The 144,179-nt window shown below is 37.4% G+C and overlaps 3 protein-coding genes across 4 annotated transcripts in view; 1 reads left to right on the forward strand and 2 right to left on the reverse strand.

The window, feature by feature from the left end:
- The window catches only part of ARL15 (ADP ribosylation factor like GTPase 15), a 221,964-nt gene extending 200,599 nt beyond the window's left edge, over positions 1-21,365 (forward strand). For both annotated transcript variants that reach the window (XM_041470797.1, XM_041470798.1), the window contains one exon: positions 20,165-21,365. In XM_041470797.1, the coding sequence (XP_041326731.1) occupies positions 20,165-20,317 (153 nt within the window). In that variant the 3' untranslated portion in view covers positions 20,318-21,365. The remainder of the gene's footprint in view (positions 1-20,164) is intronic.
- A 48,070-nt stretch (positions 21,366-69,435) lies between these two features.
- Positions 69,436-117,230, reverse strand: NDUFS4 (NADH:ubiquinone oxidoreductase subunit S4). Its single transcript, XM_041470843.1, has 5 exons — positions 117,079-117,230; positions 96,287-96,365; positions 77,460-77,632; positions 73,931-74,004; positions 69,436-69,644 (listed from the first exon to the last, which is right to left on the reverse strand). The coding sequence occupies exons 1-5, from the start codon at positions 117,162-117,164 to the stop codon at positions 69,541-69,543; spliced, it is 516 nt and encodes a 171-aa protein (XP_041326777.1). The 5' UTR covers positions 117,165-117,230; the 3' UTR covers positions 69,436-69,540.
- Positions 117,231-141,885: 24,655 nt separating this feature from the next.
- The window catches only part of FST (follistatin), a 6,641-nt gene continuing 4,347 nt past the window's right edge, over positions 141,886-144,179 (reverse strand). Inside the window, exons 5-6 of the mRNA XM_041470917.1 lie at positions 143,729-143,959; positions 141,886-143,010 (exon numbers count right to left, since the gene is read on the reverse strand). Coding sequence (XP_041326851.1) covers positions 142,928-143,010; positions 143,729-143,959 — 314 coding nt within the window. The 3' untranslated portion in view covers positions 141,886-142,927. The remainder of the gene's footprint in view (positions 143,011-143,728; positions 143,960-144,179) is intronic.

The raw sequence follows: 144,179 nt of genomic DNA on the forward strand, positions 1-144,179 counted from the left end.
GGAATCTGATGAGATTTAACAAGACCAAGTGCTGCACCAGGATCAGGACAGGTATCAGCCCAGCTGGGCATGAACAGCCCCAGAGCAGCCCTGCCCAGGAGGGCTTGGGGGTGCTGTGGGTGAGAGGCTGCACATGCCCCGGCCATGGCACTGCCAGCCCAGAGAGCCAAACGTGTCCTGGGCTGCATCCAGAGCCCCGTGGGCAGCAGGGCAGGGAGGGGATTCTGCCCCTCTGCTCTGCTCTGCTGAGACCCACCTGGAGCACTGCATCCAGAACTGGGGCACCCAACATAAGAAGGACACCACCTTGTTAGAGAAGGTCCAGAGGAGGCCACCAACGTGATTGGAGGGCTGGAACATGTCTATTATGTGGAAAGTTAAAAGAATTGGGATTTTTCAGTCTGGAAATGAGAAGTCTCTGAGGTCATGAAATTGTGTCCTTTCAGTCCCTGAAGGGAGCCTAAAGAAAGCTGAAGAGGGACATTTTACAAGGTCATGTAGTGACAGGACAAGAGGGAATGACTTTAAACTGAGAAAAGAGTAGGTTTAGAATAGGTATTAGGAAGAAATTCTTTACTGTGAGGATGGTGAAGCACTGGAACAGGTTGATCAGACAAGTTGTGAATGATCCACAGATGTTCAAGGCCAGGTTGGATGGAGCTCTGAGCACCCTGGGCTAGTGGATGGCATCCATCTCCATGGCAAGGTGCCTGTAAGTACATGATCTTTAAGGTGCCTTCCAACCCAGGCCATTCTGTGCATCTAAAGAGATTACCTAAAGAGAGAGAGGTCTTCCTTTGTCGTCCAATGAAACCAACCCTCTACACCTTTTTCTGTTGTTCCCTCCCTGGCAGTCTAACTTTTGGCTAGCTAACTGAGTGCAAATTTGGATGCATTCACTCCTCTGTAAGGAATTGATTAAATATCTAGGTGATATGCACTAATAATGCCTCTTGTTTTCCCAAAAGCCAAGGGGTCTAAGGAAAATCCAAAAACATGTCATAGCTCCTCACTAACTCACCTGTGTCATTCCCCTTTTGGGGTTATAAGATGTGCCAGATCCAGGTGCTGCCAGGGCCTGTTTGTAAGTGAGTCTATTTTAGGAGGCAGTTTCTGTGTAGAAATGACAAGTTTCCTGAACTTCTCCAAGGCACAGACTCAGAAAAGAACAAGTCTGAGCTGGTGTGAGTTCCTAAAAAGAAGTGTTGTTTTTCTTCTGGCTAGCCATTATCTGGCTGAGCTTATTCCAACATACTTGGGATGGGGGTGGCTGGGAAAAATTGGAAAAAATTGCTTGCAAGTCAGAAGTGAAGTATTTACCCATCTGAGTGGGACTGTTCAAAACTGGTAATCAAACACTTGGTGAAGTAACTTGCCATTTCAGGATTGTAATCTTTCCACTTTCCATCTGCAAGACTGGGAAAACAGTACTTATTTAGCTCACAGGGATAGATGACATTTCCTTCATTAATATCTTGGGCATGAGATAGTATTCTTGCACAAAAGTCTTCAAAAATTCAATAGTATTTTTGAGAAAGAAAGCTAGTATCCCTATGGTAATTTGTGTCAATTCTGAAGCTTGTTTATGCCTCCTTAAATGATGCCCAAAGTAGTAGTCATCATTTAGATGTGGGCCCTCTTAGAATGAAACCAAGTGATAGAGAAAGAGAAGCCAAATTTGCTGAACTCACAATGCTCAACAGTTATGTTAAAAATATTCCAAGATCTGAATTTTAATTTATTGAAGACATGGTTCAAATCTATTACCTTCTCTCTATATATGATATATATGGTTATCTATCTAGGTGTTCCTTTGGCTGAATATTAGATATTGTAACTGTGTATGAGGATGGGAAATGTTACCATATTGTTTTATTAGCCATACTTTCAAGGTATATCATGATGATGACATGCATTTGGCAGTGGTATTGTTGAACTAGAGTGGATAGTAAAGTGGTTTGCAGTTGGTACTTGCATTAATGAGTAAGCACGAATTATAAAAACACCACTCACATTGAAGATTTTCCAGATTCACGATGGTCTGAAAGACAGGGAGTAGTGTGGTATTCCTTTAATATCTCAGTACTATTTAAAAATATTTTTTTTTAAACCCAGGATTATGACCCAAAATACGGACTTTATGGAATTAAAGATTTCAGCTGAAATGAATGGGAAACACTGGAGAGGAATGAGTAGCTGTAATGAAGATGGAGTTTTTATGCAATAATGGCTCATACTGACCTCTTGCAATTTCTTGTAAACAAAATTAATCTGAAACTAATCATGATCTGAGCTTTCTGGTTTGAGATCTGTGTCTTTTCCTCTGTTTCTAATGGAATAATCTTTCTTTTGCTGTCTATCTCCTTTACCATTTCTTCATCTATTCCTACATTCCTGAGTTCTCTTTTGAGCTGAATTACGAAAACAAGAAAATGAGAAAAAAACCTCAACCAACCAACCAACAAAAAAACCCAGCCAAATAAAAAGAAAAAAAAAAACAAACAAATAAACAACCCACCTGCACTTAAAAATTCCCAACAAATAGTCCCAAAAGAAGCAAACCCCCCCCCCCCAAAAAAAAAAACAACAAAACCCCAAACAAACAAACAAACAAAACCCAACAACAACAAAAATCCCACAACTGCACAACTGTGTAGACCTCTTAGCTCTCTTTCATTTCTGTTGGGCATACTTGACTTGATTTTAATGTAAGCCCACAAATGGAGCTTTAGTCACCCTTTGTGAGTTCAGCATTTGCACAGGGCTTCAGTCCTGCAGCATTCACCTTTGTCCCTGACTAACACGGACCATTCTACTGCTACAGTTAAATTTGAATAGGAAATAAAGCAGACTTTGCTCATGGCTGGTGAATGTTGAAAAAACTTGTCTCCCTCATTCCAGGGGACCAGTCAAAGCTAAAATGGTAATCATTTAGCTATGGAGCCTGGGAGTAAACTTTTTCCTATTTGACTGCTGTTGATATGCCAAATTCTCATCCTTCAACCTAGTTGCAGCTGGATATTTGGTTGTCAGTGGGAGCCAAAGGTGGGCTGGAGCTCTCCAAGTGGAAGCTCCACTTTGCCACATGTATTTTAGACAAGTTCAGTCAAAAGGTTGCTATGTCTTTTACTTTGAACTTAAATGAGGAAGGAAGTCAGAGGGCTTTCTGGGAAAGCCTCCTCAAGAAGCTGGGCATAACTCAGCTTCTTTAAGGGTTTCAACAGCAGTACTCTGTATGCAATTTTTAATTATCATAATCTGTTATAACAACCTTTAGTTTAGTGCTTTTTCCTTTGTTTGAAAGCTGATGTCAAAAAATCAATTCCTCAGTCACTAGAAAAGAACAAGACAGACTTTCCAAGGTAGAGAATATATGGAAAATAATGAAAATTGTCACACAATTATACGTGGGGTACTTTTGCAGTACAGACAGCTTTGGAAAGCGTAAAACTCCTAAAGGTGAATAAGAGCAGTTGCACTTAGGCTGTCAAACATCTCAGCTGTATGTGGCTGCAGGAGGTTTTGAAAGCACAGGTGTGTTGCTGCGTCCAGTTGCAGGTTGGCAGTAATTAGCGACTGGCTTAACTACTTACTTGCCATTAAAATTTATCCTTTGTTGTTAATTATAAGTAGGATCAATAAGTTGATTTGGTTTGTCAGAGCAAGCTCTGCTCTTAGCAGTGATATTGATGAACTGCAGCTTTGAAATGTCATGGGAGAGTGCTGTTGTCCAGACTCCTACCCCTCTGGTAATTCATAGGTCAGTCCACTGTCAGTTTTTCAAAAGAGACTGTTTTTTTTTCTACAGTTGTATAGCTCCAAAAATTGTATCTGTACTTGTCTAATGGATTTGTTAAAGTGTCTCCTTTTCATGGATTTGTAATAGCAAATGGTCTCTAATACATTTTTAATTAGTTGATTAAAATTAAATGATTAATTAGAGATTATCTTCTGTGAAGCAGAAGAAATTATGACAGGAGTAATCAAACATTAATTACAGAAGATTTTACTGATCAGCTGTCTGCTGAACATGCTATACTGCAGATGTGTGATAGAAATGATGCCTTTTCAGGTTTACCTAAAAACAGAGGCCAGACAAAATTAAGAAAATAAAAAGCAGTAATACTTATTGAAGGGTCTTCAGGTACTTTTGGGGCAGACAGAGCCCACCCAGGGGCTACAACCAAAAACGGATGATGGGTCACAGGTTTTCACACTTTTGTAAGTTTGGTCCATTTGCTTATTGGGGGTTAATCTTCCAATTACAGCTTCAGGTAATGAAGTAATTTACCCAAAGTTTGCTCCCCCGCCCCCAGCTCACTTTTGTTTACATTTCTTGGGGCCTGAGACAGTAAGGTGTGCTTGATTCCCAGGCCTAGAGAGGAATTGTTTTGTCTGACCAAAATGTGAAGACAGTAGTTAACACTGAATATGGAGTTTAGAGTTACACACTAAAGAATTACAGGATTACAAATATATGAAAAATATAAAAGCTAAAATCCTAAGGCATCAGGAAAAGTAAAACTTTTCCATAACTTCAACTCCAAAACAGGTAAACTGTACTTCAATCACTTAGAGATGGAAAATGCTTTTTTCACACATGTTTTTTTAGTCATACTATTTTAAGGAGCATATTATTTAACTGCCTTCCATGGGTACTGCACATAATAGTTCAACATTTATTTAATATTCATCTGGCATTATAGCACTATAAAACAGAGGAGTTTATAGAGGGTGGTATTGTCTTTCATGGTACAAGACTGGTGGCAAATCTCCTTTAGATTTTACTTTTAGGATTACCACATTGTTGATTCCCTTTGCTTTCACCTCAGCTTTCCTGGTTTTGGTAGTTGGCTATCAGTGCAGCTCTACATCGTTGTTTCTTAAAAATCATCTGGGGAAAGATGATGTGTTTTGCTTGTTTTGTGCTTGAGGAATCACAGAACACATACATTAGCAAAAGATTCAAGAAGTTAGAGTTTAAATTTAAACTGTGAAGATTTTGTTTTTGAGCAAAAAAAATCACCTGCTGTCCAGTAGGACAGACACATGAAAAGCATTCAAGTATGAGCAGTCTGACTATACCAGTGACAAATAACTTGAAGTGTTCTGAACTAAGAACTGTTGTCCTGGATAGCCAGAGAGTTGAGCCATTCCCAGGTGGACTTAGAAGCATCCAACCCAAATATGAACAGGAGAGTTAGGTTCCAAAATAAATTATTAGGAGTAGACATTTGTAATAGACAAAGCCAAATATGTTTTTCCTCTTCTGCTTTTATATCAACAGATGATGGAAGTTATTTAGTTTATACTGAAAATGTTGGAATGTGATAGTCAAGCAGAGTTGTCACACCTGTGTTATGCTTTCCTGGTTGTCTAGACATTCCAGCCTCCGTTCATTCCTGTGGATCTGAATCCATCACCTGTGCTTAATACTTATGTCTGTTGAAAAAAACTAAATACTCCTCCAAATGGTATGTCAAGAACATGCTCTTCTAACTTCAAACAGGCCTTTAATTCTCTTGGGTTATGTGAAGTATATTGGTGTCAAGATAGAAAGATTACTTTAAAGAAACCAGGTGTTCATTCTCTGAGATTTTTTTTATAGACTTACCCATATATCTCCTGCTGTTTTCAGCTACATCAGCACGAGGAAGTATGTATTTTTGACTGTGCTTTTCAAACAAGTGCTGCAAGCTTTTCAAACATATCTATGAAAGATGCCATCCAGTTTGTTGTAGTGGTTTTATGTCCTCCTTTGTTGCAATATGCCTTGCATTACCTAACTCAATTTCCTTCTCTTGAAAATGAATCTTATTCCATCTTCAAAAAGTTAAATTTATTCTTTGAGTTTGAGACACTGATGCCACAGTTCACTCCTCTTTTCCTTACCTCAGTCATCTGTCATCTTTCCAAAGCTTCAAAAATCTCAAGAGAATACAATGAATGTCAAATGTGAGAAGAGTGCTGTCTCAGTAAGTTTGACCTGATCAGGAAAATTTTCTTCTTTTCTTCTCTTTCCTTTTCACCCGAAATGACTTTTTCAGGAAACATCCAATCTTTCTGTAACTCAGTGGATCAAAGTGCTGTATTGTTGGATCTTAATCACATATGAATGGCTCCAGAAGGGATCAGAGCTCTCTTTGTTCATTAGAGGTTTCTAGGCCAAAACCGGTGCCAGCAGCCATAAAGGAAATATGTAGACCTCTGTTTCGTCATTCAGTGAACCATGTCACTCTAGGTTTAACCCCCACTTCTTTGCACTAGCTTCCTTCTGCAGGAAGGTGGCATAGATCATGGCTGTAAAATATTTTAATGCTAGCAATTGTCGGCAAAGGGATTTTTTTTTTGTCCTTCTTTTTGATGTCTCTGCTAATTTTTCTCCTTTCTGTTTCCTTCTTAATCTCATCAGCTTTAAGCACCAGCTAGGTTCAAGATGTTCCAGATTTGTCTGTATCACACAGAGCGTGGTCTACATCATTGTGGTATCACAGTGTCTTGCAAAGCGTGAGTGCTATGTGCCAATATCAAAGTGTAAGACCATAAATGTTTGGGGTTTTTTCCCATAAAATATGTTTCTGTTGTGCTGGGTGTTTTGCATATTGGTACTGTTATAGGTAGATGGACTGCTCTATTAATAAAATTTTTAATGAAATTATTTTACTTTTTTATAGCCCATCAAGATATTAGAAGAGCTTAACAAGACATAACAGTATTGGATAGGACATTAACAAGACATCGTATTTCTCCTTTTGCTTCAGCTGTGCATTTTTGGGCAGCCATTTTAGTGATAACGTCACTTTATGTTTTTATGTGATACAAGCTGAGATGTTCTTGCTTGTAGACTAAGTTGTACTTGATATCTAAAGAGCAATCCAGTACCTTTCTTACACTGCTATATCAAGCATGAATCACCTGAATAACTGATAATAATATCTCTGAATGTTTGTAGTGAAAAGAAAATAGAGAATGAGAAGTTGCACATTATTCAGGGCACAAACATGAGCGTTTGTGCGCAAACATGAGCGTTGTTGTTTATTGGATTATCTGTCTGTTACTGACATGCTTTAAAATGTCATCTAATGAAGAAGGCAAACCAAACAACTTAGCTGATCAATCATATACTCTGAATACTGAAAAAAAAAAATAATTGAACTGTTCATGTTTGCCATTTAGATTAGAAAATTCATGGGGCAAAGTAAGTGACAGAGTGTTCACAGAAATAAGGATTGGTTTACATATATATGCCTTGTGAGTGTCCAGGCTATGTAACTAGAACAGTATAACCTCAAATGTAGTTTCACTGACTTTTTGTCTTCATATACTATGTGCATAAAACCAGACAAGGCTAAAAGAGAAAGAACCTTGTGTTTTGCCTAACAGTTCTGGTAAAATTCAGAAAAGTCAGATATGTCAACTTTTAATTTAAAATACTTTTAATTAAAAAGTATTCAAATCCTACTAGAAGCATTATGGTCTTGCATATGTTTTTTATGAAATGAGCTCTTTTATTGAGAATTCAATGAGAATTCTCTCTCAATGAGAATTGCTGTCTTCCCTCCCACAAGAACAGCTGAAGATCTAATCAGACCACTGGACAGTGGATTTTTTAATAGGATCCAGTTGTACTTGTTTGTCCATGCTTGTCTTTAATCTAAACCCAGTTGATTTAATTTATACTTTCTTTTACTGATAAATACTGTTAATACATTTAAACTCTTGTGAAAGAAACAAAGGAAACATTTTTTGTTTTCTGTGATAGATATCACTGTTCAGTCTTGATTTTTTCTAAGCAGTGTTCACTTTTCAGTATACTCTTCTTCAAATGTTGTCAAGTCCTTTTGCAGATCCGTGCTTTCTAGCTGGCAAACATCAAGCTGATACACTACCAGCTGGACTGCAATTTTTTTAATATGAAGTAATTTCTGCTGTCATGGATTAGACATCTTTAGAAGCAGGATGTTTTATTGCTTGTAAATCATCTAAAGCCATTTTGTATGGCTGATCTCTACTTGCCCTCTCCAATTCCTGCTGCACTGCCTGTGGTCTGACTGACATGATGATGACACTGTCCTTTCTATTAATCTGTCTGCAGCTGGTCTTATAAAACAATGTGGCTGGTGGCACTCTTCATTGCATGTTGAGTAAATTGCTGTACAATGTGCAAATACTTATTTATTTGAAGTCTTATGAATTTGATCCCTCTCCAAAAGAGTATTGCAGTTGCAGCATTGCATCTTTCCCTGCTTTTCTGGAGCGATGTGTAAAACACTTTGCAATGTTAATTTTTTAAAATTGTTAATGCTTCATCTTGCAAGGATGTTATCTCTTTAGTGAGAGACAGTTCGAAGCATTGCATTATTAATATTTCAAATTCTAGCTCTTTACCAAGTAGACCTTTTTTGTTATAAGTCACTAAAGCATCTGAATTATTAGCAGCATACCATTAGTAAACTGATTCACTATAAAGCAATTTAACCATTTTTCAGTTATGGAAGCAAACATAAAACATTAGTTACAATTTCTAGTCTTTTCAGTAAAGCTGGCATGATCTGTTGGTCTGTTTATATAGGACTGTACTAAGCATTCAAATCTAAAATGTTATTGAAGGACATTTTTTTAGTGGACTTTCTTTAAATAGATATACTTAAATTCATTACCTACTTACAATGGTTTTTTTTGCTTTGAAATCTGACCATATAAAGCTGAAAACTGTGTCTCTGAGCTGAAGATTGAAGAATATTCAGTAACCTGTTGCTAGTTATCCCCTTATGCCACCCACTGAATAATAGACATAACATGATAGTAAATATTAAATCTATCTGGAAGTGCCAAGAAAAAAGCTATGATACAGTGCTACTTTCAGACTATAGAAAAATCAAAACTCAGATTTGTTTTTGGTGTTTATGGTTGAAAGATGTTCTATTTGTTGTTTTATTGCCTTTGTAAAACTTTGGAGTTGCACAGGCAGTGGTGATATAACAATAGATAATATACTATACATTTTGGCATAGAAATAGCAAATAGTTTAATCATATTAAACCTTTCAATTACTGCCTCACAAATGGCTGTTTCTTTTTGATGGGTTTCTCATTCAAGTAACCCTCGACCTCATAAAATACTAAACTCATACTGCAACTTACACTTTATAATGCCAGATTTTTCCCATTTTCAGTTTATGCAGTTAACTTGTATCAAGTTTAAAAATAATTCTTTAAAAGAATCAATTTCATGGTGAATGCATCTAGTCAAACAACTCATTTAAACACCCTTACTCGTGTGTAGCAGACCATTTTACAAGTAACTGAGAGTTTTACAAGCCTGTGTTTCAGACAGGATAATTGGTTGTTTCTCATATGAGAGCTTGAAATTTAAACTTGTTAGCTTCAATACACAGAACATTTCCTGGCTTGGTAAGGAGTATTTAGTTAAGGTCTTTTTAGCTGTAGACATATATAATAATTCATTATCAAGAAGTGGTAAAATGATACCAATTTTGAATATGTTCTGTAAAAGCTAGTGGTTATAACCTTTTCATTTGTCACTAATAGTCAGAGAACTTAGCCTATGATTTCTAATGTAAAGTAAACTCAATTAGGAATTGCAAATGTACAGATTTCTGACTTACGCTGAGCACCGGAACCTCAGAATTTACAGAGGTGATTTTACTTCTATTAGACCCCAGTTTTGAATAGATAAGTTTGCTCTCTAAGGTAAGTGAAGAATGCTTATAAAAATCTGTTGCATTAAGATATTTTAGTCAAATGATATTAATATTCTCATCCTCATAAAAATTTAGTGCCAGCTATACATTTGCTATATTTGATTTCATTTTCCGTGCAGTGCTTACCTCAGGTGTAACGCTAGGGCCTGTTGGTAAATTGGCAAGTCACACCCAAAGGTGGAGGGAAGGAGCTGTCTGTCAGCTTGTAAAGGCCAGATTTCCCTTTCTGCTAGAATCACTTGACAAGAATCTGCTTTTGTTTTTCATTGGTACAGTCATGATAATTGGGGCATTACTAGGACATAGCACCTGTCTCCTGTTATTGTTTTTCTTCAGAAATAATATGGCTTTTCAGTGACTTTAAAGGTATTCCACAGTGGCGTGTACAAAAGAAAGCCTTAATTCACTTAAAGTAACAATAGCTTTATTACAAAACCTGTTTTACGCTCCTTCAATATTATTTTCAGTAGCTCTCCTTTAAGAAAACCATAAATTTTACAAATGCTGTCAGTCAGAGTTTGGCCATTCTTTGGAGAGATGAGAGAGACATTTTATAAGGGCATGTGGTGATAGGACAAGAGGGAATGGCTTTCAAGTGAAAGAAAACAGGCTTAGATTAGGTATTGAGAAGAAATGCTTTACTGTGGGGAAGGTAAACATTTGAACAGGTTGCTCTGAGAAGCTGTGGATGCTCCATCCCAAGGAGTGTTGAAGGTGGGATGGGACTTTGAGCAACCTGGTCTAGTTGAAGGTGTCTCAGCCCATGGCAGTGGGGTTGATATAGGATGATCTTTGAGGTTTCTTCCAACCCAAGCCATTTTATGGTACCTTGAGGCTGGTTTGGATTCTTTTATGTCAAGGTTGATATCTTTCCTGAGGTATCTTTATATCTCTCTTCTTTCTTGTATGCACAACTCTTGATCATTTAATCTCTTTGCTTGAAGAGCAGATCAATATAATGTAGGGAAGTGATCTCTCAGTGCAGTAAAGAAAAATCATCATTCATTCTCTTATCCCTTCCCATGGAATATTTTTACTAAAAAGACTTTTCAGAAAGGTGGAATTCCCTGCTGCAACCTATGCTAATGGGAGGAATAACTCTGGCACTTAAAAAACAGAGAAAATCTTTTAAGTTTAAGAGTCAAAAGATCAATACTCTTCTTTAGCATCTCATTGTATTCACCCACCTCCTCCAAATCCATCTGGTCATGCATGTGTTTTCCAGCACCACTGCTGCAAATCTCAATGCAAATTAGTTTGCTGATATTACTTCCTATTTACTTGACTTAAAACATCCTGTCTTGCTGCAAAGTGCTCACTTTTTTTCCCATCTCTCATGCTTATGCATTTCTTATCATTTTAGGGTTAGTGGCATATTTGTTTTGCACATGGATCTTCTCCAGTGTACAGGACTGTATTTGAATTGAGCTGTGTATTTTTTCTCTTGGTATCCTTGTGTTTTATGAAGAATTCTGGAAGCAGTGAGGGGGCCATAGTCAAGCAAGCCCCGGTCAGAGAACCTGGAGAAGTTCTGCCGTAATTGCAGGTGGAGAGTTAAAAAGTATCAAAAAATAGATGAGTATGGAGCTGCCTGGAATAGTAGTTTTAAGTGTCGGCTTGCTGTGAGTTTGGAGGCATTAATCTTCTCAGAGGCATGGATCTAGAAAACACAAAGTACAGACTTGCATCCTCTAACCACAGGGCAGAAAGAAATCCTCAGAAAGAAGTTCCTGGTGCTGGAGCAGCTGGGAGGTCACAGAGCCTGTGACATTCAGACAGCCAGGAACTGAACCTGACAGTGGCATGGTCTCTGGGAACAATTTTTGCTTAACAAGTATTTCATGTTAATTGTTTCAAATAGATTTATTACACAGTTTTTGCTTTTGAACAAGAAATGGTTAATTGCAGTTAGTTCAGGGCTTCCATTGCCTCTATGCACACTTCGTATAATAAATAATTCTCCCATGGCAAAAGACCTGAAGGGAGGTCGGAACCATCCTATATTAACATGCTGACATGCTGTGCTCTGTAAGGAGCAAGGGAAATAGGCACAACTACTGTCGGTGTGTGCTTGTGGGAGCACACACCTCACAGAACCACAGCTGCTGCTGAGTGACTTTTCTTTTGTGCTCAATCTGACTGTTAACTGTTAACTTGGAACAGTGTCAGCAGTGTGAATGTGAGGAGCCAACCACAAAGCCCTTAGAAATCCTGCTCTTTGCTGCTGATACAAGGGTACGTGTCCATACAATGTTTTGGTGCTCTGCAGACGCGGGCACAGTATACAGATGTTATTTGTTCAAGTGCTAGATTTATGTACATGTTCAGGCAAATGCAGATGAATCATCACATATGCACTTCTCCAGAAAATACTGTTTATCTGCTATTGGAACAGAAAACATGCTATTTGCAGAAAGGATGTCATAATAAGGATTGGTCTCTGGACTTCTCATTACTCTAAAGGTTATTTTGACATTCAATATCACAGGTAAACTTTTTTGGCTTGGGGAGGGAAAAATCTCAGTACTTGTGTCTCAATGTTGTTACTAGTTCAAACCACAATCTATAGATAAAACTAGCACATTTTGCTGCTAAAATCATCATACTCTGTCAGAAGTTTAATATTCTGAAGTAAACCATGAGTACCTGCAGTCTATTTAAGAAAAAAGGATGCTACAAAAACTCTGAGTCTCTGGAACATGTTTCCTAAAGGTCTTGAATGTTGAGTCTCTACTAGTTATTTGAATTACTTAAGCTATTTAACTGAAGTTATAACAAAAATAAACCTGAGTCAGAGATTGTAGAGAGGAGATGACTGGTGGTGTAGTAAAATCTTTCAGTAGATTTCCTATAAAATTATCTTTGGACATGTTCCATTCTATACTTTTGTTAACGGATCAGAGCAGCAATAGCAACTTAAATGAGTTATCCTAAGTTTAAATTGATCAAATAGTCATTTTCAGTACAGCTTAAGAATATACTAGGATGTGCTATGAATACACTAAAATAGAAAATTGCCCTTATATACAGTAAATTGGCAATTTTGTGTCTGTGCTCTGTGTGGAGGAAGAAAGATATGTGAATTTTAGATGTCCAAGTTGGAGCCTGCTTTGTTCTGTTTCTGGGTCACATCTCACAGTAACCATTTTGGAAATACACCTTTCATGGGGGCACTGGCACCGTGCCAGGATCAATCCATGACACCTCCAAATAGCTATCTTTAACCAGGGCTAATTTTCAGCATTACTCTTTAGGATTTTATATTCTAACACTTTATGTGTAAGTACGTAACTGTCAGACAGTATCTGTGGCAACCCACAGTACTTAATAAAACACAGTGGGTAAGAGAGAAAGCAAAAGGAGCAGTAACTTAAAGTGATGTTTGATTTTCACTTCTGAGTAATTCTTTGAAGTAGAATATAGAATTAAAGTGGCATTAGAGAAAAATATTTTACTCTGCTTTCATTGCATGCATTTTTGTACAGTATCCTCTTCTCTGTTCTTGTTTCCCTTATCACTTGAGATGCTCTTTCACTCACTCTAGGGTTGGGAAATTGTGAGCCCTTATCTTGTTTTTCTGGTTATATGGTTATATGAGTCTTCACCTGGAAGTCTGGTTTTTCCTATATAGGTATGCTGCTGCTCTTCTCATGTTATTTCAATTTCTTCCAGTTGTAAGAAAAGCACGTGCTTATATGAAAGGAGTATCCTGGGTGGATAAGACATGGAAGGCAAAGTATAGGTGTATGTTTTTGGCAGCTACACAATTTACTATTTCTTTTGTACAAAATAACAGAATCTAAAAAAATCTAATGCACTGTAGTACACTGTTATGTGGTAACTCAAAGAGTGTGTGCAAAGAGTTGATGGATCCTAGTAGCTTCTCAAAGCCTATCTTTGCTTCCATCCACATACAAATCTCAGTGGTACTTCTGCAACCTCGGCAATTTTCTGTCCTCACTCTCATCCATCTTGTTTTTCCAGACCCATTGTAACATGACTCTGTCTGTCTGTAAAAAAACCACCCCAACTTCTCTGTTTTAAAAACCTTCCAGCTCCTTAGCTCATTCCCCCTTCTCTTGTCTCCTGCTTGCATTTGCCAATACTCTGCTCTCTGGAATAGTGTGGCTCTGTGGATTTGTCAGGCATCCTATTTCTTCATTCTGAATAGTTAGTTATCTTATTTAAAATACGTTTCTTTCAACTATCACTTGTAATCTGAAAAGTGTTGTGACTTGTGGCCACTGGAGATAACAAGGATGGAAACATGCACAAAGCACTGTGTACATTACTTTAAGTGACTGTATTCCCCTTTGTAAAGACTTAGAAGCCAAAAATATCATCCAGCTCTCTTACAAAGCTGAGTTGGATGTGTTTTAGGTAGTCTTTTATAGAAGGCAAAATGTAAAAAAAAAAAAAAAAAAAATTGGAAAGCTGTACAAACTAGAAATACCGATTTGTAAAGCATTCACCACTACTTGTGAAATGTACTAAAAAGCCTCTGATGGTTTTGTAATCTTGTCTAGAGAAATTGCTTACCCTTCCGTGACACAGAAATGCTGAAGAAGACAGATTTATTTTTTCTTTTGATTTTACTTCAGCAGGTTATATTTTAAAGTTTAGAAAAAGGCAGCTCAATTACATAAATCTGATTATCATATGCATTTAATGAACTCATTGCAAATTTTTAACATTGTGCATACAGACTTTGGATTCCTTGGCACATTAAAGTCGGTGAGCAGTGAAATATATATTCTCAAAGAGCTAGAATATAAAAACATTTCTGTTGCTGATAGTGTTGTTGGACCTCAGCTGGCATTCCAGGGAGTAGCCCTGTGCATATGTTGCTCCAGACTGCAGCACATCACCATCCCTTCACATCACCATCCCTTCTCATCAGCTGAGGCACTTTCATTCCCCTCCCTGTTGTGTAAGAGATCTTGCATATGGAATCAATAAACATGAGGTACAGGTGCTTTAGGAGGAGTGCTTATGATGCATAGGTGCATTACAAGGATCCCTCTAGACAAGGATGAGATCACTGTTAAGAAGAAGCATACGAGCAGGCATACATGAAGTATCTTTTTAGGAGAAGTGAAGTGTCTCTGTAGGATGAATAAATATTACAAAACTTTGGCTGAGAGTTGTGCATGTTACAGCTGCTCTGGTCAGACAGGAGGTCCTTTTTAGCCAAGTGGACTGTCAGATAAGAAGCTTTCTAGCAGATTTTTCAGGAAAAGCATGGACATGTAAACTCCTGTGTGACAGTGGATTGAACTAGTTGATTTAAGATTAAGTGGCTATCAGTCCACTCCACACAATCCTATAAATCACTGTGCTCAGAAAAGAACCAGCAGAAAAGTTCATGTAGCAGCTTGGGAGGCTGTGCAGTTTGTAGTCAAGCACACCAACATAAGCTAGAGTGGATTTCAGTTTGCTTTTTAACGTCAGTGGTGATTTAAGTAATGAGTTCTACTCTATGGTTAGTAGGTCAACATTTGTGGTTTCTATTTAATTTGCCAGAATTTCCTTTCTTTTGTTTTCTCTTTTCTTTTTTTAGACATGACTTCTGTTACCTCTAATGCCATCGTTTTCCTTGCTGCAATTGGTGAAAACTTTTTTTTGTTTATTTTAAAGTCTTCTGAAGTAGTATAAATATACTCTGAGCCCCTAATTATGGTATTTTTTTTCTGTGCCACCTGCAAGCATTTTACTTTTTTAGCTGCACAGTTAATTTTCTTTAAGTTACAAATTTTATGTAGTTTCCCTTTTTAAAACTTAATGCTATGTAAAGTAAAGTACTCTTGGCTTTTTCTCTTCTCCAAATATATTGAATTTGCACAAGAATTGTTACAGGCAGCTTGTCTGTTGTTTGTAGAGGCAGCAAGCAAAATTCCCTCTCTCTGCTGCATCTTCTAAATGGTTGCTCCAAAAAACATATTTTTATGAAGTCTGAAAGGATATTATCAGCATCACAGCTCCGTGAAACTTTCACAGTGTCAATATGGGCTACTCCAGTCTCCCATTATTATTTTGTTTCTTGTCCATGCAGATTTGGAATGGATGAATAACCTAAGTCTTATGGTTAATACATGGATTCAGCAAATTAGATTATTTTAGTTCAATTCATACCTTTTGCAGTAATAATTGGTAAATCCTGTGAAAGCCTTTCAAAAACTTAGTCTGTTGAGGACACTGACAAGACCAGGTAGCCTTTGACTGGATATAATATACGTGTTTTGTTACAATTTTTTGTCCCAAATGAAATTTTTCAATAAAATAGCAATGAATGAAAAAATACTTTGTTCATTAAGTTCTCCATTTACCAGCCTGGTAATGTAAGTGACTATCTGAATTTTGTATTTGTTTACAACAGATTAGTCACAGTGGGCTTTTCTATGTTGATGAAATTTGGTAGTATAATTTTGAATTTAAATGAAAAATAATGCTTTCAATGAGCTTTTTTTTCATGTTGAATAATAGAGATTACTCTTTTAATGTATTGGAACATCTAAGTTTTCCTATACATCTTATGTTCACATGGGTGGTGAACTGACTAGATGATGAAGTTCACTAATAAAACGTAGAAAAGCTTTCAGCAGGGCCTGGTCACTCAGCTTACGTATATCAATTTAGTAACATCAGTTCCACACTGCTATGATAATTTACACCAGCTGAGGTTCTGGGCACTGATCCTTTTTATTGTGTCTTGACTTTTCTAGCACGTAGGTTAAGCAACATTTGATAACCATATGTTTAGTGTATTGTGCCAGTAGAATAGGACTTAGAAGGTGGAGTGTGGGAAGAATGGGAATTGCAAACATGTATTGTTAGATTTTATTGACTTCAGAATGTGGCATAAATACAATGTCGGGTTCTCTATAAAACAAGGCCCCCATGTGGAGTCAAGACATACAATGATATCCTCTAAAAATTAGTAAAGAAGTCTTAAAATTAGATTTAATTGGTTGTATTTTCTTCTAAGATTATATCTTTAAAAATTTCGCAGTCTCAAAGTAAACTCTTGAAAATGCAAAGCCAGCATGTAAATGTGCATCTAATGCATTAGACTTCTGAAACGTATTTGAGTCTTTATATTTCACTTCAGCGTCCATAAACAGGCAGAAAGCTTTTCACTGTTTGTGCAGAGTGGAAGACAGAAGAGCTTCTCTTAGAATCTCACCCCATTGTTCTAGTGTGATTGAAGGGAGCTGTAAAATAGTAACTGCTGATTATGCAAGAACTACCTAGGTATGTGAGTATTCCGTGAATTTCAGCTTTCTTTGGACACTTAGGTGATCAGTGTACATCCTCTTAGGAAATCTGCAGGGAATGAGTGTGGATGATGGTCAGTGGGGCAGAAAGGAACTACAAAACCAAACATGGATGGAGAGCTGAGTGCATTCCAGTGGAAAACTCAACTGTATAAAAAGAATTGGGCATCTGATTGTGTCAATCTTTTCGTGTTTCATCTGTTGCATGTAAAAAACCGGTTGTTTTTTCAAGTCTAAAAAAAATACTTGCCTTTAGAACAGAATGACTTCTTCTGAGTTGACGGGAGAAGAAGTTACAGTAAATTGGAAAATGTTTGGGTCTGCAAACTTCTTTCTGGAAGTTTCAAAGTCCAGAGAGCCTGCTCGCAAAACCTTGAGGTTTAGCAAACTCCACTGTGGTATGAAGTTTAAATGAGGAAGTATGGTAACACACCACAAAGTGTCCCTTGGGTTGTGAAAAATCACTTCTGTGCTACTTCTGGTTTAGTTAGTTATTATTTGTAAGCCAATTAGTGTTATTTTTCTAGATTAGTATTAGACACTAGTCATCTAGCAAATCTTTTTCTTTTCTTCTGCAGAAGGTATGAATGAAATAACTCTTACTTGTGAATATAAGCAGTTGTGCTTTCATGCCAGTATCAAACCCTCACATTTTAAAAACAATCACCTAACAAACATTTTCATTTCAGCATTCATCTAGGACCTATTACTGCAGATATTCTGAACTGGTCCTTAGTGTGAAAAATGATGACAGCGCATCACTAATTTAGTAACATTTTGATTTCACAGATAGAAAAACAAACAAACAAACAAAAAAAACCCCACATTTTGATCAACTTTGGTTATCTAAATAATTTATTTGCAAAATTTGGTTCACTAAATCTGTTGGCATCTGCAGTCACTGAAATATAGCTTAAAGGCATTGTATTTTTCTTGGCTAGAGGCTACCTTGGTATCTTGTGTTGTATTTGCCCACAAATGCACAAGACTCAGTGCTAGTTAGTGCCATCATTTCCTTGAGCATTTGTTTCTACTTTTGAACCCAAGCACTGTCCTTACAATGTAATGCCCTTCCTTCACATGGCAGAGCCCTAATCCAAGGCTGTGTAACGAAGATTGCAGACTGACTTCAGTGAGCTACAGGGTCTGATGGCAACAGTCTTCCAGTAGAGGGGGTGTGGTGGACATCCTCTGGGTTGTGGGTCTGAAACATCGTAGATTACTCAGCCATATTTGTCAGCTTAACACCAGCGGGCAGCTCTATCCGCTGGCTGCGCTGACACCTTGCTTTGTTATCCTTCCATGCAGCCTTTACTTCTCCCCTCGTGTGACAGTCAAGGAGGCTGCTGCTGGAGCAGGCAACAGAGCTTCCTTACCCTGCTTTTCCAATACTGTGATCAGTGCCATTAACTCAGTATAGTAATGGGGGTAAATTCAAGCTGCTGGAAAAGTTGCAATACATCCCTTGTAGATATTAGTTTGGTTTTTATGACATATAATTGTACTAACATATCAGATACTGGTGTGGTACTGAGATAGCAATGCTAAAAAGTTGGTGTGTTGCTATTAAAATACTAGTTTTTTGAAGCCCCATTTATTTCAACTTCTATGTTTTCTAAATTTGTTTGAGGGGAAATGAATGTCAAGTACTACACTTCATTTTCAAATGTTATTGGTACAATTCTACTTCAATGAAAAGAGATATTTAAAATTTTTCACAGTGTTGTTTCTGGGTTAGCAGAAATTCTCATCTCAAAACCACAATTTTTTTCCCTAATATTTGTTACTAAACATTCTGGTTGAAATTCCTTTCCAAAAAATAAGAAAGTCGGCCTGATCATGGTTGAATTTTGAATTATGTGACTTGATACTCAATTTGGTTTTTTTCTATTATAATTCATTAATAGATAAACAAAATTGTTATCAGTAGACACTATAAGAGCTACACAGAGATGTTGCACTTTGTATGGGCTTTGAAAACCATTTTTTCTTCTTTCCTCTCTTCATTCCTTCTGCCCATGGAGCCTTACACAGCGAGGCTCCAGTTGCCTGTCTAGGGCCTCTACTGCCTACCATGTTGTGAGTGACCATTCCTGTGATTGTGCTGCATATTGACAGCACAGTCTCTGCTAAAAGAAAATTAAGAGTATTTTGAAATAATTACAATGAACAAAACTGTGCAAAATAAGTCAGGAATTAGTATTTCTGTTGATATACGGACAGTAGCAGGAACCGAGGGATGTAGTTTTGGATGTAAAAACTAAAATTCTAGTGGACAAGTCAAACATGAGTAGACTGTTCGGTCAAATAGCTTCGAAGACTAAAATTTTAATGAAAACAGTAAACTGTGGACCAGTATAACCTGCAGGCTGCTGTTCTCTTCTAAGAGACATCAAAAACTTTTTTTGATATTGTACATTCTATTTTGAAAAGTAATTTGAATATACTACCAAATTAAAATCTTTCTTTTCTCAGTCTTTCTGAGTCTGTATTTATGTCTTGACAGTGATTGCAGTAATGATTGGTGTTTCCTAGAAACTGCATGACATTTTATGTATAATACTTGCTACTATCCTACTAACATTAGTGTGTTAGTCTTCCATGTTTAATTTTTAAAAAACTAAGCAATTTTGGAAGAATTTTTATTTATGTAGGATTTTCTTGGTCACTAAGAGATACTGTGCTATAGCTCATGTTTGAGAGGAATGTTTAGGATCTGTAAATTTTTTATGTTTAATTTGTGAAGTTACAGTAGTATGGTGACAAATTCTACATCTTAAGTGTTTACCGATAGGAGTATAATGAAACATACATTTTTAACTTTGAAATACAAACACAATTTCTTATTTACTTTTGCTGTTTTGGATATGTTTTTGAGCACATTTCATGTGCTTTGCTGTTTGCCTGAAGTCGGTACAATTCTTCCTGAGACCTCCCATGCTGTTAAATGTATGGGTAGAATGGTAGCTTCTAAGCACCCCTAAAGAAAACACTTTCAGGTCATGTCATATAACCTGTATTATAAGAACAGCTGTGGGTAAGATTCTAAAAATGAATATCCTGATTTTTTGCATGTTTTTGTTTGGTTTAGTTTGGTTTGGTTTTTTAGATGTGAGACAGAGAATTGTCAAATATAATACATTGGTCTCTTTTTTTTTCTTAATAGATAAAAAAATATTTTGAACTTGAGCCACTTGCACGTGGAAAGCGCTGGATTCTTAAACCCTGCTCCTTGGATGATATGGAGGCAGTAAAAGACAGCTTCTCCCTTCTAATAAACTTGCTAGAAGAGAGAGACTTCGAACCTTCAAGAATGTGAAAGCCAAGAGAAAGAAGAGGTTCCCACGCATCGCTGTACCTGCTCACTCTGTCACAGCTTAATTACAGTGTAGTATCAAGGCTGAGCTGTGATATGTTGTTCATACAGAGTTAATGCAGAATGTCCTTTGGTTAAAATAAATGTTCTGTGAATCAGGTACACAGCTATTTCCAGTAAAGTTGTCTACACTACTGAAGTAGAAAGTTCCTCTTTGTTTACCACTATTTCTGCACACCGCATGTTGCTTTCTTGCACCGCGATCATCCTTGGTAGAAAAATTTACACGCACAAAAACAACATAGTCCGTAAAGGACGAATTCCATGTGTTACCTTGAATTTTAAAAACAATGTTTCTAAAGAATTTATGAGAATAATTTAGCTCATTTATTAACCTCACATTATGGAAAAGCACAGCCACTGAGAACCTTAATAGGATACCTAAAACGCAAGCAGTTTCATGTTAATGCAAAGGGTATTCCTGAAGTTTTACTAAGCGAAAACACAGTTGAAGTAGTGGACTCCACAAGGTAGTTGAGTCTCTTCTGAAGTCACTGCAAAACCCTGCTAGAGGCAGTATGGTGTTTTGCTGGAAGTTTGCAGAAAAATAAATTAACAAACAGATGTGCACAGATAACAGTACTTGGGGAAATCAGTTTATATAAACAGGTGATCTAAATAAAAAGATTTTTAGAAGTATATGAAAGATTTTAGAAATATACAGAAGTTGAATAAAGTAATAATTTTCATTGAAAGTAGTTTTCCATAAGAAAAGCAGAGCAAATATCTGTTAGTTCATCTGTGGAGGCTTTATTGCTAGTTAAAAGTATAAGTGATTTTAAATACTTCCTTTATCACTCATTCTTAGACTACTATTGTTATTGTAACATTGCCAAGGCATCTATCCAGTAATTAAGGGTCTTCCAGTGTTTGTACTATAAGCTTCTCTTTTCAAGGGGATTATATCTTGTTCTTTCAAACTTCCTCTGGGCTAAATGTTACTTAGAAGATGAAAAAGTAGTAATTGGAAACAACATTTGTAATACATTTGGAAAAAATTGATTTGGGTCACGTAACACAGTCCACTTTTCCTCTTTCTTTGTTTTCCCCACTGTAGATTTGCAGTATTTTGGCTACCTTATGTTGATTTTTAAAAAACTCATAAACTGATTTTGTCCACTGAAGAAACGTGCCAGGCCACTGGTTCACAGTGACAACAGGGTATGTGCAGATCAGTCACTGGACTGGTGCATGCCTTGAATGCTGTGCCTTGTGCATTCAGCTACCCTTGTGCATGAGTGTCTGCAAACACAAACTCGAGTGAGGTGTCATTAGTTCCTCATCAACTCTGCTTCCGTCTTGAAACACACAATGCCTTGTTTTCAGGGCTTTAAGCAGCATTTCTTTCCACTCTGAGCATTTATCTTCTGTTTGAAGTTTATTGTAGTTTCTTACTAGTTTATTTGGGGATAAGAAAATAGTAAACATCAGCTTTTGAAGGCTCATAAAAGCCATTTCTCTATTAATTGTAATTTTGCTCTTTGTTAAACAAAATGTTTCTCATAGGAATTTTAGTTTACTTTTCAATTTCCATGAATTTCTTGCATTGCTCCCACTGTTGTAACTGCTTCCTATTGTCAAAAAGAAGCTGGGAAAACTGGTAAACTCCTTGTTTAATTTTGAGATGGAATAGGCAGGAAGCCTGAAGGGCATGTCCTTGCTTTGTTTTATGTTCTCTTTCCTGTCAGGTCAATCGTCTCACTGCTAATACTCTTGGAAACAACCAAGAACTGGAATTGTTCATATTAAAGCGCAGAGGAGCCCTGCTTTGATTCAGTTCTCTCTGCACACTTTAGTCATGACCAGCTGCCCATCAGTTTCTCTTGTGAGGGCTAAGGAGGTTCCCTTCCCTGGTTTTAAAGAGGAACTGGATCTAATGTACATTTCCAAACTCTCTCGTTGCTGACATGAGCTTAAAGGCTACAGAATTCCCAGATTTCCACAAGATTGCCAAATTTCTGTTTTATTTAGGCACGATGAAAAATAAGCAGGGAGGAGGAGTAGGAGCATTATTTCCCAGACAAGGCAGGCAGTTTGGGGAGGCAAAATGTGGGATTCCAAGATGTTACTGCTTTTTCATTGGCCATTAGTTAGAAGATGTGAAATAACTTTTTTTTTTTTTTTTACTATTTTCTCCTGCTTTTGTTTAGTTATGGACCAAAAGGTACAGGAAATAAAAATAAGCCCAACTCTATTGCATTCTTGAAACTGTACTATTTCTACCATCAGTGAGTTTGTCTGGTCCAAAAACTTTAATGGCTCCAACTTTTGGTCATGATCTCCCAGCTATGCACTGTTTGAAGGTGCTACATAACTTACATGGAAATGCCCAAGTCCTTGATAATGTGGTTTTGGAGAATGCCAGTGGCCATTTAGACTAGGACCTTTTGATACTTCAATGTTTTTTCTGTAGGCACATGTCAACTGCACAGAAGCAGTGATTTTAATTTTCAGAATTATTTTGAGTATGCTTTTTCTTACTAATATAGTGAACATTCCTCATCACAGGTTGGAACAATACCTCATAAGTGCTGAAGGCTAAGACCAACACTTAACTTTACTTTGAATGTAGTACTTCTGTGGTTTTGTGTTGTAGATGGACTTAATGGATGTGTACCTTTTAAATGTCTATAAACAACTTCACCTTTTTATGAGGGGATAACAATGTTCATAGCAGCTCATGTCACACTTCCTTGTCTGTAGTGTTGTTGAATGCTCTGGCTATGGTAGAATATGTAAGCACCATGCAGTTTTCAGATAACCAATCTTAACTGCTTTGGTTTTTTGTTTGTTTTAATCTTTTCACATGTGTTTGTCATTTAGGTGGAATAAACTTGGGCACTAGGCTCTTCTTTCCGTGCAAGTTCATTAAGGAGTGAACATTGTCTTTTTAAAAAAAGATATTGTGCTTTAATGTTCTTTAGCCATCTGTTAAATTACTTTGTGTGTGTGTGTGTGTGTGTGTGTGTGTGTGCCCACACTGGGCTTCTTCTCAGACCTGTGGCTGTCTGCGGTGTCTCAGCCGTCAGAATGAAAACATTATCAATCAGTATCCAACAACAGCTGGTTTTGACAACCTTCTGTCTGCTGCCTAATGCTTTACAACTCATCAGTAAGGCTTCTTTGTCTGCCCACTCTGAGCTGGTAATTTTAACTGCTTCATGTTGTGTCCTGTACTTGTACTTTTAGCATTTGTATGGCTTAAAAGTTAAGTCTTAGTGGGTTTTGATATTCTTTCTTGCTGTATAATGCTCCATGTGTATCAGCTTGCCTATTCAAATGCGCTATACAAAAATCTGTGATGTGTTATTTCGTTTAACTTCTTGCATTTCATTATATTTATAGAAGTTGCAGATTTTTGTACCGTATTACTTAATACAGTTGCCTTTTTGTAATGGCAATTAATTTATATTACTAAAGTTTGTATCTTTACTGTAGTCAAAAGTATTAGTTAACTGCCATATTATCTTGACTTTATACTAAAAATACAGTATCAACAGAAGTTGACCCAATCGAGTGGTCAACTGCTGACATGGGGAACTTGTACTGTTTGTGATTTATACATGATTTCCACTATCAAAAAAAAAAAAAAAAAGAAAATAAAATCAACACTGTGTAGAACTGACTTGATAAGTTTTTGTTTCTTGAGTAAGTAGCCAGTTTGGGAGCATGGCATATTACCTTGATGTGGATTCTTCAAGATAAATTATTTACTCATAAGTGAAAACAAATACTACGGTATAATTATTGGTACATCATAAATAGTTGCAAATTCACATACATATGTATGAAATAGAAATTTCCAAAATCAGCTGATTTCATCCACAGCAAGATGTTTTTACTCTGGAAGTATATCTGAAAGATATTGCAGTTTTATTGATGAAACAGAGATTGGAGTCATCCCTACACACAATTATTCCATAATATTAAACTGAGGGACATATTTATGTGACTAGAAATTATTTTTCAATAAATGACACGGCAAAGTATGTATATAAAACAGAAGTTACAGACGCTGAGTAAAGGAATGTATTCTGGGAAAAACAGAAGGCTGCTGAAATGTTATCCTGTCAAACACTGAGTAGAAGGTGCTCTCACAATGCAATTTGTAACAGCTGATGGGAAAACACCACTGCTAAACCAGACTGGAGTTGGTAATGCAGTTGCTGAGGTATGCTTTTCTCATGTCACTGTTTTTTAAATCTGCCTCTTAACCAAGACTAGGAATGAAATGAAAGATTTGTAAACTGAGAATTCTTCTTAATTCTTTTGTTTTACTCAATTAGGGACTGAAAACCAGCTAATCATACCTCATTTGATAGCTCTTAAAAGAATTTTCATTAGCTCATCAGCCCTTTGACCTAATAGTTTAAACAAATAAAAACATCTGTTTGTGTCAGCGGTAGGGTTAGTCATCCAGGGCCCAGGTCAACATGAGGATAAGAGGGAGTCCCATATCCAATATGAAAACAAAAACCATACCTTTTTCAGCATCTGTAGATGAAAAGGACACCTGAAATCAAATAGGCTGTACTGTTAGGTGAAGAAACTGAAGAATATCATTACCCTTTTCAATCCTCTGCCCTCATGAGTGAACTGACTAATTTCTTGTGTGGGTTTGGCTGAAGTTTAATTTAAATATTTCTGAGACATTTATTCTTAATTCTAGCTATTTATAATGTATTTTAGCTTTTATCACAGCTATGTTTAGAGAAACCAAAATAGGCTATGTAATGCTTGTTCATTATATATAAATTTCATAGGAAAATGTGCTATGTGGTATTCTGGTGGGTTTGAATGGGATATCATGTTCAGCACTTCCATTTATAATGTCTTAAATATTTGATTTGTCTTTGATTTTTTAATCAGTGGGTCTCTCGAGGAAAGGCAGCTATGTGAATGTCAATATTGGTACTAACAGTAGTCTGTGGACCTCCAGTTACCTGTAGCAGTAAACTGGGAGAGAACAGAAGTATTCTAATCCTTTCAGGTTTACAGAAAACACAACTGAAGTAATCAGCAAAAGGCCCAGCACTGGTTTGGGATGATTATGGCAAAAGAGACACTCTTCACCTGAAAATAGCCTGAATTTCATAATATTCTGAGTTGGAAGGAACCCACAAGGATCATTGAGTCCGACTCCTGGCCCTGCACAGCACCATCCCCAAGAATGGTGCCATGTGCCTGAGGGCATTGTAAGGAGACTTCCTGAGCTCTGTCTCACTTGGTGCTGTGAGCACTTCCCTGGGGAGCCTGCTCCAGTGCTCAAACACCCTCTGGATGAAGAACCCTTTCCTGATATCCAACCTAAACCTCCCCTGACACAACTCCAGGCCATTCCCTTGGGTCCTGTCACTGGTCACCACAGAGCAGAGGTCAGGGCCTGCTCCTCCTCTTCCCCTCATGAGGAAGTTGTAGACTCTGATGAAATCTCCCCTCAGTCTCCTCTTCTCCAGCCTGGTTTTGGTAAAGACCTTATTTATGATAAAAAGCTGTTGCAATAAATTTCTAAGCACAGAAACATATCCTCACACATGAAATTAACTATATAGATAACTATATATATTTTTGAAAACCTGCCCACTTGCAAAGGGGCAAGAGGCATTAATTGTATCTAAAAATGACAACAAATAAAACCAAGAAAGCCACCACAGTACTTCTTTCTTCACCTATCACCTTGCAAAAGTGAAATGCTGTTGTTAATTTTATTACCATGCAATGTAACTATAATTTATTGCATTTCAGTGTGCACTAGAAAGCATTTGTATGTAATAAGTAAAAGAAGACAAAAAATCCTTTTGTGGTTTTGCAACTTCCACGTATGAAGAGCTGCCATCTTTCTAAGGAAGCATTGAATATTGAAGGACGGGAACTTTGGAACTTCATTATAAAACAGTGCCAGCTGAAATGCTAAATCATGGAAATCCCAAACAAAAGGTCTGGTGCTGTTCAAATGCATAATCGCAGAGATGGTAGGCAGGAGAGAAGGAATCATGACTTGCATGCAAATGCTGGAAAACCAAAACAAGTTTAATGGCCAATCACACAGCAAAGTATTTGGTGTTTTCACAATATGACAGTCTTGAATTGGAAAGGTTGATAGATATTTCAGGATCAAAAAGGCATCCTGTAAAAAAATGTAAAGAGTCTAATTTTATGGTAGATTACATTTTGGGCTTGTTAATTTTGACATAGTCTCTTGAAAGTAGTAATTCTTGCTGTGCATTAAAGTTGACACTTCAAAAATCTCTTCTATAGAAATGTATCCATTTTGTGTTCTGTTAACATACACTAAAATAGCATTTTCTGTCTTTTGTCACCTTCTCATTTATTTGAAAGCACATATCCTAACATTTCCTCAGAGAAACTTATACCCAAATTGCTGTATTATTGTAACTTTCAAAGACCCCATTTCTGACAGTATCAAATTTTAATGCTCATGAAAACAAATACCTGTTTGCAAAACTACATCAGAACTATTTTATTATAGCATTGACATGTATGGCATTTTTGTAGGACCTGGACATTCAAGGTCCCTGTGAATGGGATTGGCACAATTTAAAATTAACACTGATTAACTGCACTATCTGGAAAAATTTTCTTTTTTCTTTTTTTTGGTCTAACTGTGAAATGAAAAATGCAATATCATCCTTTTCTTAATATTTGTATTGCTGCAGAGAAGAAATTAGCACTTGTTTTCAGTAGCATGAGTTATAACAGCATTTAACAGTCCATTTTTAATAAATTACTTTGCCAGCTAGGTAGTTGTAATCCTCTCTAATTTACACATGTGTGTCAGAATTGAAAGAATTGAATTGAAATTCCTTCAGTTATTTGAAACTAAGGTTGATTTTTAAAAATGCTAATTGCCTTTTGTATAATATTTTTGCATGGTTTGCAGGAACGTGATTGATGCAGGAAAGTTCACTTTTGCCTTTAAGATATAGAGCATGACCTTTTGGTTACAGTAAATACAGTACTGCAAGTCTGTGAAAGTCATCACATGTACTAAAGGTATTGAGACCATTTACCTCACATTCCTTTCTATTAGCTTCCACAATTAACATGATCCACAGCTGAAAAAATAATTCTGATTGTCAGTGATAAATGGGGTGAAATCGTCAATCACTGAAGTTGACAGTATTATTTTTAAAAGATATTGCAAACAAATGTTTACCCAAAGATAGTGGCGTGTTGCTGAGGCTTTTTTTTTGGGTGGCTCTCTCATTTCATTCACATGGCATGCTGACTTCAGGGCTCACTCTCAGACTAAAGAGAGCTTCTTTTCCTTTTCTTGATTTTTTTTCTTTTTCTTTTTCTTTTTCTTTTTTTTTTTTTAATTTCTGTAGCATTAAGAACACCAAACATCCATGCACCAAAGTCTTTTACCTCTTACCAGGAACATTCCTGGTAAACTTCTGAGATCTGAGACAGAACATCAGCTCTCTGTTTATTTGTTTTCTTTCTTCTGGTATGATGTGCAGACCTGAAATTTCAGTTCAGGCCTGTCTCCACTGAGAGGTGCCTGTAATATAGGATTCTGCTATTATGGGCTATATAAATATCTTGCCTATTTTTAGCACTTGCTTTTGATCTCTGAAGAATTTTAATATCAAGGTCAAATATGGTGGTTTCATATGTAGATGTATTAGTGACATAGACATTTAAGAAAATGTATGCAGAGTTTGTAGATTAGAAATATCTTGTTTTCTAGGTTCTCAGTAATGAGGACAAATCCTCTGTAATGGTAAATGGATGGTAAATTTTGTTCTGTCTGAGAGATTCAGAAGGCAGTTTTGCTTTTAGGTTTTGGTTCAAAGCAAATTAAACAGAAATTGTTTTTTCTTTCAAGTGTGGTACTTTATACTATGTGGATACCAGTGATTAGCATGTTCTCAAGCACTTGGTCTGTGAGAGCCACTTCGCATCTAACCTGATTAAGGCCTGAGGAGGTGTTCACTAGAAGTCAATGTTTCCAGTCAGTGACTGAATCCTTTTAATTTCTGCCTGCTATAACATTTTAAAACCTCTTGCTGCTCACATCTGTTTGCACATCTCTCTCCCGTGTCACACAAGTGTGCCCTTGGAGCAATTGTTAACACAGATCTGGATTTCCCCTGGCACCCAAGGACCAGTTCATTCGTGGTTGTCATGAGACACAGTATTCTGTTCTTTCTTCATCACAGTATGCATGAAGGCTCATTTTCTCATGATCTTTTGTGTTTCCTTATCTGCTTATTTTGGGTGTGAACTCTGGTTCATGCAATAATTGATCTTTGATGCTGGGTTTATCTTTCATTAAAGCAGGGACTATTACAGGAGGATAGTTGTGAGACTCTCTTTTATGATCTAAATTACAGGTTACAATACTAATAGCTAAAAAATGTAACCATTAGTAGATGACTTTGACTATAACTAAAAGCCAAGATCAAATGTGCCTTGCTCCAGCTGACCATGCTGAAAGTTCATTCTCATTTACTAATGTCAGAATTAAACCAGAAAAAGTTGCCAAAATTAGATAATGTCTGGTTCAGCATAAGGAATGCAGAAGGTGAGCCTGGTGGGGTGTGGGCCACCGTTCTGAATGGCACTGAGACCTCAGACACTGAGGCCTCCTCCGGGATGGCCATCTGCCTGAGCCCGTGACCTGTCAGCCATAAGATATTAGTTTACTGCAGAGCTGAGGAGAGACACCAGTTTGAGGAGGCCTTGGTAGCAGCTCTTCCTCACCAGGTAATGCCAACCCACATCCTCCAGAGCCGGGTGCTGGTGAGCTGCAGCTGTTGCTCCAGTGGAGCTGCTGCTTGCTAGTGGTGCCTCTGCCACGGGAACCCCGCCTGGCTGGTCAGGAACAGTGCAGAGTTTACAGCCAGGGACCAGCCGTGCCTGGCTTACCGAGACAAGCACTTTTCAAGGTGACGAAAGAAATACTGAAATGGGAAAATCACTGCTGGTGGCATGCCTTCACACCTGTCATGCTGTATTACAGTCTCAGTCTTTGATTATTGGTCCCATAAAGGTGTCATTTTCTTCATGTTATTAAAGCAATTACCGTTATTATACTTAATTTGTCCTTTCCGAAGGGAGCAAGAATAAATGAGGGAGGATTTGCATACAAATTGAGCCTGATGTGGGGGGAAATTGCAGCAGGTGGTGTGGCTGTGAGGAGATGTTATACAGGAGCATGGCCAGAGCTGCCCTCCTCCGCAGCCCTGTGCTGGTGACCCTTTGAGGAATGTCTCACAACTGTCTGGTGGATTCATTTGAATGAGGGACAGTTTGGCTCACTGTCATCCTGGGCAGATCAAAGCCTGTGCCTTGGCTGGCTGCATGGCCAGAGGAGGCATGTGAAAGGTCTCCCCACCCCCAGGGCAAGTCCTTTTTCCTGGCACTGCTCAACCCTCCCCACCATTCCTCACAGGGACGTGCCCCATTCCCTTGCATTCTGTCACAGGCTACCATGAATCACTACCATAAATAACAAAGATGCTAATTTTTGGAGTGCAACTCTATGAACTTCTTCAAAAAGCATTTTTGACTGTAATCTGTTCCATCAGAAACCTGTTTTATCTCTTCATCTACATCTGTTAGTACTAATCCTCATATTACACCCTCTCAAGCATTCCCCTTGCATACAAAGTTTTCAAAAGGAAACACTTTCCAATACATTTCTGCATTTTTAGTGAAAACAAACAAACCAACAAATAAACCTAGATGTCAGGATGTTCAGATAACATACAATGTGTTTTTATTTAATGGCAAAGAGATACAAGAAAAAAGACATGTTGACCTCTCTCCAGTAAATTTTCTCAAGAACATTGCAAAATACATGTAAACTCCCTTGGCCTTTTCAACCTTTCCAGATGCATCACTCTCCTGGGTAGTTAGACAGATGTAGAGTCAAGTGGGAGTGCAGATAAGCATGTTGGATACCACCATTGTACTGAAATATGTAGACCTCCATATGGTAAGGTAAATGCCATAATTTTTTTCCCCATTTCAAAGTTTCCTATGAGGAAACTTAAGCTGTATCTGTGGTTACAGAACAAAGGAAAAATCTTGTCTACATGCGTTTTGTAAAATATCTCTTTCATGTAATCATTTATGGGCTGTGATAGGTGGAGTACATAAATTGTTTCAATATTTATTTCTCCTTCAGAATTGCTCAGATTTTTCTTCACCTGTCAAAATGACTTGCTTCTATTGAGCAGTATCTATATTCTGCATGTCTGTATTCTGTGGTTACTTTAAGGCTACAGTATATCAGATTCAGTTTCTTGAACTAAAAGTTATAGAAAATTCAGAGAGAAAAATATTACCAAAGTAACTCATTTAAAGAGTCCTGTAGGAAAGATCCTTTTATATGAGAAAATAGGTTGAAAAACAATAAAAAAATATTACACTGATGTTTCAAAGGATGCAAATATGAGATTCTGTTACCAGAACTATTTTAGTCTCAGATATGCATAACTATAATTAACTTTATTTTGAAATGTTGTCATCTGTCCTCATTTCTCTGTATGTCTTTGTTACACACCTTTCCAAACTGCACATTGTGTGATTTTGATGCCCAGTAAAATTCCCTATCCTCCTGCAGTTATCCCAAATGTCAAAATTAGGTCATGACTGGCCTACCTTCATGCTAAAGCAGTTTGTCAACCCTTTTATGGGTTCCCTCTGGTGCTGATGGTCTCACAAACCATTGGGATTATACCTTTTTCCTTCCATCTGTGAATTCACTGCATATCTGCAGCATTTACACAGCATGGAATGAGTGTCCAGTGGATGAAAAGTCTTTAATGAATGAAAAGACAGGACAAAAATATTTGGAGCAAGAGAGCATTTCCTTAGCAGAGAGTGAGTGCAGGGTGAATTTAGCAAATCTATATTGCCTGACTAGAGGGGATGATAAGTATCAACCTCCCTACATAGGATAAATGTAGTTTAGAAACACAGGCTTAGTTTATTGGTCTGTCACCTTCAAAACCACCTTGGTCATGGTATCATGGATGTGGGTCTTGAAGATCAGGTAGAAGAGGCGAATTTTTTCTCTCTGACTGGCCAGGTCACTCCCTAGGCCTTTTTTCACTAGGACAGGCAGGTCTACTTTATTTTTTTCTCATCTCAAGGGCATTGGGCAGTTCCCTGAAGTGGTGGGTCTGGTGCCTGGTCAGAAACTGCCTGGTTCAGAATGCTGGTCCTCACCTTAACTATTCAGCTAAAAGCATAGAAACCAACTAAACTTTTCTAGATGTGCTGCTTCATTTCTTGGTCTTCAGGATCCCAAATAAGGCCCCGACTTCCAAAGGATGTGATTCCTTCTCATACAGCCATAGTAACTATGAGACCTGGGAATGCCTTGAGCAGTGACTTGGCTGCAGACAACATCTTCTCCTTGGAAGGTGGTGTCTGTGGCACAGTTCAGCACAGAGGCTGCCTAACAGCACAGCTTAGCCCCCTTAACATGGCACAACACCATGGCACATCTGCTCAGACCATTGACAGACAACACCTCAAAATAATTCTGGGAAATATTTCCTTAATTGACTGTTTATCTTGGATTCTCTCTCCCCATCTCAAGCAATTGAAATCTTGCTGGGAGAAAGGGCAGTTTTAAAAATTTTACATACAGCTTAGTGTGGAGAGTGGTAAGGATGTAGTGCTGTCCTTCAAGGATGCCAGTTTTGTCTGGAGCCTTCCACAGAGTCTCCCTTGTCTATTGGATATGAGCTGAGACCCGTCATGCTGTTGACATTCAGACCATCATCACATGAGCAGTTGTTTACAGGTGTAGGTAATAGTTTGAAGCATGCATATTTTCAGACAGTAACTGCTGCATGACCTGTAGTATCTTGCAATCCAGACAGAACAAGGGTTAAAATAGATTAATTTGTGTCAATATTTCCCCATTTTTGTCTAGGTTTCATGGAGTGCCTTTGAATGTCTGTCTGGGCAGTACTAGCTATTAGCTCTCTAGGGAAGATGTTTTGTCTGATATAGTGATCTGTTTCTATCAATTCTCTTTCTCACATCAATATTTAATCAGTGCCATAGTTTTGTGTTGTTGGAACATCCTAACTTAGTATCATTATTCTAACTATAGCTCTGTCTTTGTTATTCAAATAGCTTTACAAGTCCACAGCATTAAGCCTCACTCCATTCTTTACAAAAGTGAGGATTTTTTTTTTTTTTTCCATTTGGCAGAGGGAGAGATCAAATGCAGAATAATTTTGACCTAAAGATCATCTGAACTCTGAAGCAGTGCTGGTGCTTGAGCATAGGCTCTCACTGCAGTACTTTCCCTATGCAACTAAGGCTCCCACAGATGAGACCAGCAAAGCAAGTTTGTAATCCTTTCATGTTAAGCTTCCCAAGGCACTTTCACTTTGGTAACTCAATGAAATTTGTCTGGTAAGAAGGGGTTTGATTTAACTAATCACAACTAGCATGCAGTCCTCTTGCACCTTGCAAACAGTTGTGACTCTCTTCTGCAGCTGTTCTGCAGGGGAGACAAGGTTGTGTCCCCAGCATGGCTTGAGTTTCAGTTTTGTCAGAGAGTCCTTTGGGGAAAATCTGTGCTTTGCATTGCAGCACTATGGTTTTAGGTAGGCAATGTGTACAACGGTGTAATTTCACCTGGTACAGGTATTGTATATTTACATCTTGGGCCACATTAAGAAGATGATTGAATGATGGTTTTCATGAAAGACTAATTTTAAAGAGTCATTTGGCTAAGCATTTAATAGATTTATCTTTTTATGTGGTGTATACAACAAAGGATCTGTTGGATGTAGTTAATTTCTTTCAGCTGTAGCTAGACATTCACATACATCTTTTAACCATGTGAAGTCAAACCCAGTTAGCCATAAAGAAATGATATCTGTTGACAGTTTGGAATCTGTTCTGTTGCCTATTTCAAGCCCTTGCTATTGTATTGATGGACAGCTATTTAAATATGTCATTTGTTTTTTGCTATAATTCAAAACAACTATTTTCTAATTTTGAGGCATACTTCAAAATTATTCTATTTAAGCTGAATTGTGCTATGTGGCCACATCAGCCTCAAATATTTTGAACTATGTAAAATAGTTTGCAATTTTATTGAAAAAATAGGGAAAGAAATTAAATTTTTCTTTAAGTTGAAGTTATTTATGATTAAGTAACTTATTTTCAAATGAAAATATGCTTGTGAATTTGATGTGCCATGATATTACATCTCTTCTGAACATGATATATCCATCTGTACAGTTATCCCTGACTCACCAGAGCTGAATGGCAATTGAACACTGTTCAACAGTGAGTCACCAGTGCCACTTCTTGCAACCCATACTTGGTTTTTCAATAGGTCTGCTCCTACCTACTGCTCTTCATGGTCTGATAGGACTGCATGCAGATATATTGCAGCAGATGCTTGTTTTTAGGTACCTGTGGAGAGAGTATATGCCTTATGTCTTTCTGATTTCCCTCTGGAGTTGTTTTCTCCATACTACTTCATACAAGATTAAGTTCCATCCACCTTATTTTCACTAATTCTTTCCAATGAAATGCTTTGGGATGACTAACACCAGGTGAATCTGCAGTCTCCATCTGGTTTCTTTGGTGGTGAATTTGTGAGAAGAAGTTTATTTCTGCCCTTACTCCTCATCTTCATCCCCTGGTGTTAGCACCAGTGCCACAGCCTCAGTTTCCTCTATGGCAATGTAGAGCAGCAGCACTGAACCAAAAGTTTGCACTGACCAGTGTATCCCCTTCTCAGAAAAAAAAAAACCCCAAAAAAAAAAAAACCAAACAAAAAAAACCAACCAACCAAACAAACAAAAAAACCCAAAACAGTCTAAATAATCTACCACACTCTGAAGTGGAATAACCTTTCAGCTTAATTCACAGTTTTCAAGATAAAATAAACTGGTTTCATGCTTAACTTCAGCTTTCTTGTAAATCTAACAGTCATCAATCTTCTACAGCTTGCACACGCCAGGTCAGCAAGCACAGTAACAGAGGCTCACCAAAATGAGATAAGTTTACTGCAGATTCTAAACATGTGGCACAGTTTTTGTGCTGTATCATTTCAATTTTGTGATGTTATCGTTTCAATTAAGAGGTTGCTGTTTCTTTTGTTCATGGAGACAAAAGCAAGAAAGCAAACACATAACAGGCAGTCCCTGGTTTGCAGTATTGGAATAGATTAAATAGATGAAATGTTTCACTATCTTGACTGTATCAGTGCACTCAAGCTGGATAAATTAAGAGTACTCTGACCCTAAATAAAGGTATAGGAAATGCCTTCTTCAATTATATTGAATATGAACCAACTCTATTTTTAAGAGGTTGTATCTAGTACGTCTGTATTCAGTCTTGTTTCTTCCCCCACATCCCCCCGCTGCCTTTCCTTGTTAATTCATTTAAACAGGGTTTCTTTCTGCTCAATTTGCATTCAAATGGCTGTCAGGGGAATTTATGGAAATAATATAAGTGCTTTTATCATTGTGTATTTAGTCACATGTGCTAATTTTGAAAAGATGAACTTGTCTAGCATCCTAGCAAAAGAAAGAGTCAAGCACCAGCCTTTACAAGGCTACAAAGCCATGAACTCCCAGACCAGCATCCCAATTAATGATTTTTTGGCTCAGCTGATGTATCTTTGTCTGTTGTTTTAGATGGCCCATATTATCCCATTTCTGGCAGATATTTTCTTCTTCATCTTCCTCTTTTGCAATGGATGTAGCACAAGCTACCCATCTCAAGATCCAGCACACTCTGGAATCTCTTTCTTCTTTGTCTTTAGCAGCAAAACACATATTTACTGAGTTTTGGAAATTTCACTTTGTGTGCTGTTTCTTTTCCTTAATTGGTGTAAGTGCAATAGTGGGGCACATCTCACAATTAGCAGTAGCTCTGCTAAGTCCACCATGAAACACCAGTGGGTGTGGACAGATTCTCTGAAAGCTGAGTCTGCCCCCTCCTTTTCTCGATGTCGCAGTCAGCAGATTCCCCAGCCCTCAGTGTATTTGGTAACAGCTTCAGCAAATTCACAGCCAAGACAAACTTAATTTTGACCAAACCTGACATCACTGGCTTATAAAATTGAGCATATACTTATACCTTAGGCAACGTAAGATACTTTTTGGTCTGGCTCATTTAAGACCCAAGTAACTTGTTCTTTTTGGCCCTTGATGACAAATGCTTCCTCCTCTGGCTTCTTGAAAATTGGAATAATCAGTACAGAAAAATATTTCCATAAAGCATGAAAGCTGTTAATGAAAATAGTTAGTGACAGAAGTATGGTAGCTTTTCAGACAAAATGGTAGACATTTATATTTTAGATCTACCATTAAGCTGTCTCAGTGGCAGATTATCCACTTTACTTTCACATATTTTCTAGAAGAAAGAGAGGAATTGTGTAAACATGAAAATTATATATTTCAAGTCTTTCAATCTTGTGAATTTTGGATAATTTTTGTTACTCTTCCCTTCTTATTTGAAAAGTATATAATTTATCTAATGCCAAAAAAGAGGCCCCATTCATTAAGTGAGTGTGAGTTACTGATTTAATTATGAAATTCCTGAAATGGTGGAGGGTCAAAGGGAGAGTCACAGAAGTTTTCAAATCTGTAGCTCAAGAAAAGTAATGTCATGTCCAAGTATATTTAGTGAATGATAATGCAAACCACAGACAAATACAGAGGAGAGGAGAGAATAAATTCCCTGGCTCAAGCTGGGAATGTATTGAATGCTTAGAGCCAGAGAAACAATAATTTAGAGGGGAGTATTTCCCTGGATTCTGCACTACTAATAAATCATTGCTGGTCATGCAATTTTAGTGGTCCCAACTATGATTACATTTTGCATACACTGGTCACACTTTGAGCCTACATACTGTCCTTTGTTCTGCTCCAAGCATTACTAATGCTCCAGGTGCTCTCAGGTGCTGAGGAACAACATTTTTGTATAAAAAGGAAGAGGTGTGAATCTGTCTTTATGCAACACACTCACACATACACCACACCTCAGGTCCAAGGAAAATGTTATTTATGATACTAGTCTTTTCAGAACTGCCATTAGGAATTAGAAAAATATTTTTGTAAAATAGGTAGAAATCTTAAAATTTAAACTAAATTCTATTTCTGAGCATATTTTCCTTGTAGAGAGGACAAGAAGCAGCAAAACCTGCCAGTCTATCTCAGATGGTGTGAGTATGAGTTGCCTTGTGCCCCTAAAGACTTAAAATTCCTTGAAGAAGGGCACTTACTAAGGTGAAAGTATCATCTATCTGACTTGCAGTATGCGATGTCTTCATCTTAAGGAATTGTGACTCCTTGGGGTGTGAACAGAGGTACAGAATATGCTGCAGTAAACTGGGGGAACAGACTCTGGAGGTGGGTGCTGAGCCATAAATAGCACAAAGCCTGCAACATTATGGAGGAAGGTATGAGTACAGCCCACTCATTTTTTTTTTCCAGGGAAAGAATAGATATGCATATTCCAAGCCACTGGAAGAACATTCACTAATGCATACATGAAAGTTTGAAAGGACTTGGGTTGGGTCTGAAAACCCTTCTTCCAGAAAGGACAAAAAGTCAAAATATCCAATGCCTATCAGGTCAAGAACTTACCCAAGGTTAATGGGTGGAGAGTTTCAAAAAGATCCCTATGAACATCTGTGAAGGACACAGAGTGCTTTCTGGAAGGCAGAGTTGTTCCTCCATCCCTGCAGAGCTGGTGGAAGGACAGCCCAGAGACTGCAGATGAAAATCCTGGCACCAAGCAGTAAGAGCCTGCTGAGAGGAACAGTGAACCAGCCGCCAAACCCCAGCAGTGATGGAGAAAACTTTCTGCAGACTACAGAAGACACTGCCAGGTGTGTTGCTACTAGGGAAGCCACTGGGTTGACTGGACCAAAGCCTGGAAGCAAGGTTTTATCTCTGTTTGAAAATCCACCAAAATAAAATGTCAAGACACATATATTGCATTTTGCTTAATTACATGTTGTCACAGTATTGAAGAACTATTACTAATTAAAGCATTAGCAGAGCAAATCACAAATCAAAGCTGGGATTTAAGTTTGTCTTTTAAGAAGCCCACTAATGGTGGCTGGCTGAGTGAACCAAAGTTTCTTGAAGGCTGAAGATAAATAGCAACAGAAAGAGCAAGAGGGCTACTGACAGTGGAAAACAAAAGATGGGGATAGTAAAAGTGCAGAACAGCATTTCCAAGCTGAGTTGGCTAGGTGCAAATCTATAAGGAACTGGGAGGAGGACAGGAAGTGACCTTCTAAGTTAGAAATGTGTGAGTACAGAGCAATTTCTGTGCCTTTGAGTGAAATGTCCAGCCTCTGGTTTTCTACAATACAGATAAAACTGGACTGAATATTACACCAACCCACAATCATGCTTCTTGTCCCCTGGTCATGTGCAGCAGCAACCTGGTCCTACACTAAGATCCAATTTTGTTACAACTTCCAGCCTAATGTGTTTAGTTGAAATAAACTGAAAAAAGAATTGCTTAGATGAAGCTCAAAATGCTTTTCTTTACAGAAGAAAACCTCAGCTACACCAACTAATAAAGCCAAGTAGAAGATATAACCTATTTGGGCATCTCAGTGTTAACTTTCTCCCTTGACAACACCCATTTCAGAAACATTGAACTATTTACTGTCTCTGAAACATCTGGACTTTCTACTTGTTTCATAAGTCTCTAACAAAAAATATCTACACATCATCCATCAATCCACAGCCACATTCTTTTCTCACCCTATCATGATTAGATTCTTTGGGAGGTTTTAGGGGGGTTTTTTCCTAATGCTTTTCTCCCAGTTTTTCTTGGACATCCTTGTTGTAATTATTAATGGGCTCGATATATGCTCACTTTGAGCCATCAGAAATTAAACTGGTTTGTTATATGAGCTAGAGAAATGGGGACTTTTGGGGACCTGGCCTCTTTCCTTAGCCACAACTGTCCCATTCTGGCAAAACTGAGACAGACCTCAATCACTGTTTGGAGAAAGTCCACCTCCTGTTAAGATGTGGAGAGCAGTGGTGCAGTGTGTTGTCCAAGACAGTTTTTTGGTAGGAACATCCAGGTCAGTGCTCTAAGCGAATGGAAATACCTAAATCACCCCTCTGTAAAGAAGGAGAGAGGTGCTTTCTCCACATTAACTGTTACTTTTTGGAAGAAGAGCTGTGTAGCCTCTGTGGAAGTCCCTCTCAAAGAGCTGTGCCAGTAGTATAAGAGTCATTGCTTACCTTAGCTACATCTATTGTGAAATTAAAGAGAATTGCATATCCTATTGTGGAAGTGCCATTTTTCTTCCACTTTAAAAGTCATGGCTGGGGAATCTGCCCACCCATGGGCTGGCAGTGGGGAAAGGTTTCTTGCAGAAGGATGAGGACAGCATAAAATCAGTGACTTTAAACAGAGGCCGAGCCCCTCTGGCCAGCACATGTTCCTCCACAGTTTACACTGCTGAGTGCTTTGCCTCTCTCCTTCTCTTTTGCACCAGTGTCCTTTTTCCACATTACTCTTCAGCCAGATAAGTCCCCTGACCCAGCTCAGTGTGCAATTGCATATTTGCAATCAGTGCAAGACACTTGTAAAATTAGTTAGCTGTGAAAGTGCTGAGCTGAGACCAGCAGGGGAGTCAGGGATCTGGCTGAGCCCACCGGGGGCTGCCACGGCAGAGTTTCTCGTGGGCAGCAGCCTCTCAGGGCGGCCAGTTTGCTGCCAGGTAATGAGAGGAGCCGGCTGATAGCGGAGCCTTGTGTGGGGATTGTTTCATCTGTCAGGCTGCCAGGGGATACACAACAATTGCAATCTCCACTGCTCCTCCCTGCCACGAAGATTAGGGGAGTTAGTCATGTGGAGCTATGAGACTGATAGGAGAGATGATAACAATGCACAAACATTCGACTGGTGTAACTATTAAGGAAAAAAAGAATGGTTCAAGGATATGTGTAATTAAGAATAATGGCTTGAAGAAAAAACATCTTTTTGCATGTGTTACTATTTTTATACGACCTCTGTCTGGAACTCAGAAAATAAAGCTGAGGAGGAATCACAATCTTCTCAAACAATATTACAAAGTGAGACCTTGCTCTTGAAAATAAATCAGCATGTCAGTTTAAATTTATTAATTTAATTTGTTTGAATACCAGATTAGCGAAGAGAGAATAGTTCAAAGAGCAGACCCTTCTTTCTGATTAGCCTGAGAAATAGTCCTGTAGAGGGAAATTGAGATTCTTTAGGGTCAACAATTGTAGAAACCTTGCTGTGATTATCAGATTCATCCACTATCAGTAATAATCTTGTTAATAAAAGTGGTATGAAACAGAATATGCCTGAAAGAATGAGTGAGGAAAATATGTAAGATGATTTTATTTTCTCTTCTAATCAGTTTTTCTACTAGGCGTAAAAAAAATCAGAAAAACACTGGCAAAAATACTTGGGCAAAATAGCTTTTTATCAAACAATTAATGAAAGGTGCCCTCCAAAGTCCCACACCGTGGGAAAGGAAGACATCAGCTCCTCTGTCCCAGGCTGGAAGGTAAAAGAACATGCCCTGTCCATGGGACACGGGTAGTGAAGAGGGGAGGCATGGTGAGCTGGGGTGGGCAGAGGTGTCCCAGGTGCTGCTGCCAAGCCCCAGCCAAACTCCCAGCAGTTCTCAGCCCATTGTGTAGCACTCACCAGCCCAAAGCCAGGACGGCATGTAACATTTGCTTTGGCACCAGGTGCTTGGCATGAGGGACTGCACATGAAATCCAAGTACTGGCTGCTCCTCACGCAGGGTAACTCTAGGAGAGGCAGGAAAAGGACAGAGGGGATACAGGTGGGGGAGGAGGGTGAGGAAAAGAGCAGACAAAGGTGGTGAGGAGAGGAGGAAGAAAGGAAACATAGAAGGGCATCAAGAGCAGAGGAAGCAAATCAACAAGACAAGTGGACAAAGTGAGGAATACTTTATACCAAAAGCAGACTTCAGGCATATGAGAAACTATCTATTTTATCCCAGTGCTCATCAGAGCTTTCTGGACTGTGCTGCAGTTTCTCTGTGCCTTTGCCCAGCAAATTCTGTCAAACAGCCAGCTGGGTATGCACTGTGCCTCTAGCACACCAAGGCAGAGTCAGCTGCCCTTCCAGGCTGTGCTGGAAACTTGGGAAAAAGAGAAAGAAAAAAAATTGTGTTCTGCAAGGCCTGGTGGTATTCCAAGTACTTGAGACAGAATGGAGGTTAATGTAATGGGGATTTAACATCTCACCATTACTAATCAAAGTTATGAGTTTGCCAGCAAAGCCATCACAGACCACCTTTTCAGGCACTGAGAACTTTGCTGTGATCATATGTTCTGGGAGTAACAAATTTTCTCTGTTTGTAAAATAAAAAACCATTGTGTGGCTGCTTGAAACAGTGGAAGCTGGGATACACAAAATATGAGCACCAGTGAGGAATGGTTGGAAGGTATGAGAGCAGGAATAGTGTCTTCTCACACCACTTTTAATATATTGAACAGTAATGGGAACAGAGATTAACACACGACTCTAACTTAGGCAACTACCTTAAATTAGTAAACTCTAGAGTCTGCTATAAATTTAATTAAAGGCTGATATAAACAACCATGGTTTTCACTGTCTGCTGAAACTGGATAACCACAAGCTTTGGCAGATGACCAGAAGAACCAGTCTCATCAGTGTGTATCTCAGAGGTGCCTTACTTCTGCTCCTGGGAGATAAAACACCATGAATCATGAAGAAAAGTGAATGAAGCTCATAGCGAAAACTCTGCAATGGGATAAAGAGGCACTTCATCAGGTAGGCAGGTACTTCTAAGATTCCTCAGGGACTGAGAAAAAAATAACCAACATCTTTTCTAAAACTGTAAGACTAACAGAAAAGTGTTGAGAAATGGGCTTCTCCCTGCCCCAGATTAAGCATTTTCCAACCAGGGTTTACAAATGAAAACAGGGAAATGATCCTTCCAGGGTGTTAAATATCAGGTATTAAGCACAAATCCCATACATTTTATTCTGTCCTTCATGTCCCCTCAGGTGTGGCTGCAGCTCACATGCTTTCACAGTGCACAGTAAGAAAAAAGCTTCATTATAAATGAAATAAATCAACCTGATGTTGATGTCCAGTCTCTGACATGACACTACCTCCTGCTTTGGGGAAGGTACCCTTGAGCAGTAGGAAGCTCTTTTTCCCTCTGGATAAGACAGATAAATGAGTTTCCACAGACCATCTTAGGAACAGAAGCACTTGCAGCAGTCTGTCTTAGTAGTCTCTGAAGTAAGAATGAGATCACCCCTGCCTCATTCACCTAATTTGATGTGCACCAGAACATTTCTGTCACACTGATCACAGCACACAGTGTGAAATACATGCTGGCTTCACACTAGCTGCAGAAGGGACAAGGCCTGTGGTCGCAGCATTACCCAGCAACACTTCAGAAAACTAGACCCAGCAGTGGGAGTCTCCACTGCATCACAGCTTTGCAGTGTGAGGGGTTTTTGAACCAGTATGCATTGAACCAGCATTGCAGATGGCTCCCGCTGGACCATGGGCTGATGTATTAGTAAAATTAATCTAATGTGAAAAAGATATGTAGCTGTAGTAAATACATATATATATACACATATATAAAATACAGATGCAAAGTAAGAGAGGCGAGGAGAAGGAGGCTAATGAGTTAAGGATTTTACAATTAGACGAGATATGATTCACTGACAGTTGGTCTCAGTAAAGTGGCCAGCCTAATTAAAATATCATCAATAATCCATTAGATGACTGGCAATAGTTTATGTGCAGCAACAATTTGTTAAAATAGCTCCATGTATTTCATAGCAATGGAATTTACAATTTTGTTCAGAGGGGAAAATAAACAAACAACCCTTTTAGTTTTGAAGAAGAACTTAAAAATACATGGTGTAATCCATTGCAATGTCATATGCATGATTCCAATGAGAATCTGAAACAATGCCTCTAACTTGTGTGAATTGATCCAATTTATCTTAGTCCTGTTCCCTGAGGCTCAGGGCCCCTGTGCTCAGCAAGGCAACGGCTACACAATTTGGCATTTCATCAGGGTGCCACCAAATTCAGCATTCCCTCGTGGAATTCCCTATTTTGCTGCAGGCAGTTGCTCAACCTTTTGTTTTCTGTCTTCTGATTTGCCTCTTACCTCCTCTCCTTTCCCCATGGGGAGGAGGTAATTGAATTCCAAGGCGTGCTCCCTCTACTCCTCCATGGAGTCAGGCAGCAGGCGGTTGGAAAGTGACCATCTGAGTGCAGCCTGTGGCCAGGAGCAGAGTAAAGCATACTGGATCACATGCTGGACCTCAAAAGGAACACAGCACCTGGGCAAGGGCTACTGAAACTGGTTGCAAGAGCCCTGCTTCCCTGGCAGTCATGAGAAAGGAGGTTTAATTTCTATTTCCAAAACAACACTATTGGAGCCAAGACCTTGGGTATAGGCTGGGGCCCTATGACAGGATGATAGATAAAACCCCAGCCTTAGGAGTTATGGGGGCAAGAGGTGGTTTTGCAAAAAATCAAGCATTGCAGCGTCCTGGTCATTTTCCCACTTTGTCCAAATCTTGACAAAAATATTATATCTTAGGACAATTATATATAGTTTATTTAGTTTTTAAAATATCTACATAAATGCTTGTGTATGGAAACCTGTTAGTTGTCTCAGTACTCTCTCACATAAATGGAACTAAGTGATATTTTAGCTTGTGTTGCAAAAACTAAAGGGGTGCTTGGTGATGCACAGCCTTTCTGCTTGAGCCCCTTTCCTACCTTTCCCAAGTTTTTACTCTTTCCTCTGACAGACCCACACATACCCATTCTCCATTTTATCAATTGCACCAATGGGCCACAGCAACTGTTTCCCCCCAAACCCAGCACCTTCATGCTGTCCCACTCCAGCAGGCTGGATCTCCCACAAGGACTCTCAGTCCCCTGCTTGGAAGATGAGAGATGTTGCCTTAGTGTTGCTTTCTCTCCTGCTGAATGAGGGTCAGATGTGCCCACAGCTTTCCCTAAGCCCTGTTCCCTTCCAGTGTTTGTGACGTGCTGCCTTCTGTCACACAGGGAGTGTGAGGTGGCCTAGAGAGCACCACTCAGGGTTTTCTCAGCTCCAGCTCTTGTCTGGGACCCTGCAGCCCATCTGATGCTGTGTCTTGGCAGTAACATGGATTTTCAGCCAGGACTGTATATTCCTCCTACACTTGCAATGATACCTTTCAGTTTTTTAAATATTAGGGAACAATATTGCCTTGGAACTCCTGAGAAAAGCTAGCACATTTTAAACTGTTTACTTGAAATAAATATTAACAAGTTTTTTGAGGATGAAGCACAGGGAAAAATAATATTTTGGGGACATGACAACATCTAGAAAATGGTAACATGGAATTTTGGCCCATTTTGCAAAGGAAAAGTTTTTCTCGCAGAATTCTTGCAATGAAGCAGTTTTGAGAAAAAAAAACCTATTGACTACAATATTGTCCTATCTTTGTAGAGCACCATGCTATGAGTATGCCCTTTGTCTTCACAACTTGCACAATCCTACTAGGAAGAAGAGAAAGTAGTTCTTGCACCATGATCACTTCTTCTCCTTCTCATCTCACTATGGCATAATGAAATGGGAATTGGAGGGATAGGACAGGATCCTGAAAGTCATCCCACTCTGACAGCTTCCAGGTCAGAATAATAGCCAAAGGTGTTTGCAACAGGACAAGTTCTACCTTTAGATTTATCAGCCTTCAGGAGTTTGAAACCACCTTTTAAAACATGGGTTTCAATATAGAGCAGTGGGGTTAAAAAAAAATTGTGCTGTGTTTTCTTTACAGGAAACAACAATTGCCAAGCTGTCATATCTGTGCTGGGCAGTGGAGTGAGGCTGCACAGGGGCAGTGAGGTGCATGTGGAGGCCTCCTTCCATTTGACAGTACAATTCCAGACAACATCTCTGTCGCCCTTGGCTGTGTCACTGTGAAGCCTAACTCGGCCTTGGAAGCCTCTTGTTTTTTCTGTAGTAGAATAAAAGTTTAAACAGATCAGACTTTGTTTTGTCTGCCATTTAAGCTTACCACCAGTGTTGTTCATCCAGGCATTCTTGGTTTGTGATTGCATCTTCATGTGGAATAGCAGCAGAAGGAAAACAAAGCTCTTTCTGGTTTTTGTTTTATGCACCTGTGTGTGTGTATCTGCACATATCAGTGGCTTACCAGACACTGCGCCTGGATCCTGCTAGGAAGGAGGAACAAACACTGCACCAAAATAGCAGGGAAGAGGACTCACAGGGAGTGCAGTGGTGTATTGTGTAATGACCCATGATTTCAAGTAGTTTGAACTAGGCTGCAAATCAAAGCATAGCTGCAACATGTTGCACTAAGAATCTTTAGATAAGAAATTCCATTTTGTGGCCAAATGTGACAACAAACTTTAAAGACATTTTGTATGAATTACTTAAGTTGTGACTGCATCCCCTACTCTTACTCTGTTAAAACATTGGTAGGATGTTAATAAGTGATAAATTTTACAGATAAAGTATATGCATATAATTAACAGAGATTCTCTTGCCTTAATCCTTAAAAAGAATAGAATAGCTTGTTTCAGGTTGCTTTACTTGTAAGATCTGGGTCCTGTAAGCACTTGGGCACAGGCTCACCTTCATTTTTGCCAGGTCTCATGAACTTAACTGGTAAAGTTAAATGTGCATGTAGAATTTGATCAGTGCTCTTAAAAATCTTAAAAATGTTTAGTAAACAAGAACAAATATAGAAAGATTAAGATTTATCCTGACAAATAGCATATAAATTTGGCTGGACTAAATTTGCAGAAAGAATTTTTTTTTAAGAGGCTTCAACAAAATTTAGCAAATATCTTTAAAGTCCTGTGTATTTTTTAACAATGCAAATGTCATCCTTCTAGGGAAGGGGGAAGGGAAATTATGTGAAGACCCTTTAGTTTCTAGGATGTCATGCTGCTTGTTTTTCACAATATTGCCAAAAGGTTCTAATAGCCTCTTTTTCATTAGTGTTTCTTTGTTCACTCCTGAATCTTTATAAAGTGAACGTATACCTGATATGGGATCCATTTTCTATAAATTATCATAACTAAGTTTGGTTGCTCTTTTTACATTTTTTACAATGTTTGTTAGAGGTTTAAGGCTGAGAAATGCATGCAACAAACTTAAAGTAGAGAATTAATCTGAACTTTGAAATGTCAATATGGGAAAACAGATACTGATTTGATTTTTACACTAAATGTGTAATTATGCTTCATTTATTAAAACACAATAATTAGCCAAACATTAAAAAAGAATCAACAGTTGGACTTTATCAAGTTTTTACTAATTTAAATTTCTCAAACAGCTTATAAAATTTTTAAAGATTGTTTAAATTATATGCTATACTTTTAGTAGTCCTGTGCAGCTGAAACAGAAAAAATCAGAAAATAACAGCTGCTCGTTTAAAAACAGTAAAGTGTCTGCAGATTTCCCTATTAAAAAACTGTAGTAAATAAATATAATACAGAGTTTAGTGATGCTTTTTCTTTAGTGATTAATTGTTCAGTTTATGTTTCCTATATTCCTAAGAGAGGCATAGAAATTAGATGAAAAAACCCCCACTGAAATGGCTGCTATTCCTCCGCCTTGTTGTAAGTGCATGCATAAAATCACATTTTCTTTCTATAAAGGGCCACTTAGGTCTGAGGAAAAGTATTGTAAAAAACTGCAGAGAACAGAGCTATTTCTCTCCCACTGCCAACTGAACAGGTCTATGTAATTGCTGAAGGCACAGTCGTCTCCTATTAACTGTTTTTTAGGTACCAGTTGAAACACAGTGGTGGTGCTGATGTTTAATCTGGGATACTTTTCCTTACTTAGAAGGTGGCGTGACAAAATCCACAGTTTTAAGACTAAACTGTGATTACTTTTGTTGTTTGAAAAGGAAAAAATAGAATTTTATGACAGATACATCCTGTGTCAAATTGGCTCAGTGCATCTATTTCAGACAATTGTCTATCAAAGGGCAGAAGGTAATTTGGCAAAACAAAGAACTCCTAAATATTTAGATGCCTAAAAAGTTAAAATGTTAACTTTCAATTCACTCAGTGCCAGAGTTTTGCCTGTGTTGTGGACTGCAGACTTGAACAGCTATGTCAGCTTTGTGCTATACCACTAGTATAGCTCCAAATGAAGTTTTAGTAACAAATAGGGACAAACTCAGATTTATAGCATGTGAATCAGTGTGGGACATGAGGCAAATTTTACAAACATCAGAGGCTGCTTTTTAAAATTTTGTTACTATTTCTAGGTTGCTGTAAATGGCATGACATGGGTGAAAGACATAGAAGAACTTGACTTGATATTCCAGGATTAAAAAAAGAGTCAAATGTCCTTTTCAAGACAGTCGCCATCTGATTTCATCACAGATGGAGAAAAAAAAAAAAAAAAACCTTACATTTTAGTCTCCCATGCCCTCCTTTATATACTACAAGAGAAAATGTATCATGTTCACTGAGTGGGAGATATATTACATTTTTAAAGAGTACTTAAGTGTTTTCTGCTCTGCAGTGAGAGAATGTAGCACATAAATTGTTAACTCTGTAGTGATAATGTGCAAACAGAAATAATCATCCAGAAAAAAAAAAAAATCAATGCAAGCATCCCACAGATAGTGAGGTGATATTAAATGACAGTATTAACTACAGATGTTTTCATTTGAGTATAAACATGTCTTGCTTTGATGGTAGCTCTAGGAAAGAGCTGGAAGAGAATAAGCAATACTTTCTCCTCCTCACTTCGGGTGTTTAACGAGCACCCTAGCCACGATGGGTTTTGTTGGATGAGGCTACTAATTATTTTGTAGTCAGAAAGTGCTCTATAAAAGGCATAAGAGAGTAATTCAATGCAGTTTCCTTTTATCTGCCTTGCCAATTGATGTCTATACAGAGCAAGCAGGGCTCCCCAAACACATCAGTCTGTTTCAGATACACAAGATTAAGTAGCAAGTGACATTCAAGAGCAATCGGCCCACCCAGGAGGAGTGAAACCAGCGGAAAAGCTGTCAGATTCCGCCTTTTCTCCATTAATCTTGAAGCTTTTCAATGCTGCCAGGTCGCATCTCCATCAAACAAGCTGGGAAGAGTGTCGGGCTATTTTCTTTAGTCTCACCCTCCCCTCCCCATCACCCCATTAACCCCTGCCACGCCAGGTTGTTCTGGTTTGGGAGCAGCTCTTATGTTAACACCAGTAGGTGGGGCAGCACAAAGGGCTGGATGCAGCCCAGTGTGGACCTTTTTTAGGTGCAGGCCAACATTTAGGTGGTTGGGAAAGAATGTGGCAGGGGTTTCTTCTGTGATGGAACTTCAGAATGCTTATGCAAGAAGGTCAGAAATAGCAAGTGTGTTTGTCTTCCTTAGCCAGAGTACTTAATATAATGAAGTACTCTCTTCCATGTTGGTCTAGTTTGGAGTGAGCTGCATTTTCCTTAGTGTAGATTAGAAGTGTAGATTAGATGTGTACATTCATGCTTTCTTTCATTTGCAGGTGATTTTTTGCCAATTTTAATTGAGTTGGGTGTGTTATGCAAGATCCAAGAGTTGTCCATGGCATAGATATGAACCTTACCCTTCCCTGGGTAGTTCCTACAGCGTGTTGGACACACTGTGTAGCTGTCACGGAGGAGGCGTTCAGACTGGCGGCAACCTTCAGAAGTTGAATCATAGAAGTAAAGGGTGGCTGAGTGGCCGGAAAGTGGCACAGATTGTAAGTGTTCGTGTCAGGAATAAGTGATAATGTATGTTGGAACTGGAGCCAAGTGACTGTGTTCCTCTGATACAAGGGGATGGGCCTGGCTGGAAGGAAAGAGGCCTCTTTACTTGAGTTCCTAGGGGCTGCATCCTGAGGATCATATTGGGGAGGGTGTGGTTTTCAGAGGGAGGTAACTATCGTGGAGGCAAAATCCAGTCTGAGAAACTAAATCTGTGAGTATAAAGAACAGAGGTAGCATGTAAAAGCAACAGTGCATCTTAACTGTATCTGACAGCAGATGTCTTGGGAAGATTATATGAAACATATAGGCACCATATAGTGATAACTCCTTGGATAGTCTTCTAGTTTGCAGTAACTTGTAGATAAGGAATTTCCCTATATTGAAGCGCCATTTCTCTCCCACCACCTCCCCCTTTTTGCTATAATAATATAATTGTAGTGCTTACTTTTCTATGTTCTATAAATCTCTAATGTTCATTTTCTACAAGTGATATTTGAATATCTGACAATCACAGACACAGGGACAGTGGATTTTTTTCTACCGTAAATCAGAGAATGAGAATCATGGAAGATGTGTGTCCCTACCCAAATCACATCCCCTTTTTCACTTTCAAGCAGAATTGAAGCCAAGCAGAAATGGTCAGGGAGGAGCTGCAAAGTAAAATGATTTCAAGTCTTAAACACTTTCTGTCTGGAGGTGACTTTCTGTCCCCAGGAGGAGGTGGGCATGGTCAGACTGCAGGGAATGTTTACTTGTATCCTAACCTGGTAGATGCACCTTGGAAATATCTACCAGATATTTCACCTTGAATGTTAGAGAGGGGGACATACTTCCTCTAAGCTACCCACTCCAGAACACCATTTGTAATCCTCTCTCTGTCTGTTACAGCAAAAAGAAGTGATAGGATTTAGTCTGTAGGGTTTTTATTTTAAAGGAATTTAAGAGGATTTTTTTACTAATGCAATCTCGGTTACTCCTTGTTTCTCCCTACTAGTTTCTGTAAAACCAGATGTATTTTACTTAAACATTCAGAAACTGCATTAGAAAATATAACACCTTTTCAGTTACTGCTTTAAGTATGTTGCTAGTGAGTATGTTTCAATATGTTTGGGTTCTTAAGCTATGTCAGTAGATAACAGGCCTTCATATTTTTTATAGAATTCTGCCTTTAATGGCTAGCTGTTTGCAGTTCATTCTCCAACTACTCTTTATCAATCTCCTGTCTGAGTAGGCCAGTTGTTTCAATTGGTCATTTTTCACGTAAGGCACAACCCATGGTAACCTTTGTAAACTGAATTCTGTATTAAGGCAGTGCAATCTGTGGCAAATGGGGTATCAACACATTTAATGGTTATGAGAGAAGAATCATTCTCAAACATAACATGCAGAAGGACAAATAGTGTGTGATATAAAGAATTGTATGAGGGGGAAACAGCCAAAGATGAAAACAGGCTGAAAATGGTACTTGGAAAGTAACAGCTGTATGGCAGGGGCATAGAGGGAGAAACACCTCCACCATGACTTTTTCCAGACTACTGGCAAGTAAATGTTCATATATATGCAAAAATAATGCATTTTAGGTAAAGAAAATTTTGTATGTCAGAAGAGATAAAGACTTAAATACTTATTCAGTTGTAACCTCAGAATGACTGGTTGAGGCTGGCTAGCATGTTATGCATTGTGACCCAGTGCAGCGTCATGTCATGTAGTTAGCAGGTGTGATTACAGAGGCCTTTATGAACAATCACCACATTAAAGGTGAGTCATTTCCCCTCTGCCATTGCACTGAACATGCAAGCAGAAACATATGGACGTGCTGAGATAGTCACTAAGGCACTTAGTGTTTACTATTCTTTGGATTGTACTCACCAGACAGAGCATTAAAAAAGAATAATGACATTACAGTGCTGGTGTAAGAACTGAATAGACCACTTGAATAAGACACTCTTTCCCAATGCTCACGACTCACCCATGCACCTGGCATTTACCAAGCCCACACAGCCAGTATGTCCCACTCCTAATTTTACACAATGGCTAGACATGAAGTTTTCCATTATGTTCATCTATAATTCAATGACATTTATCTTTACTAACAACTACAGTAGCTGTCTGTTCTCCACAATGGATTACTGCCAATATACAGAAACAAATGACCTTAAAATGTCTCCCCTAAATATCTCTCTACAGTTCCTTTTCTCATGCACACTCTTCACTACATTCCCCACCTTTCAAACTGCCTCCCCACCCCAGACTGAAAAATAAACTGTTATCAGTTGCCTTCTTGTAAAACCTCTCTACCTTTCTTTTTCTCTTAATTTTCTACCTTTATCGCCCATAGGCGATAAGAGTCCTTTTCCTGCCTGTTGTTCTATTTTTTTTTGTTTGTTTTCCCGTCTGGTTTGTGTTCCCAGTTAAGGATAACTGATCTGTTTATAGCCCTTATGGCATCTATACTGACATTAGCTCACACCTTTCCATAGTTGTAACTATTTTAGTACTGCAAATTGCTCTGGTCTTCTCTCATCTCCATTTCCATTCAAGTCTTTCATCATTGGTTTAAGCGCCAATGCTTTTCCTTTCAGTTATTGGAGTTGTGTTTCTTCACAGCTTAATCTTTTTGTATAGGCATAACTCAAACATGAGGTTTAGGACACGTTGGTTGTGCCTGCTAGACTATGCTAATTAAGGCCACAAGACCTTCTTGATGCACAGCCTTAAGTTGTACTTCTGTGAAATCCTATGGGATCACAGTATATAAGTAATTTTGAAAACAATATTCTAGCTAAATTTTCAGGCAAATTCCTGCCTTAAAAAAATATATGGGGACACCTCCCCCCCCCCCCCCCCCCCCCCCCCCCGACATCATCTTCACACAGTGGTCATGAGTCCAACTGTTAGCCCAGTATGGCCAAGTCCAACACCAAACCATGTTCCCAAGTGCCATATCTACATGCCTTTTGTACCTCCAGGTAGGGTAACTCCACCACTTCCCAAAGCAGCTTGGCCCAATGCTTGAAAATTCTCTCAATGAAGAAATTTTTCCTAAATTTCTGTTTAAACCTCCCCTGGCACAGCTTGAGGCCACTTCCTCTCATCCTATCACCTACTACTTGTGAGAGGAGGCCAACCCCCACCTGGCCACAGCCTCCTTTCAGGCAGTGGTAGAGGGTGATAAGAGAGCTGCTGTCACCAGCACCCCCAGCTCCTTTTCCATGGGGCAGCTTTCCAGCCACTCTTCAGTATTCTTCTGGGTTTGTTGTGACCATTATGATCCATTTCCACCATTTTATCCTTCCTTGATCTGTGTTGCATTAATGAAAACCAACTAGATATTCCAAGGCTGAGAAAAAAAGTTCATCACATTCCTGCCTCTGTCATTGTTCAATTCCTTTTTCTTTAGTATTTCTACATATGCAGAGTTCAGACACGTGTCTTAAAAAAATAAAATTATTTAATCTAAAGCTGTAATCTGTGACTGAAAGGACCTTGCTTTAACCAAAATGATTTGTTGAAACCCACACAATTTTTCCAGAAGCAGAAAAATAGCTTGGAAAGAGCTAAATTACTACTTTATTCTCAGTCTCCTTCTAGTGTTTCCTAAAAAAAATTCCAATTATCACCCTTCAGTGGATCAAGATTCAGAAATGTGTTTTCCTGATAATGTGGAGTTACTATCTAATGTATAGTACTAGAATAACTGATGTATTAAACAATTGCCAGCAATCATTCCTTGGAACAGACCAACTCAGAGATGAGTAAGTGAAAATGATGGTAAGTTTAACATCTAATCTAGGTATTTATTAAATTCAACAATGTTTTCCATGTCAGTATCAGGAAAACATAAGTAAACTTTTGGCAGGAGAAAATATTTAGAAACACTGCAAGACCATTAATACTCATTTCTACTGGGGATCATCATGTTCTTGCAATGATTCTTAGGGCAATATGTTCCAATAACATTTCATTCTTTGTTGAAAAGCTCAAAGGAAGTTTGATCCCTGACATTCATATATACACAGTACAAAGAAAGGGAAACTGAATTTTCCCTACAACCTCAGAGTCCAACAGAAAAATGAAAGTCATGAGCCTGCCAATGAAAAGAATAAAATTATTCATGTGCTGTCTGTTTCTCTGAAAGGCTTGCTTGTAATGCTTGAAGGTTGAAAAAAATTAGGGTACCTATTCATCTGTGTTGCATGAGGTTACATAATGAGTAACTGATCTAGAGGACTTCTTACCTGCTTTTACACTCAAGCAGAGGCTTGGGTATAAAAGAACTCTGGGAAAATAAGTGTAATTTTCTAGAAAAATCTAGATAGACTTACAAACAGATTTGGCATTTTGAAATTTAGTATGAGACTATTTTGATCTGCTGTGAAGCATTTTGGGGAGTGTGGAATAGAGTCAGGTGGTTTACCTTTATGAACCTTAAGGGCTTCCTGTGATTCACAGAGAGGTATATAGTCAAATAAGACTGTAGTTTCAAAGCCAGCAAGACAAGCACCCAAAAAAGGCAAGAAGACAATACACAGAATATCTAATAAGAGTTCTAAATTTCTCCAATCATATACTTAGCTGGACTTCAACATCCTTTTACTATCAGATTTTAAAATTATTTGTGATTTTTCATAAACTGTTTTACTTTATGGGCTCTTTGGAATTCTTAGCTCCCATCTAATTTTGCTGCTAATGCTTTTTATTTATTTATTTATATTGTAAATTCCATTTTAGAGGTCTTAAAAAGTCTTTCTTAGCCAATATAGAAATAGTTACATTTTCTGTTATTCCTCTGCAACAGTGATACAAACAGGAGCTGTGGACCACAAAATGCACAAAACCCAGCAGAGTCTGTCTAACACTGAGAGTCAAAACTGAAGTCTGAACTTGAAAATGGATGTATCTGTATAGGTATCCTCAACCACTTCATTTTTTGTTTACATTTCTAACCCCTCCTCTCCTTACAGTTCTAGAAGAGAGCTTGTGCAAAGTAATAAAAGAAAGACAACTCAGAGCTACAACCACTGGGGTTTCAGAGCACCTGCTGTATATTGCATTATATAAGCCAGGAGCTACAACAAAACTTCAATTTTCACGTTGGACGTATTTTCTAATAGAAGAGTAAATTGACATTATTCTTTTAGTAAAGTGGAATTCTGTGTGTCTCTGTAGTGGAGACATGTGATGTGTTCAAGAATCCACATAGGATTCATATTCTACACACAGGTTTCAATTACTGCCTTATTTAGAAATCACAACTTATCTGCAATGCAGCAGTAATGTAGTAGTATAGCAGCATAAAATGATAGACCTGAATTATATGTCAGCTTTTTTCAGAGTAGGCCAAAGCAATAGGCCTCTCCCTGCCCAAAGGTATTTTGCGAGCATTGTACATTTTCCTACTGAGTAATCATGCCTGTTTTAATTGTTACTCACATATTGCCAGTCCAAAGACTAAGAGCATTTGTTGAGACTTCTTTAGCAGCACTTTGATATATTTCTGAGGAAGTGGATTTTAATTCCAGAAACCATGACAAGCTCTTCCTTGTAATGGTGCAGTACAGTGGCAGGTCATTCAACAGGAAGTTTTGCACTAGACTTGTGAGTGTAAGTATGTCAGGCATTGGAGGTTTTAAAAAACAGTACTGAGAAAATGAGAACAGACTATTCATTATACAGATATCAGGATGAGGATAATTTGTTGCTATACATTGAAGTGTAGAAAATACCCATTACCTTCTGACTCCCTAATGTGAAGTGCAAGTCGATTAATACTCCTCTGTGCAAGTTCTGGGACAGCCAATGAAATCCCTGGAGATGGCTATTGCACAATGCACAGCAACTGGCTGAAACATTTATGCCTTAAAAGACCCCAAGTCTATGGAAATGTGTTAAATGTTGCCTCAGTTCTTGCAGACTCCTAAGAGGTTACAGCCTCCATTTGAGGAACAACGACAAAGACTGAGCAAGGTTTATACAGCTCTGCTGGGAACAGTCTCCTGGGTAAGAGGCACCCTACCTTCTGAATTTGCTCAGTCTACAGGAATTTTACTCAGCCTATAGCTATTGATGAATCCCTCCTTTTATGGGAATGATCTTTGCCATGGACCTTTTCTTAATCTTGTGCACCTGACAAGTAGTTTACAACAATAATGCAGACTGGCATGTAGACTCTTTCACATTAAGAATTGAATACATTTAGACTGATCCTTGCCTGGTTAATTTAGGTCACTTCATCTTGCCATAAGCTTCTGCCATGCCTCATGACAAAGGCATCAGATACACGCAACAATAAAAAACACCACATGGAAAAGAACACAAGTGACAGGCAGTGCTCAGCTGAGTTAACATTGCTTTTTGTATTCACTGGTTTACCATGCTGGATTAAAAGCATAGGTCTTGCTCCCTGCCATGGAGAAGGCACTCACAGGGTCTATTTTTCACTACAGCATCGTTCTTTTTCTGGTATGGGGCTTGCTGAGAAATTATCATGGCCTGTTATAAAAAGTATAAACTTTACTTGAAAGCATACTCCCTTAATCACTTAACTTCAACTTAACCTTAGAGCTAAGAACACCACCCTAACAGTGCTGTAGTACCAACCAACAACTCAGTTTTAATCACACACAAAATGCATAAAGAAAAGAAAGTTTGCTAGTGTTTTGAAAGGCAGGGCTATCTCAATGGCTTAGGCCAGACGCTATCTTGGCAGATGGTGTAAAGGCAACAAGATGAGTAGACTTTCTCCTAGTCTACCAGCTCTGAATGCTCTTTAAGATACCATGTTCAAAAACATAGCAGTAACTTCATCATTCAACAAAGAAGAGCCAGTCATGCCCTCTTTTGAGGATTTCATCTGCACAGCTTTGTCTCACTTCTGGAATCCTTCAGCTTGCCCTTAATAACAATGGGGACTTTGGCAGAACACTGTGGATTGGTTAGCTAACACACTGCATTTTATTCTTATCTTTTTATTTCCATTGTTTGTATGCTGCTATTTCATATTATAGTCAAGGTATGTTATTTCTGACAACTCAGATAATTAATCTCCCTCCAACAGCTCTTCCTGTGCAAGGAGCAATAGTTTCCTCTTCACTGAAACACTCTAACCCTGCATTTTGTGGCAAAAAATAGCCCATGCATTTCAGTTAAAAAAGAGAAACTGTTCTTCTGTGCATTTCTACTTCATGCATTTCTTTTTCATTGTCTTCCAAAGTTGCCAATGTCAGTACCATGAAACTTTGAAACATGCAGGTTTAATACTTTACATCTGTGATAAGCAACCATTTGATTTCTTGATACAATTTTGAAAACATGGACACATAAAACAAAAGTGTTGCAAATGCCATCTGATTGAGAGGTAGTTTCCAAACCCACTTCAATGCCAGAGCAGAATGGAATGTCTTGTGGACATAGTCAAGTCTCAGCAATTCATAGAATTGTTTAGGTTGGAAAACACTTTCAAGATTATCAAGTCTAATCATTCACCCATGTTCCTCTTCCATTCCCGTATTCAAACTAGAATATATACCTATGTGTACCTCACCTGGCATCTCCTTCTGTAGAAAAGCTACCTCAAGAAATTATATGGCAGTACATTTAAAGTTCCTAGAAACTGTAAAGAAAAGCAGCTAATTAAAATAGCTATGTAGTACATAGTAACCTGTTCAGGATATTACTGTTGTCAGTTTTTGAATACTAACAAGTTCAAAGAATAAATTTTGTCACAGAACTTTGGAATTTCAAGCTAAAGCTTACATACTGTTCAGTAGTCTGACAAAAACGGAAGTTTGCCTGGATTGGGATGAAAATTTGATGAAAATTTACTTTGCTTACATATTTGGCTTCTTTCAAAAGAAAGTTGTTGCTGAAGTTTTGAAGGAAAGTAAAGCCTTTTATAGACTGGACACAGGCAGCTGGATGATTTAACTGAATTTTTAATATTAATTTCACTGAAACCTACATATTTAGTTATGGTGGTGTTCTTAGCTCTAAGGTTAAATTGCAGTTAAGTGATTAAGGAAGTATGCTTTCAAGTAAAGTTTACACTTTTTATAATGCATATTTCTTTCTTCTGCCCTTAAATAAGGACCAGAACAGTAAAGCTATCTAATGAATATCTTAACACTTTGCCTTTCCTAAACAATTTGGGCTTAGCAAATCAGCATTTGTTTCAACAGTTGCAATCCTGATATACATTGACTGCTGTCACATTGCAGTTTGCACTCCTGATGAATAACTTCCCTTTCTCCTTCATCTATCTTATTTGTGACTATACACAAATAATCATCAGATTGGCAAACTGTGTTGCAAATGGAAGGTAAATACTAGCAGACCAATCACCACCACTGGCAGTGTTCTAGTAGGAAAACAACTCCCATTTGTTATTTATTGACTATATTCAGTCAACTCTCCACTTGTTTTGAAGTTTATAAGACAAAGTTTGTAGGGAGAGGTGACAACACTTTCAGGCCAACTGATGATAGAATTTTATTGGAAAAAATACCAACTCAATAAAGAAAGTGAAAACGGAGACCTACTCTCAGTAGTTTCAATGCTCTAAATAGCTATCTGTTTTATTTATGTATGTATTTATTTGTTCTAGCCTCTGGACATGTCTCACATGTTGAAATAAAACTGCTAAACCCAAAGTACTTCAGGGCCATCAGAAGGCAGTTAAAAACTACTCAATCAATTCCATGTTTGATTGCAACTTGTTAATGAGCTACAAATTACTTCCTTAAGAAGTAAAAATAAAACAATAGAAATCAGAGAAGCAATTTATTTTTCCCAGTTTTTAGCTGAAAATTTTCAGTGTCTCCATTTAATAGATTGACCAGACTGGTATTTCAGACTCCCCACTTCAGAATCTGATTCACAAGTCACTGCCAAATTTATGACACCTTCTACTTCTGAGAAAATTCTTAGTCTGTGATCTTTCATACTTAATCAAATGCTGGTTAGGGTTAACTGCACTTTGTGGCAGAAACATGTTTCATCAACTCAACGACAACAACCAATTACAATTCCCAGACTGAGTAATGTTTTGACTTTGCATTGGACATGATTTATGCATAAAAGAAATTAAAGCAATGGCTACTAAAAGGATTTGGCAAATGACAAGCCACTGGCCTGAGAAGAGATTAAAGAAAGAGCTTGATGTGCTTAGTTTGTAATCAAATCCTAGAAAGGAATCTGATTAGGTATTTTAATTCAGAAAGCCCTTACCAGAGAGGGAATATTGGTTAAAGCACCTAAGTGGAAAGTTGTATAAACTGGTTATAAATAAAACTAGTTTGTAAATAGGACTAGAGTTTTGAAAATAAGCCATTCTGGAGTAGCATTTGAAATAATTACCACAAGGAATAAAATATTTTATGTTAGCAACTCACAAGTGTGTAAGTGGGACTTGACGACAGGATATAAGTGATCCTGTTGTTCCAAGTTAAAACTTGTGATTTGTATCTTTGAGTGGTTAACTTCTTGTATCTGTAGTAGAGCCTTGAAAGGAGACTGCATTTCCATACATCTTTTTTGCACCATGTTTTAAATACTTTAATGCTGCCAGCTGTTTACCTGCAGGGGCCAGATTTACATTTGCCTTCAGTGTATAATTTGGCTTTTGGGGAATGAAGGTAGACAGGGTTACTTTCTTTTGAAGCATCAGAAAAGGGGCACAGAAAGTGATGGGATATTGGGGCAGAATTTACTAGTATTTTCATAATATTGAAAAAAAAAAAAACCCTTGCTGGCTTCTCTTCAATGAGGTCCAAAGAGGACTTTGTCAGATCTGTAGTCACAGAGGTTCCTAGCCTGTTTTCATAATGGAGTTAACAGTCCTGTCTGTTTTCCGCCTTTATACGTGGGGTTAGGCAGCGCTTACTTTCTAGATCCACTAGGCAGCTTCTCTTAAAAAATGTCCTGTTGCTAAGGCCATGTGGCATGTTTAATTTTTCCAATTTTACTCTCACGTATCTTCCATGGTGGTTGGTGTGTTTTTTTCGTTTCTTTTTGTTTTTCCTTCATACTGAATCTGCATTTACAGCAGATATTTTTGTATTCAACAGCAGTATATATACCCACAGTTGGCTGTGATTGATTCCAGGGCCCTCAAGACTTGTGTTTCTTATTATTTAAGATCACCAAAGAGTTGTCAAACCTCTGTGTGTGTGACGAGCTGGAAAATGTTTGATGCCCTAAGGAACGTTAAGCATAGTGAACTGCTCCATATGTCCTTTGCCTGAACATTCTGAGAATGTGGAGTTTGCAGAGGAGATACGTTTTGGTTTTTTATAATGTAGGCACTCTTAATTCTCTTGCAATCTCCTAAACTCTGTTTCACCAGTTGATCAGCTAGAAGAGTAAGTTCTAGCTTCTGGGGATGCAGGTTTGTAATAATCACTTCATCTAGGTTTCCATTCTAAATTCAGCACGTAGGCATGTTGGCAATACATCCAGATTTGGTCTTTGGAGAATGATTTTGAAGATGTGAGGTCAGAGTCATAGCCTTCTATGCCAGATGGCATAAAAACCATTTTGGCAACTTACTTATCGTTGGTATTTTCTGGTACCATTCTGAAAGCAATGTAAAAGATCGGACAACGTGAAGTAGGGTCCCTGCTCAGCTTTCTAAGATGTCATTCACCACCTCCTATCCTTCGTCTTGACACTTGGAGAGTATAGTCCACTTCTTTTATTGCTTCCAGATGTATAAAGTCAACCTTTAGTTCTACAGTTAGATTTATGATGAGTGAGACATTTTTTGGAGGAAGAACAGTCACTTCTACTAACCCAGCTCATTCTATGTATTCATCAGCACCTTGATGATGCTGCCACACACACAGCAACAGGAAATCCTATTTTCCCTTGAACATAAGAAAATCCAGAGCTAAAAATGCTTTGCAATATATTACGAATTTTCTGTTGAACATACTGACTAACCATAACAGTTATTCAATAAAGGATCAGTCTTGGGAAAGTTCTCTGAACCACCCTGTTGGAGCTAATATGATGTCCATTCACTGAGCAGAATTGTGAAGATCCCAGAAAGGAAGAATAATTTATGTATTCTTAGTATTGAGTTAGTAGCATCTACCTGGAATTACAGCTCAGCTGTGGATAAAATGGGAGGGGATGTAGAGAGAATACCAACAGCTGGCTAACAGTATGCAGACATCAAACCAGTTAAACACCCTCAGGGAAACATTTGAACATAAGCTTATTTGATTAAGCAACATTTCAATCTTTATTTAGCTGGATGGTAAAAATCACTTCCTATCACCAGATTAGCATCTGCAAGGTACCAACAGTGAAACACATAAACACTCAAAGGAGACTCCACTGCTGCCCTGATGATCACTGCTTTACAACACCAGTTTGTGCAGTGATTCTTCACCTGTTGCACATATGCCACAAATGCACAGTCAGAATACTTTGTCCTGAGTTGTTAGATGGTGGTCAGTGGAGTCCCAGGTATCTCCTTCATTTATAATTCTCTTAAAAGCTTTGAAATAGCACAGTACTGTCTACATGTATACAACGAGCAGTTAATTTGGGGAAATTGAAATGAGAGAGAAAAGGTATAATATATTTTACTTCTGGACATAACTTCATTGGCAGGAGATAATTACTTAGTGTCTGAAGATTAAAGTAGTGCTTTATCAAAATAAGCATACAACCCAGACTTGTCCCGCAGGGAGCAGCGTTTCATAAATACATAAACAGGTGGCATAGCACATACTCGAAAGATGGGAATATTTCCAAAAGAAGTTGCAGAAGCTTTTATGAAGTAAATCTTTATCTGACTGGGGAGAAGGTTCTCATTTAGCTATCTGTTAACATAGAGTATTTGAGTTAGCAATCCATATGGGTTCATTTTGGGAGAAAATCTGCAATACTGCTTGCAAAATGGTTTGTTCTCTCTTTCAACAAAGCCAGTCACCTCAATCAGGGTTGGGAATGTTTTGATAAGATCCAAATAACTGTAAAGTGTTCTAGCCATAGAATGGTTTGGGTTAGAAGCGACATTAAAGATCATCTAGCTCCAACCCTGCCAGTACTAGACCAGGTTGCTCGATGTCCTATCCAGTCTGGTATTTAGCACCTCCAGGAATGGGCCATCTACAACCTCTCTGAGTAACCCTCACAGTCCAGAATTTCTTCAGAATATTCAATGTAAGCCTACTCTTAGTCTGTTTGAGGTCATTCCCCTTTGTCCTATCATTACACACCCATGTGCAAAGTCCCTCACCAGTTTTCCTGTAGGCTCCCTTTAGGTATTGAAAGGCTATTCTAAGGTATCCCCAAAGTCTTCTCTTCTCCAGACTGTGCAGCCCTCTCTCAGCTTGTCTTCAGAGGAGAGATTTTCTTAATAGTGATGAAGTTATTGACATAAGAAAGACACTACTACTTTAAGGAGAAATTTTATTTTGGAGTTAAGGTAAGGTAGACTTCTATTGATTTTCAAGAAGTAGAATCAAAATACTCATGAAGAATCCTATATTCACACAAAGATTTAAGAAACAAAAAAAGAGTTAAAACGCAGTCCTTGTACATTCCACTTGTAATGCTAAGAACAAAGGGCTCAATAACTGCGGAGTGTACACACAGTAATGCTTCTGAGATTACAAGAAGCCGGACTAATAGCTGCTAAATTAAGCACAAGGAAACCTTGAAACTTGCTCAGACTACCCAGATCTCAGGGAAACAGCAGTACAGCTTATTTGGATGAATGTAAGATGGCAAATCTTTTTATCAGCATCACTGCAGGTGAAGGTTGTGAGAACAGCCTTATATATACTGCAAGAGGATTGTTCCACCTGATAAGCTAGAATGTTTTAGTCTCTGAACCAGGATGCCAGGCCAGAAACGTTTGCACATAACAAAGACAAAATTTGGCTTCAAGAGAAACAAATGCACCTATGTCACATGACTAAGTATTCTCTTATTCAGGTTATTATTGCCCAGGGACTTCTTTAAAATTGAAGCAAGTTTTACTGATTGTTATTGATGCTCTCAAAGCCAAAGTTCACAAATTTGCTTCTATAAGATGGCATTAGAAATTGGACTTCTTTTTCTTTCTAAGCCAGATTTTGGCAGAGAATTGTGAGGCAGCATATTCTGTCTGTGATCTGGCAAAGAAGATACTCTAAATTAATTAGAAGTGGGTGGGGAAATATTATCCCTGAGGACCTTGCCTGGAAATAAAACCTGGAGCTTTTGAAGTTCCTTGCAAAGAAAAACAGAAAAATAGTAAGATAGAAATAAACTACAGCAATTAACAGTCACAGCAGCTTCCTAGGAGACATTAAGATTCAGAACTGAAGTTCTGGCTTCAAATCAGACCTGGGTCATTCCTACATAACATGAGCGAGTATGCCATCAGTATCTATTGTCCTTGCTTCAGTCACTTCTTTAGAACAGTTCTATTTCCTGTAAATAACTGGGTATTGTGTCAGCAAAAAAGAGGAATTCCTTAGCCTAACAGGGAATTCACCTGGGTTGTAGCAGCAGCATGTGCCACACCCTTAACTGCACCTTCCCAGATACTGTATTTTCCTGCTACTGGCTACTCTCATGCAAGTTTAGAGGCTCTGATCTGAAATCATTCCCAGGCTGCAAAATATTTCAAAACTAATGTTACTGCAGCCAGAATTTTCCCCAAATCACAATGATTTCAACAAATCAACATTTCCCAATATTACCTAATTTTTTACAGAATATTTCCAAGCTGCCAAGACTCAAGAGAACTTTTTACACTGCTGACAATTCAAACAGCAGGGCTGTAATAGGTAAGAAAAAAAATCAAAATGACACCTAAAACCAAAACTTTTTTGATTTAGACTGCTACTAGATTAGCGATATGCTACAGATGAAAAGAATCAAGAACCTAGACACAACTAGCAATTCTAATCACAGATGAGACAGTTGGCTACACTGCCATTTTATGCCCTCAGGAGATGGTGAAGGTCATTTAAGTGCACCAATGTGGGACGCTGAGCCTACTGGCCAAAAAAAAAAAAATTCTAAACTCCAGAAAACACATAGCAGAATAGAGCACACACAACCACATCACTCAAAGACTGTGAATCTTTAAGGCAATGCCTATGGAAAAGAATAAAAGGCCCAGGAGGCGCCAGTAAGAACTGGATTTTTGTTTCTGTGACACCATTTGTTTTCTCTTACAGGTATTTTTGTCTTAGGTTAACATTCCTCTGAGATAAGGCCTCCTACCTGATAACATTCATCTTCAGGCCAGGCCACTGGTCTATGCCCCTGGCATGACACAATTGTTTCTGCCTGAAACCCAAAATATTTCCAAGAACCACATCACTTTGAGTAGTTTTTCGTATAGAGAACCGGTCAGAAAAATGGTCCAGTGAGAGAAAGATAAATTGTGATCCTGGAAAGAGACCCTGAGCACGTATGAAAGACCATATGGTAACGATCAAAGCTGAGGAAAAACAAAAAGCTGCTTTCCACCTGCAAAACAGAATTGTCTGAAGATAGTGAAATGGGAATGCTTTGAAGATAAGCCATCATGTAGTGTGGGAAAAGAAGGCAAGAAGTGAAACCTGGTATTGAGACAATTTCCTAAGGTGTATTCTGTGATTGGTGGGTGGTGGAGCCAGGTGCTGATTAGTTTCTACCCTGTTCTAACATGTAAAAATCAGCAAAAGAAGTGGTAATTGTATTTGTTTCCCGCTTTTCCTCATAACCTGCTTTCCAGTGTATAGAAAGCAGGCACGGGTGGATCTAAAAATTGTCCTGGCTCTTTCTTTCAAATAATTTTAGGTTGTAAAGTAAGTCATCTGCCCTTCCTGAAATGAAATTCTGTATTAGCTTCCTTTTGGTCTTCTGGCTCTCTTCAGGAAAATAAAGGTTTGATTTCAAATACTGGGTCTGCAATTTCTATCTCCTGTGCTTCTTAATCAGCCTGAAATCTGAAGACAGGCACTGATGTGAAGATGCTATTTTTGAGGGCACATCAAGAGAACTGACTACACCCAACTTTTTCCAAGTCTCCGTTGCATTGACTGGTAGCATCTATGCCTCATATGGAATTTTGAGACATAGGCAGGACTTGGACACCAAACTAAACTACTAGTCTGGAGGAAAGAAAAAAGCAAAAAAAAGAATTTTCAGCCATTCTTAGTAACAGCGAAGGATGCTTCAGCCATCATTTTTAAAGCAGGCAGGATAAAAACCTGAAGGAACTTGAGATAACACAACAAAATAAGAATATGTATGTAATTCAACCCTAAGCTGTGCAAAGCAAGGAATTTCAGATATAGAGATATAAATACAACAGTTTAATCATCACTCAGATGATATTTAATTCAACAGACATTAATTATCTCTCAGACATGAAGAGTGGTATTGATGACTGAACTTCAGGTGTTTACACCTTAGATGGCAGTCATTTAACTGGTCTCTGTTTACAGTCATGTAAGAACAAAAGGTGGTTACGGTGGATCCGTCTAGCCCAGGTCCTGTTTCAGAAGGGGAGCAAATGTAGACAGCTGTCTAGCTTTGCATGGATGCCTGCTGAGTCGTGTTCTTCTGCTTATTCTGACAGCCTTCAGCCATTTGTGCATTAGGGATTTCTACGCTGAAGGTGGCTGCTATGTGTTTAAAAACCCTTCAGGGTTTTTTTTCCCCCCCAAACAACTTGTTTAGTCTCTCTTTTGAGACATGCACTTTTAACATTCATTAACATCACACCCACGGCAACAGACAAGAAGGTATTTCTATAGCTCCATGCATGTCACCTCTTCAGATTTCTGCACTAGCTAAATTAATCTAAATCCGCCAGCTACTAAAGAAACCCAGTAAGTTCCTCATATTGTGAATATATGTAAATATCCTCATATTGTGACTAGGTGGGCAATTTGCACTTCTCCTCCTTTTAAAACAAATACTGTAAGATTGTGGATTTGCAATTTTACTCCAAGTTACACTGATGGGCTGCAGCAAAGTTGTTTCCATTTACTGTAACTTCTAAATTTTGGATTATATTAACAGTAGCAAACTTTGCTTTTTTATAGCCTAGTTATTTTAAGGAATTTTTAAAAAAATCATTTTACTTGGGTAGTTATTACACCTGTGCAAGTGCAGCCTATGGAATTCAGTTACTGTGCATTCTCAGTGCTGTGGTTCAGTATTCTAGGTTGAGGCATACATATCTTTTGCTCCAAGGTTTTCTTTTATGCGTAACTGCAAACAGCAGTCACAAACTAAGAATAATTAGAAATCAGAAATTACCCCCCCTTCCCCCCCACCCCAGCATTATCTCTGTGAAGCTCCTTAGACTGTGATGAGATGTCTGTTCTTGAAATTGGGTATTTTATATGTCTGAAGGCTGTACTTTGGGGTGGTGACTGGTAAAGGAATGTTGCTATCATATCCCAATAGTAAACTGGAAAGACAGAAAATGCACCATCAAAAAGCTAAGACCTGGATGTACCATGCTACAGAGTAATGAATAAGACATTCTGAAACGTAAAGGGCGCTGTAACTAGCATTTCTCCAGTCATACTCAAAAATATTTTCTCGAGCACTGTGCAGACATCCCTGGTGAAGCAATAAAAGTGGTCAGGTGGGGGAAAGTACAAGAAAGAAAAAAATTCATTCATAAGCAGACTGTAATTTTGACAAAACTATTTGGCAGCAACACTGGATCATGTAAACAAAAACGTGAAGCATGCAAGAACTGATCAAAAAAGGTGCAGGAATAAGCACAGAATTTATTAGGGACTACTTATAATAAGAAGTGTGTCCTGGTTTTAAATTTCTCAGTTTGATGTTTGACTTCCCTTAGCTGGTTAAGGAAGAAGGCAGCAATGACAAGCTTGCATTCAATTATAGAAATCATCTCAGTAGACTGACTACAACTTTGCATACATATTCCCGTAACAGACAACCAAGGCTTGCCAGAAGACAACTGCTTTACTTGATAGACATGGTAAGAATTTTCTCATTTTCTCTACATAATAACAGAGAAATGAAAATATCTTCCAGTATTTATAGGCACAGTACCAGAATAAACAGTTTTCTTTACTTCTTAGTGACATATTTTTAAGAATAATTGTAGTTATTTATCAAGACTAGCCATTGTTTTACCAGAATGTTTTAGGAGGAAAACTGTACATGCACCTATATTTAAGTATTTCTGAAGTCCTAGAGAACACTCTTGAATCAGTGGAATTTGGTCACGTGTAGGTATCCAAACATAATAACCTGTTTTAAGAAACCTGATGATCACTAAAGATCATGATGGTCAACAGTAAATGTTGCTCAGCTTCAAAGTGGGAACTGTTTGTGGTCACTTCTTCACTGTAAGAGATGTATTTAATTATCACAAAACACTGACAAAACACAATAGCACACAATGTTGGAATGCCATAATGGCAAACAGTACAAAAAATAGCCATTCTGAGCCAGGTCAGGATAGACACCTGAACAAAACCAGCTTTGGCAGTGGCTGATAAAAACAGGAATACTCCAAGGATCCAGGATACTCTAGGATACTTCCCTAGCTGCAGCAGCATTTAGGTCAGGGATATTACTAAACAGGATATTATTTTATATTTAATGCAGATTTTTATAACATGCATTTCTTGTATTGAATCTAGTGTAAAGCTAGTTTTGGTAGCCAAAAAATTGCCAATGAATTTCAAAATCTGCTATGTGAAAATGTACTTATGAGATTGTTGATATGCCTGTTTAAAAGCCAGTGAATTATACAGTTTTCCCTGGATTACTTGTGATTTTAGAGGCCACCCATACTAATCCTCAATCCTCTCTCCTCCACGCTAGAGATTTGCTCCTCAAAAAAAAGATACTTACATCTTCAGGTGTGTTGTTTCTCTGTAACTCTGCAAGAGATCTTTTTGAAAGCCCTCTGTAAATCCAAATGCACTACTCAAATCACCCTGCTCCATAATCATGAACTACAATGAAGAATGTGAAAATCATTATTTGTAGAGTTTTTCGAGGTGTAGGGAGGAATGAAAGAAAACCCAATAAACAAAAAATCCCAAAACGTGTCACCAGTTATTCAGATAAGACTTTTAAGAAAAATGTTTAACCACAAGTTTTAGCTACACAATTTCAAATTTCAGTTACTTCAAGACTACATTCTTATTCTACTCAACTTATTTGTACTTATTCCAATCAACTTGTCCTAAAAGGTGTTAAATTCACTTTCTGTGCAGGAGGCATTCATGACAGGGAACTTTTTACCTTCCCTCATGATGAACATAGATGTGAAGAATCAGTATTTAACATCCACTGAAATCAACATTTTAATACCAATTCAAAACTATTTTGCACCCCCTTTTACATACCACATACCTTGTAGAATTGATGGGAGTAAAAAGTAGCAGCATATGGGAGGAAAGATATTATGATGCTGCTTGTTTCTTTGAAGAGGGAACTTTCACTGAGACTTGACAGGAATAATCCAAAACTCATTATGATATGCTGGCTGAGACAGCAATGACAGATAATAAGCCTTTTTAGAACACTGGCGGCTCTGTGGAACAATTTGCTAGAAATGGGAAAGGACTTTGTCTCTAGCAGCAGCATGCTGCCTCCAGTACTTCACACAACGTAACTACTGAAGCCAAAGCGTAAAGTACTTCAGATCAACCCATTCTTCCCACAGGACTTTCCACAATAATGGAAGCTACAAAACTGGACAGAAAACACCTCAATTCTAAAAGAGCTTGGTGAAAGAATGTAAATGTAACATCTGTGGTACATTATTCTGCAATACTGCAACTGCTAGTAATTCTTTAACTTTCTTTTGCTATTGTCATGTAAGGTGGCAAGACATGTGACCTGTGAACAAATCCCACTGGGTAAAGAACATTTCAGTCTACTTGTGAGCTTTACACTTTTTCTTTACCCAGTAATGATTTTGCTACTTTCACAGGTTTCAAATATTCATTCCATTAAAAGCTTAGATTAGTTGGATGCAGCACAGCTAAATCTACCACCAAAATGAATTTGTAATCTCATTCAATATTCTAATTCTCCTTCAGATGAACTGCTTACCTCATTCACATAAACGACCAATTATGGTGGTTTACCTGTTGTGCCTTTTGACATATTCAAGGTTCAGGAGCAATTTCACTTATCCCAACACATTGCGGAGTAAATAGAAGCTGGATTCCACCTATTAAACATTCACTTCTGAAGGTACTTAGCTAAAGACAGCAAGATCATCTTGTACAATTTCAGTTCCAGCCTAGAGTTGTAATAATTTCGTAAATTAATGAAAAGGTAAAGAAGTTTAGTATCTAATAGAACTTCTCATCTCTAAAATATATTCTTGCTGCAACTAATCCTTTCCAAGCTCATGCCCTCATTACTACTTCTCAGGTTTGAAGACTATCATGACTACAATCAATTCTATTCCCACTGTCACCATGGTCATTCTTAAGCCATGCTATAGGATAAAAAGATCCAAGTCCTAGGAAAGTGATCAAAGGAAAAGGAGATCAGGGCTCAAATACAACTTAAGGACTTCAATGTGGCATGAATTATAAACAATCATAAACAAAGAAACAAACAAAAAGATTTCTTCCTTAGAAACAGAAGGGGATTTATAAAATTCTCCTTTTAAGTATTTACATTATTTTTTCAGGAGAAACAAAGAAATAAGAAACTGTGCTTTATGTGAAACTGGTTTTAGTTATGAGAAGTATAAATTAACAGACAGCAATTTCAAGAATTAGGTGTCCAGAGATGTTAGGTATCTCACACTAATCAGTCAATTCCATGGACCATGTAATTTCAAAAAACAAGTTGTGTCTCTGCTGCATTAGATACCTGTAGATTTCTCACTCTGATAATCTGATAAAGCTTGAAGATCATTAAATTAAGAACTAGCTGCTCTTGGAAAAAACAGAAGGAAAAATACTCCAGTGAATGGCTTTTCTTTTTACTGTCTTCTTAGTAAGATAAGCGTATTAAGCTGAACTAGAATACAAAGAGATGCAGTAGATTCTGGCTGTTAAGATTCCAGTTTGGTGCACTTTGGCATTCCAGGAGGACTTCAGGCTCCACTGCAAAATGCAGCATTCAAAATTCAACAGAAGATGAATTGGAATAACAGTTTTTGTCTATGATAGGAAAACAGCAACTTCATCCAACTGGTTGATTATGCTGAAACTGGGTCAGAACCAATGCCTTACACGAATGATAGCCAGCATATAGGGAGCTGGTCAAAACTGAAATAAGAATATACACCATACAATAATAAAACCTGGGCAATACAAGATAGTTTTATGCCTTCTTTTTGCAAAATCTAACACAGCACTCACATCATTACTTAGGTCTATGTGGAGAGAGCTGTTTCAACTGTACCTTTGGGGACAGCTGGGATAAAACTTTCAGTTGCATAGGAAAAAGGTGTACAACCCCCCATTTGTAATACATTTTACTGATCGTGTGCCAGTGCCGTAACTTGTTAAGTTAAAGCAAATAAAGCAACAGCCAAAGATCTAAAAACAAAGATTTCAAATATAACATTATGCATTTTTAAAACTAATAATTTAATATCATTTAAGACAAATTGAGCTTACAATATATACTTGCTGTTAAGCCTGAGATGCTATCACCACATCTCCAGTTAAGCAACAGGAAACCTCAATTCCGATAAACATGTAATCAGCAATAAAATACCCAGAACTGTAATTATGTAATTAGTATATGCTGATATTGTGTGAGGCACTCAAGTATTCTGACTTCATTTGTGAATGTTTAACTGGCTTAGTTTCACTTTTCAAGAACATCACAGAGAAACAACTACAATCCTAATCTTTCAGACTAAACCTGCTCCATAAGTAAAACAAAACCTAGTGCTTCCTACTCCAGTCATGAATGCTTCTGGAATAATGACAGTATTAATTTCAGTAGAAAGGAGTTATATAATACACATTTATACAGAAGAGTCTTGAGTTATACTTACCGTTTGCTCTTCAAATGCCAACACTGTCTTGCATAGAAAGAAAAAACCCAGCTTTTATTGAAAGACTTTGCCTATGCAAAGCTTACTGAACTTATTAAACTTCAGAAGTTTAAACAGGATATAAAACTACCATCAAAGATCAATCATAACCTCTAAAGTTGCAGCTGATTTCAAACATTCCTTTTGATAGGAATGTACAGCAAGTTTTTAGAAGCATGAACACTTCAAATCTCCTCTATTTATAAGTAAGTTTGTAACAGATTCAATTGGAGACATGAAAACCATTTTAAACAGACATCACAAGATGCATCTGCAGTTTAAAGGTCAAATTTATTAGGAGATTAAGAGATGTATTATACATGGACTATAAATACAGCACAGCTGACTTTATTCACAGTCACACACCCAATGCCAACCTATTTTGTAGACACTCTTGTTCTTTTGTTCCAAGAAAAATTTGCACCGTAAGACTTGGATTTAGGTTTTGGCATCTTCTTCTCTTCAACATCATAACTCCAGCCTAGAGGTTATGGGGTAATGGCAGGGTGAGACAAGAAACAACGAGAATTATATTCTCAGCATACAATATACAGTAAATCCTACTTAAAAGTTTTAACTTTAAGATGTGTTTTCAATGTAGGCACCCACTAATCTGTTCCTTTCTAGCTGGCAACAGAGAATAAGGAAATGCCATAAATATGGCAAAAAAAATTAAATGCCATAAAGGTGGCAAAAAATTCTGTGAGATGGCAAGACCTGACCATACTACAGATCTCCATGCAAAAAACCTGACAGTCATCAGTGAAAAGTTCAACAGGGAAGACTGACTGTCCTGTAAGTTCATGGTTCCACAATTCTACAGCACACAGAAGCACTAAGGCGATGTGTATGTTGGCACAGGAAATGAAGAAGGTAAGAAAAAATATGCCATAAAATAACATATAAAAGATCATTCTCAAAGGCTGAGAGACAATGGAGACCTAATAAAAAAGAAGGTGGGAGGACCAAAAAAACGAAAAAGCAAAGAAAAAACTTCAACATTAGAAAGCGGTTTAATACTTAACATTTTAAAGGACTTTAATACTTAACATTTTTTATAAGAACATAAAAAATTAGGAGTAAAAAGAAAAGGGAATGAAGTGATAGAAGACAAGTAAATTATGTGATAGTTAAGCAAGAGAAATGCTTAAAAATGTCAGAAAAGAGGAGGTGGAGACATTAGTGTTTATGTAAATCAAAATGCAAATTGATTGCAGCCTCCAGGTGCCTGGAAAGTTGCCAGGGCAGCACTCAGTATTCCGAAGTTTGGTCTCTTTAGCTGCAATATTTCAGTCAAAGTTGAGATACTTCTGTTGAAGCCAGAAGTGGTTAAATATGCAGTTTTAAGTGATACTCATAAGACAGTACTTTTCTTAGTTTTAAAACTGAAAGTTGCAAGCCCTAAAATGCTTAACATATATGTGAATTTTTATATTTAAGGTGCTCACAGTAAACAGTTCAGCTACACATCAAAATATTCTGTAAGATACACAAGGTGTCACGTCAGTGCATCAATTTTGCGTATTCACAAACGTCACACAAACATTTTCTTTGTGTTTATTAGTCTCAACCAGTGTTAATTTCCAAGTTAACTATTCTCTGTAAAAAACACCGAACAGAGACTTTAAAAACATATTCTTTCCATCTGTGAGAACACTGGCTTTTGCCTCCTGTTCTGATTAAAAAATATAAGCTTGAGTAAACAGCCAGAACTAGATCCAGAGACAGACTTCAGTATTGCAACATTCAGCATTGTAACACCTAACATTGAGACACTTGGCTGCTGGAATGGAATCTACAGCCCCAAGGTATTGCTTCATCTTTTTATACACCAGATGGAGAGGGGCCGAGTGCCTCTAAAAGATATTTGCAACTGCCAGCACAATGACTTGCACTGCCACAGATAGCCAAAATGCATAAAGTCAGTTACATATAACTAATGATTGCAAGAGGCCACCATTCGTGATTAGGTTCCACACTTTGGAACGGACTCCTTCAGACCAGCACTTTGAGGTGTTCACGACAGAGAGCAGAGGTTACTTTTATAAAAATACCAGAATGCTGGGGGAAGTTACTCTTGCCCAGAGCCCTGCCATACAAGCCAAGTAGACAGAAAGCAGATTTCACCTTCTCTGGAAGAACACCCTCACCGTCTGACTAAAAGTTATTGTGGAATAGAAAAACTCTCCATCCTTGTTACTTAAGCTGTACGTTTTTAAACAACTGCTTCAGTGATTCAGACAGGACAAAAAAAATTAGGTCAACAGTCAGAATTTTTCATTTCTTCCAGTTACCTCCTTGCCTAGAACTTGGACAATCCTCAGCTGTAATATTTTGGACAGCAATGTCTCCTGTTACTGTACCCAGTGCTGCTTTTTCGTTAGAAAACACATTAGATGGGGCAGGCATCTCCTTATCTCCTTAAGTTCTTAGGTGAGAAAGAACTCTGAAGTTTAACAACTTAAGAACTCTTAAGTTTATTAACTGTACTAAAATAACCTGCAATATCCAGAATTTTCAGAAATTACACTCCAGGTTAAGGAATTCTGTCATGGAAAAATTGTGTGGTTCATACAGGAGGAACAGAGAGAGGCAGTTACTTGTGTTCCTAGACCTAGATATGTCTCAATACTATCCTGGTTATGAAGCTAACTTCCAGTGTAAATGTGTGCCTAAATTTCTAATGTCTTTTAAAAAGCAGAACTAAATAATGTAAAATTAGTATTTCTAGCTACACATGATATTGAAGCTATCACTATAGAAAATACTATGTACATATCATACACATAAATAAAAAATGAAATTAAAAGTTAACCAAGCCAGTATCTACAGAAAAGTATAGTGCATCTCAATTATGGTAAAATTAAGCGTGCAAGCTAAGTGAATATTTAACTACTAATATTAATACCAAGTCATAGCCTTACTTTAGTTGGTTTCATACTCAATGGGGTAATTTCTAACTCAGTGAAGGCATGACCTTTCTACACTGAACAAATGCATTTTACTTAGTCTGCATTTTGAAAAGACATATAACATCTACAAAGAGATGACAAAAGCAGGTCATTACATTAATTTTTTTCTCCTGTATGCTGAATAGTTCAAGTAATAACATGAACAATACAGAAGCATAAATGCCAAATTCTCTCAAATTTCATTTGTTCATAAAACAGTAAAATACGCTAATAAAAAATCACATAGATTATCCAATGCAGATGTGATCCTATTAATATCGTAGATAATAGAACCTACTTTTCAATAAAATTAGTACTACTAAGCAAAAAAAAAAAAAAAAAATCCACTTAAAGAGGAACAGACAAATTAAGATTCTAGCTTCTACTATTAAAAAGTGAAAATAAATTGAACATTAAATGGTTTAGTTGCTTAGATGTACAGGTTAATGGACTTACCATGTTTGTGATGCACAATATCAACCCCTAACAACTTTGCATGATTAGTTAGAAAACTTTACTATTTACCCCAGACTAAATATAGTCGAAAACTGTACACCACAGGGAAGACTTCTGAAGAACCTTACACTTCATGCGCATTTTTCCTGGTTTTATCTCAATGTAATTAATCATCTTCACATCCATAGGGACTAAGCATCAAGCTTAACTTTTTAAGGAAAATAAAGTTGATTTAAAAGAAGAAAAAAAGAAAAAGAAAAGAGAGCAGCAAAAAATTCATGCTAACACAAAAAAGGACTGCTGAATATTCAAAAGGCTGAGATTATGGCTACTGTTTGTGGTACCACCATTCTGTCAGGAAATACGAGCCTAACTAACGATGTTTACAGATACATTCCCTCTGATATAAGACTGGCTTAATAATTACTAAGTAATTATACTGGCTTCTCTACTAGCTTTTTCACAAATAAGAACAATTACCGAGCATATGTGTTTAGACTCTAATGCTGGCATAACATCCTACATCTACAGGTTTCTCATGGGGAGCAGCGAGGCGATGTGCTGATCTCCCCTCTGGTGACCACTGATAGGACACAAAGAATAGAATGAAACTGCTTCTGGGGAAGTCCAGACTCAACAACAGGAAAAGCTTATTCACTGAAAGAGTGTGGTCATGGGAACAGGCTCCCCAGGAAAGTGACCAGGACACCAAGCTTCTCAGAACTCAGCATCTGGGTGATGCCTTTAGGTAGCCATGTGAGGAACAGTGAGCTGGACTTGATGGTCCTCTTGGGTTTCTTTTGCAATAAATCTATGCTGCAATATAGCCAAAAATGAAATCCAAATGCTTACTTGGTAGTATGTAATTTTGGTTTTTTGATTATCAAACATTCACAAAAACTCTGACAGTTTTCCTTAGTAAGAAGTGAGATGCTCATGTTAAACCTTCAGGCAAAAATCACACCACCGTGCAGCTGGAACACCAAGCCTGGGATACACCTGAAGTATTAGTTTTCCTCCAAGACCTGAGCAAGGTCTGATTCAGCTCTCATTTAAAACAGAGACAGTTGAAAAAGAATTTTAACATTAATATTACATTTTAATAATAATATTAATGGCTGAAATACCTTTCTAGAGAGTGGAAAGTCTAAATTCAATACCTTCAGCACTCCTAGAAATATTCTCCCCTCCCATTTTCCTCCTCCCCATGTAGAACACTAGTCTACCAACTCTGCAGAACAGAAGGAACATTTATTAACAGAATAAGTACATTTATCCTCAACTTATTCTGTTAATACTTTGAGATCAAGATTGCCTATGGAGGGATGAACCTCTCATAGCCCATATGTACAATACGTACCATTTTTTTCAGCAAAAGCAATGGCATCTTCTTTAGTAGAGAAAGTAAGAACCATGTTGGATAAAGGATCAGCTCTGTAAGTAATCAGACGACAATTTTTAGGTATATTAGAAATAGAAAAAAATTATATCTGTATCTCAAATGTTAAATCAAATGCTTTATTACACAGCTCACTGCAGTATGCCAACTCCCAAACCAATCAACAAACTTCTAGAAATTATTTTCAGGATCAACACTTACTTTCTGCAAAGTATCGTTTTACTCTTTCAGTGTGTTAGACTTCCCTCACAACTACTTGCAAAAATTAATTGGGTTGTTAGACACACATGTTTAACCACTTGCTGAGGTTATAGTAAGTGCTCTGTGAGACTCTTTAATTCAAATCTGTAAAATCCCTTTCTTTTTGTAAGATCAAGTGGTCTAAGGTAATGCTGAACATTTCAAGGAGACCAAGTGTCTGTAGAATAGCTAAGAATAATCTCAGACAGAAAACAACAGAATACTGAAGTGAGTAGAGAAGGAATTAACCAGAAACTGAAAAGTACATTAAAAAAATATTGAGAGTTCTGCTTTGGCTAAGGTCACATGACTCCCACAATTTATTCCTACACAGCAAGCAGATCACAGGCCACAACTGAAAATGAAGCTCCAAAACGCAAACTGCTAGCTAACTCATTACACAGTGGTTAGTTTTAGATGACCAGTTATTCCTCAACTGCATGAAGGAAGTACCATAAAGGTTTTTGAAACAAATTAAATTCTCAATAAAAACAAAAAATTGCCTTATTTGTTGCTATACAAGCTCAATTTAGGAACAATGACAAAGGATGGGAAAAAAAAAAAAGTAAGAGTTTTAACTCTTAAAGAAATTAGATACTGGTTGTAGCAACACAAAGATAGATAAAACCTCCCTGTGACAACACTGCCTATGAGCCTGGGAGACAACTAGAAAGACAAGACCAAATTGCAACAAACTATTGAAGGAGCTGCCTCTCAACTATTCTCTCTTTGAAGCTAGAAGGATAAATGAAGAGAAAAGACTGAAGATACACTGAACTCTCTACAATAAAGGGCAAAGCCTGTGACTGGAGAAGGGGGAGGGGAAAAGGGGGAATCTCGCTTCCAGCAAAGACAACAGTGTAATTTTATCTGATGTACACATGGAAAAATGGAGTTCACTGTATATCCAATATATTCCCCAATAAAAAAAAATCAGAAACAAACAAAAACACACAAGAAACAAACAAACAAACAAAACCAGGATAAAGACAGAAATTACACTTTTGCAAGCCACTGTGATAGGCTCTCTTGAAGATATTTAAAGATTTCTCTTATAACAGCAGCCAAGTGAATTAAGAACTAAGAATTAGTTGATGACGTGACCAGTGGAGAATCAAGTGGCACCAGTATACTGCAATATTATGACAACTTCTGCTTATCATTATTCTCCCATAATTGGGGTTGGAAAAATCTTTTCAACACTGCTAGAAAGGAACAAAGAAGCTTTAGGTCTGAAGTGTGGTGAGGGACCAGTGCCTGGTCAGAACCACAAATATGGCAAAAGCCTTCCAGGACAGAGGCAGCTGGGAAATGAGAATCGTGCAGAAATTATTAGTTCTGTTTAATGTGTAATCATCTTTCATTCAATCTAAATAGATTTCTGATTTATTTCCATAAATGAGCTATCAGTGTGAGAAAACTGGATTTCAGGGATGTCCAGCATAACGTCCTCATAGTGTCAGCAGTACCAGTGTTGCAGACTTTCCTATGCCTACCCCCAACTGTTCTATCAATCACTGAAAATTAGGATTCCATGCTTTGTTCTCCTATGAGATCTCATACAATGAAAACTTTGCACTTCCCACATTTCTTCATTTACATCTTTATATTAAAAGGTGTATCCAAGAAACGTATTTATGCATTTTCATAATGAAACCTCCCAATTACCAAAACAAACGTGCCATGGGTCCATTTTACTTAGATCTGCAACTAGATAATTTTCACTGAAAAAAAGCCCAAATATCCAAGAAACAACAAAGTGAGTGCAAAAAAACTCCAGCCCCAAATAAGACTGTAAAATGACAAATATTGGAAAGACCTACAGGTCTTTCCAATATACTCAAGTATATTGAGTTCAGGGAAAAACGGGCTTTAATATGTAGACCCTAGAGAGCTCTTACCCACTAATCCCATTACATTATTCAAAAGTAAATGGAAAACTGTCTAAGAAATGTTCTTTGCAGAAATTAAATCTCAACAGAAGAAATTCTTCTTAGGTATTTTTGGGTGTTGAATGGTAACACCAGAGTGTACACTAACAGTTTTTACAAGAATGCCTTAAAAATGAATAGATACAAACTAATTTACAAAACCTTTAACCTACCAGCATTGATTCTCAACAGAGCACTTTTTTTAATCCTACCTGGAGTTTCCTTACCCATGAGAAATTCCTTTCCCTACCCCAAAATAAAAACATATGTAGAGCCTTCTCAAATTTTTATGAGAAAACAATGCAACAGGAAGACTTCATTTCAGAGTTACTTTGAACGAAATTTCTGGATATATTTATGTTATACATATAAAAAAATTATTTCTCTGATTTGATTTAGAATGTTAATACATGTCAAAAAATGCATCCTGAAATTATTTCACATTTAAGGTTTTACAGGTTTTTTTCATAAAATTTTGTGTTCTTTAATGATAAGTGCTAATATGATTGCAGCCAGGTATTTTCAATATACATTGTACTGTTTCTGAAGTTTGAAAAATAATCTCTAGCAGTTGGTTTTGGTTTATGTCTAATAATTAACTATTCTGAATATGACTCAAAGGAGACGGCTCCAAATCAAAATTTTAATATTGTCAAAGGAATTGCTGGGTACAGTTCTCAGAGTCTACAGGAATTCTAACCCCACTGTGAAATATAGGTACTGTATTCATATGAGGGAAAAAAAAAAGAATTAAAAATTAGATGCATACAAGTTGTAATTACAACTCCAAAGTAATTAGCTAAGAGTAATACCTTTCTGTATTTTTCATGTATTTAAAAGATTTTAATGCTGGCAATACTTTTAACAATTAGAGTAATATTTTAAGTAGCTGGGCTTTTGCGGTTTTTTATTAGTTATGACTCCTCCTTTTAGATCCTCAGGATAAAAAAAATCCAGAAATGTTGTTATTTTTGTTTAAAAGATGCGTCTGAGAGCTGAGAATGATTTACTACTTTATGTAGCTAATGGCCTTCTGGTCCTGATGCTGCCATGCAGTAACATCACCACGGCATAATCATTGAAATGTGTGGTTGCTAACCACTTTTTTGAACTCTTCCAGAAGATGTTGTGAGCTTTAAAAAATCTGCTTTTAAACTTAACAGGTTGTAAATCATACAGCAAACAAACCCAACCACTTACTGTAAGAACTGTTATAATACAATCAGATTTACAGGTAGAAATATTTAGTATTCCAAAGTTAATTACTAGTGAGAGCCTAATATGGAAGAAATGTATTTTCAAATTCAGTAAGTACTCACGTAGATGCCCAGCCCATTAAGGGGTTCTCCCAGCGCTCCCTGTTATCAAACTCCATCTTCCATTTCTTTGTATTGTTAGCTCCTGACTGCATTGCATTACGTGCTGGAACAAAAATGTGAACTTTTCTGGTTTTGATGTGCTCATCTGGAACACCAGTTAAAGTAGTGATATCCTAAAAAAAACATAATGTGACTTGTTAAAAAAGGGTTCATAAGAGACTTGTAAAATAACACTGCTTATGCTTTTTACATAAGTTTATGCTTTATTTTTAAAGATACAAAAGCTGAAAAGATTTAGAAAAACACATTCTTATTTCAGTTGAACACAACTGAAGGTGATACACAATGTTAGGGCTGCTGTTATTCTGCTTCCCCTGGCTGAGCTAGATTTTGCTTGGAACAGTTACCTGAACTTGCTCATCTCCTATCTACAAAACAGCTACAGCCAAAGGAGAGACAGGACATTTCTCCCCATCCTTCTCTGTCCACAGCTGCAAAGTCAGGACTGCTTCAACTTGCACCAGCAAAAGGCAATGTGGAAAAGTGCAAATGCTTTCTTCCTTCAGGAAAATATTAGAGTGCTGACTGAAACATTGACAAATTCCAAAATATGAACAGGACTGTTCACCAAGATACTTGCCAGCCAAGTAAGCGCTGCAGTGTAATTACTTTCCCTTGGGCTTAACTCTGTATATTGTTAAGAGACACCAACACCTATGGTGACTCAAGAAGCTATCCTTAGCATGAAGGAAGAGGCAGAAGGCAGTATCTTTTGCACAAAATGCCACTGATTATTTGAGACTGCAGAGAAGGTGCTAGAATTCAGTTCTTATCTCTCTAGCCATTAGTTATTAAATAAGTTTGACCCCCTCATCATGTTTCAAGTTACGACTCAGCATTTGACAGTCAGCTCCTCTGCTGATGTTCAAGATCAACAGAGGGACATTTGATGCTGGTAACATTCTTCAGTATATTTGTGAAGGACAAAATGATTTAGGAGATTCCAACCTTCAAAGAAAAAAAAGATTTGTAACATTGTATATAATCAATAGTGGGATGCTCTCCTCTACTAGGGAGAGATAAGCCTTCAAAATAAACCTAACAAAGATAAATCCTTCAAATCAGCCTAAAAATATTAACTGACTTTAACAAAGCATAAGATAGGGAAAAACCTCACAAGAATTGCTGTGAAAAATTACCCTCAGCAACATCTGATATAATTAAAGTGAACATTTTTGCTAAAAACTAAACAGTAATTATGCAAAATTAACCTGTCAGTTCACCCTAGTAAAGACTGAAATCAAACATCAAATCCATCTCTAAGGAGGTTAAACTACTCCTGTTCCTTACATACTTAAAAGGCCAGTGGGAGCTCCTCGGTCTGCCTTCTCCCCTCCCCTCCCCCTAGGAACAAGCAAGTAAACTGGTCAAACTCCAGAAAATTGCAGCAAAACTTTGGGCATATTAAACTCATCTTGACAGTATTGCCACGACTTGAATGAAATAAGAACTTTAAATAGAACACTGTTGTTTTACATAAATGTACCTATTAACTTTATGGGATTTTCTTTTGTGGTAAACTTGAAACCTCCTGATGCAGTCACCAGATCATCGGTTGAAAAGCAGCAGTTCTCATTTCCAATTTTATTTTACAAAATTTGGGAGATCAGTCCCTTAAAACCATAAAAGGGAGGAAGTTTAAAGCATTTGACTTGCATTTACAATTAGGACAGCAGGGGCAACAAACAAGCATCCACACTAGCTTTCCAACTTCTGACATTTCTACCCAAACTACCACAAAAAACTGTCGAAGTACCTCAACAATTCCATTAAAAATGCCTTCATTAGGACCAAGTCATGCTTATTTTTAATATGAGTCTAGCAGCAATATGAAAGAGAAGCAGTAACAGCTACTGGAATGTTGCAACACCTATGCAAAAATACCTTCTGACAGACTGGCACTTCTCACTACTGAAGCTTAAACTGCAGTTTAGGAAGGAATTTGCTTAAATTTTTCCGATTTGAATTGGCAAAGTGCTTTGTTTAACAAAAAGGAGTTTTCACCTGCAGTAAAGTTTGGTGGGGATTCAATGTTCCAGCTTGCTTATTTATACAAATAGGTTGAAATATTAGCCTTTATTTCTGTATTTAACAACCATGAGAAAATGTAGTAATATTCACAAAAAATTTCTTTTTCAACTCTTTAACAATATGATTGTGCAAAAATGCTGGGGTTGTTATCAGCAAATCCTTTCAGACATGTAAACTTCAAAATAACCAAAATTATTATATTTTTATATTATTATTACTCTTAGCAACTTGTAAGTCTATTATGAATTTTATGCTCCAGTTTTAGAAGTTTTTTAATTCTTCCAGAATAATCTGGAACTACTAAAATAAAGATACTACATTATATAACATTATGGACATATACTATTTTCTCTTTCTCTTTGAAGACTTAACACAAGAAAATCATAAAAATGTTACACAGTGCATACAGAACACAATCTAAAACTAAGGTCAAAATCAGCAAATGCTGTATTTGTGAGATTACCATAGTAAAGAAATGCCTAGACTTGTTTATCTGGATGAAAGCAAAACAAAAACCCCAGACATACCCTTCAAGCCATGTTTTTCGGGCACTCAGCTGGCTCTAAATCAACGTTATTTCACTAATAATATAGGATTAATCCCATAAAAATATTTTCAAACTGAAAATTAAAACTGGCCTGCTTTCCAAGATTGAAATATCTACATGGTGTTGCTAGCTCTCCATACTTACATTCATATAGCTAGAGTTTCCATGCCTTCTAGCAATCATTTATTGACATCTTCCCCATTTTAAAAGCTGGCAATTGAACAGACAGTTGTTAGGACAATGAGTTTCTGGTTGCTGAAGCTCAAGTTGTCCTGACATAAAATCACTGATTTTTGCTTGCTGTAGACATGTAAGGTACTGTAGCATAGCTGAGCTGTTGCCAAAGATATGGAATAAAAAGGCTTGGCATCTATCACATACTTGACACCTAAAGAGCACAGAAGCTCTAAGATTCCTATTCCCTGTAGGCGCACTCTTAGTCTAGACAAACTGATTTCTCACAGTTTTAAAATGCATTACAACACTCTATTGTGATCATTTCATCCACACAGCTCCAGCTAGTGACAGAAGAACCTGTCCTTTAAGCGACATTTCAATGGGCTAAAGCTCCCGCTCCAAGATGCCATTAAAACAATATAATACTTGAAAAGAACTATGCTGCATTGGGTTGAACTCTTAGCTGGGTCTTCAGTGCTTTGTTCTGAGTTTAAGTTCTCATTGAAACTACCTGTGAACCAACTTTCCAAAACAAAGATATTTTTGACAGCTGGTTTCACATTAGTACCTTTTTTTTTAAAGTGTTCCTTAATTTTGCTGTATTAGCAATTTAAGATACTAGTGAGGTGCTCAACAATCAAAATCTTCAAAATCTTAAACATGTTAGATGACAATATAAAAGACTTGAGAATTGAACTGTATAGGTTTACTAAAAATGAATAACCCTGTTTCACATTTTTAAAATAGGCTGTCACCTAAAAAGTGACACCTAAAATTCTGACACTCTGTTTTTCTTAATATATATGTTATTTGAATAGTAAACTCTGATTTTTTTTTTTTCTGTAACTCAAGAAAATTTTAATACTAATTTTGAGGCATTTTGTCTCTTTTCCAAATAAGCTGAAAGGGACAACCCCTTTTTTTTAAAAAGAGCGGAAATCACATAAAATTTCTTACAAACACAGGGGGTTTTCTTTATTACAACTTACATTACTTAAGAATGTTTGTCATGGTGGAAAGCCTGCTAAAACTGTTCTGGAAAGGGAAGTAACAAACCAAATGTGCTATGCAGCAATAAGAAAAACTGATTCATAGAGGCAGTGTCAATGAAAGCACTATTTAGCATGAAGATGACTTTTAAAGGAAATGAGAATTTCCTTCTTTTAAGTACTCCACTAATAGCAGAAATTCCAAAGGGGACAAGAAATTGAACTCTCTAATTAAAGGAGAGACAAAATGATTGAAAGTAGCTCTGAAAACAAATGGTTTTGAATGGATGGGTCAGGTGTACATAAAGGTGTTATGTTTCTTCTATGGCATTTACTTCACCATGAAGACAGAAACTGTACATAACCACTATTAACTACCTACAGTTTAGCACAACCCTTTTTTTCTTTTTTTTTTTTTTTTTTTTTAATAAAGGAAACAGGGAACAAGCAATGGGAAGTTGATGTCAAAACACAGAAAAACCTCCCAGCAAGCTTCCAGCAACCACCCAGGATTTAGAGTCTTGCTAGCCGCTCTCTTTTCAATACCAGAATTTCACACATTTCAATGACCATTATGACTTCAAAGAATCAAATTTTCATCATTGTCCGTCATCTGCCGGTTGATTTGTATAAAGCAGTTCTTCTGCATGCATTCCAGACAAAGGGCTCCTTACTTTCGTGGCTATATATCAAGTTTAAAAGTTCTATTTGTGACAGTTGTGTCTGTGGTAAATTAGGGTAACACTGAAGGAGTGCAGCTGCTCCACAGGAACCTCCTTTTTGGCATCATTTCACTTAAATAAAAACTGAATAATTAGCTTCTGCCTTTATTAAACCACAAAAATGCCACTGGCCTTAGCAATTACTTCCGGTTGCCCCACCTACTTAACCTCAATAGTTTTACACTTGTTAGAATGAAAAGTAGAAGTTTTCTGTACTTTATACAAGTTTACAACAGCTTGCTCTCTTCGCCACCTCCAACATATTTTACCAGACTAACTACGTAAAGTTTTGCTATAAATCCATGTTGCAATTCACTTTATTTAGAAGCTGTTATATCAAAGCACAGAACATCTTGCATAATACCCACAAAGTAGCTGCTGTGAAAAATCTTTTTTATTTAATGTGCTCAGCTGCTTAACTGTATGTCAGAATAAGAACATTTATGTTTCTACATTTCAATACAATATTTTTGAAATATTTTTCAATACAATATTTTTTTGAAATGCAAGAGAACAGAATCTGCTATGTAAACTGCAAATGGAAAAATGGAGAAGGATGAACTAAACATGGTCAGACAACATTTATCTAACAGCTACAAACAAAACAAGGGGAAAAAGCATATTTGCCCTTAGGAAACTTTGTATCACACAGGATACAGTTTTCTTTCAGACTTCACAATCATTTTTCATTATCACAGTAGATGATGAACAACATGGTATTACTCATAACATATTCTCCCATGTAGCCATCCCGCAGAATGATTAATAAAGAAACTGAAAAAACACATAAAAAACTGTATTTTTAAAAAGAAAACCAAACAGGAAACAGAATTTGATAATAACAAAGATTTCATGAAAGCTGCCATTTAAAGAAAATCTCTTTTCAGAAGTAGTTTTGTAAAAAACTAAAGAGAAATTCAAAATGCAGAAAAGTAGGTCTAACAGAAGCAGAAACCGTCACATTACTGGAATCAAGCTAAGTCCACTATAACACTTTTTAGATTGCTGACTGCCATTATGCAAAGGAAGTGTCAGCATCCAAAACAAGCACTGGTAGCTTCAGCATTTCTATTCATCAGTTTGTATTTCACAGCTGAGGCAATACTATAGCAACCATGATGTCTCAGCATTCACTGCAGTTGCAAAAACTCCTTGAGAACTTCCCTATTGTCCTGGCTCCAATGGTTCACTACACTGACCTAATATTTTACATGCTTAATATTATTCTATACTTGCTGGTATGAGATACTACAAATAAAATGGCATAACACATTCCATACACCATTAAACCAGCACCTCTTTGAATCCGTGATTTAAGAAAAACAGTAGGAAAGAGCAAACGGCAATAAAGACTGGAACATGACTTCACAACAATAAGTAGAAAACGTCCTTCTCACCGGCCCTTCTTTCATGTCTTTAAAACACTTCATTTGAAGTTTGCAATGCATCCCCAAATTTTCTAGTCACATCTCCTCCAGAAGTCACAGAAAACTGGTATTTATAAAAGTGATTACTGGCAAGTTATGGGAAAAGCTGCTGAGTTGTGCTTTTGTTAGTTTAAATTACAACACTGAAAAGAAAAACAAAAATCTATGATTTGCACTTAGTACCCTGACAGGACTCAAAACAGAGAGGCATTTTTCTTGACACACTTGCAAAAAATACCAACCGTTTAGTCTGCATTCTGATAGACAAGTAAACAACATTTTACAAACTTAGAATTGAAACACCTAAGTCCCACTTTCAGCACAGACAGATTATTTCTTGATCAGTATCATTTTTCTGCCAAGAAACAACTGCAAGAAACAAAAATGTATTTTTTATTAATACTGTATTTTTTTCCTGTAACAGTATGTCTTAGCTGTGTAATGTTGTCTGGCTAAATAAAAAGATGTTAAAAAGAAAGGAAATCAAATAGCTGGGTTTACACTTTGGTTTCTCTATATATCTATATTAAGAAAATCATTATTAAATCGAGGAAAGTGGGGGCAGTCAGGGGCAAACAGTACATTTCATAAAAAAAGGTTGATGTTGCTACTAGTATTCATAAGAGAATTCAGTGTAGATGCAATGTTCTTCAAACCGACAAAATGACAAACAGCATGATTATCTTGAACAAGATGGATAAAAGTCTGATTTACAGAAGATCTTGCAAATTACTTTTTATTCTAGCCCAACAACATTTAGAAAAAGTATACTTTCTAGAACTCATCCAAACCATATGTAACCAAACCTTTTGCTTGCACACACAGACAAGTGGCTAGGTCTTTTTCCGAGGCCTTTTAAAAATGCAGTTTTCTACAGTGCATGGATTTCAAGCACTCTACTAGAAATTCACAATGCTCAGATTAAAAAACATGCAAGAAGATCAATTAGTGAAGAATAAGACTACAGCCACATTTTTAGATGATGGACTTTCAAATCAAAGAGGCAGTCTTAGTTTACCTGCATTTAGAAAATGAAAGAAGGTAACCAAACAATTGAAACAAACTGATTTATCTTAGAATAATTTACATTATAGTAACACTTCCCTGCTGTACTACCATATGCAACTGCTCTTACAGACATTATTACTCAGTGGAAAACAAAAAGAACAGGCAGGAAAAGCTTTGAAAGAAAGCAGACAGAAGTACTAGCAGATTGACACTACCTAGGATAAAGAATTTTGTACCTATTCCCCCACTGAGTTCAATTTTGTATATACTATTAAATAAAAAGCATATTGTAGTTTACTTGATGGCATGTTTTTGAAACAAAATTTATTCCGTTTGAAGTATTTGTAATACAATCCTAGCATAAGTCACAGTAAAGCAGATTGTCTTGCAAAGCTAAACACAGTATTTCAATAATATCTTGGTGAATTATTCATTACCGATGATTTATAGTCTATAAAATGCAATTTTGATCATGGACACCAAGAGCCTTAACCAGCAGTTCAGGATGAGGTCTTCACATCTGAGGTCAAAGCCAAAATTCAGGCTACTCTTGTGCACTGGAAATAATTTCTGTATTTTTTGTGTGTTTCTGATGCCATTTTAATAAAGTACTTACTTTTAACTTTCACTAAAAAGTTAAGTATATTTGCAAAATAAACCATAAGCATATGACTTACATGAATTTTTTTAAGGTTACTCTTATTCAGGAATAAGAAAATTTAAAATTATGATCTACTTTATGCCCATCTGAAAACCTTACAAAGCTTCCTTTGAAGTAGCAATTAGAAAATTTCCAAATAAGGCCTCAGTAGAGTTCTCAAATTCAGGTACCATTTATTAAATAACCTTCAGCTTTTGAAAAGGGTTTCAATTGATGTTAAATATGTGTCTCTTTCTCAAAGCTCCCTTATCCACTGAAGGTGCAGAAGACCCAAGGGAGCAAAACATTCAGAGCCTGCAGGGAATCAGGTAACTACTTACACACAGGTAGTGGAATTGCTGCTGTGAGGCAGGAACACCCTGGTTAATTCCTAATCTAACCCAGACAGCAAATATTCTAAGGTCTGAGCTACTGAGTACCCATTTGGATGTACAGCAACATCTTAGGAACTGATAACTCTGGTAAGATTTTTTTATGATGAAATCATAGGAAAGATTGTTACTACAGTGTAGGAAACATTAATTGTGATTCAGTTTTAACTAACTAATAATGTCCTAGGGCTGGAAGCCAGAGCAAAGAATACTAAAATTTAAATCTCATTATCATGCATTTTCTAGTGTTCTTTTCCTTTCACCTCACAACTACCAATTAATTAATTCTCTATTGAATGGTAGCTATGGAGCAGCATTTAACTTTAAGGTTTAGAAATTAGCAAACTATTTAGGCTTCTGTTTATTATGATAAAGGCACTCATCAAAGGTAAGGGTAAAAAAAGGGCAAAAAGTAGTTTTTAAAGTTTAGCTTGACAGTTCTGTCACACTACTTTATGGTCTGCTATAAGAAGAGTATCAAGAAATTCAACCAATGCCTGCCTTAATTGTGATGCATGCTCTCTATTCTTCACATCTCCTTTATAGCAAAAATGATTTCTGTAAAAGATCTTTGCCTATACAGTTACAAGTAGTGTGAGACATAAGAGAGAAAAACAGAAGCAAATCCCCAATCAAGAAATGCAAATTTAGAGCAAAATCCCTGTTAGTGCACGCTTTTTAGAAGAAGAAAAGTTGCACTTCAGAAACTACAAGGAAATCAGACCTGTTAAAAGCTGCCCCTTACCCTAATGCAGGATGTAATGCTTCTGTGTAATATGCATGCACTCTAGAAGTTGAAAGGAAGTGCTAAATAGTGTACATAATTTCCATACACAGCAGGTAGTGAAGCAAGAAAAGAACTGACACAGTTACCCTCATTAAAGAGATGCACAATAGAGAACTGTTATGCAGTGTTAGCATATTGAAGGTCTATGCATCAGGGATGTTGCGGCTATTAACAGCTTAAATGTTCACTGCATTTTGTTAATTAGTGCATATAGCTTTTAAACCTTAACTGTGTTTTAGAAGGTTCTTTTCTAACAGTAGCACAGTCATTACTTCCTGGTGGGGATAGAAAGAGTTGATGGGGCTTCAACTGTTTCAATGTTATCAATAAAATACACCTTAATACCATCAGACAAAATGGGATTCTTTACATTTATCTATATAGCTAGTTAAAAATTTGATGGTTTCAAAAATCACTCTCTAAAAAAGCTGAATTGTAACTAGAACCTATTAGTATTGCTCCACAAGTGGTTTTAGCTAGTTACCTCTAGAACTCTATTCCTGTAATTAGTGTTTCGGGCTTTATATGCTTGGCCTTTACCTACAGAAATCATGGTCTTATACTTTCTAAGAGAAATGCATCACGACTTGATACACTAATGTTTCCTTTCACTTTTGTATTGCTGTGGGGAAAAAAAATCAAAGGAGAGTACAATGTACGATTGTGTTTACTAAATGGTGATAAAAGGTAAGAATTTGTATTGGAATCACACATTAGAGAGAAGATACTCTGACTCAACAGATGCAGAATCAGTTGACTCAAGAATGCTTTCAAATAGAGTCAAAAACAAAGCAACAAAAATGTGGTTCTAAGAAAAAAATACAAACCAGAAGAATAAAAAATAAAATATTAGTGCAAGCTACAATATTTATCTTAAAACAGCTTCTGCCTGGTTAATATGATACTCAGTAAGAACTTCAAATACATGATTTACACAGATTATGTTTGCCTACCTAGGAAAACAGTTACTTATTTTCATATATGAATTTATGTGCACATCCAGAAAATGAACTGATAGGTAAAATCAACAACTTCTGCACAAATTTTAATCTGAATTACTACCAGTAATAATTTTTCAGAAATATCTGGAACATAATTAAAACAACTTTTAAAAAACACTGTCTTTGTATGTCTTACCAGCATTTTGTAGAAATTACTGATAGCTCAGCTGCTTATCACCTGTTAACCAGGTTTTCAGGGTAACAGGTAATAGGATAAAAGTTATTTTCCCATCAGCAAAGACTTTCTTTTGCTTTAAACTTAGAGTGAGCAGAACTGAGTATTCAAAAAAGATATATAAGAGACTAAGCAATTTTGCTGAAGTGCGTGTTTCGCAGCACAAGAACTAAATGGCATACTAAAACTCTGGTTCTGAACATCAAATGCTCTTTCCATGGTCCATGTCTCCACTTAATACAGGTTAACTTTGCCAGTTTGAGAAAAGACACATGAAAGTACTTCAAAGATACCTCACATGCCATCAAGAATTTGAAAAACATCTGATTCCATCATTGATGACATGAGTAGAGTCAGAAAGCACTGAAGAAGCCCCAGGTTCTCTTGCAGCATGACCAAGATGTTCAAGGATTCCCATGAAATTACCAGGTTCTCCAGACAAGGAAAGTTCTTCCCTTCTGACTTAATAATTCAGCAGAACTTCAAAACTGGAACCAGCTTTCATGTCTGTACAAGGAACTTAGGATTTGTGGTTTAATTCTATAACTTAGTACTAGAGAAATGCAGAAAGACCCAATTGAATGGACAGAAAAACTAGCAATGTACAGGGAATTTATTCACTATTCCTGGCAACACAAAAAGAATTCATGTCATCTGCAGTAGTATTTCATAACATGGGATACTAACTTGGTTGTTTTAGAAAAGGTTCCGATAATGGAACTGTTTTATGAGAACATGGACATATCCTCCTTTAAAAACAAAAACTATTGAACAAAACAGCTCCAAAAAATGAAGTCACTTCTTACTCCTGTTAATTAGTTGGTTGTATCAATGACTTACTTTTATTCTTTCTAGCAGATTAGAAACACGGCTTGTGCATTTAGTCTTCCAAAGCCAAGTAGATATTTAGTTGTTGAGTAACCCTTTGGAATCCAAACTAAACCCAACACAATGATGCTCCTTTAATTTGCTGGGAGCAGCCATCACAGCGAAGTCTTCAAAAACATTATTCTTTCACAGAAAATTAAATACTATGTAATGAATTAAAAAAAAACAACATCCTACATACTTTTCAAAAAAAACACACTTTGACCAAGTGCTCTAGACTGAAGCCTTGAAATTTTTCACAATAATGCCGTATGAAGGAAGCCCAGTCAAAACAGACACTCAGCAGGGCTGCGTAACCTCAACCGCAAACACTCCTCCTTCCAACAGCCAGCAGAGAGAGCACTACTATGCACCAAAAGAAAAGACTTTCAGACCAAAGAAATACAAATCCTTTACTCCAGCCTAAACCCAAAATAAACCTACATAGGGATGAGAAGGAAATTGCCCTCATGGATACAACAATCCTGCAAAATGCAGTTTTCTGAACAAAACACCAGAAGTATCTTCAACTGAATTTTAGTAATACACCAATATTTATTGCTCTTAGAAGACAGATAAAAGTGGCAATTTCTACTTGGACTGTCAGAGTTATAGAAAGCTTCTTTATCACAGGGAGTAACTTGTTGCCTACAGACATTCTTACAGAAAGCACTTTATCATGCAATGTGGTTTTCCAAACCACTGCAAGCCTCATCGAACTACAGATGCTTACAAAAACAAGTTGTAGCAAGTAATACAGACTGAATTGAGCTAGGATATTCCAACTAAGAAGGGATTTAATTGCCAAACAGCAGAATATAATAAATAAGCAGTGCTGACAGTATGTAAGTAACTAGACAAACTGGTAACTACACCTGAGCTTGTACTGTAATTAAGCCCAAATGTAAGTACCAACCATAACTATAAAGAAGAATATGTTTAATTATTTCAATCAGAAACAAACAAAAAAAATAATGTTTAGAAACAAATATACTCTGGCATCCCAGAATGGTGTACATTAAGAAAGGTTATCAGCATCTCCAGAGTCATTAAACCCTTCAAATATTACATTTCACTTAATCTGTTTTTTAAGTTAAACATTTCTTTCCTCCCCAATGTAGTATTTCTTAGTCTTCATTAGGTGAGGGGAGAGCAGGAAATTGGGGAATGTGGGTAGGGTATAACAGAGAAATAGAAAAATAACTTTTTCATTGATTATGTTTTGCAGCAAAAATGCAGTTTCACATATAAACTATCAGTGACTGCAGAGTAAGGGCCTTTAAACATTTAACCCTATGCAAGTCCACTCTTAAATTAGACAGTTTTATTAAAGTAGATGTGAATTTTTACTTCATAATGGTCTTCTCTTTTGAATATTTTACTTTTAGTGAAGTAACTGAAGTTTGAAATAATCCTAGAATGTAGTTTTGTATCTTAATCAGCCTCAAGCATCTTTCAAACATCAGAGCAGTTAAACACAGAACTCTAGATGACCAAAGGCAAACAAAACACTTTTAAAAATCTTGAATCTCAAGTACAACAGAGTTCAAATAAGCTGATCACCTGCTTACTTGATACAACCATGATCGAAGAAATTACCTCTCCAAATCACAGGCCTCATAGGCGAAGCCCCTCTGTGCAAAACCAGAAACTGTTTCTCAAAACATATTTGCAAAGTAAAGGATTGAAAAAAAATTTTATTAGCCTAATTTTACATAACAGCTTTATTATTTTTTATTCATTTTCTACTATTCTGAAGCAAAACACAAGCTGCTGATCTAATTTAGAGAAAAAAATAAAAAGAATGAAGACAAGCCACAAGAGGAAAATTTGTGGCTGGGGGAGGGAATGAGTAAGTCTAAACCCCCCACAAAAATCACCATCCTGGTACTGTGTATGCTTTGAATATGACAAGTCGTTATCAGAGCTATACATATAAAGTACAGAAAAACTTGTAAGTTAGATTCCTCATCTACAGAGCAACACTGTCTGAATTGAATCCTTTATGGTAGCCACTTGAATAAATACTGCAGCTAGAATGGATTAAATGAAAGATTATTACAAATTCTTTTATTCCATTAAGGTAATTTAGGAACAGCTTCAACTCACCCTTAAGGAATTAACCCACAATGGGTTAACAGCATTTTGAAAACCAAAACACAGAACATCCACTATATCCTTACTGTTTAACACAGTGGCAATGCTGGGAGAATTCTTGGCTGAAAAAGTAGTTTCAATAAAAGAAAATCTAGTAAGCCTGTCCTCAATAAATGCATACTTTGCCAAGTGTTTCTCTTCACTGAGTTGCAAAAACAGCTCCTACACACAGTCTTCAATGCAGTGTCACACTGTCTCACACATAATTTTATGACATATTACTGCTTTGGTTTTCAGAGTAGTGTATTATATACTCTCAGTTCTTTGGAAAGTGATGATTACATTTTAAAATGCATGTTATAGTCTGATTTGCTATGTCCTTTGTTTCATAGCACAGTAGACTATCAGACTGAGTTTTGAAGAAGTTTCATCATTCCAGACTATTTTTCACTTGTTTGTATATTTTACTTTGAGCTGCAGTATTATCACTGTTTATTACAGTAAAGTCTAGGGTTCTTTAATCAAACAAAGATTATACAATTTCACTAATTTTTAATCCTAGCCAAAATTGGGATTTGGACGGTGAACAAACTATGACTCAATCCTGAAAACACCGTGTGATGTTTGCTAATAACAGAGTCTTCTAGAAAAAATGGACTGGAGTGTTTTCACAACTTTTTTTGCAGAAAAGGTTAATATTCTGAGAATCCTATTAATACACTGTTACTTTTGGATTATCTGGCAGTAAAGATTTCAAACATACACTAAATGATACCTCTACACAGCCAACAGGAAGCTGCTAAGATTCTTTACACAGATATCACAATAGTTATTAGAGTCACAGAAATCACTGCAAAGGCCTGTAAGATAATTGAATCCAATTGTTAACTCAGCATAGCCAAGCCCATCACTAAACTATGTTCTGAAGTGCCACATCTACACATCTTTTATACATCTCCAGGAATGGCAACTCAACCACATCCCAAGACAGCCTGTTCCATCCAATGCTTTACACCCTTTCCTGTGAAGAAATTTTTCCTAATATCCAACCCATTTCCTCTTCTCCTATCAACTGCTGCTTAAGAGAGGAGACCAATCCCACCTATGTCCTTCTTCCAAGTAATTGCAGGGAACAATGATATGTCCTCTGAGCTTCCTTTTCTCCAAGCTAAACACCCTCAGCTCCCTCAGTAAATATCAGTATTTCCCCAGCTCTGTTGCCCTTCTCTGCACTCACTCCAGCCCCTGATTTTTTTGTTTTGTTGAACTCTTTCTGCAGGGGCCCAGCCCTGGACACAGCACTGGAGCTGTGGCCTCACCAGTGCCCAGCACAGGGGACAATCCCTGCCCTGGCCCTGCTGGCCACACCATTGCTGATCCAGGCCAGGATGCCATTGGCCTTCTTGGCCACCTGGGCACAGCCTGGCTCATGTTCAGCTGCTGTCACCACCACCCCCAGCTCCTTTTTCAGTCACTCTTTCCCAGCTTGTGGCACTGCTTGGCATTGTTGTGACCCAAGAGCAAGACTCAGGTCTTGTTGAACTTCACACCATTGGCCCCAGCCCACCAATCCACCTGCAGACACCTCTACAGAGCCCTCCTACCTTCCAGCAGATGAACACTCCTGTTCAAGTTGGTGGCATCTACAAACTGACTGAGGGTACACTCAATTCCATGACCAGATCATCAATACAGACATCAAACAGGACTGGCTCTGATACTGAGCCCTGGAGAATACCCATTATCATTGCTACCTACTGGATTTAACTTCATCCACCACCAATCTCTGGACTTGGCCTTTCAGTATTTAACTCTTGACCACCCAGGCTTCTCGAGTGAAAGGTAAACCCATCTCGGCCATTAGTAGGTTTTTGGGTTGTTTTTGGGAGGAAGATGAGGGAAAGGATTTACTAAAATTCATGTAGATGACACCACGTCCTTTCCTTCATCCACACTGACATCATTGGCCTAGGCTGCTGAGCAGTGTACACTCATTTTGAGTGCCCTTTCAAAAGTATGAACTGCTCACCCTCAAATAAAGGGTCAGATTTTCTATGCCCAGTTTGGTTTATACAAGTTATCCTCAGTTTGTCTACAGTCTGATGGAAAACAGTCCTTTACTGAGGTTCAGTATTAAGACTTCTGAACCATTACTTAGAAAAGCTTAACTAGCAGTATAGAGAAAACAACTTCAGGACACATGATGAAATGCTAATAGCATCATTCTATTTAGCCTTTCATGCTCATAATAGTCTGCCCCTAGATGTTCTCACCATGCTGAAAAAATAATTTTAGTACCATTTAAACTGCACTGTGTAGCTCTGCCTGGAATGCTGAATCCTGTGCAGCAACTCATTTTATCTTGGCCTGATACAGAATAAAAACATCTGTGAGGTAACTACAACTCCCCAGTGACCAAGCCCTAACTGCTTTTGCAATAATTTTTGCATTGAGCTACAGAATATATATGAGTTGAATATTCTGCTTTAGCAATGCAACAGATAATTTCTGACAGCAGTTCTAATTTTGAAACCTTCTTGAAATATCATCATTTAACCAATAAAAAAGTCCTTTTATTGACAAGTATTTGTAAGAACCTTTTAGCTGCAAACAGCAACCTCCACCAAAGTGCTGAACTAGATGACTTTTAGCTACGCACAGTATTGGTGCACCCTACTCACAACAAGTGAAAAAAATCGCAGGAACTAGAACAGCTCAAATCCCCATTTTCCAGCAAAACCACTTCAACTTTTTATAATTATGATATAATGATGTATGTTACACCACACACACAAACTGTTAAATCATTTGGAACATTACCTGAATGAGATTTGCTGCTGACAGCCTTTGCCCTCTATAGCCCAGATTTCCTAATGCAAGCAGGGTCTTGAGAGACCACTTTTCACACAGCTATTTGTCCAGACTCTTGGAATATGACCTAATTGGTGACCAGAGAGATGTGATGCAAGAGCTGTATTTCTGTTGAGCTTTGTTCATATTGTATGCTATTTTCTTCAGGTTTTACTGTTCATTAAAAGTTATTTTATTCAGTATCCACTGAAAACAGCTAATAACTGAAACAAAGATATAATTTCTTGGATATGTTCTACATAAGCTCAGCATTTAATGCCTTTTACATTAAGGAGACACACCCTTTTTCTAGTGTGATGAATGTGATTTAAACTATTGGTTTTCCTACTATTTCATTAGTACTCATTTTTCTGTTGTATTCAACAGAGTAGAGTCTAGGCTGCAGTTAGGAAGTGACCGACTACTGCCTAATTATTCAATCTTAGGATGCTTATACATCTTCCATTTAATTTGTGTTTCTTAATACAAGGAATATTTTAGCACTGACAGAACCAAATCATTCTGTTGAACAGTTCTAGCATATGCATGCACACAAGGTCTACAAGAGCACTGGAAATACAGATTAATTCCACTACAATATGCAGTTAAAAGTTTTCAACAACCTTAGCATTACTTTCCCAGCCTTGTAAATATCAAATCACAGAAGAGTTCAGTTTCAAAGTAAGTTACAAGATGAGAGTGGCTCACAAGGATAACCATATCCCCTATTTCATCTGTTCTTGCTCCTTCTGAAATGCAAGTAAAAGGTGATAAGGTGACGTCCAGCTTAAAAAAAAAAAAAAAAATTAAAAATATAACAAAGGTGACAAATCTGTCAAAGTATGATTTAATGTTTTGTAACAATCTGTAATGGAAAATAAGTATTTTTCAGTTAAACGTAATGCATCAATTTCCAGAGTACAGTTTAAATACAACTTGCCTGGAAATAACAGTTTTATGCTTTGTAACATTAATTAACAGAAAACACCTCTAATATGCTAAATTAGTTTCAATTGGTTGTAATTAATCATACTTAAAATTAGGAAATATATTGCAGCAACCTAAAATAAGGTAAGATAGTACTCTACTTTAAAATGAGAGTTAACAGGTGTCTAGAGAACTCCTAATGCTGAAAGAGCTGAAAACCACATCAAACCCTGAGACAATGTTCCTTGCTAATGGGATATAATTTTTGTCCACTAAAAGAACATGAATTTACAATATTATGGAAACTATTCCCAAAATTTAATGAAATCTACAAATGAAGTTTCTAATTTTCATCATTTTGTTTCATAATATAATAATCTATAATCTAAAAAAGAACAAAAAGATTTTTGCACTTAGAATGTGGACCTATGTGCACAACATTGAAAGAAAACACTACTCAGTCTGACATTTAACCTAACACTTAAAGAAATAAAGATAGAATAATAATTTAGATACATTATATGTATCAAAGCAAAAAAACTTATAAATGGCTGCTAATATGAGATCTCAAAAAAACCTCAGCAAATATGATATGAGAGTTTTTAACTTGATGACAACATACAATGACATTAGAAATATGCACTCCATATATAGTTTATTAACACTAAGGGAACTGAATAGCTGAATTTCAAACTTTAACTCAACTGGAAGTATAAACTCTCATACCTATACAGGGTAACATACAACACTAACTTTGGATAATGACATTTGAATTCAATATGGAAGATGGAAGAGTATTTCTTTTTGTGGGTCTGCCTTTGCATTGTAGTCTTTTCAGACATATGTATCCATCACCCAAGGCCACAACAGGGAAACATGATACTTTTCAGGCAATATAAAAGCTGTATTTAAATATACGCATGTATATGTGTATTTTAACATTAAAGAACAGTACATTTAGAAAAATGTACATTTACTGACTTGTTCAATCTTACTTACACAGTGACACAGGATCTCTACAAACTTCCTGATCCCAAGTTATGCAACTAGACTAGCAAGATGATCATATTTGTGAGAACAAAGTATTATATTTTCCTTAATTTTTAAATCTAAGATTATACTGTTACTTCTTAAATTCAGAAAGAAGTTTATGAAGTAACTGATTATTTTTTTTACTCGCATGTAATTATTTTTGCTACATCTATATACAAAGCATGAGACAAAAAAGCCCTAAAGAGGTGTTTAAGTGTGGGTTTTTTCCAACAGCCTGTTAAACTTCAGCTGTTTCAACATGTACATATCATTACAAACATACAATTTATAAATACAAATTCCAAAGATTTCTTAGGTAGTTCATATAGCTTCAGGGTTACAAAAAGACACATGCAATGTGAACTGTCTGGTGCATATGATAGGAACATTGTTTTCCTGGAGATTCAAAAGTGATATGAAAACCAATGAAAGGCATGCTTCTGCTGTGATGCATTCCCCCCAGAAGTCTTAAAAAAATTATACTATTGAATAATGTAAACATAAGTGTCAGGTTGCATCTAGAGTAACAGACCACACATTATGGAAGAAGTTACAAGAAAAGATTGCCAAATTTCTGATCTGCTCCTGATTAGCAGAAGAATGTTATGCATTTGTTTCCAGTTGTAATCTAACCTTCATGCATATTCAAAAGCTAGAGTGTATGTGCATAGTAACAATAATCTTCCATGATATATCTTTACACAGTATCTTGGGTACCAATGAAGAAAATTTCAGAAAGCTGGCAAATTCTGCAAAATTTCACTACACATACAATATACAAATATACAACTTCAAAAAGAACAGACTAGTTATTAATTACAGCTCACACTGGTCTTTGACTAAAATATAACAATAATAAATAAGGTACTCATCATTTTACATTGCTTAACATGTTGAATGCCATATTATGTTATAATAAGTATGCTCACATACTTATGTTTTACTGATGTTCCACTTTTAAACGTGTATAAAGGACTGTTGCTTTGTAGTTCACATTTATACAGCTTTCCTAGAAGAACGCAGAATACCATACTGAATGCCTATTGTGCAGAAATAACCCTGAAGGCTGTATCATAGTATTCAGTAGAAAACCCTTACCAATTTTTCATCAACTGTGATGAGTTGCGTGTCTCGAGTTTGGTTCTGCGCCAGCCGCCATGTGGAAGTGCTCAGTGACCTGCAGTGCAAGACTTGAAGTTAAAAAATGATTCATGCAATGAGAAAATAGAGGCAGACAAATCTTACATAAACAAGTTACTTTAACAATATCCGTCTTGTAAAAAAAATTGAAGAGGGAGAGATGAGGGCACAAAAATCCTTTTTCTCCCCAATTAGTTCTGTCTGCTGAGTTTTTGGCAGACTCCCACTTAGCAGTTCACAACAGGCTGCACTTTATGTCAGCCTACAGGCTCTCTGTCACAGAGAGACTGCCAGTGGCAAGGACTGTACTGCTCTATATGAATGTACAGTAGCTGGTTTGTCACGAACAGACAGAAAATCACAAGGCTGCTGCAAGCATTCTGGAACTCTGATCCTTAAACTGATGGCATCAGAGGAAAAAAATCCTTAATCTATTTGTAATGGTAAAGCTCCAATTCTACACTTCATAACAGGACATTAACAAATTAAAAAAACCCAAAACAATCCAAAAAACTGACTAAACAAACTCTAATCTGATACTGCAAACACACTTTTCAGGTTATGAGTGGGCAAAACAACTATTTTGCTTAGTTTCTAAATAATTTTGGGTCAGATTATTCACTTCCAAGAAATACCATTTATCTCCTTGCACAATTGCTAAATCTGTAAGATACATATGGAAACATAGAACACAATTCCACATCACTAAATTAACTAGATTTGCTCTTAGCTTACATTATGTCACTAATGGCAGGATTAGGCCCTTTGAGTACAAATCATCTTTTGGCAAAATAATGCAATAGCAGGTGAAACAAGCCAAGAAACCTAATTCTCTGACCTCATGATAGAATACCAGGTTGGAAGAGAACCTCAAAGACCATCTGTTTCAACCTTTCTTGGCAAAAGCATGGTCTAGACAAGATGGCCCAACACTCAGTCCAGCTGAATCTTTGAGTTGTCCAATCACTGAGGAACCTACCACTTCCCTATGAAGATTGTTCCAATAGCTGACTGACTTAACTACATTGTGAAAAATTTTTCTTGCATCTAACCAAAATCTCAACAGGAGTAACTTGCACCATTAGCTCCTCTTTCATGTGACTCACTGTAAAAAAGGTGTCCACTGTCTGTGTAACCACCTTTTAAAATATTAGAACATGGTGATAAGGTCTCCTCTAAGTCTTCCCAAGACTAAACCAATCCAGTTCTTTCAGCCTTTCCTCACATGGCAGGTTTCCCTGTCCTTTGATGATCTTTGAGGCCTTTCTTTGGACCCTCTCCAGCCTGTCCATGTAGTATTGCAGGTATGGCCTGAGAAGTGCTGAGAAAAGTGGGATCATAACTTCTTCACTTCCGGTGGCTATGCTTTTGTTGATGCAACCTAGCAATCTGTTGCCTCTCTTTGCTCAGAAGCAACTGTCCACACAGACAGACTGTTTTCCCCCAGGACCCCTAGGTCCCTTACCCCAGAGCTAGTCCCCAGTCAGATAAATCCCAGACTATACTGCAGTTCTGGATTATGATTTCCCAGGTTGAACAACAGCAACTTGCTCTTCCTGACCTTCATAAGGATCTTGTTAGCCCACTCTTGCAGCCTGTTTATGTCTTCCTGCAGGGTGAATTTCCTTTCCAAAGTGTCCGCTTCCCCACTCAGTTTGGTATCACCAGCAAACTTCTATCAGGTTTGTCAGGATCCCACCATGGATCACTCATGAAGAAATGAAACAGTTCTGGGCCCAAAGCTGATCCCTGGGGTGTAACAGGTTGCCAATGTGAAAAGGAGCAAGGCACCACCAGCCTCTGAGTGCTGCCTGTCAGCCAGTTCCCCACCCACTGCACAGACCACTTCACTAGACTGTGTCACACCAGCTTTTCTGGGAGGAGGCTTTGACAAAGCATATCAAAACCCTTGGAAAAATCCAGGTAGACAATAGTGTGCTCCATATTTGATTAAGGCCATTTTAAAGAAATGAGGAACAAAAATGCAGGAATTCAGCTTTCTCTACAAGAACCTTCTGAAACTAAGCAACTGCAACAAAGTTCAGTTAAGAAATATCTAATATAAATCTATACTTTCAACACAAATTATCTTCCCTCTGCCATTAACAACTTCAAAACATCTCCAAAGCACAGTTTATAGACTCACCTAACTCTGTGGCATGGACAGACAGATCTATTCCTATTTAAAGTGACAAAATTTGTCAGGAAAGTTACTTTGTTTCAAAACACAGAAGCTTTCAAGTGCAACAAAGCACAATAATTTCATAAATACTCAAGGTAACTACTTTGTTAGCTCAAAATCCCCGTACCAGAGAGTTTCTGGCTCAACACAACTGGTATTTTTTAACTTGCACATGCAAAATAATACATCATAAAAACAGAATAGAGAGATACTGGAGCACTAGGAGAACAGGCTGTTACTTGGTCCTTACACACCAAGAGAGATGTTATCCTAAGAGCGCCCTGAACAGCAGCAGCATTACACTTGTTCCAGACTTAAGTAGCTAAAGCCAGAAAATATTCAACCTTAAATAAGGAAAAAACCATTGTAACAGGAAAATTAGTTTCTCCCCTACTACAGTAGCTTTACTATCAAAGTAATATTCTGCAGGCATTCTGGAACTTCACGTGATACAGTGTTCACTACATTACTTAATGTCTGTCCAAAGAAAGACAATGGAATATGCAATTTAATTCTTTTGTTCTCTAAAGAAAATTCATCTAGACTATGAATCAATAAGTTCTCTGAAGAAGCTTGTTCTGTGAAAGATCTGATCAATATGCAAAGATTCAGGTATGCAAGGGTTGCAAAAAGGCTGGTGAGAATGATACTTTTGCTTGTAGTATGAATTCAATTATGAACAAAATTTAGCACAATTTAGTTTGAACATGGTTGAGAGTGGCTTGTTTTGTTTAAACTGGAAAAGCATTAACCAGCTTTAAAAAGTACAAATGCCATGACCTTGAAAATGATTTCCACTCAGCATTACATGATTAGACATTGCTTTTACTAATGCCATGATAAAGAGCAGGGTAAAAACCCCACCAGATTAAAGGTGGGCAGAATCTCTTTCTGAGATGCCTCCACATTTTACACAGAGGGAGCTGGCTTTTTACATGAGATGACTCTGTCAACTGGGATAACTTCCAAGGCATCATACCTTACAGCTCTCCATGATATTTTAGCTATTCTTCAAAAGCAGATGGACAGCTTACTAACCTAAGTCAACTTCTTCTCTTCATCATTTTTCAAAGACATTTCTGTTGACTACACAATTCTGGAAAACAAACAACAGTTACTGGAATTTGCAACCTTCACACTTTCTTCACTGAGCTGCCTTCTGTCCATCCCTGGGCTGCAATGAGTTGGACAGAACACACTTTCTCTAAGAACTTCCTAATTGAAGAGTGGTTGAAAACTGGTTTTTGGACCAGGAAAGTGACTCAGTGGAGGAGAGACCTCCACATGAAAATACATAAAATACCAGTTGCGCTTTAAAGATGAAAGGCTGACAATATTTCTATTTGTTGCATCTCTCATAGGAAAGTAATCTGAAGTTTGGAAAAACCAGCAAATCTGAAATGTCATGTGAACTGAAATACTGCTATTTGAAAGTTAATAGGAAGAGTAGCTTGATTCCCAGAATGCCTGTTTAATTTTCAACAGGCTTCATTGCACGTGTGTAGCTAATGTCAGAGAGTAATCTGAGGACAGAACCAGGAAACACACCTCTTTCTCACAAGGCTCTCTTCTCAAACTCCCACAATGGCAAGTATAATTTCATCACTCAAGCTTCACCTTAGAAATTTATAATATCTATGATACCTTGAAGTTAAATGAATTTCCAATCTAAATCACTTAACACTTGAGCCTTTTATTTCATCCTCAACAGTACAGTAATTCTCACAAAACAGTACAGTACAGTACCGTAATTCTCACAAAATTATCTATTAATATTTGCCCACATCCACCCTGACTTTTGGGAAGCTTTTCTGATGGATAATCTTGCAGAAGTATAGAAAACACATTCTGCACACAAAATCACACAATCACTGGGTTGGAATAGACCTTCAAGATTATAGAGTCAAACCCAGCCTAATTCCTCAACGAGAACGACAGTTATATTCTCACAACATCCTACTGCTTTTTCCTATTACTAACCTCTGGAAAGGTAATCTGCTTTCTTCCTTTCTCTCTGTAAGTAATATGGGAATACATTACCCCATTTTGCTTCTTTTTGACTGCTTATGCTTTTTATTTTTCCTGTTGAAATATCTTGGGATGAGACCTCATGAGCATGAAGTTCTACCCTGTTCCAAGTCTAATCAAACTCTGATTTAGAATTATTGTACACAGAATAATTTGAATAATCACAAATACACTGCTAAAATAATTCAGAATTTCAGAAACTACACAGAAAGCTTACATGTAGCTAGCAACAATAAACCTTGCTTTCTTACAGGCTCGTTAATGACCTATTCAGAACACATACCAAATGAACTTCCTTCATGGTTACTATCTAATAAACAAAGTGTGACAGGTCTCCAAGCTGGCCACAGCTCTGTTGTGAATATGCCCAAACGCCTTCCTTATAGTAAGCTTGTTAGTGATGAAGAAACAGGCGTTCAAATGTAAAAACCTAGGTTTATTGTAAAAGCCCGCCTTTTAAAACAAAAACTCTTCAAAATTATGGAAGACTAAAATTAAGGTTTACTAAAAAAAGTCACCTCTCTCCTTTATGATTGCCCATATACTTTCCCACAGTATAGCAGCTCCTTTATCTTCTGAGTCCACCATTTAAATGTCATTTCATTCATATTTGCAAAAGGATTTTCTCCCTGCCCCACACCATTGTGTTAGGAATCTCAAATCCTCAATCTTGATCTATAAGATCTTCTACCATTATTTTACACTACTGTAAATTAGGATTATCTGTAGTTTATGATAATTTCATTGTACTAATTTCTACAGTTCATTTAAACTGTAACATTTTTAACCAATATTTTGTCTTTATCACCAATCTGATTACTTCAGCTTAGACTTTGTTATATATATATATGCTACAAAACAACATACTTTAATGATATTTCCGGGTCTCAGTGTTAGGAATTTTAAAAAGGTTACAATAACTTTTTCTTCCACTGTGCATAGTTCTTTAGAGGCACCGTAGAACTGAACATTGCATCTAGACATATTATGGCTACCACTTGTTATTTTAAAGTCTCACAATAAATCTAGACACGTAAAATGTCTTTTACATTGTGTAAAGAAGACAGGAATTGGTATTTGGCAAAGACTAAACTACATGGTCTTCTTATTAAATACTTGTAACTCTTACATCAGCTCAGTAACGCAGAGTGAATTAATGAGGAAAAATATGTCTTTGTAGAATTCAAAACTTTCTGTAGGTACCATGTGTCCTGAAGAAACAAAGACTGGGATCATCTAACCACATCTTCCATGGTAAGTGTGTATTGCCCTTCCACCATCATCTGTAGTTACAGCAAAGTCACAAATGGTTTCCACATCCCTGCTATACAAATGAAGGAGTCCAGTTTGAGAAGCCACTGAAGTTCTGAAATCTATTGGAAAACTACAATATTCATAACAGTACCAGGTCTCTCAACCATCTTTTACCACTGTGGGATAAGAATACAGCAGTTCCTTGTTGCAGGGAAGATTCTTAGGTCTTCACTTCCCTTCCTAAGTTATAAGTTCCAGCTCTGCTGAAGCCATTAACTTCTGTTGAACAGAAGAAACCAAACAGTAAAAAAACGGTCAGTGGATGTCTTTTGTAGTATCTGAATTCAGGCATCTGACTTGAATGTATTACTTGGTTGCTCTGGGTATCTGTACTCAACTGCTAGAACTCAACAAATTTGAGCACTGTAAATATCTGCTAAGTAACCTCCGCTTAACCCCTACATAGTAAGAAGCTGCCATATTTACATGGCATGAATTTGCCTTCCACAGAGAGCAGTGCTGTGACTGGAATGTTACACAACATCCAGATGTGAAAACTTGTACGTACCTGACATAATTCAGTAGCTGGGACTTAAAACCATTGCACAAAAACTTTTCCTTAACCTCTTTATGCAACACATCCGACTGTTTGATCTATTAGCACCCCCTTTTGGTCAGCTGTTGGAGATATGGTTAAAAAAAACCAAGTATCACCAAATAGGTAATCAGATCATAACATATAGGTAAAACAAAGTCTTGAAGAAAGCCTCATGTACCACATGAAAAACGAAGACAATCATCAAAAAGTAAATCTAAAGGATATTTTATGTATTTTGACACTGAAAGACCAGGGCACCAGTGGATGTGAATATATGTATATGCAGAAGCGATGATGAACAATGCAATAGATTGAATATTCTTAATTCTTAGAAAACCAACCTTTTAAATATTATTGCACGTAATATTATTGCATTTCTAGTAATATAAGCTTCAGAATGTACAGCCACCATAAAAACATTAAATTCTGAACAAAAAGAAACACCACCAGCTAACAACTTCCCCAGCATCCAACCTAGTCATACACTGTGATTAAACAGACTAAGTACAAATCAGTATGAAGTTCTGGCACATAAAACACAGGAAATAATGATACAATGTCAAATACAATACAGATCCCAGTATTCAATAAAATATATTTTTATTTAGCCCCAACATAATGTATTTTTATAAAGACAGCTTGCAAAGTAAAACTTGCGAGAGATGAATTTAAACACAGTGGGATAATGTTTCCTTAGTATTAAGTCATTACTGTAGTTGAAATGATAATGACTTAACAGAGTCAATGATATTTTATTTTTACTTGGTTTCACTTACTAGTCTTATTACTTTCCAACAGAAGTAAAATATGGAATATAGTGCCAAACACTGCCTCTGGCAACATATAGTTCTATTTTGTAGTATGAACTGCAGAAGTAACTTTCGTGTTTGGAGGAAAACAAAGACCCTCATTAATGAATAATATTTTCACACTCTGATAAAGCTGGCTGATCATACTTTGTCTTTTGCCTATAAACAGTAAATTATGTTTCTAAATGGATGAATGCAGTATTATTTATTCAAACTACTGAACTTTCTGTAGTAAGTTGCTGAAATGATAAAAATTGAAATATAAATATAAAGACACTGCTTTTACTTGCTAATAAGTTCATATGCAATAAATTATTTTTTCTAGTTGTGTGTTTGGAAAACAGGGCAAGAACTGACTACGCTTTTCTGTCAGGCAAAACTTACAAAAAGAAGCAATGGTTATATAAATGGTTATATATTATATATAAATATAAATTAACATGGAAATAAGCATTTCACTTGTGGTTTGGAACTTTGAAGCTAAATGTTGAGCTAACCTGCCTTTACAAATATTAAACTACAGGCCAGACTCACTTCAGTGCCTGGTAAAGTTTTGGAGAAGACCATTCTGAGAATTACTGAAAAACGCCTGAATGCAGCCATCAGCCAGCACAGCTTCATGAAGGAACAGTTCTGCTTGTCAATTTCCTTTTATGACAAGGTAGCACATCTAGTTGCTCAAGAGAAGCCAGCTGATGTGAGTTTTCCAGATTTCATCAAAGCTTTCAATACTGTCTCATTGTATCCTTCTGGACAAAATGTCCAGCTCACAGCTGGACAAACACTTCATGCCATGGGTGAGAATGGCTCACGGATGGGAACAAAGGGTTACAATGAATGGGGTGGCATTAGACTGGGGACCTGTCACTAGGTGGGTTCCACAGAACTTCATCTTAGGCCCTAAGACTTTCAACATTTCATTAACAACCTGGATGCAGGACTGGAAGGGATACTAAGCAAATCTGACAATTATACTAAATTGGGAGGAGCTGTTGAAGGCAGAGAAGCTGCACAGAGAGATCTTAACAATCAGAAGGACTGACAATCACAAACCAGATGAAATTTAACATGGGCAAGTCCTGGATTCTCCACCTGGGATGGGGGGGCAGCTGTGGATGTACAGACAGACTGGGGAATGAGAGGTTGGACAGCAGTGCCATGGAAAGGGCCCTGAGGTTCTGGTCCATGGCAAGCTGAACATGAGCCAGCAGTGCTCTGGCAGCCAGGAGGGCCAAGCGTGTCCTGGGGGCATCAGGGACAGCATGGCCAGCCGGGCAAGGGAGGGGATTGTCCTGCTCTGCTCTATACTGGGGCGGCCTCACCTCGAGGGCTGGGGGCATTTTTGGGCATCCCCATATAAGAAGATCATAAAGTTATTGGAGAATGCCCACAGGACAGCCAAGGAGGTGTTGAAGGGTCTTGAAGGGAAGCCACATGAGAAGCAGCTTGGTCTGCTCAGCTTGGGGGAGAAGGAAGAGAGACTGCACTGCAATCTGCAACTTCCTTGTGAGACGACGTGGAGGGCAGGGCATTCATCTCTGTGGTGACAGCACTTGAGGGAACAACATGAAGCTGTATCAGAGGAGGTTTAGGCTGGATATCAGGAAAAGGTCCCTCACACAGAGGGTGGCTGGGCACTGGAACAGGCTCTCCACAGAAGTGGTCACAGAACCAAGCGTGACAAAGCTCAAGAGGTGTTTGGACAAGGCACTCGGGCACGTGGTGTGACCCCTCCTGTTCAGGGCCAGGAGCTGGATTCACTGATGCTTGTGGATCCCTTCCAACCCAGAATACTCTATAATTCTTTTAAATAAGTTACACTTTCAAGTAGAGAATATGTCATCACATAGAAAATAATAAAATTTTACTTCTTTTAGATTCTACTTTAATTATCCCACAGGTGAGAAAATGCTGTTGACCTACTATATTCGCGCAAGTTGAACCACTGACAATGTAAAGAAATGGTCCTTCCAGAACTACCACAGGCCCAGAACACTATATCCACTCCTGTACCCAGCTAATTCCTCAGGACACAAGTCAGTTCTGCAAAAACATGAGTTGCCCACCACCAGTTTTCTTCACTTAATCAGCATTTTTGCAGTCAAGACATAATAAAGAAGGTTAGCTTTGACCTAGTACAAAGCTTGCACTTTCCCTGACTCAAACAGGGCCCATTTGAGCAGCCAGCTAACTGAGGTGACATGACTGGGTGCACAACAAAGACCAGTCCTTCAGAGGGCTCCACATGAGGCAGACAGTATGCCCAGGCCAGCTCAGCCACTCCTGCAGAGCTGGTGTCTTTCGAGATTTTGAGTATAAGAATATGAACAATGCAAACAGCTTAAGCTGAGGAAAAGTTCAGCCAAAAATCCACAGAGCTAGCCTGAAGGTTCAAGTCAGCACACTCGCAAGCAACAGCTGCACATCCTGAAACAGCTCTCTGCAAGTCCCAGGTTGGTATCAAAACATTTCTTGAAGTGCTTAGATGCAAACTGAGTCATTACTTGCAACTAAACTTCTAAAAAAAGTAATGTCAGTGCTCCTTGACATGACTCAGAACATACCAGTGGTCTCTGACAGATTACAAAACACAGATTAGAAACACTTCTGAGTGAGGGGCTTAGCATGTTAAGAACAAATTTCTCAAAATTATTTAAACATTTTTGTGGTAGAAATAAAATAACTCATTATGAAAGGAGACCAGGTATACTACAGTTAGAGCAATATAATATGTAATTTGTAAGATGTCCAACTGCCATCAGGTCACAAGAACTCTGAATTACTGCCACCTTAGTACAGTTGCTAATAAAGCATTTCATTTCACACTACTCTCCAAACTCAAACACCTAATCTTAGGAATTAACCTCAGTTCACAATCTGAAAGCAGCAGGCTACTGAGAACCAGAAACTTACTGGCAAGTTAGTTGGAAGACAAATAATACTAGAAATGTTGCACATATCAACTATCAACTAAATTTACATTCTCTAGTTAGAAACCCTAATAAAGTCAAGAAAGAAGAGAGAAAAATTGTGTAGGGTGTAAAGATAAAATACCCAGGTGACACATTTGCTTTGTTTGTGTCTTCTAAATGTCAAACTCCCCACACACACACATATTCAGGCATTCACAGAACTTGACAAAACTAAAAACTGTGCTCTCTTTATAGAAGGAACAACAAAAGTCAAAGGGTTTCATTTCAAAACTGCAAGGAATGAAGCTAATGTTCCACATCCCACCTCTGTCTTATTATGTGCATTTTGAAAAAGAGTCTTTGAATCATGTTAACATCAAACAGAGAAACAGAGTAAAGATTCCTCTGTGTTTGCAAACTGGTTTATGGCACAGCATGGTCCTGTATTTCACCCCTATCCACTCCTACTGATTTAGCCCTTCAATCTGACTGCATTTACTGGCTTAATTAATTCTTATTCTAAGGCCTGTAAAACATAGCATATATATCAGCATCTATGTATATATACATGTATATATGTATGCATATCTATGTGTATATATATATATATATATATATATATATAAAAGACAACTTCTTCCTTATTTCATGTTCTCAAACACTTGAACCGTAAACTACAACACAAAAAGGAATCCTTTAAAGTGTTACTGGAAAACTACATCTTGGTTTATAATGGTTCGTGAAAGTCAAATAAGCTATTTGGCAAATAAGCCTTAGCTGCTGGCCAGCTACGACAAACTGCATTTAAGAGCCATATATTAACATTTGTAGTACAAGCCAGTTAGAGAAAGCCAAATGCTTTACAAATGGAACATAACATACAGGTTTCTTTTCAAAACTGTATGCTCTTAGGAGTTGCTCTAGATGAGCATGGGATAATTTAGGTAATATTTTTTTGCATTATTTAATTTCACACTTGCTTAGTGATCTTCACCTTGTCTCAGCTACCTTTCTTTTCAATTTCCTTTCTGACACTAAGCTTTTGTCCTCAATTCCCCTTTGAACTGCTGCCATTCCTCAGTTATCTCGTACCTTAGCTACGCTCCATGTCACACACCTTAGTCACTCCACTGGATCTGTCAGCCCACATGGTCCTTATACAGCTCTGAGGAGAAAAACCTCCATGATACTTCAATAAATTTTTGACTACTGAGTTACACACAAAGACACACCAGTGGTGCCACCTTACGTGCAAGAATATAGTCTGAGTTCTCAAGTGTTCTGACACTGACAGTCTGAAGACAAACTCTCTCGGACCACGCATCAGGACACTAAGGGCACCAGGTCTTAATGGCCATGACCAGCCTCATACAGGGCCTTCATGAACATCCCCTGCCTATGGCCCTGGAGTTCCATTTAAAAGCTCAGCTCTGGGTCTTCAGCCCTTGAGTAAGTGGCATCATTAGGTGTACCCACCTCCAGCCCTGGTTCTGGCTCTTGCCCCGGTCAGTAAGTGCACTGTCCCTGCTGGGGTCACCCTCACTTTCCAGCTTACCTTACCTTCTGGAGTAGACAGCCTTTGATGCTCCTTGACACTTTACGTGTCCTTAATTCCTATCAAATAAAATACAATACTGTTTTTTTCCAGTCTATGCAATTTATCTGCACTTCATTTTCAGCCTCATATTGCAACCAAAGCAAAGGATTTAACTTTCATGTAGTCTCTCTGTAATAACTGATTTTAAATCTCATCTTGTTTCAAAATGATACTAACCACACAAGCTTTTAGTTGTGGGTACCAGCATGATTAAATACCTTCTACAATACACATCTGTCTTGAGATGAAAACAAATGGTTGGCTGCAGTGTAAGCAACCTATGTGTCTCCCTCAGGAGTTTTGAAAAAAAAACTTTAACACCAAAACTTTAACTCCTATTCTACACACAAGTGCAAGCAACAATGGCACTAGCTAGGAAAAAACCCCCTTCCTTTCTTTTGCATACTGCATCAGCATCTGAAATCTTGGAACAACAATTCTTTAAACTGATGAAGGACAAATTATTGTGTGCTTCAAGAGAAATATAATGAAACTACCAAGCTACATAAATGAAGTCTACATTCAAAGAAAGCTTGAATGCTCTGCTTTCCCATAATTATCTGATTTAATTTTATTTCCATCTGTCTTTATTTATTAATGTAAACACGCCACAGAAGCATTTTTGAGAACTCACCTTTGAAAATAAAAACACCTGCATCAGTTAGCCTACTTGTGTGTTCACTTGTACACCAATGCTTGTAAACCTCCTCTCCTCCTCCACTAGTACTATTCTTTCTTACTTTTCATATTCTTACTATCTAATTAGCTGTTAGCTCTCTCTCTAAAAGGAGACTGCAAGTATTGATATTACTCATGCTTTTCTAAAGCCTTAAGGCAACACCGGTGCTTTAAAAGCAAACCTTACTCTTGAATTTCAGTTCAGACAACATGCAGATTATTTGTTTCTTTCTCTGGTAGGCACAAACACTATATGAAAAAATATCATTCTTGCAGAATTTTGCTTCCCATAACTTACACAGCAGATGCAAATACTCCTTGAATACATGCCAGAATAGTCAAAGCTACTGCATGAAGAGCTTTCTGCTTTTTCCCTTCATTTAAAATATAGCAGAAAGATGATACATGGTAACTTCTGAAAATGCAATATCCATAAAAATCCTACCTTAAAACTACTGAAATATATTAAAAAAAGATTAAAAACTCAACAGCTATCATCCGCAACAAAATTTCAGTTTGGACTTCAATATAAATGGCATCACTAACACTTAGTGGATTATTTCATTAACATTTAGCAGAAGATAACTTCAATAGATTGATCACAAATGACAATGTCTGAGGTGTTCACATATAAAATAAGTATTCATAAAAGGTCTAAAAATATTTTAATCAAATACATAAGGTCTGACTTTAAAAAAAGAAACAGGACTTGTTTATGAACTCTTTCATGTTAAGACCCCAGTAATAGGCAGCTGCAAGAACTGTTTGCCCACACACATTCTGGAGCTGCCTACAGATTCTTGTTGAGTCAGAAGTTACTTTACTTCTTCAACATCAGTTATGGGTCAAGGGAAGATTCAGACAGAAACTACTACGCCAGAAAGAGCTAAGTAAGTAGTACCTAAACATACTACTACACTGCCAGGAGACAACAACTGCCCTTTGAAACTCAGACAGAAATAATGCCATTAATTTCCTAGGAAATATGAAAACACATTATAAAGAAGGTAATGTGAACTGTTCACCTTGCCTCCTGCTAGTTTAGAGATTTCTTTTATCAAAAAAAAAAAAAGGATGTGATCTTAAGACAGTTCAGAGGTATATTTTTTAATACACTCAGAGTAAAATGCTTACTAAAGAATTTTTAAAATGTAGCAAAATCCACTGTATTATCGTAAGAATAAAAATCTACACATGGGTAAAACATAGACAACATTTAGCTATTAAAGATCATACAAATTTACTGAAATTATTAGTATAAAATAGGACTTGTTAAACTTGGGGTTTTTTTAAAAACTAGTTGTGAGTAGGTTAACTGCTAACTATAAAACTCAGCATTTCAGTCTCTTAAAACAGACAATTTCATCTAAGACAGACAATAATAAGGTCAATTGAGTCAAAATACTCAAACTTACACTAAGACAAAATCAAAGTAATTTTTAAAATCCAAATAGCAGTATTTTTCCACTGTAAGTTAAATTTGTTGAACACGTTATATTAAACCTACATCTATAAAGCAAATTTTATTGTTTTACTAACACAGATTTAAAACACTGTACATTGACAGCTGGCATAATTATCCCCTTTCCCTATGTATCCATATGGTATTTCATAATCTTACTATTGATTAATTTATTTGACAAAAAATGTGGTTCAACTTAGTGCAACAAGTTCTACAAATAAATTTCTCAAACTTTGAGACATCAAATATTTGGTATTAGGATATACCAACATGAAAGTCTCTTCCATAACAATGTCTCAGGGATTTTCTTGAAATCAAGGGTCATTTTTCAAATGCAGTGTTAGATTCTATTTTAAATTGTCTAGTCCCTTAAGGAAACCATTATGCCCTTCTGTTTTAAGATACTATTGCCAACAAATTTCAGCTCTACCCTCCAAAGCTTTTTTGAGGGATTGTTTGTTTGTTTTTTGTTTTGGTGCACTTTTGGGGGTTTAATTCTATCTCCACTTCAAATCTTATAACTAGAGAGAAGATTATTAGGTTCTCAAATCAGTAAATTTTTGAAAAAAGTTATTATCACACGTAACAATGCTTTTTTAAAAGTATGCCAGAATTTATGTAAGCATGCTACAGTTGTGAGTCCACAATGGTTAGCTGCCACAAAACTGGTTAGAAGAGCATTCAACTGTTTTAGTGGAGAAGCAAGCACATTGCTTATTTACTAGTTAGCTTTCAACAAAATATACCTTACACATCTGCCTGCTTGTCTCTGTTTAACCTTTACTTTCTGAAAAGTGTTATTCCTGCCCTCTGGGTTTCCAATTCCAAAAGTGAAGGAACTGAATGTAATTAAAATAAGTCACCCCAAGTTATATAACCAATAAGAAAGAGAAATTTAAGAAGTCTTATCAGGAACATTTTGCTGTCATGGTGCCTGTTCTATTTACTTCTCCGTAAATACATTACAAAAACAGCCATTTCCAGAACAACACATCTCCTCCTTACCCCTTTCTCTAACTTTGGCTCGCCCAAACTTTTTTTTCCTCTCTGCCCCTCTTACTTGCACATCATTCTATCCATCCTCTTCCTCCTCTATTTTCAGAATACTGAAAATACATAAACTTTCACAAACATTACAGGAATCCCATACACTTTAAGAACTCAAATGAGATTAATCTGAGCTCACCACTAAGCTACAAAATACATGGTACTTTTCACTTTTTCATTGGGATGGAATTGTTCACATTGACAACAATATCCTACTGCTCCCATGCTTCACTAAATCAAACATGTTCATTACTCCATGGGCGCTTTTCAAAGCTTACTCTTTCTACTCCAGAAGAAACAAGGAGCACTCCTACATGCTACTACCAATAAAGCTAAATAGAAAAGGCAAAAACAGGAAATCTAAAAGACCATTCTGGTTCACCATAGTCATTTTGATATCTTAATAATGGTGCATACCCACGAACACAACACACATGAGTAAATTATCCTGTTGCAACTACTCAAGTAGATTAGCAGCTATTGGATTAGCAACTATGGATTAGCAGCTTTGAGATACTACATAAAATACTGCAAAGAGGCTGAAGTCATCCTACTTATCAGAAATTTCCCCTTCTCTCCCTCAAAGCAGGCAAAACTGTTGTGGAAAGAGGGCTGTCCTTCACAAGAGCCAGACACAAGCCGTCATCAAAGGACTTGTGACTATAACAAATAACCACTAATATTGCTTTCAGTCATAGTGAACAGGTAAGACTCAGCTCCTAGACCCTCTGCTAACCACACAATCATTATTTGAACAGTGTGGACAAGAGTCAAAAGGAATTGTTTTTAAAGAAATTATGCACTTCAGATACAGTAAACACCTACTCCCAAACTACTCCCATACCTACTCCCTACTCCTACTCCTACAGCTTCAGGGTGTCTGCAAGACCAAAACACTCACCAATACCTGGAGTTTTGTTTTTAAACTCATACTGATTAAGTGTATGAACTGTAGTGGATTTTATCTTTTTCTCCCCTTGTCTGTGGTCATTTGTTTCTCCATGTATTTCACCTCGAGTCTTCTCCAATGCTCCATGTCATCATAATCTCACAAGCAAAAAAAAAACCTGCTGGAATTTTATTCCAGATTTCAGTTTACTCCAGTGCTATTATGTTGTAAGATACTGTGACTCACTGTACTTGCTCTGATACACATTACAACCAAAATACATACTTAAGATAAAATGGTAAAACTCCAGACAAATATGTATTTTAAAAGCCAAATACACTTTTTTTTTTCCTGGTGAATAACCAAAATGAAACTATCTATAAACATCTCTCATACAGCTAAGGCAAAAAGACTCCTTTTTCTCCTGGTATTTAAATTTTATGCCAGGTTCTCTATGCAGATTATATCAGTCACTGGAAATAATTTTAACAAAGATAAATGATACAGAACTATGTTTTCTATTAATGAAAACCAAAGCTTCTGATGTGTCTGGGTCTGACAACACCACACGCACTTTTATATATTGTGTGGTATAAAGGAAGCAGCAGACATGTATTACAGATGGATGAAATAATAAATAATACAACTTCTACAACATGCTACCTATTCCAGACTTGACAAAAATCTCACACTGGCTAGAACTAACACTGGCGAAACAGTGTTTCTATTAGCCAGATTCAGTCATGGCTTTGTACATCTTTAAACAGCTCTCTGCTCTACCCAGACCTAGCTCCGCAAAGTCTACTAAGTCGTATTTTAACACATGTTTTGGTATTGACATGCAACAAAAACATCAGTATTATTTCATGAAAGAAGAAAAACCAAACCCAACCAAACACTAACACAAAAGAGTGAGCTATTATCTTGCAGAATTATTTTTTAAAGTTAGTAAGCATTTTCTCTATTTTTCATGAAAGGACAGGATAAAAAATTAAGAGAGGAGTTTTTTTCTGTTTTAGAAGTCCTTTATTTTGCCAAAAAAAAATGGCTTCTCCCTCATTTTCCTGAGGGGGAAGCCTGCTTATAAAGACAGTATCTGAAAACTGAGATGTAAATGGCATCCCAGATTTCCTCAATTTTTTGACAAATTATTGAATAACAGGCTTCGTACTATACAAGTGTTCATAATTCTTTACTTTCATAATCTCAGATATCCATTTATGATTGTGGCAGGGACAGAAGATAGGTCTAAGGCCCGCCGTATTTAGTCTGCTGATGTACAGGTGAACAGGATAATGTAAAAGACATCATGGTTAGCTGGTAAGACTAACCTTCAGTAATGAAATTATATCAGTCACCTGGTGGGATTCATCCTGTGAAAGGGGAATAGCACACAATAAAACCGTTGGTTGTTGGCATGGAGGTGTGATCATGGGCCGTTATGGCCTCGTCTCATGTGTTGGCCCTGCGTAGGATGATGCTGAAACTGGCCACTCCTGAGGTCGTTCTGGGATCAGCAGGAGAGGAGGACATGATGCACGCAGCTTTCATCCAGGGGATGTGCTGAAGGTGCACAGCCTACCTGCCCCCCCTTGCCTGAGCACCATGCTCCATCTCCTTCTCAGTAGCTTCTCAAACATCCAGGGGTTGGTATGTATTTATGCAAAAGTGACTAATAAAATTGACTTGCCTTGCAATTCCTACTGTGTCCTAACAATGATGAACCATCAAAACATTTCCTGTCATACTCAGAATCTTTATAACAGCATTACAAGAGGAAGGTAACACATTTTGAAAAACCACTATAAAGTGACATGAAAAATTCATTATCATGAAATGTAGAGAGCATGTGGCTATACTACACCTACACACAAAACATTCTGCTACAGCAACAGAAATTAATTCTGACTCCAATATATTGTGACAGAAAGGGTTTCTCAGAAACACGCTAAAGTGGCTTGGAAACAAATATACGATTCCTGGTTCGGCAGGAATTTGTTCAAAGTTTTCTCTTCCAGCTTCAACTGTCCATATTTCTAATGGAAGGAAACACTGCAATCTTTTAGTTCAAACTAGTGAGAGCATGTGCAACATAATTTCAAACCTCCTGAAAACTTCACAGATCTTACAGTATGAAAGCTTCAAAATATGATTTAAGCAAAGGAGACATTTTCACTTTCTCAATCAGCTCAAATATCTGCTGATAGCTATTAGGCTAAAATAATGAGGGACTCACTTAAGTGATTGAAAACAAGCACTTGGGATTTCATAAAGATATGAGGAATGTTGCTGCATGCTCTCTTAATTTCAGACTGAACACTTATGTCCATATTGTGGAAAAAAACAGTACCAGTTTAGAATCCTTGGGCAGCTTGGGCATGTGTATGTTAAAGTGCCTAAATACGTCCCAATAAAAGCAGTATTTGTGCAAGACGATATCATAAAATTTCTAAGAACCAAGTATCACCAACAGAAATCAGAACAGAATCTCTCTTGTAACTCTTGGAAAGTGATCACATTATTATTTAATTGAACTTCTGAAAACTGGAGCACTGTAAGAAGCTTGACACACAAAAATCTACATAAAAATGCACTGTAAATAAAACTACATCTTGTATACTTAAAATTTAATCCTACAGTCCAAACAATAAGCTATATTACTCTCACAACCCAATTTAATCAAGTAACGTGAAACTTGCTTTAAGTTTTACTAAATAGCCAAACTTTACTCTGAATCTAAGTAAACAAAAGTGTAGGGCTGGAGTGATATAAGAGTCATTCAAATGCCCTCACAGTTGACAGTTCCAGAATCTTCTTTGGTTATCTCCTAAGAAGACCAATAATTTTTATTGTTAGTAACACCTGTATTCACTTAAAGACAACACATCTAGAATACTGGTTATAACACATTCTTTCTACAGTTCGACAATTACAGAGATTACTCCACTAATAAATTAGACAGAAAAATACTTCAAAACAAAGAGACTACTTGTACCAAAGTGCATCTGTCAAAACACTTTTCTGAAACAAAACCAGCATTGCAGGATTTATATATCCAATTGCAAGATATGCAGCAAACTACTGGCTTCTCAAAGAAGTAGTCTTTTGCATAGTTGCTGATCACTTCAACTGCAAAACAAGCTTAAGTGGTCTTTGGTAAATGTTCAGTTCTGTGAGGTCAGGAGATGTGAGACACTAAAGCTAAAAATGGAACTTTTACACTGTCAAATTTTGAGGCATGTATCTGTATATTAAAATTTATCTAGGTTTCTGATTAAATACAAAAGATTACATGCTCTGCAGGAAAGATTATACAGTATGTAGCAAAGGAAAACAAACAGTTGCATACAAGAAGCAATACAAAGTAAAAAAGTAAGAGATACACTTTCTCCTGTCTACTTCCATCTGATTTATCACCTCACTATGACCTTTAGGAAGACATTTTGAATTTAAATAGAACCCTAAATCCTTTTCTGTAATTATGTATGTTGATTCTCACTCCCAAGGAGGGAGACTACACAGGCTAGTTAAGAATAAAATTTCATATAAATATTTTTCATATAAAGTTTGTTTTTTTTAATATATAAAACAGTAATTGAGAAAAGATTTAAGTTTCAGTGCCTACCTAGCCAGGAAATAACTACTTTGCAAAACTTAGGCAATAAATTACAGTCCTATGCATTTCCTCATACTGCCAAAACCATCTTATTCTGAAGCATCTTTTCCTTATTCCATGAAAAATTTCTTGTTCTAACAACAAGGATTACACAGCTGTGTACAAAACTTTAAGAGAAACTCATAATGCTCTCCCTCTTCTCCAAGAAACCTGGTGACCTATGATCAGGTCACTGTCCTACAGAATGTGAAGCATAAGTTTCAGTCCCACTCAGGCCAATGTCCTCAACATCCCTCTTACCGTCCCCTCTTATGGGACACTAATTTTTCCTCACTCTCTGGCAAGCAAGGAATCTAACACATTGTTTCAAAGAAGAAATACCAACTGAAGTGTACCTACCTCGTATTTCCATGCTTCGCATACCCAGACCTGCTACACCCTACTATTTTTTTTTCTGAAATAATTACTTGAAATGTAGAATGGTAAGACTTTAAAACAAACAAATTTATTTTTAGCCTGAATCACTTGACTGATGCAATTTACGACATGGTACAGGCAACAGTTCTGTCAACACCAGAGGAATAGAAGGGCAAAAAGAAACACCTGAACATGAACAGTCAGTTTCTGGATTAGTGTAGAGGAACTCCTAAATTCATATCAACAGACTTCAAAGCATTTTTAGGAGACTGACAACCTTCAACGCCATAAAACAGATACCATTTTAGGAGGGAGAAGGCAGCAGTAGCCAATGGGACAATCAGATTATAAAAATGCACAAAAATAGTAGAGCTACAGTTCTTTCGCTGTGTGTATACATAGTTTTCTCTGTGTATTTGTATATGCACACACACATATATGCACATATTTTAAAACCCCCACATATTAAAAAAAATTACCAGAACTAACCTGTATCTGTTAATATCTAAAGACTTAAAGAGCACAAAAAGCAAACCCTCCAAATGACAACTAAACACACGGACATGGACTAAATAATGTAGCTACATTATTTGTTCTGACTGGACTCGGGTCTTACACAAGCCTTGGGCCTGTGGGATGCACAAAAGTAACAACAGGCAAGCATCTTCAACTCGTGGATGGGTCACGTACTTCTAACACAGATCTCTGCATTAAAGAAACAAATAACAAAGTACTACCTAAGATTACAAAGCCATTTCCAATATTATTTTTACGAAATCAGCGAAAAACCAGATATTCATCCTCTGAAAAAGGCAACGTGTTTTGAAGAACGGATGGAGAGGAAAGGCAACAAGACAGAAAAGGATGTAGTGGAGTGCAAATCTCTGGGAAGACTGCTGGCGAAGTTACGCTCCCCGGCAGCGAGGCCGTGATGACCAGAACCCGACCTCCGGGCACCGCAAGGACATCGGGCGGGCGGTCACCGCGAGGCAGGCAGCAAGGACGGGCAAGGACACGCACCGACAGACCGGAACAGGCAAAGACACGCACGGACACACGGGGACGGGCAAAGACACACACGGACTCACACGGAGGAAGCCTCGGCCCGGCGCCTGCTGCCAGTCTGGCCGCCCCCCACCCGCGTCGGGGCCTACGCGGCCCCCCCGACCCAGCTCCCGGGGCGGCCTCCTCGGGCCCCCGCGGGCGCCGGAGTGCGGCGGTGCCCCCCGGGCGGCCGGCGGGGAGCCCGCGGTGCCGTTACCTGGGCGGCGGCGGGCGGACCGCGGCCGCACCGCGCCTGGCGAGGAGGCCCCTCAGCGCCGCTGACATTGAGAGAGACGCCGCCATGATGCTCAACGCAGCCGTTGGGAGACGGCGGCACCGCAGGGCCAAACCTCCTCCGCTCGGACAGGAAACGCGAAGGAGAGGGCGGAAAGAGGCGGTGGGAAGGGCGGGCGGGGAAAGGGACTGGGATAGGGAGCGGCGAGGAGAGGGCTCGGCAGAGGCAGGAGAGAAAGGCACTGCTGGCGTGGAGGGAAGGCAGAGCTGATGTCCGGAGCTCTGTGGAGGACACCTTCACGTGTTTGGGATGCAGACGTTCCTTTTCCCCAGCTACATGTTTGGCCTAGAAACTTTCCCTGGCAGCGTTGGTTGTGACACCATCTTGTTTATGGGCACTAGCTGAAAGAGGGGAAATTTAGGTTAGCTATTAGAATGAAATTCTTTACTGTGAAGGTGGTGAGACACTGGAACAGGTTGCCCGGGGAGATTGTGGATTCCCTCATCTTTGCAGTGTTCAAAGCCAGGTTGCATATAGACTTCAGAAACCTGGAACCAGAGATGTGTCCCTGCCCCATGGCAGGGACATTGTGTCTAGATGATCTTTAAGAACTGTTTCAACCCTAAACTTGCTGATTTTGTGACTTGATGGCAGGCGACAAGCCCCGTGGAGGGCAGGTGTCTGGGCTGGCTGGTCCCCCTGTGCCTGGAGACCTCTGTCCTGGGCACATAAGCTGTGGGGACAGGTATTTTTGGCCCCATTCTTTCCTATTATATTTCGCAGACAAGGTGGTGCACTCTAAAAAGACATGAAAGTGTTGGTTCATCTTCTTGCACCTGCTAAAAGCATACTTCTTAGTTTTGCTGTCTGAAATGGATTCACATTCTTAGCTCACTGAGATAAGGAAGCTTCTAACATACTGTGGCACTTTCAGGAGTTCTGTTCTATTTTAAACCAATTCCAGCCTTACCTCCTATATTAAAGCAAGGAAGACTGACATGACCGCTAGTTTCTTGAAGTGGAGACGTATTTATAATACATTAACTGTAAACTGGAAATAAATAACAGTACTCAGGCCCTACAATAATTAGGGTTCTGTGTACGCGGCTGAAGAAGACAGATTGCTATAAATCAGAAGTCAAGTATGATTCTGTTTGGTGCCAAAAGCTCAAATGACATAAAGTTTCCAAAAACACATGGTGCAAAAGCAGTGTTAGAGGAGGATCTGCAACATTGTGAAGAACTGAATAGCTTCTGGTTCTGATGGTGAAAATAGATGGTATTCTTGAAATTGCTCTTAACTACTTTTATATGAAAAATCTGATGACGTTAAAAAAAAAATCTTAAGTTTCAGCATTAATTTTACTTTAAAAAAGAGAAAATATTTAGAAGATTAAAAAAAAAAAAAAAGCTAATAAATTTGTCCAGGAGGGGATGTTTATTTTGACTAATTGTTTCTGCTTTTCTCCAGGAGAAGAAAGCCTTGTGCTTGATTTTGACAGCAGAGTTTGACAGGGTCAGATACAAAAATTCTTCACAAGCGAGTAAATTCAACATTTTCTTGCCCTAAATGAAGGAAGAAAAACAGTTCTATGAAAAACTAAACAAACTTTCAGCAAATGTCTTCTGTAGTATCAAATCAACAGAACATTAATTTTCGAAGCAACACCCATACACTATATAGTCCTAATGAAATGTCAGACCTAGAGCCATTATTTCATATTCTTTGTATTAGGCAGTTGCAAGTCATCCAAACTTTCCACTGTAAAATATGTAATTTTCTATTCTTTCTTCCCATCAAATATTTCTGATTTATGGGGAAAGGAAAGTGTATGCTGTTTTTCCCTTTCAAAACAGAAACAATGGTGCCGAAAAAGGAGAAAAGTGAAAAACCTGTCTGGGCAGCACAATAGAGAGACACAGTAACAGCAGCAATTTATAAATTTGGTGGGTTTAGAGATGTGAGTATTTAAAATTAATTTTTCAATTGTTAGCGAGTATGCTCAAAGTCAGATGTAGTAAGATAGATAACAGGAATCATTTTTGTAGTAATGATGAATTGGAACAGTTTGTATGGGGTAGTGGTGTCTTTTGTTTAATACAGGTGGGAAAACCCCAAACTTTTGAACCTAGCAGTTTTTGTCCAGTGAGTTTGAGGGAAAGACTTGAAAAACTGCTTCCCACATTTATTTGAGATACTTTTTTCACAGCTGTACTAGTTATCAACCTAATAATGCATGTCTCTCACATGAAAGCTTCAGTTATCTGCAGAGAAGACATAGCAAGAATATCTGCATCTCACAAAATGTATTAGTTTTTCTCACTTCCAGAGTCTTTGTCCAGTGCTTGAATGATGACAGCATTCACACCAACTCAGATTTACTTCATCTAATCCAAATTTTTCTCTTTTATGGTGCTTCAGCCAGGAGGAGTGTTCTGTCATTTATGTAAGCTGGGGAAGATTTCATGGCCATTCAAAGGTACCAGTGGTTTGGTGAAGCCAGTTGCCTTTGAGGGCTCCATTGTGAGCTGAGGTAAATTGTCTGTCTGTCAGCTGACAGATTATCATAACTGAGCTGAAGATCTTTTGGGCAGATCCAGCTTTGTGTCCTCTCTTCTTGCAAGAGAGGAAGCCACTGGTTTGGGCAGCATGTGAAGGCTCCTGTGCTTCATGTAACCCAGTTCTCCTGCCCTCCCTGGGTGGGGAAAGGACAGAGGTAGCACATGCAGCTGGAATTTTAAGTTGCCACGTTATTAACTGAATCTACCAAAGGAGGGTGCCAAATTCAGGAGCTGCTTTTGGCAGCTGCAGGGACAGGATGGTCCTGTGTTAGATCAGGACTGATGGGCTTGAGCATGTGGTGCAAGTGAACGTGCTGCTAATTGCTTGCACAGCCCCTGGAACCGTTTTGACCCTGACTAATTAGCACCATCCCAAACAATGTCTGAGCACAGTCTGGGAATGAGCATGGGCCTGGGACTGTTACTAATAAGCCGTGTGGATGAGGCCTTTCTGGGTTTTGGGTTGTTTTTGTTTTTGAGTAGGGGAGAAGAGGAGAAAGAGTTTAGCTCCACGGATGTGAGCTGTGCCATGTAAGCTGAGCCACATCAGGGGTACAAAAGGATCCTTAGACTGTTTATTTACTAATTTAAATGTAACCATTGCATTTGTTGATTAAGTATTTTTGTATAGTAGTCACAAAATTGTGAGAGACTATTTCAAAACAAATAACCATAGCTGTCCACAAACAGCATTTGTGGCAATTCCAAGCACACAGTTTACCGTGAAATTAATATGCACCAAGAGTCTCTTGCAGTCTGGTCCCTGAGAAAGGGAGAGGCATGAATTTTTCTGTCTCCCACTACTAGCCCAGGTTTATAAGTAGACCTGTAAGATACTCCTACACAGGTTAAATATATACTGTTTTATCTGATTTGCTTAAATTTGTGTAAATGTATTCACACAGATAATACAACACCTTTTTAATCATCATATCTTAGGCTAAACTAGTGAATTTTTGTGCATAGCAGTCTTAGAAAATGGAGTGTTAAATGCCATATTCCTCAAAATAGTTCAGTGCATCAATTTTTTGAGGTGACTGCAGAACTATTATTTGAAGTCAATACTTTCACGAGGGCTTAAAATTTTCATTCATAATTCTGGCTGCAAGCTGATCTTCTGTCACTGATATACTGTGAAGCACTGTCCCTCAAGACTGAAACACTTCATGTGCCAGCATTTATTGTGCTGTACAGTATGCTCACAGCTCCTATTGTCTCACTCTATGAGAAAGCTTATTAGCTTAACTGTGAGAGTTAGAGTCATGTTTTCTCTTCACATATGTGAGCTGCAAGCATTTAGAAAATTGGAGAGCAAAATTTAACTTTTTACTTTTTTTCTGCTAGGCTGAGGTTGCACAGCCTTACTTCATGCCCAAACAAACTAGTTCTGGTAGAAATAATTTCACAGTCTCAAGTAACTACAGTTAGCAGTGATCAGCAGAACTGTTGAGGTATTCCTTAATGTATTGTTGCTTTGGATTAGTTTGTTTTCTTCTGGGTGGCAGAGAGGAACTATGTAGGAAACAATAGCATCAGTCTCAATCTCGACAGTCTAATGGGGCAAAGAACTGGTGGAAAAGGGATGCAAAATACAAGAAAGCTGATTATATTGTGTAGAGCTGCATGAATTCCCAGTTTCATTTTATTTGGTTTGGTTTGCATTCATTTTACCTACAGAAGCTATGATTTCAGTGTTGGATATTTCTCAGATTCTACTCTTCAGACAACTAAGCGTGACAGTTTAACACAGACTAAATAATTCACTTGCTTTCATAGGACTTGGGTTTAGTTTTTAAAATACTATATTTTAGTTTTAGAATTTTATTTTGAAAATTTTATCTTTGTAAAGAGCTTTCTCTGTAAGTAGTGACTCTCTTGGCTTCATTCTGTTCCAAATAATTTACTTTGCTGATGAAATATCAGCTGCACTTATGCTTGTAGGGTTTTTTAAGTATTTGCAGTGGGACAGAGACTATTCCTATGCAATCCTTTGCAACTCTTACAATGCTTTAGGTGTCAGGGTAAATTTAACAGGAGAATTTGTCCCAAATGTCAGTTTCTGCATTACAAGATGAGTTAGCATAAGAACATGATGTTTGGGATTTTAGTGTTTATTTACATTTTCTATATGGCAGGCAGGTTGGTAAAAAAGCTGATGGTATTCTCGAAGTCTGTTTGATTGCATATGAGATGTAAAGTGCAGTTGGAGCTGTCTGGATTTAATTTTTCTCCCCCTTTGGTATGGGGGAATAAAATATCTCAGCTCATACAGGAGACAAAAATTAAAACCAGGCAGAGCCAGCCCCATTGTAAGCTTCACATGCAATCAGACGTCCTTGCAGAGAAACTCCCCTTCCTGGCTGCACTGCTGCCACTAGTGAAACGCAATTTAAAAAAAAAAAAAAAAAAAAAAAAGAAAAAAGAAAAAAAAATCACTTTTTATACTCGCTGCTTTCAAGTTAGACATTGACATGTGAACCAAAATCTTCTTTTTAACTATTGCCCGGGAGGCCACCAAAGAATCCCAGCTGACCCCCTGCCATCAGAGTGAGTGATGGTCGGCTGCTGGTGTTGCAGCTCACTTCCCCCAGGCTGCCACCCTGAGAGATCCCACCATCCACCGTCGGTATGAGTGACATTAGCCCACTGGGCTTTGAAAACACTTTTCAGGTCGGTCATTGCGGAGAGATAGCTTCCTTCACACACACCATCAGGGTGAGTGACGTCAGGCCACTGGGGTTTAAAATACAGACCCTCAGGCTTGCTAAGCTGACACTGCTGAGAAAACTGCTTTTATTGTTGTATATCAGCAGGGACCTCTTTGTCTTTTTTTGCATTGTTTACTTAGAAGCCAGCCTTCCCATTCCCCAGCTCCCACCCCAGACAATTATTAACATCTGTAGGGTAATTTCTATGTCTTCTTTCTTTCTTTTTTTTTTTTTTTTTCCTTTAACTGGAGGTAAAACAGATTTCAGTCTTTGAATTTTTGTAGCCATCTGCCTTCTCATATGATTTTTGAAAGATCCTAGGTATGGTGGTATTTGTTAGTGGAAGAGCCTTAGAATAATAAGAGTAAAACAATTGTTAGAGATCCTAGTCCTTTTAGTTGTCCAAATCAGACACTCCTTCAATGATAATGATAGTCATTCTTCCTTCTTAGCTTTTTGTGAGGTTCCTGGAAAATTAAGTCTTCAGGAAATTATTCCCTCCAGTCTTGACACAGTATGACTTCCCTTGTCCTTGTAGTTCATGCTGCAAAAAAGATTTCTCTGTTGCTAAGTATTATAGCAGTCTTTACCTGACATTTTGTGTAGTTTTTGAACCCTGAGTTCAGATGATGAGATTTTAGAGGCTTTCTGAAATACTACATGGTATTAGTATAAAAAAACCTGACCTAAACTGGTTAATGTGGAATAGAAGAATTTAAAATCACTGTTCTGTAATATTGCTGGAAACACTATATTATATAATAATATGTAGCATGTAGCAGAAGTCCCATTTTTCTGAACTCTGTTTCTCTTTCATGCAGAATTAGGAAATGTTTATTGATATATTAGTGAAAACTAGTGATTTATTTATATCTATGAGATATATATTCTATTAATATATACTATAGAGTTATATTAATCTAGTTTTGTATCTATTGATATATATTCTATATTCTGTATATCCCATATATCTATAAGATTTATATTTCTATGTAAAGGATTTTGATTCTTTATGAAAACCAGAATCATAAGTAAACAAACTAAATATATGCATTTAAAAATTTAGTAAAATAAATTATGATAAATATTAGTTAATTATTAATTTATTTAAAGGTACAGAATTGTATTGAAACCAACATTTTTAATCTAAATTGTGACTTCATTTCCTTTCCTTTACTCTGTGCAATTTAAAGTTCTTCTCTTACTGATCTGATCTTCATTTGGATGCATAAACTCATTTAATACTCAGTTTTTCACAAGAGTAGTGTTAAGAGTACCACTGCTCTGAGAGAAATTTGATCACTGCAAATAGTCTCTCACTTCAATTTGCCTATTTATTGAATGACATCAGCTACAGGTAGATACTGAATAACTCCAGCTGCTTTGAAGAAAGAGGCTTTTGAATGTTTTCACCAAAAGCACTTGTATACAACACAAGGAAAACCTATGGAAATGAATTCATATTTCATCTGAAAAGAGACTATTATACACAGATAGGTCTTTTCCACTCAGTTCAGTGTTCCTGTTGAGTTTAGCTTTAACTAATCTGGATGGCAAAGTCAGTCATACTTGTGCCTTTTGAGTCAGATATTAACATGTCAGGATTTAATTGGAGAGATCAAACTCATCCATTTGTTGTTAAAACAAGGCTCTTTCATGCAAACGGTATGATTATTACTTTTGCTCTTCCTGCTCTCCACTGACACAGTTAAGCATTTGGTAGATTAATTGGCTTGTGAAATTACCTCTTACTAGTTCTTTTCTAATAGTATCAATTTATTTATTATTTCTTTCCTTACCTTTCTTCCCATGCTGTTTCTGGCCTCTGAGTCTTACACCAGCAATTTTCATCCTTTAAGTAATTATTTTTTAAAAATTCGTTTTGGAGAGATTATCCCATTCCATGATGAAAGCAGAAACAAGTTTAAATGAGAGATGCTTCATCAAAAAGACTTGTAATCCCTGTTGTGTCTCTGTATTCTTCATGTCAGTTTGAAAAGTATCAGTAAAACTCTTCTTCTTTCAGACCTCTTTTCTCATGTATTTTCTATTTTATATCAATGAAATGCTGTGAAAAGCAGGCACAAAACTGTAATTTAAAATATTTAAAAAGTATAATTTAAGTTAGATTTTCTCCCCATCTGATAAACAACAGGCTAAATACTACTGTGGCTCTCATATTTATTTCTTTTTACTTTATTTACTGTGTCACACAGTGGAGACTCTTCCTCATTTTCTATTTTCCGCATAAAAAGATAAAGGGTAGTAGTATTACAGGAGTGTAATAAATTCCCTGTTCACATGTACATGTCAGTGATCACAGAAATTGTGACTTAAATGACAGATACTATAAGTGTTCTTCAGGGTCTTTTGTTAATTTAGATTTAGGTCACAAAGTGTATTTCCCAGGCTGTCATTCTAAGAGGAGCCAGTCTCACAACATAAACATTGTTTTACTTTTTCAGAACACTGCCTTTGTAGCAGCATTGAATTAAGAGTTTTCTGAACTTTTGCAATGTTCCTAACAATCCCTTTTAAGACATAAAGATTAATTTTTAAACAGTATTTTCCTGCTCAAATCCTCTGCCCATGTTTCCATATGGTTTCATTTTAATGCCTGTTAATCCATACTATTATTGCTTGCCTCCTTTTACTGGAATTCACTGGAGGAAAGTGCTATTAGGGTTTTCCTTTTTGAAGAGAAGGGTAGTTGTTCTGAAAAGAGAGCACAAGATGAAATAAAAGACTACATTTATGAACAAAATGGACATAATAATAAAGGTTTTCCATTGAATCTCTGTGGTCTAGAGAGGACCACTGGCATTCTGAATGAGAACAAAGGCTCCCAGAAAAAAAATTAAGACATTAACAGAATTTTCAAATTTCATCTTATGTCTCATATCTCTAATTCAGATGAATCTTAGAAATGGCAAAAAAATTATATCTGTTCACAGAGATTATTTTAGTTAATATGTGTAACAACTGTTTAAGCAGTATCTGACAGCAGACAATTTCAAGAAAGTCATTTAGCCTCATATTTGGTTATTCAGTGTATTCCTAATTTATATTACCTTTTCTATATTACCATATTCAAAACTAAATGGATTTTTAACAGATATTCATGTAAAATACTTTGTAATATTGCCTCAAATATCTTTAAAATACATGTCTATTTTTGAAATTGATATTATATGGAGTCCTCCATGCATTCAATTGAGCTATTCATAGCCCTAAAGAAACTTGGAATGTGCTAATATACTTCACTGAATTGAGGCCTCTAATTCCAATGACCTAAAAAACCCCTTCAAAAAACAAGGAAACAACTGCAAAAAAAAAAAAAAAAAAAAAAAAAAAAAAAAAAAAAAAAAAAAAAAAAATTCAACTTTCAGAAGAAGATTTAAATAAAACTTGGCATATTTTATATCTTGGAAAAAACAAATGCAAATTTTACAGTCTCTTGAAATATCCCCTTTATTGACAAAGTTGCAATTTGCACTTCAGAAAATAACCAGATTCCTAAAGTACAGTGAAAATAGAGAAGGAGTTTTCCCTTTCCTTAGTTTTCTGTCTTTAAGAACACAGACAACAATGTTGAAGCGTGTTTTTACTTGTTTCTGAATTTCAATTTTTAGGGATATTCTTGAAAAAATTCCAACTTATGAAGTCCATACACCATATTCACAATTTCTGTAGTTTTATAATGAGCAATGTTTGATTTTCCAGCAGGAAAATGATATATCTGGTAAACCCCTAGAACTTTCTATATTGGTACTAACATTTGTTTAATTGTTACCGATTTGCTACAAAATGGGGGAGAGCAGGGTGGATTTCAGTAATGCTTATATAAATTATTTTGAATTTTGCATTGATTAATTATCTTTATGACCTTCATCATCACACCTTTCAGTCTTTAAGATCTTCCCACAAAGGCAAAGCCCATGGTTTCTTTCACATACTTATTCGGTTTTGGCTGTTGTCTCATCAGTTAAAACTTTCTATCACTGCTTGGATTTCTGTGTTGAAATTCTTTCGTGGAATGCTTTAAAGGTTTTGCAGTGGTGGCTCCTCAGCGTGAAAAACTGGAACAAGAAAATAAATTTTAATATAACGTTGTTGAATGCAGGTTATCGTCCTTGTAAATCACATTTCCAGAAGTAATGTCAAAGTGTTTTGGTGTTTTTAACCAAGAATATATAGGATTACAAAAATCGTTTGTCACACCCATTCTCCTCCTACTTTAGGCGACTATATCACATGACTTTTTTTTGATAAAGTTCCATCTTAAGATGATCGGAACTAATTTTGCCACTTTGTTCCTTACAGAAGTCTGTTCAAGAGTTTCATTGCTCTTTGTATCTTGTCCTGGGATTGTGTTTGTCTTGAAGTTTGTTCATATTACACTATTGTCTTGTATCACTTTTAGTTGTTCCTCACCTGCAGTCTCATTCGTTTGTCTGTTTTCACTAGCCAGTTAATCATGGCCATATAATTCTTTACCGATTGTTATCTGTGTCTTTATCTGTACTACTAGCATGTATCCTAACATTTGCTGTCAACATCTGTTTACTTGGATTTTGTTTCAAGGTAAAGCCTACAAATATATTAAACAAGATGGTTAAGAAGCACTCAGGTGGCATATTTTATTTCTTGGGACCACTTGTGATTGTCTCATTTTTCCTCCTTCTGTCTTTTTTTTTTTTTTTTTCTTACCTGCCTTACCATTACCTGCCTTATCTTTCCAGTAATCCTCACCTTCTTCTAGCAAACTATGAATTTCCCTTACGGTGTCATGGCATGGTTTTTACTGATGCCCAAGTGGATTATCTCTGTTTCATTTCCTTTTTGCGAAAATATGTTGTTTATTTTTTAAATGTGTCCAATACTGTGTCTGATCAGAGACTGTCACTATAAATAATAATCTTATATATAGGGAAACCTCATGGAAGCTTTTACCTCCACATCTTAAAGACCAAGAATTACAAGGTAGAGATTTTGGAGAATGTCATTCACTTCTCTTTGCTATGTCAACCAGCTGAAAGCTATAAGTCAGAAACTAAAATTTCCTTATTAATGGAAAAATACAACATTGGGATTTCTGAAACTGTAAGTGTCAGTGAAAGTTTAAAATGCTTTGATGTAAAAATAAGCTCCAAACTCAGACTTTCTAGGGAATGTTTTTACTGGAAGTTGGTCCTAGCCTAATCAATTTTCTTGGGTTTGTATTACTCATTCCCTTTTTCACAATTCACCAAGTCATGTTTTTTTCTGGCCTAGGTCATACTCCTTTTTATAGCAAAAGTAGGTGGAGAGGAGTCAGTAGAAAGGAATCACAAAAGGTCCTTTTTTTCCCATATCATCCCATGTAAATATTTGGAGGAAAATTATATTTCTTTGTAGTATCCTAGGTGCTTGATGTCCCTGTCACCAGTTCTTGATGATAGGTTTCCAGAATTAGAATACAATTACCATGTAACCTGTCCAAGAAGGACTTGAAGACCTCTTTCAAACTTTACAGCAGCTAAAACCCTACAGAGTTACGGTTTTTGACTGCAAACTGCAACCAAAAAAGGGTCCCTGTTAACTAGCAGGATTGTTATAGTAAGCTTTCAGAACTTCCATCTATTTAGTATTAATTTTTATGTATTTTTTAAAATATGTGTGCCTTTTTTTATTTAAAGGTCATAATTTCTAGGGATGTATGTGATTTCCATGGTAAAGCGCTTCTTGATGGTATCTTTTAAAGGTATACAAGCAGTCTAGATACCTTGATGGAAATAAAGGCAACTGGCCCACAAATCCTCTTGTCTATAGGAAAACAGAACAGTCTTCTCTTCCTCCATGCATGGACCAAGTAAGGTAGATCAAATCTTAATTTTAAAATATTTTCTTGACAGGTAAGATAATTTCTTGACAGATTTCTTCAGTTGCAATTAGGTCTGCTGGATTAATTAATTAATCTTAGCAAACTGCCCTCCTAAAATTAGCCTCAGAAATGCAACTATTTTGCAAGTCACTATTTTGTAGTTTTCTTGTGCCTTTCTAACTGATTACCTTTTTATTTCTAAAGCTGGGATTTCACATTTGCCAAGGCTGATTGCCCACTTCCTTTGCCGGGCAAATCCTAAGTTAAAGTCATCAAAGTGGTGGTGGCTGTCTGAGACTCTCAAGTTCTAACCAAGACAGAATGTTCTTCCAATAGAATAATTAGAGAGCTTATCTTATTGCAAGAGAGTGGATTTTCAATAGAACACCAGGCTTTGCGCACACAAAGGGACTACAGCTTTTACAAGTGGAGGACTAATACTGCACGGAGCTCCTGGGCTGACCTGGGTACTCAAATCAGGTGTAGATTTCTCCAGCTGGCATTGAAGTGAAGGTTCAGGAGCTGTAACTTCACTAATTTCTGTTTTGTTTGGGTTCTTTCTACCTCAGTGAATCAACAAGTTCCTACTACCTAAGCCTGCAAAATCCTAATGAAGACAATGGAATTATGCTGCTCTGAAGTAGCCAGGCAATAGTTTTGACTCTGCTTAGTTACTTCTGTAAAACTAGAGTGGATTTTTTTCCACAAGGATGCTCCAAGCAGGTAGCTTTTAATAAATTCTTTCCTGGAAAATCACCTTTCTGGAATTAAAAAAAAAAAACAACAAAAAAAACCCAAAAAAACCCAAACAAAAACTGCATAAGCATCTGTGATTTAGCTCTTCTTATTTGCTTCCTTTGACTAGTAGTCCATCTGGCTATTTTTGATATGCTTTGTCATGTATTCTTCTTTTTTTTTTTTTTTTTTCTTTTTCTATTTTGATATTTGCTTTAACCTTGACAAAATTTCGGTAATCTTTTCTAAAACAGAGCTTCCTGATTTATTTTTGTTCAGAAAGTTAGATAATCTGTTCTCATGCAGACAGATCAGTGACATACAAGAAAGGAAATGTGAATTATCTGCCCACATCCCATAGTGTAGATAGCATCTCAGACTGAGCTATGCACCTGGAATATTCCTAGTAATATCAAGAACCCATGAGGTGTGTCCAATAGCACTTCATTCCTTCTCATTTCTTGCTTCAGTCAGCCTAGCTATGTTTGTGCAGACAGCAGCTCTTTAATTTAAGGATGAAAGAAATTATTCTAAGCAATTTTTTACTGAAAGTGCTTTGCTCTTGAAGTAACATGTTGATTCCACGTACCATTGAGACGGTGTTATGCAGTTCATTACTCAGAATATCAAGACAGAATTGCCTAATAAGAGGAGCATAAGACAAGATGATTTACATAGCTCTGTTGAACTTCAGAGTTTGCATTTCTGAGCAGGAGAAAATGCCAAGATTCCATAAGGCAACTACTTATTCCAGATCTGGCATTTCTCCTATTCAGAAACACAGATTGTGAAGTTCACTGAAGTTACTGAAATCAATCAATTTTTTACTGAGTATTTTAATAACAAGCACATTTTCTGTTTATTAGTGTTTTGCTTGTATACTGTTTGCATATTAATATATTAATTGAGTATATTCACTTAACTGCTGTCTCTTTCCTGATTATCCAAGAAAAATCCCTGTGGTACATTTAAAGGAGTAAGGAACATATTCAGGTTGATACACGCTTGCCTTTGCTGGAAAATTAAGATGAATATCATGCACAGCTCATTTGTGGCTTTGTCTTATGTCATTCCATCAGTTGCAAGTTTTACAAGTAATTTCTAGAACCATATAAATAAGGTGTTTCACACAGACAGTGTGTAAACCTGACCTGAACGTTGTGTCTGTGTGAATGAATAAAATGGGCTCCTCTTTGAAGTCAAAGCCTGTGTCTATTTGGCTTTTCCTCCTGACTGTATTAACTGTATTCTTATTGGGGATGATCCTTGGCCTGTGCAGATCCTGGAAATGCAATTTTGAATAGTGTAAGAGAGGTCGTTGGCTTGAGCCAAAAGTATGCCAGGATCCTTGATAACAAATTCATGGTACACACTCACGTCTATGCTGTGACCTTGCTGAGCTTATCAGAGCTTATCAATTCAGTATTACGAGATTTGTTGTATGCCTGCCTGCCTTAGGATACTGTCCAGGGTCCCTTTCAGCTCTCTGCACTGAACTCAGTGGCTTAGGGATATGTGCCTTCACATAAGTGGTGGAAGGGCAAAAACCACCTCCTTCCTCAGCCTAGATTTACTGAGTGGCAGCAGTGCTGCTTTGCAACCTGGGGAGAGGCAAAAATAAATGTAATGGTGGATCTGTCAGACCTTCCTCATGAGCAACAGTTGTTACACGCCCTCTGCTTTGTTAAGCCACTTGTTCTCCCATTGGAGGCTTTAAACAAAGATCTCATGTGTGATTTGCAGGTTTTGTGAAACCCACAGAATCTTTGAGGATTCAAGCTGCCTGAGACAAGACAGCACGGCAAGTGATTGTAGGTGCAAATAATGACATTCATTTGGTTTCATTATCCAGATAGTTTGTGCAAGCATTTTTCCATGAGTTGCTGAAAAACTGATTTTAAATATTTAAATTTCATTAGAAAAGACGAAGATTTCCCTGTGACAGACATATTCAACTCTCCTTCTGGGGATCACATATGTCAAAATATTATGTTGTTTGGGTTTTTGTTTTTTTATTAGCATCATCAGAATAAAGAGTGAGAACATAGGTTCTGGGATTGATACATGCTGTTGAATATTTTACAAGACTATAGTAAAAGAGTATTTGGTATGTTCTTCTATGATTTGCTACTGCAGTGAAAAACAGCTATTAAAACTGTTTATAAGCAGCTGTGGCTACTTGCCCCTGTGAAAAATCAAATTCTAAATAACAGTTTGGTTTCTGTGGTACTTCCAAAAATGATGCATTCCAGTCTGGTCTGTACAGATAGATACATTTTACTGACACGATTATGTTTGCTAGCAATGGAATTTAATTTTTTTTTTTTTTTGTCATAAAAACTGTCCTTTACACTACCTTTCCAAAGATGTAGGTATGCTGACATTTTTGATGAAGATACGACCCTTGCTTCACTGCCAAAACCAGGATATACCTTTAAAACATGTTTAAGCTAGAATTACCATTTCTAGATGAGGATAATGATTTGCCCTATATGGGACTAATTAAAAGAGGTGTTCTTAAATGCAGATAAGATTTCAATTTCATAGGACATAGTTCTGAATAATTAAAATCCTCTCTGCTTGGCAGCAGCCTTGCTGACTTTTAATGACTTTATAATGTTTTTCAATGTTTGGGGTTTTTTTTTTTGTTTCTTAAAATCCCCAAGTTCTTGCATAACATGATTGCTTCATAGAAGCCTATATTTCTGGCGTCTGTAGTTGTGAAGAAAAAGCTTGAAAATATAATACTATTATACAATCCTCTATTCTAACAGAGGAAATGGAAGGATCTGAAACATGGAGGTTTTTTTAAAATATGGTAAGCTTTAAATGAAGTTCCTTTTTTTTGAGACCTACCATTTTTAGTTTTAATTATAGTGGCTTCTATAAATTTTATTTGCCTCAGTTAATTTCAAATGTTTGGAACTCAGTTGCCAAAATGTTCAAGCAAAATTTAAAAACATAATTTTTAATAGGGTTGCATACATTAGAAGAACATGGTTTTTGGATTTTGAGACTTTTGCTCAATATTGTAGCAGTTTTCCCTTTGAAAGCAGATTTCAATAAGTATACTTGTCTTTCTAAGATGTGCTTTGGGAGCTAAAACTTGGAAGTTGAGCTCTGTGCAGATACTGGTTATTAACATTTCAAGACATGTAGATTTGGAATAGATTTTAAAACCAGAAGATACCCCACTATTTTGTGGAAATAAACAGTGTCCATGATTCTCCTCAGATGTAGTATCAAGAAGGGGCTTTCTGCCTCTCTATGGTGTACACATCTGTTAATTCAGAGATTTAAATGTGAAATCCAGCACTCAGGGACACCAGGTGGATATCTGATAGTCTCTGGGGAATTTGTGCTTCATAAACTATTCTATGGATTATTCACAGCCATGCCTTTTTCCCTGCTTGTGACATAAAAAATATGGATGAAATATTTGTATCAATAATTAATCCTGGTATAAATCAACACAAGTAACTAATGAATAAGAAACAGAGACATGTTGCTGCCAAAAATCAGCTGTTAATGCCTCTTCACTTACTGAAAAGGCATGCTGCGTATCCAATTGTTCTGTACTGACTGCAAAATACTTCTCTAGGTGAAATTCAGAAATATTATCCAGCTCCACAGTGAAAGCTGCAGTCATTGCACAGTATAATTTTAGATTGAAATAAATGTGCATAGAGCATGAGAAATAAGAAGATACAACTCTTTATGCCTACTTTCCATGAGTCTTCAAAAGTACTTACATGACTTAAGAGCCTAAGGGCTCAATTCACTTGTCCACACATAGGCATCTTTTTCTATTCAAAACTCATTGGCATATCAAAGCTCCCTTGTGGGGTCAGAAATTACTCTGGAGCTATGGAGAAATTGTCTCATTTGGGTACAGCAGCTGAAGACCAACAAGGCTATTCTACAGTGCCTGAAGTGGCACTAGATTAATGTGTCCTGGCAACTAAACCTTCAAACCTTCACCAGTTGGGGCTGGATTCAATCTTAGGACCTGTTCTTGAAGAGGGTATCTGTGCCACTTTTTCTAAGGAAAGTCAGACTTCAGACTGGTTATCCCTTTTTACTGAGTATTTTTCTTAACATATTAACTCTTTTCTTAGCCAACATTTCTGTGCCCAAAGATTATATTAGTAGTGAGGGACAACCCCCATGTTCCCTGGTAACAAAGTAGGGTTCAACAAAACCCAAAGTCTTTGCTGCATGCCACAATGATGACCTGGTGGTGTGATCACACTTCTGAAAAATGGCAAAAGTGGGAGTGATGTCTTCTGGCCAAGGATTGTGAGAGAAGGGCTCTAATCTGTAGACTGTAGCTATACTTCAAAGAAAATGGTGGATGTGTCTTTTCTGCATTATGGGCCTTATCTTTTCAAGATGTAATACTCAAAATTCTGAATGTAATTCTAAAATCTCTCTTTATGTACTTGAGACATTTACTTGAATCTGGCAATAAGTCAGTCAGAAATGAGACTTAACTCTGAGAAATATAGGCACTGGTAAAACCTTTGTCCCTCAGCAGTGATTAAACATACTGTCCACATAGGGGTCTCACCTAGTAGCACAACATCAGTGCTTCCCAAGGTTTTCCCTTAGCAACCCTACTTCCAGGGTCACAACCCCACTTTCATTTTCACTTCCAGACTTGTGGGCCCCAAGTGGGATCATGACCCTAACTTGGGAAGTGCTCTATAACACATTGAAAAAATTAACATACCAGCCAGTAAATACATCAGCAAAACAAGCCCATCCAGTCTGCCCAAGACCCTGCTTGTCTGCCGTCCCTAGGGGCCTTACCTATTAAACCAGGGGTTTCAAAACCATGTATCTACTTGTGAGCTCACATACTGCTTTGTGTATGTGTTACCATTGTCTTGTAGTCTTCCTTAGTGCTATTTAGCTAAGCGTGGTGTTGACAAATATGTGCTAACACTTCTGAAAATATGACCTCCTTTTTCTTGCTCATTCATATGTTGGAGGTGCTGCTTAGATTTATTATTTGCACATAATAGAGTTCACAGTTATTGTGTGTCAGAAACAAGATCTGGAGAATCTACTGTTCCCACAGCTGGAGCAACACATACACATCTGGTGAAACTTCAGCTTAAATTGTATTGTCCTTAGCAATTAATCACTTACACTGTATTCTATTGACTCTCCTCCTCCTTAACTCCTACTGGTCTTTACCTTCTTCTCTTTTCTTTTTCCTCATCTGTCTTCTGCTCTCCATTTCTTATGAGTCTCACATTTCATTTTTTAGCATCTTGCCCAGAAGTGCTGAATTTGGATGTGGACATGCAAAATTTTCTACTTGTCTTGCAGAACATTCAACCACTACATTTCAAAGAGCTTTGCACCAGTTGTGAAAGCACGCAGGTTAATTGAAATCTCAATATCTGCCTTTTACAGTGGAGAGATTATAACACAAAGTCCATTACCCACAGTCCCCAAAAAGTCAGTGGCAGAGTAAAACATGGATCTCCCATTCCATGTGGAATCCCATGGTGGACTCCAAGCAACATGGTTAGCACAAGATATACCAGTAGATGGCACTTCAGCGTTCATAGCGTTGCTCATGCATCTGAGGGTCTGCTACAACTGGACTTCATATGCAACTTTTAGCACAAATTTATTTATTTTTGTTCATGTGGTCTTTTTCCTTGTAGCTTTACTCTGCCATCAACTTTTTTTTTTTTTTTCATTTACCTTGCTGTGACACTTCCCTGTTACTTCTTCATTTCTCTCAGTTTTTTGTATTTCCTATGTCTGATTAAAATATAATTAAAAACACACCCCCCACCAAAAAAAAAAAATCCAAAACAAAACAAGCAAATTAAAAACTACCACAAAAAATCAAAAAAAAAAAAACCACCACCAAAAAAAAACAACAAAGAAAGGAAAACAAATCTAATAGAGGGAATATACTCACTCACTGATGTTTTTTTCCAGAAAAGAGATTTCTAGATCCTGACTAGTTCATTTATAAGGAGAAATGGGTGGTGGTGAGTGGAAGCAGTAAGGTTAACTCTCAGATGTTCTGAGGACTCACCATGTATTTTTTGCCATGTGAGGTGAAGAACTCTCTGCTAACTTGCAGTGTTATCTGTGAAGTACATGTACTACGTGTACTCAACTCTGTATGTTAGACTACCCTTGCTGCACATAGGCTATGGCTACACACTTCAGGTTCTGGCTTTTTTTACAGATATAAAATGAGGATTTTGTTTGGGCTTCTGTTGTGAGCTGTGGCTGGGTTTTGCCCCATCAGCTCATGTGGTGCTGCTTGCCACGTTGCTGACAGTGGCAAGAGCCTTTCAATTAAGGCTGAAGTTCCATCAGAGCCTGTAAGTGGAGAATGCTGGGGAGATTAATAAATGAATTGTCACAGCTTCCAGGCTGGGTTGAGAAGTACACAAACTCTAACGTTTGTGTGCTGTGTAAATTTGGAGCTCTAGCTCTGTATATTTATAGGGATGGGCTCAATCCCTTTTTCTTTCTTGTAAAAAGAATGAAAATTAGTTTCTTTAAGGTTAAAATCCAAATGTGGAAATACTCATTATTTGTATATCTTTAATGTAATGCATTTTAGGCTTTTTGCAGTTTGGGTGGAGTCACCATTTGAATTGATCTGACTAAACCACTGTAGGTGGGAAAAGATTATGGAAAACATCCCTGAAGAGTTTTATTTACTTGCTCCAGCTGGTATTATTTATTATATTTCCAAGTGTCTTGTCTTGGGCTTGGTTTTTCTTTGGCTTTCCTTGTTGTCTTGACCAATCTAGTTGGTACTAGTTATTGTCTCTGAGAATTATTGTCACTACTAAAAAAAATTGTAAATCTGAACAATAGCATCATTTTAAACTTCATTTTAACTGTTTCTCTCATTTTATTTACTTGGTTTCACTTAAAAATTTTATGCATTTTCTTGCATTTTATCTACTGCACATTCTATGCAGCACAGAGTAATTATTCTAGGGATAGGTGCCAGTTTCCTTGAACTCACTGAACTCGGCGGGAAAATAGCATTTATGGGAAATTTTAGGATCACTTAAAGATAATTTAATAGAAAGACGTATTAAAAAAGGAACAGTATTCCTACTGACAACTGCGTCCTAGATATGTGGTGATATGGTTGCGCCTTCAAGGTTTGAGGGAATTATTTCTTTTCAACTGGATATTCCTTTCTGATTTTGGAGTCTTCATGACTTGGAAAAAGGTGGGCATGCCTTTTCATAGTATCGTAGGATAATCCAACTTGGAAGGGTTGTCAGGAGATCATCTGCTGGATTATACTAATGTGGAAAACAGTTTTTCCTTAAACCCTGCATGAACTTCTCTTGTTCAAGGTTATGCACACCTGGTCCTGCCACATGTGCTGTAGAGAAAGCCTGGCTCTGTCCACACCATGACCTGACTGTAGGTGGAAAAGGCTGATCCGAGGTGCTTCCTTTCTGCAGGCAGAAGCAGCTCCATCGCTCAGACTCCCCTAGCAGGGCCAGAGCCCCAGCCCTTGGGACACTGCTGAGCTTACTTCTCATCAGCGCTACCTGTCTCCATTATCCAATGAGCTGCATAATTACCTATCTCTCTTATCTCTGTGGTTTGCCCTGTGACCTTTTTTAGCAATGCTTCTAACTCAGAAATAAGATGGAAGCACATTTTGGTACCTTTGGTGGCCACCCACCAACATCAGCCTTGTAGTTCCAGGTGTCTCTTAAAATATGAAGGTAATTTGAAATAAAATAAGTACATTGCATGAAGCTCAGCAGAATATGTGAGTAAGAATACTTCAAATTGCTAAGGGATCTTGCAAAATTTATTAAAACTGTTCCTCTTATGTAAAACATTTTGCATATAACCATGATATACTGGGTGATAATGATTTTTTTAAAAATACTGCTTTTGCTGTGGATCTCTAAAATGCTATTAAATATACCAATTAATTGCTAATTAATTTTTAAATAGTTCAACATTTTGAAATATTCAATTTTCTATATTTAATAGTTCAAAAGTCCTTTAAAACTGATAGTTAAAATTTGGGTCAGGAATGTGCATGCTGTGTTTTCATTTTGAGAAGTCCTGAGTATCTGCAGAACTCACTTATACAGTGGGCGGTTCAGGTGCTATAATTAAGTGGCACTGAAGGAAATTCAGGAAATTTATGCCCTCAAATCTGTACTCCACCACCTTGGGAGACTCATTATCCTGTAGCATCTAGGACATCTGATTAGCTGTTGTCAAAGTCCATACTTCCTTCTCAGTTTTCTGACATATTAGCATTGTTCAATCCCATGGTGAAGTTGACCAAGTCCATTTAAAGGTTATGAGATTAAAAGAATGTAATTGTAAATGACAGAAAATTAACCAGATTTAACACCAAAACAGTTTCTGAGCCAAACACTATGGCTTGCACTTCTCATTTTTCTCCACAGTGTGATAATTTCATTAGCCAGACTGTTTAGAAGTAACAAATGAGTGTGAATTATACAGATGATCCCAAATGACTATGACCAAAATCCAGCCAGTAGTTTCTATCACATATTTATGTCTATCAGGACAAAGAAAAAATAAAAAAAATTAGAGTTAACTTGTGCAAATTATTTCTCATATACTAGCTGCAGAGCTCATGCTGCCACAGAGGGTCAGATAGGCCTTGGAATTACAGGAACATCAAACAAAAAATGTAATTATCTTCAGGGAGTTATGAATTTCACATCTGATACCTTGTGAATGCCTTGGTCTATATACAAATACTATTACATGCTTTCACCAGAAAGCATGGAATCCTATTTCTTCAAAGGGATAAGATACAGATGTTCCTGTGCTAGTGATTCATTGCGTAGTAAAATGTCACTGCCTAGAGAACAGCATGGCATACTGAAATTTAATTTCACCTGATTCACATTTGGAGGGAAAGAAGGAAACATTTCCAAGGAAGGAAGGAAGGAAGGAAGGAAGGAAGGAAGGAAGGAAGGAAGGAAGGAAGGAAGGAAGGAAGGAAGGAAGGAAATAGCAGCTGTTTAAAATTTGTAGAGAGGCTTGGAATGTAGCCTTATTTGATGAGTATTGCAGGGAGAAGGAAGCAAAGAGGTAAAGGTGTAAAAGAGGTCTATGATACTGTTCTTAAGTCTGTCAGAAGAATGCAGCTATCAGAAATGAGTGTGACCAAAACTGAGTATACTCTTTTGCCTGTGTTGCACAGAAAAACACATTTGGGAACCAGGGCTTTAGAGGCAATATTGTATTGTTTAAATGCCTCAAGCTGAGTCTCTTACAATTAAGGTGATTTTACTTTAGTGCCAGAATGTGGAGTTTTGTTTTCAAACACATGCACTCTGCTCCAAGTTACTTTGCTTGCATTTGTGAATGGAGTTCACAGACCTGGGATTCAGTACTAAACTATACTGCATGGTGATCCAGAAGTTTCAGAAATGTGATTTACATCAAGGGGAATATGTATGCCAGACAATAAAAAACACTGAAGAGAAAGATGTTTCTGAAAATTTATTTATCTTCTGGTTTTAGGAGCTTGTCCTCATGGCTTCAGAGCTTCTTATACCTTTCTGTACTTGAACATCCAGACATCTTTTTTCTTCATTTAAACAACAGCCAGGGTAGCATGTGCATTAAGAGAAGAAGCAAAACAAAGCATAACAAGACAAATATATACATATGCATGCACGCACACAACCCGCCCCCCCGTCTATAGACTGAGGAAATAAAAATCACATTTCCATTTCCCAAAAACTTCCTCATATACAAGACTTGAAGAGAGGAAGAAAAAAGTAAAACCTCTCACGCCTATTGTAACTATGACTCAGTGTTGAAAAGGATTAGAGATTTGTAATCTTGATTTGAGATTTGTAATCTTTAAGCAGACAGTTAAACATGATTTCATAGCTCAAGGATGGAGACACTTACCTGCTGGGGGAAGGAGGAAGGGAAACAACCTGGATTCTGCTCCTGCTTCAAGCACTATTTATGCATGTTACTCAATTACAAATGCAAAATGTGTAGGCAGCCCCTGGGGCAATAACCCAGGACTTCCTCTTCAAAAGGAGCACTATTAGGGTTGCAAATTATCCTCTCTCGATGAATCTTGCTTCCTGTCCAATACAGAAGTATGGCTTCAGCAGGCATGACAGACACTTCTCCAGCCTGAACTTCACCTTGAGTTAGTGCTGGATGCACTCTTGGGAGGTGTGGGAAAGATCTTAGAAAGAGACTGGCAGTGAACCTGCATCTCCCAGTTCAAGAACAAGTGCCTTATCTACAAGTATGATATTGTGTAAAATGTTGGCTATTGTGCTTCCACAACCTCTGGATGTGTTTCTGGGAGAAAGTCTCTGGGGCTGTTGTGATTCATGAGGAGGTTGGTCTATGGTAGGCATGCTCAGAAGATGCTTACTTCAGAAGCCTCTCAGGATATGCCAACACCTGTACATCACAATCAGGCTTTGGTGCAAGGTAGGTTTCAAGATTTTCAGCTGTATGGAAATAGCAGTAGCAATGAGAGATGCAATTTCAGAACTTTTAAATAATTTGATCAGCAAAAACCTGAGGTAGTTTTTTTATGGCCATTTAGCATACATGTAGTGTGCAAATATATCTTGGAATTTTTGTTTCTTTTTTGAATTTGTCCATTGGTGGTGTTCTCCAAGTTATTTTGTGAACCAGCAGCAGGACATAAAACTAGAACCCAGAAATCCTGCTCTTCTACAGTCTCTCTATAAGATATGTAAATATATTTACAATTAAAACCAGTATTTTAATGTTGTTGTTTTGTTGGAAATGAAGTAGCTGGCACCTAACTGAATATAGGAAAAAACTTCTCTCATAGTCACTCTATTTATTAAACAGGTTGTTTCTCTGTCATTGGCATGTATTTATTAGTTTCTTGGGTGGCTTTCCAATAGATTCTTTTTCCATGTCTTTCCATCTTTCCATATCTTTTCCATATTGTTCTCCCGGCCCCTGTTCTCTTTTATTTTGGGTTCTATTCCCTCAGGAGACCAAAATCCTGCTCCCTTTACTCTACTCACCATGTACTTCCTTCCAAAGAGACTATTTGACTAAATGAGGTAACAGGAGGTAACATGATGTAACAGAAGGGCAAATATTTTTGCTGTTACTGTGAATACAGTATTATAAATTCATGCTTGTAGTGTCTATATATTCAGAGATGAATAATTTATGTTTGCTTTGGGTAATGCTAAACAATCAATTACATACTAGAATTTTATATATAGTAGAAAATATACAGAAGACTATAGCAGGAAATTCTTCAAATATTTGTATTTAAACTAAAAGAGTAAATAACTTCACTCAGACCTCAGTTCAGAAAAGTACTTAAAATGCTGTTGAATAAGATACATAAATACATTTTTATGTTTTATGTAGAAATTTTTATAAGTAGGGCCTTACTTGTGATAACAACATGATCAGGTAGCCCTGAACAGGATTTTGGTTCCTGCTGTGCTTATGCAGGTTACCTTTCCTCAATTCACTGTAGGAGTAGCCAATCTGAAACAGTGTCCAGTATTAATATAGGTTAACCAAAAAGAATTTCTGAATTAAACTTCCTCTTGGGAGAAAAATAATTTCCAAGTGATAGTGTGCTCTCAGATTGTTTGTTAGATTTTTTTTTCCTTTGCTATTTATTACACATCTTGAATTTGAGCAAGTAGATTCTGCTTTGCTTTTTTCTATTGGTCATCTAAATGGATAGATGACCAATAGATAAAAATGATAGATGACCAATGGATAAAAATCCAAATGCATATTCGAATTCTCCTAGAAATATCAAAGTAAAAGATGTCTAAAAAAGTGTGGGGCAGCAAAGGGAAGGGACGCCCTCCAAATGGATCTGAACAGACTTGAGAGCTGGGACCATGCAAAGCTCAGGGAGTTCAGCAGGGCCAAGTGCAAGCTCCTACACCTGCGATGGGACAATCCCAGACACTCCACAGGCTGGGCAGAGAAGTGCTTGAGAGCAGCCCTGTGGAGAAGGACTCAGGGGTGGTGGCTGATGAAAAACTCACCATTAGCCCGCAGTGAGTGCTCCCAGCCCAGAAAGCCGAGGAAATCCTGGGCTGTATCCAAAGCAGCGCTGGCCAGCAGATTGAGAGAGGAGTTGTACCCCTCTGCTCTGCTCTGCTCTGCTCTGCTGAGACCCCACCTGGAGCACTGCATCCAGCTCTGGGGTCGTCAGTATCAGAGGGACATGGAACCTCTAGAGCAAGTCCAGTGAAGGGTCATGAGGTTTGTAAGATGACTGGAGCATGTCTCCTATGAAAACAGGCTGAAAAAGTGGGGGTTGCTCAGCCTGGAGGAGAGAGGATTGTGTGGGACCTCACAGACATCTTCCAGTATCTGAAGGGGCCTGCAGGGAAGCTGGAGAGGGATTCTCTGACAGGAACTGGAGTGCCAGGGCAAGGAGGAATGGGTACACACTGAAAGAAGAGAAATTGAGACTAGGTGTTAGATAAAAATTCTTTACTGGAACAGTTGCCCAAAGAAGCCGTGGATGCCCTATCCCTGTCATAGTGTTTGAGGCCAGGTTGGATGGGCCACTGATCAACCTGGTCTAGTGAAAGATGTCCCTGCCCATGGTAGGGGAGTTGAAACTAGACAGTCTTCAAGTCTGTTCTAACCCAAAACATGTTTTGATTCTATGAAATTACCAAGTTCCTATTGAGAGGATTGAGAGTGGAAAAGAAAAAAGATCAATCTCTTCTCCTCTATCACTGTACTTAAACAGTAATGAACTGCAGACATTGTTTGCATCTGAAAAGAGGGTTTCTTATACCAGTGTGAACTGACAGCTTTGGCTTTAAGTTGTGTCGCATGGTGCAGAGGAATCCAAAGGATCAAAACTATTCAAAAAGAAAGACTGAAGACTGCCTCTAGGGAAAATTCCACTTTTTTATTTTTTTTTTTCACTCATCATTTATTTACAAATACACATTATAACTTTTATATACATTGCACATTTACATGGTAGAAAAGTACAAAACTATATATTTAAATGAATTTATATTTAACTCGCCATGTTTGAAAATATAAAATTGCATCAGAAAAAAAGTATTATGAAAAGCAAGAAACTTGAACTGATAAAGCTTTGATATAACTTTTAGCAACGCACCGATTGGGAAAGAAAATTTTGAAAGTGGTACTGCAAGACCATCTTAAAGGAAACACCTGATAAAACACTTATGCATGTGACAAAAAATTAAAACAATAAAAATAAAATGAAACCTTTATTCTTATTACAGTTAAGCCTGTAGATGTTATCAAACTTCACAATCCAATTTCTTTGGGTTCAAAATTTGTATAGTACAGTATAAACTCTCAATACACTGAGATTACTTCAGTACACATTGTGATGAGAAGTACAGAAAATGAAGTGCAAGAAGTTTCCTTAAAGATTGCCTCACTGCACCTTGACAGTATACTTTAGTCAGTTACAATGCCTTTTGGTCAGTCAAGATTCCTTGTAAACAAAAACACAGGGATCTTTTAAGTACAGAACCGGCAAAAAGAAAATCCAATAAATAAATGTAACAGAAACTGACATGCAAGTTTGTTAAAGTGGAAAAAAGTTAACATCAGTGAAACAAAGAGATGAGATCATGTGGGTAGGCTCTAAGGAATGGACTTTTACAGTTCACAAGAAAAAAGAAAAGCTTTACTTTACAAGCAAGAGACCTCACAATAAATAACACTGCTCTTCCCGTAACGAATAAATTTCTTCAAAAAACAAGGTGTACGGTCAACCAGACATTTTATGTATAAATTATAAAACATGACACAGTATAAATAAATGTCTACGAGACTCAACTATATGTATACTTTTTTTTTTTTCTCCCCAAAATAAATAAGCATACACTTATTTACAGTACGGACATTGATTTTGTGCCCAATGGCTGTTTCAATAGTGATGGAGGTTTTACCACTCTAGAATGGAAGATATAGGAAAGCTGTAGTCCTGGTCTTCATCTTCCTCTTCATCCTCTGGGTCTTCATTAATTGCTAGATGGGGGAATACAGGGGAGCTGTTGTTTAAATAAGGACAACAACAGCGCAGAAGCAGCTCAGTGCATGTTTTGAAAGCCCTCTGAACAGCCATAATACAGCGTTGCATTTTATGCGACTTGTAGTGAGATGCTCTTTGGCATCTGCTGTTATGCAATAAGGTTTTTTACACATAATCTATGAAGTCATAACTGCAGAAAGTTCTGAAGAATCAATGGCTCAGGTTTTATTGGCAGATTCCTGAAATCAAATAAAAAGCGCTCTGGTGTTTTAGTTTAATTGCTTTGTGTCCTTCATTCAGAGTTAGTAGAGGCAACTGTGCTAAACCAGGTGCCACGTACTACCTTTAAGCTTGTTCTTTTGGACCGAGTTAAGAGTTTATCCAGCTGTTAATAAAGCAATCAGCAAAGCACACGAGAGCAGACAAAGTACAAAAAAAGTCACTAGAATTACACTCCTCGGGCAACCCCTTTCTGATAGAATGGCTTGTCCTTGGAACATCCCCAAAAACTCCAACTTGAAGGCCAGCTCGTTGTTGGAGATCTATTGCATTTTATCAGCAACCAAAGTGTGTGCGTGAAAGATAGATACTTATATTCTACTGTACCTTGAATCAATAAATCAATCTTTCTTATGTTTAAAGGTGTAAGTCTTCATTACCTAGGTATCGCCTTCAGAAGCCTTAAGTGTCTGCAGAGTTAAAAATCTCACTTACAGTTGCAAGATCCAGAGTGCTTAACTTCTAGAAGCACACCCATGGAGCAAGCTGCCTCTTTCATGGCACACTCGCTTGGGTAAGTTGTGTTATCGCTGGCACACACTGCTTCTTCTGACTTGCTTTCAGGGCATAACTCATCACAGAGGGCACACCGACCTCTGCCAACCTTAAAATCCCACAAGCACTTCTTCCCAGCACTGCATTGAATGTCTTCACAGGATTTGGCTTCTAAAAATACACACAGAATGCTAGAGGTAAGTGAAAAGACAAAGCAAAAAGCAAAGCAAAGACAAGCAACCCCCAAAACCTCCCTTTTCCCTGTGAACTGTAAAGAAAGAAAGCTCAGATACAGTAGATGTGATGATACTTGCTGATTTTGCTCAAGCAAGTATTCCCTTGGACAACAGTGCCTGTCTATATGTGGGGGAGGAAAGACAGCTGTGCCAGC

Source organism: Pyrgilauda ruficollis, unplaced genomic scaffold, assembly GCF_017590135.1.
Source record: "Pyrgilauda ruficollis isolate IOZ18807 unplaced genomic scaffold, ASM1759013v1 scaffold25, whole genome shotgun sequence".
Lineage (NCBI taxonomy): Eukaryota > Metazoa > Chordata > Aves > Passeriformes > Passeridae > Pyrgilauda > Pyrgilauda ruficollis.

Bases quoted from the DNA above. Each gene is read 5' to 3' on its own strand.
- NDUFS4 (XM_041470843.1), bottom strand. From the start codon at position 117,164: ATGGCGGCGTCTCTCTCAATGTCAGCGGCGCTGAGGGGCCTCCTCGCC. The intron at 96,366-117,078 runs GTAACGGCACCG...CTTGCACTGCAG, and splicing joins GTCCGCCCGCCGCCGCCCAG to GTCACTGAGCACTTCCACAT. The intron at 69,645-73,930 runs GTACGTATTGTA...CATAACCTCTAG, and splicing joins TGCTTTTGCTGAAAAAAATG to GCTGGAGTTATGATGTTGAA.